Source organism: Myxocyprinus asiaticus, chromosome 9 (genome assembly GCF_019703515.2).
Source record: "Myxocyprinus asiaticus isolate MX2 ecotype Aquarium Trade chromosome 9, UBuf_Myxa_2, whole genome shotgun sequence".
Taxonomy (NCBI): domain Eukaryota; kingdom Metazoa; phylum Chordata; class Actinopteri; order Cypriniformes; family Catostomidae; genus Myxocyprinus; species Myxocyprinus asiaticus.
Genome location: NC_059352.1, coordinates 17,054,974 through 17,194,466, shown reverse-complemented (window position 1 = coordinate 17,194,466; position 139,493 = coordinate 17,054,974). Strand labels below are relative to the sequence as shown.

The 139,493-nt window shown below is 37.7% G+C and overlaps 5 protein-coding genes across 12 annotated transcripts; 3 read left to right on the top strand and 2 right to left on the bottom strand.

The window, feature by feature from the left end:
- The first annotated feature begins 5,444 nt into the window (after nucleotides 1-5,444).
- Nucleotides 5,445-24,737, top strand: LOC127446416 (transmembrane protease serine 9-like). Its single transcript, XM_051707318.1, has 15 exons — nucleotides 5,445-6,022; nucleotides 6,968-6,988; nucleotides 7,075-7,243; nucleotides 7,397-7,665; nucleotides 7,758-7,903; nucleotides 8,125-8,380; nucleotides 8,480-8,593; nucleotides 19,513-19,653; nucleotides 20,636-20,656; nucleotides 20,756-20,924; nucleotides 21,033-21,301; nucleotides 21,394-21,539; nucleotides 22,348-22,561; nucleotides 22,669-22,782; nucleotides 23,871-24,737. The coding sequence occupies exons 1-15, from the start codon at nucleotides 5,974-5,976 to the stop codon at nucleotides 23,873-23,875; spliced, it is 2,103 nt and encodes a 700-aa protein (XP_051563278.1). The 5' UTR covers nucleotides 5,445-5,973; the 3' UTR covers nucleotides 23,876-24,737.
- Nucleotides 24,738-55,562: 30,825 nt separating this feature from the next.
- Nucleotides 55,563-103,670, bottom strand: LOC127445754 (signal transducer and activator of transcription 3-like). 8 transcript variants are annotated; one of them, XM_051706026.1, is made up of 26 exons: nucleotides 103,513-103,664; nucleotides 98,849-98,874; nucleotides 95,409-95,540; nucleotides 93,857-94,004; nucleotides 93,640-93,735; nucleotides 93,456-93,548; nucleotides 93,292-93,379; nucleotides 93,026-93,102; nucleotides 92,263-92,414; nucleotides 92,018-92,176; nucleotides 91,832-91,921; nucleotides 80,548-80,607; nucleotides 80,407-80,427; nucleotides 79,519-79,612; nucleotides 79,178-79,225; nucleotides 78,619-78,702; nucleotides 78,440-78,538; nucleotides 78,191-78,326; nucleotides 77,139-77,191; nucleotides 76,919-77,013; nucleotides 76,704-76,843; nucleotides 76,372-76,560; nucleotides 74,676-74,733; nucleotides 73,289-73,347; nucleotides 69,400-69,432; nucleotides 64,924-69,198 (listed from the first exon to the last, which is right to left on the bottom strand). In XM_051706026.1, exons 3-26 carry the CDS (start codon nucleotides 95,537-95,539, stop codon nucleotides 68,804-68,806), a joined length of 2,598 nt encoding a protein of 865 aa, XP_051561986.1. In that variant the 5' UTR covers nucleotide 95,540; nucleotides 98,849-98,874; nucleotides 103,513-103,664; the 3' UTR covers nucleotides 64,924-68,803. The 8 variants fall into 8 exon arrangements, with proteins under 8 accessions (XP_051561990.1, XP_051561986.1, XP_051561985.1 ...); XM_051706025.1 differs by lacking the exon at nucleotides 98,849-98,874 and having other exon boundaries at nucleotides 103,513-103,670; XM_051706027.1 differs by lacking the exon at nucleotides 98,849-98,874 and having other exon boundaries at nucleotides 93,292-93,376; nucleotides 103,513-103,670.
- Nucleotides 58,054-65,490, top strand: LOC127445757 (G-protein coupled receptor 84-like). Its single transcript, XM_051706034.1, has 2 exons — nucleotides 58,054-58,204; nucleotides 61,158-65,490. The coding sequence occupies exons 1-2, from the start codon at nucleotides 58,107-58,109 to the stop codon at nucleotides 62,383-62,385; spliced, it is 1,326 nt and encodes a 441-aa protein (XP_051561994.1). The 5' UTR covers nucleotides 58,054-58,106; the 3' UTR covers nucleotides 62,386-65,490.
- On the top strand, nucleotides 81,530-87,317 carry LOC127445759 (uncharacterized). Its single transcript, XM_051706037.1, has 2 exons — nucleotides 81,530-84,001; nucleotides 86,496-87,317. The coding sequence occupies exons 1-2, from the start codon at nucleotides 83,573-83,575 to the stop codon at nucleotides 86,967-86,969; spliced, it is 903 nt and encodes a 300-aa protein (XP_051561997.1). The 5' UTR covers nucleotides 81,530-83,572; the 3' UTR covers nucleotides 86,970-87,317.
- Nucleotides 103,671-123,734: 20,064 nt separating the features above from the next.
- apof (apolipoprotein F) lies at nucleotides 123,735-129,530 on the bottom strand. Its single transcript, XM_051706033.1, has 2 exons — nucleotides 129,334-129,530; nucleotides 123,735-127,690 (listed from the first exon to the last, which is right to left on the bottom strand). The coding sequence occupies exon 2, from the start codon at nucleotides 127,671-127,673 to the stop codon at nucleotides 126,321-126,323; it is 1,353 nt and encodes a 450-aa protein (XP_051561993.1). The 5' UTR covers nucleotides 127,674-127,690; nucleotides 129,334-129,530; the 3' UTR covers nucleotides 123,735-126,320.
- Between the last annotated feature and the right edge of the window lie 9,963 nt (nucleotides 129,531-139,493).

The following is a 139,493-nucleotide window of genomic DNA, read 5'->3' as shown; positions in this document are numbered from 1 at the left end:
TAATCTTAGGAAAGCATTCAATGGTGGGTATGATGAGTTCTTGAACAATCTCCTGATTAATGAGATTAACAGCAGCCCCAGAATCCATGAATGCTGTAACACATCTTGCATGATCACCAATGGAAACCTCTACAGGCAACAAAAAATTATGTGAGATGGGTGATATAATGTTCATGGTACTCACGTGCTGCCTTGACTCAGGGGAACTTGATTTCTTGTGTAGACACGCAGCATTGAAATGACTTGCTGAACCACAGTAAAAGCAAAGGTTTTCGTTGCTTCGAAGTTGGCGTTCCTCCATTGAAACACGATTGTATGCAACTTGCTTGGGTTCGGGTGATACAGTGGATGCCTGGGCCTGTACTGAGACTGTAGAATTCGAAGTGAAGCGAAACTGAGGCCATGAAGCATTCTGAAGCAGGTTATCAATCTTGATGGCCATAGTTATGTATTCAGAAAGATTTGTACCTTCACCCTTGCAGGTCAGTTCCATCCTTAGTTTCAGGTTAAGCCCTTCGCGGAAAACAGTCTTCAGAGCGACATCATTCCACCCACTCTGAGCCGCTAGTGTCCTGAACAGAACTGCATAATCCGCTGCTGATCGATGACCCTGACGTAGATGAAGTAGCTGAACAGAGATATCTTGGCCACCCGCTGGATACTCGAAGACTTTGTGGATTTGTTGAACGAAGTAATCAAATGAAACCTGGATTTGAGTATCTTTATCCCAAACAGCGGCAGCCCAATAGAGAGCTTTGCAGTGACATCAAAAAAGAACATTTCCTGGCGTCTTGATCAAATGATTCAGGCTGATTTGAGAAAAATACCTTGCATTGTCGTAAAAAACTCCGGCATTTTTCAGCAGAACCATCAAACATATCAGGTAGAGCAAAGCTTACCGGTTTAGCATGGGGAGCTGGCAGTGAGTGAATGTATTGTGTAAAACATTCGTGGCAGCTCGTAGGTTGTTCAGCTGGTCTTGGTAACCCCTTAATACCTCGCACTGGTGCGTGAATGCGGCCTAGAACTGTGAAATTTCCGCTGGATCCATGTTTGGCGAAGTATTCTGTAACGAACTGGCCATGGAGACGGTGTTAGGATCCATGTGCAGGAAGTTTATTAAAGTACACAAGCAAACAATCCAAATCAGCAGGCAAATAGAGGTAGTTGTTAAGCAGGTGGTATAATCCAATAAACCAAAAAGATAGTCCAACAAGGCAAACAAAACAAAGGGGTACCCAAAGGCAGTAAATACAGGAAAACAGGCAATGGTCATAACAAGAGAACAATCGGCAATGGTCATAACAAGAGAACAATCGGCAATGGCAATGGCAATGGCAATGGCAATGGCAATGGCAATGGCAATGGCAATGGCAATGGCAATGGCAAAACACTTGGTAAGGCAGGGCAAACTGGCAATACTTCACAGAGTCAAAATGGAACAGCATGGTATTTATATAGTTCAAACAGGAAATCACCAAAGAAGAAACGGTACAGAGTTAGTATTTGGGAGAGGGCTCCCTCCGGTGGTTGGTAGGAGGGGTAACAACCTCAGATGTTACAGTAATTTTCAACAAGTTAACATAACGGCCATTCTGTTTAGTATTGAAGTATGCAATAGCAAGTTTTTAAGTACTAAGTAATCAAATGATCTTGTCTGTGAACAAATGTTGCTGTATTTACACTGGTCGAATGTGTGCATCTCACTGGACACCCCGTTATTTTGATGCACTGCAGTGTTATTTCAGCCACTTTATTTGATCTTTTTAAAATATAGTTATATTATGTACAAATATTATATGTGTAAATGTTTTGCTCTGAATTTTATTTGATATGTATGTAAGTAACTTCTGACCATTATCTCAATCCTTTTTGAATGATGCACAACCTTAGTTGTTGAGTGTATTTTCTTCCCTGTTGCTGAAATGCCATGTTGATAGAAAAACAGGACAGAAGTTACATGATATTAATTGATTTTTGTATTTTGTTCTATAGGTTGGTCATTTGGACATCTGGTGAACTTAATATTGAAGTTTTTGAATGGATTTTTATGTGTTTAGTCATAATTTACCTTTATGAGTAACATTTATGTGATATTTAAGTTGTTATTTTTTTAATAAATGTTGTGTTTGCAAAAAGGCCTCAGTTGTTTCATTCTATTATAACTTGTAATAGATTGAAATTAGTTACTCTAACTCTGTAAGCTATAACTGTGTTTAATGGGGTTAGTTCTACAGTATAGACACAGCAATTTAATAAATAACACACAAACAATTACCGTAATTCATTTTATTGGACAGCTAATATACTGTATTTTAATAGACGTCATACAAACAACTACCGTAATTTATTTTACAGTAAAACACATACTGTAAATCATTATACAGTATGTTGTAAACTACTGTAGATAGTTTTACAGTAATTTTACTGTGGTATGAAATACAGCAACTTGCTGGCTATTTGTTGCCAGTAAATTACTGCTGATTTTACATGATTTTTTTTTTACAGTGTAGTCACTCTCATTAGGATGCAGATATCCAGGCAATGATCTTGGTAAAATCAGAGATTATTTCTGTCAAACTAACTTTGCATCAAATAAATATCCTAAGGAAAAATATATTTGTTTCAAAATTTCTGGAACAAATGGCAAAAGAATGTCAATATATTGTTTGCTTTGATGTCACACATGATAAGATAGAAACACTTCTCACTTCCACCATCTTTACAAGACATTTAAATATACAATCGCACATAGCACCTGGTTAAGTTGGGCTGTGTTTTTTTTTTTTTTTTTTATAATTCAAAGTTTCACAGTGAGGTACAGTGTGCTAAGTTGGCATTACAGTTTAGTTAATCTGCCCCATAGTGGTCTTCTTTTTATTTTTCTTGTACACTGCAAAAAAAAAATCCAACTTCCATTTTGTCAGATCTAATGTACAAAAAGTTGAGATTACTTAGAAAAATGGATACGATTATCTTTTATGCCATTCAGTAGGGCCAACTTTTTTCTTTTTTAAATTTTACCCCCTTTTCTCCCAATTTGGAATGCCCAATTCCCACTACTTAGTAGGACCTCGTGGTGGCGCGGTTACTCACCTCAATCCGGGTGGCGGAGGACAAGTCTCAGTTGCCTCCACTTCTGAGACCGTCAATCCGTGCATTTTATCATGTGGCTCGCTGTGCATGACACCGCGGAGACTCACAGCATGTGGAGGCTCATGCTACTTTCCGCAATCCATGCACAACTTACCACGTGCCCTATTGAGAGCGAGATCCCCTAATCGCGACCACGAGGAGGTAAATCCATGTGACTCTACCCTTGCTAGCAACCGGGCCAATTTGGCTGCTTAGGAGACCTGGCTGGAGTCACTCAGCACACCCTGGATTCGAACTCGCGACTCCAGGTGTGGTAGTCAGCGTCAGTACTCGCTGAGCACCCAGGCCCCCCAGTATGACCAACTAAAAAATGTAACTGCGAGAATATAAAATGTAAAGTTTGGTTTTGAAGGTAGAATTTATAGGCTTTTGAGCATGCTTAGTTTGATCACTGAGGAAGCCAGCTGTTGCAGAATAATTTCCCTTGCTTATCATTGCCACTAGTATGCTATCACAGCTAGTTTGGCTTAATTTGACAATTAATATTTCCTTATTTAATATAATATGTTTATGATATGTAAATATTGTTAAGTAATATTTTTGTCAGGATGTTTGATTTTCTCTATTGACCTTGGCTGCGTTTCCCAAAAGCATCATAAGCTTAAGCTGGTCATAGAAACCATTGGTGCCAATGGCCTCTACAATCAAATTAAGCTTGCAATGCTTTTGGGAAAGGCTGCCCTTCTAGTTGACAAGATGATTGCTGCATATGATTGTCCATTTATTGGACTGTCTGTGGAAACTTTTTAAACCTCTGGGAAGTGGAAACTTCCTGAAAGTCTTGCTGTAAAAAGTTGTTTTTGTTTTAAGTCACCATGATTGGTTTCTTCAGTTTTTAATTTGACTTAACTTTTTGTAAGTTTTAGTAGGGATCCCTTTCATTGCTTTTTAAATCATCACAGCTAATTGATAGGTTGGGGGGTCTGACTCATGACTTTTAGTGTAAATGGAAGTCTGGCTTACCAACAATATTTAGTTATAAACACTATTTTTACAAATGGAAAACACTATATTTTTGCTCAGCTAAACTTAAAAATGCAAGCTTGTTCAACTTGGGTATATGTGAGAAATCACTTTTATTTCTGAGTTTGTTGAATGTAATTTAACTAGTTTGACATTGAGATGAGAAAACTATAAAGCCATGAAACTGGTTGCCTTAATCTTTTTTTTTTTCCCTTTTTTTTTTCTCAACTTCAGATTATTTACAGCGTACATTTATATGTATGGTCATAGATTGGACCACTTAAAAAAGATTTTTATTTTCATTTTTGGGTTTCTGTTGTTCATAAAGGCGAAACTTTATATTGGAATGCAAGTTTGTTGCAACACTCACTTGCCCTGTGTGACACTTTTACAATGACATTAAAACCAGACACTAATACTACTCTTTAAGGTCATAATTAGTGGATTCTAACAAATATTATCATCATAATTGTTGTATTTGTGTGTTTCGACAACGCCTGTTGCAGATACTCATTTCTCTAAATAATCACTTTACATTCTTTGACCTGTTGCTGTGTAACCTATTATTATATATGATAAAGAATCAACAATCTAACATATTGTTAATGTATTTTTTTGGATCAGATAACATTTACAGTTTATTAAGAAATGCTACCGAGCATGAAGTGTTGTTTTTGTGTGCTTTTCCATTACATCTGATTTAAGGTATCCTGCATGTTGTCCAAACATGTGACCAAACATAATGAAAGAAAGAAAGAAAGAAAGAAAAAGAAAAGGAAATACCACACTGGAATGCAGCTCTCTGGAAAACCATGTGATTTTTGCACTCTAGATTTCAATGATGAGCTACAACACATGTAACAAAGAATTGTTTAATAGAACTATTATCAAGGACATTTTTCAGGACATTTTACAGGTGTAATATTTAAGCAAAAACACACAAGAGGTCATGATGTACATTTTGGTTATTGGATAGTTATTTTTTTTAATTCCATACTCGCCATTTTACTATAACAAATAAATTCATTAAAACTTTAATCAAATGAACATATAATTATTTTAATTTATTTAATTTTTCAACATAACAATGCATTATTTTTTAACAAATGAAGTGCTTTTATACAAATTCTCTCAGCACAATCCAAAAACAAAATTTTGGTCACATGAAGTACTGCACAACAGAACATCACAAATGTGAGATAATGCTTTAATACATTATTATTATTTAATTAGGGTAAATATTACATTATATTGTCTCACCCCCCCCCCCCCCCCCCCCCAATTTCCCACATCCATTTAAATCAATCTTTTGTTTAGGTGTTTCTGTGGTTTTCTGTGTTTTTGCCATTTGTTCTTTTCATTTTGCTTGAAATCTTTCTTGTCTCTTAAAAGGTTTGCTTTAGATATACATTTGATGTACTTAGTTGCACAGAAATAGTCTTGTTATAAATAATGTTAATATAATTTCCTGGATATATATTCTTGGATAATCATTCTCAAACTGATTAGTTCAAACTGCAATCAAGTATTTAATAACATGCACACCCTGCACAAAAAAACAAAAACAAAAAAAAAACTTGCCAGACACTTGCGTTTAAACTTGCATTTAAAATATACAGTATGTTTAATAAATACTTATATAATACATGTTTGACAGGTTTGTATTGTGAAAAGAGGGCGAGGAGCACAAAATTACAATGAAAAAATTAATTAGTGTGACATGAGACTATTTAGATAAGTGACAGAAAGAGACTGTAGAAGTGAATATAAAAAGGGATTGTGAGTGGCAAAGAAGACCAAATCCACCATCAACATTCATTCTGCAAGCTACAGTAAGAGACAGTTTGTGTGAAGATGTGGAGGTTAGCGTGTTTCACTTTGGTCCTGCTTCAGTGTGTTACAGGTAAGGTCTTAGTCTCACAATTTTTAGGGTATAAACATTTATTTACACTAAGGTTTTCTAACTTTATTCGTTTCTATGGCATTTGTAGTAGTCATGTTCCTGTGCCCTGTGAGATATTTTATCTAAATAAATTTGGATGTCACATGCAGCCACATGTCTAAAGTCTCATTAATAGGGGCACATAGAACTTATAGTTCCAGCACATAGAACTCACATTTAGTAGAACTGAAGCAGGAGCTGTCTAACACTGAAACTGCCATCAGTGCTTCCAGAACCCAATAAAGTTAGTAGATTTGATATTTGTTGGACAGTTTGTTTCTCCTACCTGCCCTCTCTGAAGGCAACAATCTTACAAAAATATTATTAACACGTGTTGTTTAGAATGTTTGGGCTGTTTAATCTGGTTTCAAAGAGCTTTGCACAGTGCCATTAAGCTTTAAATATCTGACACTGTGTTTACCACGGGACTGCATGGTTCAAGAGCAGAGCAGGTTCATCAGAGCTGCGTGGGAGGGACGGTCTTGCTAGTTTCTTGAGTTGCGGCCAGAAAATGCATTGTGTAGGAGGGTCAGTTCTGGTCGGCTCAAGTGCCGCGGCAAATGGCCAGTCCATCACTGGAAGCCAGTGATGTTTTAGTGCAGTGTGTGGACTTTTCAGACTATCTCTTAGGAACAGTTGGCGAATGTTCATCGAATACAGAACTTAAAACAAATTGTACCTCGATAAAAATTATTATTCATTCATTATGCATTGATTTAAATGTAATTAGTTTGGACTATTTACTGTGACGTAGGGTCACTCAACTCTCAGTGGGAAGGACTACAAGCAAACAACTGTAACCATTCTAACACTCCAAATTTAGTTCAGGTTCAGGCTTTTTGACATGTTCATGAAGATTCGTAAAAACCTTTCCCTCTAATATATACAACGTCTCTTTCATTGCAGGTTCACTTTCTCAGTTGAATGGTAAGAGCCCCTCTCATTCTTTAGATGTTGATAAGAAGTCAGATTTTTGAAATGTTTATGTGAATAGCTCTTTCTTTCTTACTCAGTTTGTGGTCAAGCCCCTCTAAACTCCCGTATAGTGGGTGGTGTAGATGCCCCTGAGGGGGCATGGCCATGGCAGGTCAGTTTGCATAGCTCCACCTATGGAGGTCATTTTTGCGGAGGATCCCTTATCAACAGTGAATGGGTGCTGACGGCAGCTCACTGTTTTCATAGGTTCGATTCACATAAACACACATCTATCTATCCAACCACAGATTTAAAATCACTGTTCATACCAACTCTGAGACTGTTCTTATTTGTACTTGTACTGTTCTTGTACATTATTTCTTTGTATTCTTCACTTTCATCCTCTCTGCCTGTATTCAGTGTCAGCATGTCTACTGTACAAGTGTACTTGGGAAAGAGGACACTGCAGGGAGTTAATACCTATGAAATCATCAGAAATGTCACCCAGGTCATCGTTCACCCCTTCTACGGCAGCAACACCAACGACAATGACATCGCTCTGCTGCACCTATCCTCCCCAGTCACCTTTAATGACTACATTAGACCCGTGTGTCTGGCAGCCCAGAACAGCAGCTTCCCTTCTGGCACCAACAGCTGGATCACAGGCTGGGGAGATGTTGCATCTGGAGGTACACACACTCATTCTTTCACATAAATACGTCTACTCTGAACATCACAAATTGATGATTAAGTGTGTATTTGTGTATGTTTACTTGCATAGTGAGCTTATCTGCTCCTGGGACTCTGCAGGAGACTATGGTTCCAGTAGTGGATAATTCTCAGTGTAATAATCTTCTGGGTGTTGGATCTGTCACCAACAACATGATATGTGCTGGTTTACTGCAGGGAGGCAAAGACACCTGTCAGGTACAACAACCAACTAGATAATTATTATTTATCCAATTGTGCACACAAACAAATGCTCTTTGTCTGAAAGTCCATTAGGTTGTTAACATATATCTTTATTTATCTATACTGCCTTTTTGAAATCTTTGAGGGTATTTTCCTTTAACTTTCAGCCCAAGTTTTAATGTGAAATTACAGTCCTGTAAACAAAAACACATTTTTCTCTCTAACTCTTGCTTTAGGGGGACTCTGGAGGGCCAATGGTGAGCCAGCATTGTTCAGTGTGGGTTCAGTCTGGTATCACCAGCTGGGGTTATGGCTGTGCTGACCCCAACACACCTGGTGTGTACACCCGCGTTTCACAGTATCAGGACTGGATCATGAGCACTGTTGGCCAGAACTTTCCAGGATTAGTCAACTTCGACCCTACAAGCTCATGCCAACCTACTCCTAATACCTCACCTGCTTCGACTACCTTACCACCTCCACCCTTTCAATGTAATGCTCTCTCTCTCAAAACTACACACTTACACGTTTATGCCTCCTAAACAACACCCACTTCTTTACATAATGCTCTTTATATGTGTGATTGTTTAGTTTCATTCTCCTGTCGTGGAAGATGTGGTCAGAAGTCTGACAGCCGCAACCTGTGCAACTGCAATACTCGCTGCCACGTAAACTGCTGCAGAGATTATAAAAAGCGATGCGTCAGTGAGTATACACAAACAAATACATACAGAAACTAACTTTATCTGTTTTAAACAAAATTACTACAGCATTTTCTGCAAAGACCTTTGTATTTCTCTCACTTGATCCATGGACTAATTGTTTGTTTTTATGCCTCTACAGGAAGAGACTTGAGGCAACTCTGAGAATTTTGTTGGAGTTTCTACTAATGGTTAAAGTCATTTTAGCAAGCTACAAGGACCAAAATCATAGGGACTGCAATCAATTTACCGCAAGAACTGCTGCATTTACTTATCTTGTTTGATTCTCTCTCTCTCTCTCTCTCTCTCTCTCTCTCTCTCTCTCTCTCTCTCTCTCTCTCTCTCTCTGCTGTTTTTGACTTTGAACTGCAAAGTAATTGTCTAACCATTTAAATGTCAGCTTTGCTTAGAATAAAGCTGAATATATACATGAAGAACTAAAGAGCATTTTATTCAAATTCATCTATGTCAAAAATTAAATGTGTTCTTGCAAATGTTATTTTTCGTACTACACAGTACATAAACAATCATATATAAATTAAATAACATTAATTAAATACTTCTGGCTTGTAACCAATGGTAACATAAAACAATGACTTTTAACATCTTGTAACTACTTTATTGCTGAACAGATACTTTAGAAACAAGAACCAGAGCTTACACCAAGGCACACTATCTGCCATATTGTTCCAATCAGATATTTTTCTGGAACGTGACTTGTGTATCTCCAGCACCTCTCCGCCAGGTGGAGCCTTCAAACTCTGCTCAAACGTGTAACGTTGTGGAATTCCCACTTGGCTACCACAGGCTGCTCTGTTTGAATGTTTTTTTTTTTTGTTTGTTTTTGTTTTTTTTAATTCTCTTAACTAGTGGTACAAAAAAAAAGAAAGTAAAAAAGAATAGTAGCAGTAATATAATAACAGACCAAAAACCAAAAACCAAAAACCAAAAACCAAAAACCAAAAACATGAAAGCACGCGCGCGCGCGCGCGCGCGCACACACACACACACACACACACACACACACACACACACACACACACACACACACACACAAAGGCCATATTACGCAAAATAACTTAAAGTACTATACAGTTCCACAATTTTAATGTCTTTCTTGTTAGTACTGATATTAATGGAATATATATAATTTCCAGAGAAAGAAGATGCTTCTGTATGGTAAATTTACGGAGCCCCTAAAGGGCCAAGATTGTGGGGGGAACAATTAGTGGCGTGGGAAAAAAATAAGCAAATGCTTTTGCGTTCTCTTGCAAATAATTTTGATAATTTGTGAAATTTAAAAAACCCAAAATTACATTTTTATAACACAAATTAAAGCCACTAAACAGATTGTCAATAAATCAAGATACATTTTGCCACAACCTCTTGCTGATGACACTGCCAGAAATGTTACTTTTTTACATTAAGTCTTTTAGTAGACAATTTTATCCCAAGGAATAACAAGCATAACAAACAATTTGTCATACAAAAGCCAACGACACTGTCGCTAGTAGCTACCATACAATATTTTATCATAGCTGTGAGGATGGGGCATTTGTAACACTAGTTATGAAATAGCCTAAAAATTTTATGAATGAATGGAAAGATTGAATTTATAAAATGTTATGAACATTATTTTTATTAAAGTATCAAGCTGAACAATGTTATTCCTGACTAAAAGAATTAGTATCATATTAAGGCAAAAACTATTCAGTACAAAGCAATGACTAATAGCATTACTTTGAGGTGTGCTCTTATGTGAGATACAGTGGGCTTATATAATTTCAAGTGTTACCAGCCAATGTAGTCTTGGTGGCAGTTAATGTTCCTGACTTCTTGTAGCCTATTAAATGTTGGGACATGTTTTTCTTATACCGTATGGATTTGTAGTGGTCTATGAATTAGAAAGGAACATTTTAATAAATTACCACTGGTCTCCCCTATTTAACATCTCATCATATTGCTCATAATTAATTAAAAATAATCTTCAACGACTCACAACCTTGTATGCAGGCCTACTATTATCAATTACATCAACATATGGATTAAGTCAGCACATCAACACATAAACATACATTCAATTCATTTGGAGTACATCAGTTTCTTTATATACAGCAATAAATAAACTGTAAAAAAATATCTGTAATTTTAACGGTAAAGACTGTAAAAATGCTACAGATTTTTTTTTAAATTGATTAACGAGTATTAACTGTAAAATACACAGTACATTTTTTTAAATATATTTTAAAAGACAATACAGTAGTTTTTACATTATGTTTAACAAGAGAGTACATGTACTTTTTACAGTAAATTATTGTTAAAATTACGGTAAAAAACAATAATCGGGCGTTCCCACAATTCCCTGCATGACCCATCATATTTCATTATATTTTATGGGAATAGTTATGCTTCTTCATTTTTTTTTTTTTTTTATATCAGTTGTGTACATTGGGATGTTCTGTTTTTTTTTACATTTTTTTATGTACTTTAGATTTCACATGTGTTACCCTGATGATGTTTTGTGTTTATGTGAGTGACACTGAGCACTGTCTCTACATGTTTATTGATCATTGCTCCTGGAAGAGCCACTATTCATGTGATTGATGATGAGGTCATGATAAGACTGTACAGTAGAAGTAAATAATATGGTTGGAAAAACTGAATGGCCAGTAAATTAAGCTATTGATTAAGTGCCAGCTATAGGCCTACTCCACTTTACTCATGATGATAACATTCATTTTTAAGGTGAACATAATCCAATCTTACTGGAAATGCTAAAGAACAAGTTGTTTTTCACCAGGTACAATAAAAAAATGCATAATACTTTCAAATAAATTGCACATTATAGCTCTTTTTCTATACTTCGATTTTTTTCTCCACAGATTAATTAGATCATGATTTAAAAAATTTCCTGTTATGGACTGGGACAAAAAAACAAGACAGAACCTCTGCTGGCCCATTACAACCCACACCAAACAATGCCTCACTGTACTGTATATCACACAGGCCTATGCATATAATACAGATAACTGCTCACTGTACTGTCTAGTTGATATATATTGATGTTCACTGTATTTTGATATGTAATGCACATTTGACTGCATTTATTTTGTGATTTTACTGACTTGATTAACTTGATCTGTATTACTATCCAATGTTTTTAAAGGAATATTCTGGGTTCAATACAAGTTCAGCTCTATCGACAGCATTTAAGGCATAATATTGATTTCCACAAAAACTAATTCCTTTCTTTAAAAAAAGCAAAAAGAAATTACAGTGAGTCATTTACAAAGGAAATGAATGGGGGCCAATCCATAAACGTTCAAATACTCATTATTTCAAAAGTATAGTCACAAAATGTAAACAATTTGTGTGTTAACATGATTTTAGTGTGATAAAATAGCTTACTAACCTTTTCTGTGTAAAGTTATAGCCAATTTTACAACTTTGTTGTCATAATGATGTGATGTCGACAAATCCTAAAGCCCTAAAATAACTGTAAAAATTATTATTCAACGAATTTACAGCTCAAATAATATATGAGTTTTAACAGAAGAATGCAAGTGTTTTTATAAAGTTATAAGCTTCAAATTCTGCCTTTAAACGATTGATTGTTGGTGCCAGATGGGCTGGTTTGAATATTTCTGTAACTGCTGATCTCCTGGGATTTTCAAGCACAACAGTCTCTAGAGTTTACTCAGAATGATGCCAAATACAAAAGACATCCAGTGAGCAGCAGTTCTGCAGATGGAAATGCCTTGTTGATGAGAGAGGTCAACAGAGAATGGCCAGACTGGTTCGAGCTGACAGAAAGTCTACGGTAACTCAGATAACCACTCTGTACAATTGTAGTGAGAAGAATAGCAAATTAGAATGCACAACATGTCGAACCTTGAGACGGATGGGCTACAACAGCAGAAGACCACGTCAGGCACTTTATTAGGACCATAGTGTTTCTAATAAAGTGCTCAGTGAGTGTATATAGGCCTAAGCACTACATGGCTTGATTCATGTGTCCTTCACAAAGACGAATTTCTCCAGGTCTCCGTCTAACCATTAGATGACCAGGTGGAGGATCGGTGATGATCTGGGGGTACTTCAGCAAGGCTGGAATCAGGCAGATTTGTCTCTGTGAAGGATGCATGAATCAAGCCACGTACAAGGTTATCCTGGAAGAAAACTTGCTTCCTTCTGCTCTGACAATGTTCCCCAACTCTGTGGATTGACAATGCTCCACGCCACACAGCCAGGTCATTCAAGGTGTGGATGGAAGACAACCGGATCAAGACCCTGTCATGGCCAGCCCAATTTCTAGACCTGAACCCCATTGAAAACCACTGGAATGTGATCTTGAGGAAGATAGATAGCCAAAAGCCATTAAACAAAGCCAAGTTGCTTGAATTTCTGCACCAGGAGTGACAAAGTCACCCAACAGCAATGTGAAAGACTGGTAGAGAGCATTCCAAGATGCACGAAAACTGTGATTGGGAATCAGGTTTATTCCACCAAATATTGATTTCTGAACTCTTCCTAAGTTAAAACATTAGTATTGTGTTGTTTAAAAATGAATATGAACTTGTTTTCTTTGCCTTATTCAAGGTCTGAAAACGAGGCATCTTTTTAGTTATTTTGACCAGTTGTCATTTTCTGCAAACAAATGCTCTAAATGACAATATTTTATTTTTAATTTTTGAGAAATGTTGTCAGTAATTTATAGAATATAACAAAAAATTTCATTTTACTCAAACACATACCTAGAAATAGTAAATCCAGAGAAACTGATCAGTGGTCTGATTTTAAAACTAATTTTAACCACTCTACAGATTTATTAGCAAACTATAGTTTTGGCAAGTCGTTTAGGACATCTGCTTTGTGCATGACACAAGTAATTTTTCCAACAATTATTTACAGACAGATTGTTTCACTTTTAATTGACTATATCACAATTTTAGTGGGTCAGAAGTTTACATACACTAAGTTAACTGTGCCTTTAAGCAGCTTGGAAAATTCCAGAAAATGATGTCAAGCCTTTAGACAATTAGCCAATTAGCTTCTGATAGGAGGTGTACTGAACTGGAGGTGTACCTGTGGATGTATTTTAAGACCTACCTTCAAACTCAATGCCTCTTTGCTTGACATCAATGGAAAATCAAAAGAAATCAGCCAAGACCTCAGAAAAAAAATTGGGGACCTCTACAATCTGGTTCATCCTTGGAAGCAATTTCCAAACGCCTGAAGATACCATATCCATCTGTACAAACAATAGTACGCAAGTATGAACACCATGGGACCACGCAGCCATCATACCGCTCAGGAAGGATATGCATTCTATCTCCTAGAGATGAATGTAGTTTGTGCGAAAAGTGCAAATCAATCCCAGAACAACAGCAAAGGACCTTGTGAAGATGGCGGAGGAAACAGGTTGACAAGTATCTATATCCACAGTAAAACGAGCCCTATATCGACATAACCTGAAAGGCTGCTCAGCAAGGAAGAAGTCACTGCTCCAAAACCTCCATAAAAAAGCCAAACTACAGTTTGCAAGTGCACATGTGGACAAAGATCTTACATTTTGGAGAAATGTCCTCTGGTCTGAAGAAACAAAAATTGAACTGTTTGGCCATAATGACCATTGTTATGTTTGGAGGAAAAAGGGTGAGGCTTGCATGCCGAAGAACACCATCCCAACCGTGAAGCGTGGGGATGGCAGCATCATGTTGTGGGGGTGCTTTGCTGCAGAGGGACTGGTGCACTTCACAAAATAGATGGCATCATAAGGAAGGAAAAATTTGTGGATATATTGAAGCAAAATCTCAAGACATCAGCCAGGAAGTTAAAGCTCGGTTGCAAATTGGCCTTCCAAATGGACAATGACCGCAAGCATACCTCCAAAGTTTTGACAAAATGGCTTAAGGACAACAAAGTCAAGGTATTGGAGTGGCCATCACAAAGCCCTGACCCCAATCCGATAGAATATTTGTGGGCAGAATTGAAAAAGCATGTGTGAGCAAGGAGGCCTACAAACCTGACTCAGTTACACCAGTTCTGTCTGGAGGAATGGGCCAAAATTCCAGCAACTTATTGTGAGAAGCTTGTGGAAGGCTACCCAAAATGTTTGACCCAAGTTAAACAACTTAAAGGCAATGCTACCAAATACTAACAAATTGTATGTAAACTTCTGACCCACTGGGAATGTGATGAAAGAAATAAAAGCTGAAATAAATCATTCTCTCTACTATTATTCTCACATTTCACATTCTTAAAATGAAGTTGTGATCCTAAGTGACCTAAGACAGGGAATGTTTTCTTAGGCACATAAGATGTTTCACAAAAGCATTTGTCTTAAGATGGTTATTTATATCTTCAACTTTAGTGTGTCAATAGGAAATATAAATGTTAGACTCCCAAACATTACTTTTGCAAATAGAAAAGATTAGAATAGAAGAACAGGGAGCCCTGCACAACAGAACATTCTACATTTCACATTCTTAAAATGAAGTAGTGATCCTAACTGACCTAAGACAGGGAATGTTTTCTACGATTACATGTCAGGAATTGTGAAAAACTGAGTTTAAATGTTTTTAGTGTATGTAAACTTCTGACTTCAACTGTATATACACTACCGGTCAAAAGCTCATTCTTTATTATAATTTTTCACATTTTAGAATAATAGTAAAGTCATCAAAACTATGCAATAAAATAAATGGAACTATGGGAATTATGTTGTGACTAAACAAACTTCAAAATAAATCAAAACTGTGTTATATTTTGGCATCTTCAAAGTAGTCACCCTTTGCCTAGAATTTGCAGACATGTACTCTTGACATTTTCTCAACCAGCTTCGTGAGGTATCACTCTGGGATGATTTTTAAGGAGTTCCCATCTATGTTGGGCACTTATTGGCTGCTTTTCTTTATTATTTGGTCCAAGTCATCAATTTCAAAAACTTTTTTTTTAAAATTAAATTTTAGTTTTAAAATGAAATAAATTAATATGGTGGCACAAATATATTTTTGTCTACAAAAATAATTTCAAATATTTAAGCATACGCCTTCAGATCAAAAGATTTTTAAGATCATGAGAAACATTTCAGTCAAGTGTTTCAAAACTTTTGACCGGCAGTGTGTGTGTGTGTATATATATATATATATATATATATATATATATATATATATATATATATATATATATATATATATATATACAGTACTGTGCAAAAGTCTTAGGCACATGTTTCACAAAAGCATTTGTCTTAAGATGGTTATTTATATCTTCAGCTTTAGTGTGTCAATAGGAAATATAAATGTTAGACTCACAAACATTACTTTTGCAAATAGAATAGATTAGAATAGAAGAACAGGGAGCCCTGCAACAGATGTCATGGTCCCCACAAAGCCCCCCTCTGAACATTGTGTCTGTCTGAGATTACATAAAGAGACAGAAGCAATTGAGACAGCCTAAATAGATAAAAGAACTGTGGCAAATTCTCCAAGAAGCTTGGAACATCATATCTGCCAACAGCTAAGAAAAACTGTGTCCAGGTGTACCTAGGAGAATTGGTGTTGTTTTAAAGGCAAAGGTGGTCATACCAAATATTGATTTAACTTTTTTATGTATACTGGACTTTGTATGACATTAAGTGATAAATGAAAACTAATTATGGCATTATTTTTGAAGACATCCTCACTATGCAACATTTTTCACAAGTGCCTAAAACTTTTGCATAGTACTGTATATATATATATATATATATATATATACAAATTAGTTTGTACCAATACCAGTGAAAATTCACAATTAATATGCTGTTATTGTTGAACACACTCCATTATTATCTTAATATAAATATAAACATATTACATAAAACACAATGGCAAGTTGCCTTTGTCTTTCTCAATTAAGTAAACACTGCTTCATGTTTTTTAATTAATCAGTCATAATAATAAAGAAGTAGTGAGCTCGTTATCGTGTTACAGTTGATTGAGTCATAAGTGTCCCAATGCTCACCTTTGACATTACTTTGATGGTTTTTACGGTGATTTCTGTGAATTTTAAGGGAGCGAACGTTTCACAGAGACAGCCTTAGAAATGGCTGACTCACTGACCAGTGCTCTGACTACCGAACTAGGGAGCTGATTGAGATGCTCCCATTGTCATCATTCATGTATGGTCCATCATCTGGTTGTTCCTGTTATACTTGTTTCTGCAGTCTTTTGCACATGATGTCTTAACAATTATTACAAATTCCTGTGTCTCATTGTGGCTGCTATGGCTTACATTATTGCATATCCATGGCCTGTACCTAACAAGTGAAACAACAAAGTGCCTTTGAACTGTCTTTTGAATTTTGGAAGTGAGATTAAAGGGAAACTTCACCCCAGAATTAAAATTGTTCATTAACACACCCTCATGCCACCCCAGATGTGTGACTTTCTTTCTTCAGAAGAACACAAACAAAGATTTTTAGAAGAATATCTCAACTCTATTGGTCCTTTAAATGGAAGTGAATGGTGACCAGAAATCTTAAGGTCCAAAAAGCATATAAAAGCAGCATAAAAGTAACCCATAAGACTCCAGTTGTTAAATCTATATCTTCGGAAGCGATATGATAGGTGTGGGTCAATATTTAAGTCATTTTTTTTACTATAAATCTCTACTTCCACTTTCACATATGAAAGTCACATGTGGCACCTTTTTAGTTTTACTTTCACATCTGATTTATAGTTAAAAAATAACTTAAATATTGTTCTGTTTCTTACCCATACATTATTATATCACTTTTGAATATATGGATTTAACCACTGGAGTCTTATGGATTACTTGTTTACTGCTTGGATTACTGCTTTTTAGACCTTCAGATTTCTGGCCACCATTCACTTGCATTGAAAGGACCAACAGAGCACAGATATTCTTCTAAGAATTTTCGTTTGTGTTCAGCAGAAAAAAGAAAGTCACACACATCTGGGATAGCATGAGGGTGAGGAAATAGTGAGAGAATTTTCATTTTTGAGTGAACTATCCCTTTAACTAGTGTGTTGAGCTGCATGTCAGCAAAGAAACCTGTCTGAAAGTTTTGAAAGTGTACTCAGTCAGTGTTAAGAAATGCACGTAACCACTGGCATTATGATGGCCATGTAATGTCTGTTGTATGTTACCCAGGTTGCCTGATATATAAGCTGTGATTTTTGGTGTGAATAAATACTGTATTATTGGTGCTGTAGTCTATTACTGTGCTTCTATATGACCACCGTAATTATCCAGGGCCCCCCATAATAATTGTATGGGACAACCCAGACAAACACTTATTAACATGTTAATCTGATTCACAAACAACAAAGTAATTCTATGTTTGTATGTCCTTATATTAAGTCTTTTACAGTATGCTCGGTTGCCTTTTGATATCTGAATGATGAGCAAATTCTAAGAAAATACGTTGACAGGCTGACAGAAGGCTTATTCCAAGGCTGATATTCAGGATTTTGTGTTCTTTATCTTGCCGGATCTTGAGATCTGTGACATTGCCTCCAACAATGATGTTGGAGGTGAGAGAAGTGGAGCAGAATCTGGGAGCCATACAGATCACATTTGAAAAGCCATTAGATAATCACATCATCAAAGAAACATCACAGATATCCTGGACACTGAGGGCCAAATATATGAATATGAAAACACAAATATTTGCATTCACACATGCAGACAATTGATGTCCCTTTGCTTAAAGTGAAAAAAGAGCATGGGAGAAATATCTCGTTACAGCTGACTTTGGCTTATTTTTAAAATCATAAATTTGAGAATTAAAAAATTAAGACAATTTATAAATGTGTAAAATACATTTGAGTTCTATTTTCTTATTTTATATTTTATAGATGAGGTTGGTGGCAGAACACACTCAGTTGAACTGTTAGAATATTTGGCCTTTAAGTACCATTGTTGTGCATTCTTGTGCATTGTTGTGCATTGTTGTGCATTCAGCTGAAACTTCCAAAATATCAAAAATGTCTGTTTTAACACACACTGAGTCACCTGTCCTGTGTCTGGCTTTTATGATGACAATTTCTGAAAACAATTTTCTGTACATAATCATTTAGGCCATAGTCTGTGTCTTTGAGTCTGAAGGCTATTATTATCGTCATGCCTTCCACTTGCATGTTTTTGTCATGTTTAATGTGTTACACGTCATTTATTCGTGTTACACATCCAGACACAAAGAAGTTGTCACGATTACATAAGAAACTTTGTTTTGCTTGACATAAGGATCAAATGCAAGGTGATAACCTTGGACATTCAAAGACATTGATATCTTAGTAAGACTTTACAATAAGATTCCATTTGTTAACATGAACTAACAATGAACAATTGTCTTTTTCATTAACTAGCATTAACAAAGATGAATAAATGCTGTAAAAAAATATATTGTTCATTGTTAGTTCATGATACCTAATGCATTAACTAATGTAAACAAATGGATCCTTATTGTAAATTGTTACAGATATTTAAATTTATTTTGCAATTCTACAAAATCTGCAATTCTGCAATTTTTTCCTTTTAAATTTAGTGTTAGCCAAGTTTTGCTACATCCTTCACAAAAAATAATTAGTAAGATTAAGACACAAATTATATTAAACAAAATGATTAAAAAAGAAAAATATGTCTCTGTGTCTTCTCCAAAGATGATCTGAAATTTTATTTTACTTCTTATATGACTGCACAAATAAAGCTGATTAACTTATTAACTATTTATGAAAAGCAAATAACAAGCACTAATTGTGAAAAAATAATAATAATTTGCTCAGTGAAAAGTGACTGGAAATGAGTTTGACAGCAGTGTATTACAAAAAGAATGTGAAGAATGAATGATGAAGAAAATGGAGGCGGAGCATGACAAATAAAAGGGCAGATGAGTGACGAGAAGATGCATTACAGAAGGAGACCAGTATATAAGGGATTGTGAGAGTTACAGAGGACCAAATTACCATCATCATCCATTCTGCTTCAAAAGAAAGAGTGAAATGAAAATGTGGAGTTTGACATGTGTGACTTTGGCCCTGCTCATATGCATCAAAGGTAAGGTTTCATGACTTTAAGGCATGTTTTCTGGATTAGCTACAACTTAGAGAGAATAGTAAGCATGTATTAAAGTCATAAGCATATACAATACAACTATTGATAAGTAATAGGTTCTTTGCCGTAAAAAATATAAATAATAATTTCTCTGTGTGTAAAAAAATTTAGATGATCCAGGAGATAAATAAACACTTTATTTTTTCCATGTAATAAACCAAATTCAGACCTAAATGTTGAACAGAAGTAAGCTTTAATATATGATATTGTATATCTTAGTTGTTTTAGGTACTGGCTGGTTTTTATTTTAGTTTTTGTAGATCATTTCCTTGAATCCGATCACTAAGGCTTTCAAACATGACAATACTCAGGTAAACAGAACTGAGAGCTGTTTAAAGGAATAGTTCACCCAAGAATGAAAATTATCTCATCATTTACTCACCTTCATGCCATCCCAGATGTGTATGACTTTCTTTCTTCTGCAGAACACAAACGAAGATTTTTAGAAGAATTTCTCAACAGCTCTGTTGGTCCTTACGAAGTGAATGGTGGCCAGAAATCTCAAGGTCCAAAAAGCAGATAAAAGCAGCATAAAAGTAATCTATAAGACTCCAGTGGGTAAATCCATATCTTCAAAAGCTATATGGTAGGTGTGGGTGAGAAACAGATCAATATTTATGTGCTTTATGTGTAAATCTCGACTTTCACTTTTACTTTCACATCTGAAGGTCACACGTGGCACCTGTTTAGTTTCACCCACACTTATCATATCACTTTTGAAGTTATGGATTTAACCACTGGAGTCTTACGGGTTACTTTTATGCTGCCTTTATGTCTTTTTTGGAGCTTCAAAATTCTGGCCACCATTCACTTGCATTGAATGGACCAACAGAGCTGAAATACATGATCCCTGCTTAGTTGACCAAGATGTATAAAAGTCTTGATGTCTTCACCTTTAATGTGTACTATGTCTTTTTCATTGCAGGTTCACTTTCTCAGTTGAATGGTAAGCGCGCCTCTCTTTCGATAGATGTTAATATGAAGTTGCATGGTGTTTAAATAGAAACATCTGTAATGTGTATTTCGCTCTCCCCCTTTTCCACAGTTTGTGGGCGTGCCCCTTTAAACACCCGAATTGTGGGTGGTGTGAATGCCCCTGATGGGTCGTGGCCATGGCAGGTCAGTTTGCATAGCTCCACCTATGGAGGTCATTTTTGCGGAGGATCCCTCATCAGCAGTGAATGGGTGATGACGGCAGCTCACTGTATGCCTGGGTAAGAACCTCTTTAACACACATATGCACAGATTTTTCGATTGGTCTTGGTATAGGCCTATTGCTGTTTTGTTTTTGTTTTTCACATTTTTTCTCTGCCTGTATTCAGTATCAGCGTATCCACTCTACGTGTGTACTTAGGAAGGAGGACACAGCAGGGAGTTAATAAAAATGAAATCTCAAGAAGTGTCAAAACAATCATCAAACACCCCTCTTACAACAGCAACACCAACAACAATGACATCACTCTGCTTCGCCTATCCTCCCCAGTTACCTTTACTGACTATATTAGACCTGTGTGTCTGGCAGCCCAGAACAGTGTCTTTGCTCCTGGCACCAACAGCTGGATCACAGGCTGGGGAGATGTTGCATCTGGAGGTACACACACTCATTCTTTCACATAAATACGTCTACTCTGAACATCACAAATTGATGATTAAGTGTGTATTTGTGTATGTTTACTTGCATAGTGAGCTTATCTGCTCCTGGGACTCTGCAGGAGACTATGGTTCCAGTAGTGGGTAATTCTCAATGTAATAATCTTCTTGGTGCTGGATCTGTCACCAACAACATGATATGTGCTGGTTTACTGCAGGGAGGCAAAGACACCTGTCAGGTACAACAACTACGCATTTGAGTATGCACACCTATACATACCATTTCACTTCCATCAAGACCTAATTTCTTCTGTGTCCACGTTAGATTGTTCTGTAAGACAGTAGCGTACATGCACAAGGGCCGTACTGTCGAATGGCTTTTGGCATGACGTGTACACTCAAAAGCCATTCAAATTTCTGCCCAAAGTGAGATATGTAGCTAAAAATAATTCTTTTGTCATAATTATGCCCATTGACAGCCCTTTTATACACTCATCTTTGCAGTAGTATCAGTGTCATCATAAAATACAATAACAGAGGGTATTTATTATAAGGGTGACAGAGGGTGCATATAGGGCTTCATAGCGTGTTGTCAGCGCATTAGCGCCATGAATGCAGAATGTGAACATGACAAATTACACATTATATACAGCATCTATATTACTTTCAAGCATCACTGAGTGGTTAAAACAGCTTCTTTTAATTATCTCACCTGAATTCTATTCATATAATTAGGCATGTAGTCATTGATAACACATTTTAATGTCACAGGTGTCTGAATGTTTGCAAATAGTATACTGCTGCTCGACTGTTTCAATCATCTTTCTAGCTCTGAATGAAGAATGAAGATGAACTTTGCCATGAGTGTTTCGGAGCCTTACAGACAGGATCATTACTGATTTCACTGATATCTCTCTTCCAGTCTTTCCTGTCATCCTTCACTGTCCTGTCCAAAAGTCCCAAAAATAAAAAAGTTCCATAAACATTAACAGCAACAGAAAAACATTAAATCTCTCCCTTTCCTTTTCTGTTTTACTCTTTCTTTAGGGGGACTCTGGAGGGCCAATGGTGAGCCAGCAGTGTTCAGTGTGGGTTCAGTCTGGTATCACCAGCTGGGGCTATGGCTGTGCTGATCCCAACAGCCCTGGTGTGTACACCCGCGTGTCTCAATATGAAAGCTGGATCAGGAACACCATTGGTCAGAACCTGCCGGGTTTTGTCACCTTCAGCCCCCCAAAATCATGCTCTTCTGCAAGCCAAAGTAAAATTCTCTCTCTCACACACACTTTCACAACTGTACAGATTTATACTCTCTTAATAAAAGACACCTCTTTGACTTACGCTTATTTATATGTACATTTGGTGTAGCTTCATCCTCCTGTCGTGGGAGATGCAATGAGAAGTACAGCATCCTCAATCGTTGCAACTGCAATACTAGCTGCCACATAAACTGCTGCAAAGATTATGCACAGCGATGCACCAGTGAGTCCAAAAGCACACATACAGTATCTATAATTACACAAATGTGTGTTTTCTCTAGTAGTGATTTTGTATGTTGTTTTCAAACACCTTGTTCACAACTCGTTTTAGAATCTATAAAAATAATTTTGGTGAATTCAGTCCTTCAAACTACAATTCAAATATAACCATATTTTTGCTATAGCTGTTGGGTAAACAAGTGAACACAATAAAACCACACTGGTATACTTTAACGCAAGGGTGTCTATTTGTCACATTTTTATTGGAACAAGTTGTCACGTGTGTTTTAATTGTAAAAATAAATAAATAATGCAATTCATTAATTACAATATTTCTTGTTAAAATCAGTGGCTTGAAATATTTAAGTTACCTTTTACGTTTTTACTGTTCAATTAATTGTTTTGGTTTCATAATTGTTTTGCTATTTAAATTTAGCTGAAAAGCTTATAATGAGCTGTTTAATGGCAAGTTTCATTGTGACAACTTACCTCATATGGTGTGACAACATTCCACACTATTTGTCAACATTTGTTCAATAGCTGTACAATATATTTTTGTTGCCAAAACATTAAGGTATGTGACTACAGAAATTGACTTTCAAAAATGAACCTACCCTGTGAAAGATTTACAGAGTAAAATGTGTGACTACTAGCCCCAGTGTCCCTTACATGTGTATCAAAATATTGGTGCACACCCTAAAATGAATTAAACCTCCCGGGTTTCGGCACCAGTGCAACAAGGTAAAAGGGAAAGTAGGAAGCGAGAACTGGCTTAACAACAGAAATAACCATTTAATGATTAACTTGCCTGGCATGTGACAAACACATTCCAGGCAGCTGCCCGTAACACTCTCTCTCTGGAACTGGTATCCAGGACTTGATTAGCCTGATTAGGTGTGCAACATCACGACCCGACCCTGTCCTCCTCCCTGCCACAGTTTACAATCTTATGATACATACAATTTAATATATATATTGTTTGCAGAGTTGAAGAGGTTAAACTCTGAATGCATTTATTCCAGACTTATCTGTCCACCAGTACGCTCTGTTGCTCAGTCTCAGGAATTATCATTTGTTTTTATGTCTTTGCAGTGTGAGAACACCTTGCCACTTACACACTCCAGTCAAATGACGAGGAAATTCTACTTCTGGTCAACGTTGCTTTGGAAGCTCTGCAATTATAACTAGTACCAATGCAAACAGCCTGCCACAGAACTGCTAACTTCACTCAGGGTTGTGTGAATGTGAATACAAATTGTTTTCCGTTCAACAACAACACTTACCTCAGTTTTTGTATGTAGTTTTTTTTCTCTCTCTTTTTCTTTAATAAGATTTATTGTGAGCATTGGCAAAGATTTGCAAATATTAAGCACAATTCTTACTGTCTCTAAATCAGCATAAAATTACTTGAAATTTAAATGTAAAATTAATTTCTTAATATGTGATCAGTTTGTAAACTCTCATGACAAACAAGTGAGGCTATTTGTTTAAGTTATAATTCAGTTTTGTCATTAATTTAAAAAGGGCTTGACCACATGTCATTTTTGAATTATTGAACATATGAATAATAATATTTCATGCTATTCTTATATGTGATCTGTGTTATATAACTGACATTAAATGGCAGAACAGTCAACATAACTTTAATGACGTAAAAGAACTTAAAGAAACATAAATATAAACACACACACACACACACACACACACACACACACACACACACACACTCACAGTGGCCGCGTGTGTGTCTTTCTCTCGAACTGGCATCTGGGCTCTCTCTCTCCTGCTGTTTAGTTGACTCAGTGCTGGCCGTGCACCTTCACGGCCCGGCCACGCCCTCCTCTTGGTCACAGGCTTTTATCAGAATCAATAAAATAAATACTCCTGAAGTACTCTGTCTTTCTATGTCTTTTGCTGTAATAATCTACTGCAACAGGGGGTGATGTGAAAGGTGCATAATAGTCCCAAGGCTTTTCCAGTACAAATCCAGTCTGATCTCATTATTCGTGGGTATTCTTATGTATAAAATAAATAAATAAATAAATTTTAAAAAATCCCACGTACCTTATTGTACATTTGTATAGATGATGAAACATACAATATGGATGTATTGTTAGAATCTAAAACGTATTTATAGTTTATTTATAGCTTTTCTAAAATATTTCAGAATCCTTTATATGATAAATATACGTATTTGTATTGTTACATTTTTACTATTTTACAGATATTAGGAACGGCACCCCCACCACATTGTACACAGTGGGACAAAAAAGCAGATTTGTATCAAAATATCAGACTTGTAAACATGTGTAATAGCAGCCTAATAGATTTGCAGCTGTCTAGTATCGTTAATATTAATCAAACAACAATAATAAGAGAATGAGATAATCACTCACTGCTCTAGGCTGGATTATTGAAGTACCTTTAAAAAGTATTCATGCTGTTATCAGACAGTGAAGACCAGTAATTTAATGTAAGTTTGTTACATTTTAATACAATTTATTTTGAATTTACTTGAATACTTGATACTGCTGTGTAAAACTTAAAGCAAAGTTTTCTTTGTTCTATTGATTTTAATTTGCTTCTATTGCTTGTAATAGAAACGTCACCCATTATAATGAAGTCATTTATTTATTTATTTTTATTAGAAATTTACTTAGAAAGAGTAAAAAGTACCCACTATTAAACCTACTCTTAGAAGTACATTTTCCCCAAAAAGTTACTTAAATAAATGTAACAGAGTAAATGTAGCACGTTACTACCCACCTCTGGCATTAAATACATTTGATGCCATTGAACATTTAATGAATCTCATTGATTATAAATACAATAAAATCAACCAATTAATTTCATAAATTCAATATAAGGATTTGTAAACATGTGTACATCTCTAAAGTTGTTCATATATAAAATGATTTACAGTTTAAATGTTGTCAATACATGGAGTTTCATTAACAAATTTTGGGAGGAGCAAATTTATTTAATCCGACCAATCACCTTGCCAGAGTAAGCGTATATAAACAGCTGCTTACCTCTACATGGCATCGAGCCTTCAGGCATTTGGCCCCGCACATTTGCCCACAAACAGACCCGAGCGAGAGACTCGGATCGTCGGATGCTACTTTGCTGCAAAGCATTCACGCTCATCAGAACAGCCCTTCCGTCTAAATAATCTTGTTACTTTAAGTGCTATATTCACTCTCTTTCTTTCTATTTTCCATTCACCAAAGCAGATCATAGCGTGAAGCTGCTTTCGCAAACTGGCTGCTTCGGCGCTGTATACATGTCAAACAGCTCCCTATGACTGTTTACATGTTCTCTGATCTAAACTTTCCACCCGGAGCGTTCTGTTGTGTGAGCCTGCCTCCGCAAATGAGCGCAGCTCCGGCTTCATGCCACTTGAGCTCTATTGCAGCTTTTATCGAACATGAGGGAAACAAAAGAACAACTATTTTACTCAATCATATTTCCAACACTCCCCAGCATTTCAATCCGGTTCTCCCGCACAGGTGATTCCCATCAGCCTGATCACCTTCGCCGTACAGCTCGTTTAGTGCGTGTTCCATTTAGTGATTCCGTTTGAAGTCATCTTCCAACATGACTATCACGATTGTTCTCCCTTCAGTGTGCCCTTCGGAGTGTGATTTATTCCATTTGGAACACAGGGGCAATTATGCAACAAGCGAACTTCCTTTCAAACAACCGCTACTCTAATAACAAACATTTTTCCAAATCAGTGCAGACATTTTAGCGCAAGCTCGCCGCCGCAGCAGCATCCGCTCTGCCACAGCTCATGACAGCTACATCTAGCTCTGCAAGAGGCGGGTCGCATGCCGCGTCACAATGATTCATGAATCATTCTGCAAACGTGTCTCGCCTCCTCGAAGCATTCGAGCTCGCCTAGCCGCACAGCACCAGTAACTATGAAGCAAGCACTTCTACAATCTTCTACTCATCTCTAGACCATAACATGACCTTCTCTCCTCCCGCCCAGGACAAACTATCCATTTGCCACTGGAACGGATTCCCGTGTGAGGCTGCCTCCGCTGGAGAACCCCACTCCAGACCTTTTCCCTCTTCACTTTATCCCCCTCCTTTCTACCATTCTAATCTCCCCTACTCTGGAAATGTTCCCTGCGTGAGGCTGCCTCTGCAAGCGAACCTGGTCCCGAATCCTTTTCTCATTCTCGCCTCACCGTGCAGCCCCGATAACCACGAAGCAAGCGCTTCTACAAACTTCTACTCATCTCTAGACTATAAGATGACTTTCTCTCCTCCCGCCTAGGAAAACGTTCACGCAGGTTAAATCATCTATCATTTTAATTTTACAGACAAGACTTCTCTTCTTCTTCATTGGATTACAAACTCTCAACAAGCTCGACCATCGAATCAAATTGAGGCTTGACTTTAAAAGTGTTCAACAATCTGTCATAATCTTGCGCTCCACCCAAGTTTAAAGTAACGGGTTGAAATTGATGCTGGATGATTCGGCTTTGCATTTTGCTTCATCCTCACAACATTTCAGTTTCCTGTAGAATTTATTACAGGTTACTCTATAAATAAATAGTCTCTATTCACCACACTACCGCAAATGGCGCCATATAATACCTACCAAATCCATTCTCAGGCACAAACTCCTATGATTTTGTACGTCCTTGTCAAAACGAGACGAGTCACCCTGCGCCAATTATACTGAGCTAAAGGAACTACACACATCATGTTGGGAAACAAACTACACGCTCTAAACCACATGCTTTCCCGGCTGATTCAGCGCTGGGCGCGCACCCTCACGGCCCGGCCACGCCCTCCTCCTCGTCACACTCCTCCACCGCCCGATTCAGGCCGGGGACTGCCATTTGGTCCTTCAGCTGGGCAGCGATCCTCCATGACACCGGGCGATGGCACTGGACCTCACCTCCTGGTGGATGGCAGCGAGCTCCCTCACCCCCTGGCGTAACCACATCAAGGGCTTTCCTGTTTGAATCGCAGTGAGGGATCTCCCGTCTGAATGCAGCATTAGCTAACTCACGGTTATTTGTATCGGGGGCTGTCCCATTCAAAGCTCCGAGTGGACTCCCCCGTTCTAATGCAATGAGGACCCCCGTTCGACGGCAGGTTGGGCTTGCCTGCTCCAGCAGCCGCCGAGCCCCTTTCCTGTGGGGTTCGCCCGTTCGCTGCACTGGCCCATCTCGTCGAACCAACCGCGTCTGGAGGGGGGCATAAGGTCGGGTCTGGGTGGCTTGGATTCACGCCTCCACCTGGGGCTGAACCACAGGGGCGGCCCCTGCTTTCGGGCATAACGATCCCTCCAGCGCATAACAGCTCCCGCAAGAGCTCATTTCCATGCGGCCGTAACTGCCACTGTCTCTTCAGTGCTTCAGCCTATTTTCATTCTTCATATCCTGCACCTCCCAGTTTCCTATCCCCCAAGCGGACCCTAGCATGAGGCTGCCTCCATTAGTGGATCCGCACATTCTATCATCTTTGATGCCTCTGCCCATCTCACACAGGGCTTAGCAAGCACCCCACCCCCACCCCCACCCCTCCCTATTTTTCGTCGTTTCAGGCTTGTCTCTTCTGGGGGAATAAGAGGCATTGTAATACCACTTTGTACTACAAGGCTGTAGCTAACAGTTCGCTGTCTCATTTCCTGGCTTCATTTTGGTGGGTATTCGAGCTTGGGTCAAGTCTCGAGCCTCGAGCACTTTGCCCAGGACAGTGAGCCAAACATGTTGGATTACATGCAGGATTACATTAACTTGTGAACTACTGAAATGGAGTTTCATTAACAAAGTTCGGGAGGAGCAAATTCATTTAATCCGACCAATCACACTGCCAGAGTAAGCGTATATAAAGTACTGCCTACCTCTACGTGGCATCGAGCCTTCAGGCATCCCTTCATCTACCCATCTCCACCTATCTATTTCATCAATAACTAATCTAATTCCAGGGGGCTATTTGAGCTCGGGTCAAGTCTTTGCCCAGGACAGTGAGATAAATACCTTTACACTATCCTCAAATGCAGGATTACATTAACTTGTGAACTACTGAAGTCAATATTGTACGTTTAAGCAGTGCACAGACATCAGCAAGGGCAGTATTTAAGCATTTTATTTTATTAGATAGATATCTAGTATTCTGTTATCTTTCACACAAAAAGTACCATGGTATTTCATTTACATTTACATTTATTCATTTAGCAGACACTTTTATCAAAAGTGATTGACAAAATGAGGAAGTATAGCTACAACAAAATATTACAATATTTTTGAGACATGGTCCATGGTAATGCCATGTTTTTAACATGTGTTATAGTAAAACCATGGTACTTTTGAAGTACCTTGGAGTACCATGAAAATATCATGAAATATGAATATTCATTCAGTGTTGGGTAACGTTACTTTTAAAAGTAACTCATTAGAATATTGCATTACTCCTTAAAAAAGTAACTTAATTAAAAAGTAATTTTTCTTTATGGAAAGTAAAGCATTATGTTACTTTTGCGTTATTTTTACGTTATTTTTTTCTCACCGCCACATTCTCTTCTGCTATGCTATGCATTCCATACAAATAAGCCATGCATTGCATACAAGAGACATTACAGGTCATGCTATCTAATGTACAACACTCATGTCAAAACAAACAGATATCTGGAAAGCAGGTGTTCACGTCATATTTATAATAAAGAATCAATAACATGAATTTGCATGATTTGTTTTTCCATCAACATGGCAGCCAATATGAATAATGAAGAATAACCAAAAGCTAACCAAGTCTTACCTAAAGCAGCAAAGTCCAGCATATGAACCTGCATCACATATGCCATCATGTGCTGTGCCCATCAACAATGTCAGAGTCAATTTGTTTTTCAAAAGTCAGGGTAAAATTCAGAGGGGAATGCCAGCCTAACATATTCAAGGAATGTGTCTGATAATAAAATAATATTTAAGTCATCTCAGTGCACGCTTGTTTTGCGTTGATCCACGGTGCGTACAGACACCACCTGGTTGATCGCATACAACTTCAAAGGTGCATGTTGATACAACTTGAATGGAATTGTTTTTAACAGGGCCATAACCACAATATACATTGAGAGGGACAAGTCCCCTCCAATAATCAGATATGGCCAAATTGTCAAATTCTTGTTGCTGTTCTGATGCAGTCCATTAAACACAGATGTCTTATTGATATTAAATTGTTGCAGGGATTACATAATGGTTAAACAAAGTTTAGTTTTTGACATGCTTTTTGTCTTAATACTGCTCGTCAATGTCATTTGAGATTACCAATCAAATTAAAGAAGGCGGGACTCACGTTTCATTGAAATGAAGCCGGAATCAAATGGAGCAGCACGAGCCGTGTCGCAAAGCACACTTAAAAATGGATATTCTGCCATTTCCTCACCCTTACATTATTACAAACCTGTATGCTGTTGTTGTTTTTTTTATTGGTACATGAGTAATAGATCTTTACACAGCTTTATTCTACACCAACAATTTATAGTGAGCAGGGCTGTCCAGTTTCAAAAAAGAAAATACAACTATTATAAAGATGTATTAAAGGCGCAGACTTCTAAGGCCATAAGGCAGTGTTGTGTTGTATGGACAACCACTGATGTAGGCTGTAAAATTTAAATTATTAAACAAATATCAAACTTGTTTCTCTATTACAATGCATATTTTACATTTCTTGCCATGTCATATATTTCAGGAGACATTGCATATTTCAGGCTGATCAGATCATTTGCTTGCACAGATCTAGTTTGTGGCAAAGAATATGTAAAGGGTGGACAGTCTATGTTATGTATGATAATAACTGTTAGTTGAATTCTTGTAAACTTTAAAAGAACCATGCATTTTTACAAACCAAAAAGTATTTAAGGCCTTTATCACATTTAGAGCATTATATAACAATATATTGTATTATTCAGGGATTACCCCCAGGTTGGGGGTGTTCTAGACATGGTTGCGGCTTTGGTTTTTAATGCTACCAAAATGTAATATTTCATGTTTTTGTTTCATGAATCAAACTACTTGTTTATTATAAAACAAAAATGTAGAATCTTTTTAGAAACTAAGAAATTTTCTTGCGTACACAATCGATGTAGAATGTTGCTCGGAGCCACTGATCCAGAGTCAGCTTTTCTCATCCCATTCTCCCAGTTACGGGGAGCTGTAACACGGAGCAGTTCGGCTGCATACAGTAATCAGTGAACTGAGTGAGTATTTCATCCTGTGTATCATGTCGTGGCCAGTGGAAGACTAGTCCTATAATCCCTCTGCTTAAACGCGTTTACTGATTTTTTTAATGCAGTGTGTATTAACACATGAATCAATCACATTTCACTCAACCGAATATTGACTTAATGTTATGCTAAAACATGCAATTTTCCCGGCTTGTATAGCTAATGCGCATGCACGTTAGCAAGTTGATTGACAGGCGATGTCTGTATCTAAAAGGTGACTGGCTCTTTTACCTGCAAGGTGGGACTTCCTTTCTACATCCATTGACTGTTGGGTGCTAGAGCTGCTTGGTTGGGCATTTCAATTTCTCCCATTTATTTAAATAGAAGTTACTTGTCTCTGCTAAATAGTCAATGGCTTCACACTTTATAGAACTACAATGCCCATCATGCACTACATCTCCTCCCTGAATTTGCACACTTTTACTCCTGATTTCTCACAATACAGGGAAAGCAGAGGTGTACAAATGCAACGCATTACTTTATTTAAAAAAGTAAATCCGATATTATGGTCTTAAATAAAAAAAATATTGCCTTACTTTACTCGTTACTCTAAAAAAGTAATCTGATTACGTAAAGTGTGTTACCCTCAACACTGACCGTGATATTACCCTTGTAACACCACAGTACTTCATAGAAAAAATCTTTTTTTTGTCTCATCACTCTTCTCTTCACTTTCTCTTATCTCTGCTCCGGCACTTCATCCTGTCACTCGAACAAATGTAACGGAGCTTCCACTCTGACCTCATCATCCCCTCTCTATACAATTTCACTTTATTTTATTTCATATTAATGGAATGTTATTTAATTATATTCTGTGTTTACTATTTAGGACCTTACTGCAGTAATGTGGCAGAACCATGGTACAATAATGGCACCAAGATTGTACTGCCATGGTTCTGAATGGAAATGAATGGACAACCTGTCTGCTAATTTTCAACATATTTTACCCTAAACAATCCTTTTAGAGTGCACTATTTGAGGAGATTACTACTATAAGACTGCTGTTTTAAAGGAGAAGTAATGGACAATTTTGCAACGTGTCAGTTCATGGGTTTCCCCATTCATTTGTATGGTATCCGCAAACTGTGATTCACTGTTGTAATACACTAGTTGACCGTTATGCTCTCTCCTATGGTAGAGATGTGGAGGTTGGTATCTCATTATAAAGGAAATTAAGTAAAATTTACTTATTTTATTTAGCTGTGAAATTTACTTATATTAGCAAATAAATTTGACAAGGTTTTCTACTTTAGGACTGATAAAGTACATGATGACGCATTGTAAAGATGACAAACAATCATAAATAATATTTACTTATAAGTTAGAGCATTAATTTTTAAATGTTTGAATTGTGGAAAGTACTAAATTTTTCTGCTATATTTACTTCACCATTATACAGTGTATATATATATATATATATATATATATATATATATATATATATATATATATATATATATATATATATATATAAAATGAAAGCTTAAAGGTGTCCTCAGTTACTTAACCTCAAAATCAGTAGTTTTCAGTTTTAGATTCCATTGTACTGTAGAAACTTAATATATATGTATATATATATATATATATATATATATATATATATATATATATATATATATATATATATCAACCTTATTATAACCTTTAAAAGCAGTTTTATTCTACATGGAGAGGGTCCACTCATGGAGGCTGCCATGTTGAAATCACATGACCAGCTGAATACTACTTGGTTAGTCTCAGTAAACGCCTTGTTGTTTGACACTTAATTCATTATAGTAATCATCCCTGACTGTTAATTTTCTGAACAGTACATTTCTACAGTACAATGGCATCTAAAACTGAAAACTATTGATTTTGAATAATGCTGCATCCAAGCTGCTAGGTGTTTATATCCTGAGAGTAACTGTAAAGGTTAAGTAACTGAAGGCACCTTTAAGCTTTCATTATAGTGTGTTAATGCAGATATGTTTCCCATTCCTTTATGCACAGGGACAGGTACTGTATGTTAAAAATTATTGTTTGCTGTAATCGATAGCACACAAGATGAGACATGAGGTTTAAAATAACCTGGAATATTCCTGTAAGAGGGTAGTTCATGTGTTAGTTTATGAAAAAGTGTAAGGAAGGAGGAAATGACTCTGATCTGATTGTATTACGTTCAGTAGATGTGACAACATCACATCATTGTACTCATCTTATAATAAATGATACATTTACAATGCAGGTCAATATAATCAGTCGGACATAAATTTACATGTCAAAGTTTTTTTTTTTTTTTTTTTTTTTACTTCAGCTTAAAATCTCTGACATAATTTGATTTCACATTAATGCTTCATATTAATGTACAGAGTCAACTATAAGTCAGACATTTGTAGGTTTATTTCACCTAAAAGTGTAAAACTGGCTCTGTGGTGTAATTAAAACATTCCTCTGTTTGTTTAAGCGGCCTGTCCAGCCCAACACAGCAACATCGGCTTGACCATTAGTGTGTAATTGGAGTGGTACTATATATTTGTACAACTAATGGAAGATGGGAGAAGTTTTCTTGAATCTGTTTAAAAAAAATTTTTTTTTTTTTTTATTATTATTTTTTTTTTTTTTGCAGTACCACTTGGTGATGCTATAGCGCAGAAATTATACACTTCACCTTTAACTTCATTACACATAAACAGGCTGCGTCTGACCTCCCATTCTTTCATAATATGCACTGAATTAAATGAAGAACTTCTTGTCTGTTGATGATGCATTTTCTGTAGTTATGCAGGTGTGTAGTATCAATACATATTCCTAGACATACCACATATCCGTTCTTTGACCAACAAGTCAGCAATTTACTCAGATGTTGTCAAACAAGTACAATTTGCCTTTGAGTAAAATTTTTCTTGGCACCTACAGCACTTACACTTGAAAAAAGCACAGCTCACAGTTCTCTCTTCTTTTTTTTTTTTTTTTCAACTTTTCAAACGTGACATGGATTTAACCATTCGAATTGTATGAATTACTTTTATGCTGGCTTTATGTCCTTTTCAGAGTTTGAAAGATTTAGACCCCATTGACTTACTACATTGTATGGACAAAAACACATCATACATCTTAAAAAAATTATTTGTTTGTGCTCCGCAGAAGAAAGAAAGTAATACAAGTTTGAGATGGCATGAGGGTTAGTAAATAATGAGAGAGTTAATGACTCATTCTCTCTAGGCCCTTCATTCACTGAAAATAAAAGCAGTAAAATATAGCTGCAAGCAGCAATTAACGGTGTTCAAGCGACATAGGAACTTTGAGTGCATGTGTTATAAGATATTAAGCATTATTCAGCCTGTAAGCACTTAAAATGTAGAGAAAGCAATGAAATGTTCAGCAGCATCAGGAAAATCTACCACAGAGGTATAGTGCTTTTAATATTTTTTGAATGTTATAGCATCACCTATATCCTGATGTTCATGAAACTTGCATGCTTTTTCAAAAGCATATTCCGCATATCAGAATCAGAATCAGAATCATAATGAGATTTAATGCCAAGTGTGCTCACGTACAGAAGGAATTTTATTTTTTGTAAAAAGAGAAACAAGCAAGTGCACACAGAACATTACAGTGAGACAGAATATAAAACAAGGTAAGAGTATGAATAGACATACAAAAAAAAAAAAAGAAAGAAAAAGAAAATATAGGACATATAACATAGAATGGCATATGTACATGTGCAAGTGGTAATATATGTGCAAGGTAGGGGTATGTACAGTTGTTGAATTAAATATGAGTGAATTTACATATTGCACTATGGGAATCCTGAAGGCAGTTTAATTGTTCATGTGGTAAATGGCCTGAGGGTAAAAACTGTTCTTGTGCCTGGTTGTCCTGGCACTGACTGCTCTGTAGCACCGGCCAGAGGGCAACAGTTAAAAAAAGGGAGTGGGCAGGGTGTGTGGGGTCCAGAGTGACTCTACTTGCACGTTTCCTCACTCTGGAGACATACAGGTCTTGGAGGGTGGTCAGGGGGGCACCAATAATCTTCTCAGCAGTCCTAACTGTCTGTTGTAGTTTCCTTCTGTCTGATTTGGGGGGGATTTCTCCTCTATCATTTCCACTGTTTTGAGCGTGCTCAAGGTTGTTGTGACCACACCAGACAGCCAGCTGTTCAACCTCCTGTCTGTATGCAGACTCGTCACCATCGCGGATGAGGCCGATGACCGTGGTGTCATCTGCCAACTTCGGGGGCTTGACAGAGGGGTCCTTTGCAGTGCAGTCATTCAGGGAGAACAGGGAGAAGAGCAGTGGAGAGAGAATGCATCCCTGAGGAGCACCAGTGCTAATAGTGAGGGTCCTGGATGTGATTTTCCCCAGTCTCACTAGCTGCTGTCTATCTGTCAGAAAGCTGTTGATCCACCGACAGATTGTGGTTGGCATGGAGAGCTGGGTCAGTTTGGTTGAGAGAGATCAGGCATAATTGTATTGAAGGCTGAACTGAAGTCCACAAATAGGATCCTTGCATAAGTCCCAGGTCTGTCGAGGTGTTGCAGGATATAATGCAGTCCCATGTTGACAGCATCAACCACAGACCTGTTTGCTCAGTAAGCAAACTGAAGGGGGTCTAGCAGGAGTCTAGTAATGTCCTTCAGGTAGGCCAAAACCAGTCTCTCAAATGACTTCATGACCACAGATGTGAGAGTGACAGATCTATAGTCATTAAGTCCTGTGATTTTGGGTTTTTTGTGGACTGGAATGATGGTGGAGCGTTTAAAGCAGCAGGGAACTTTGCACTGCTCCAGTGATCTATTGAAGATCTGTGTGAAGATGGGGGCCAGTTGGTCAGCGCAGACTTTCATACAGGCAGGTGAAACATCATCTGGGCCTGAAGCTTTCCTAGTCTTTTGTTACCGGAAGACCTGACACACATCCTCCTCACAGACCATAAGTGCAGGTTGAGTAGCAAGAGGGGGGAGGAGGGGGGTTCCAGGAGGTGTTGGTGTGTGTGTGAAGTGAAGTGAAGATCAGAGCGGGGAGGGGTGTGAGACTGGGCTTTTCACACCTGCAGTAAAACAAATTCAGTTCATCAGCCATTTGTTGATTCTTTACAGAGAGAGGGGGAGGTGTCTTGCTTTTCAGGCCTTTCCACACAGATGCAGGATCGTTGGCTGAAAACTGTTTTTTCAGCTTTTCAGAGTAGCTTCTTTTAGCCACTCTGATTTGTCAGTGTTTCTGGCCTGGTTGTACAAGATTTTATCCCCAATTCTGTAAGCATCCTCTTTGGCATGACAAAGCTGTCTGAGTTTTCCTGTAAACCATGGTTTATCGTTATTGAATGATAAAAATTACCTAGTAGGGATGTACATATCCTCACAGAAACTGATATATGATGTCACAGTATCTGTGAGCTCATCCAGGTCTGTGGCTGCAATGTCAAAAACACTCCAATCATTGCAGTCAAAGCAGGCTTGTAGTTCCAGCTCTGCTTCATTAGTCCATCTCTTTACAGTCCTTACTACAGGCTTAGCTGATTTTAGTTTCTGCTTGTAGGTCGGGAGAAGATGAATCAGACAGTGATCAGAGAGTCCTAAAGCTGCATGTGGGACAGAGCAATATGCATCCTTTACAGTGGTGTAGCAGTGGTCCAGTATGTTTCTTCTCTGGTGGGGCATGTGATGTGTGGTTTGTATTTTGGCAGTTCACAGGTGAGGTTATCTTTATTAAAATCTCCCATAATAATGATAAGAGAGTCCGGGTGTTGTTGCTCCATGTCTGTGATGTGATCAGTCAGCTGTTGCAATTCTGCGTTCACGCATGCTTGTAGCGGGATGTCCAGGATGGCTTCATTCAGCCAGGTTTCTGTGAAACACAGAGCAGCGGAGTTAGAAAAGTCCATATTTGATTGAGTGAGCAGAAGCAGATCATCCAGTTTGTTGGCGAGGGAGCGGACATTCGCCAGATGAATACTTTGCAGCGGAGTCCTAAAGCCGCGTTGACAAAGCTTCACAAGCGAGCCGGATATCTTCCCGCACTTGTGTCTCTTGGAGCACTTGTAGAACACCGCTGCACCTCCAACTAAGTTGTCTAATAAAACGTCCGAATAATCAAACACCGGCAAAAAATTATCAGGTATACTCTGCCGAATATTCAGCAGTTCATCCCTGGTGGAACTGATCGGGAGAGAGTGACCAAAAACATGACAAACAAACAAAAGTAACAAAAACGCTAGAGAGCTCAACACCAAAGCAGTCATCCGCAGCGCCATCTTGCTATGCTTACTAAATGTAATGAAAACAGGTTTCTTTGAAGAGGCCACACCCATATGATTAAATAAGGTGAAATATGTAACAAAAGATTTTTTGACATCAGTGATTCTTGAGGGAATGTAGAGGTCTGGCATATGATATGGAAAAGTTGTGTTTATGAAACACTATTGACCTGTTTCAGTGATGCACTTTTCCCCCGCAGCCGCCATATTTGTGGCGGTGAATGGGAAAACACCCGTAAAACGATCTCAAGAAAAACATCAAAAAAATGCCTTTGATCCATGCAAAGTCCCAGGAAAGGTGTATACAGGTCCGAGGTTAGCATAAATATTGCCATATTTGACTTTCACCGATATTTAAATATATTTTACCCACGATTTATTTCCATATGCAAGCGAGTCTGTTGTGTGACTGAAGATCTGCTTTTAACTCATGAAGAAGAACACACAGAAAGCAACCAAGGCATATTAGTGTTTTACATAGTCTGGTGGTGTGAATAAAGTCTGTGCTTCATGATCTTATGGTGTGTTGTTTATTGACTGATGTTAGTATATACACATTAATTATGTACTATATATTTACCTCTAAACAGTCTGGGTGTTATGAATAACATTGTTCTTATGTGCATTTCCAGTTGAATTGTATCAGTCTCGATTATGTTATAAATATAGTAGACGTGTATAGATTACTGACATGTCTGAATAAATGAGCAAAGACCATGCTCTTTGCTTGACTTTGGCGAAATGAAGCCAAATCTTTAAAATCTTTATATAACTTTATATATAATGTTATTGACAGAAAAATGCAATTTTGCCTCTGGTAAATAAACAGCAGTATCATCTTGTAGGGCTTTACCGGTTGTTTAGATCAGTGTTACTATCAGAAATAATTAATAATTATTTCTGTAGTTATTAATTAATATTTAAATTAATTAATTGGATCTAACTCATTAAAACCCCATATGGGAACTCCAGTAAATGAAGTGTGCTACGTTTAGGAGCAAGTTTGGTTATTAGCAATAATTAATAATTATCAAAGATAATTATTAATTATTAAAATCAATAGAACATTGATTAGAATCAATGTTAGCTTTTTTAAATCCTTTAAATCAACAGTTATCAAAGATAATCGTTAATTGTTAACATCGATGAAACATTAATTAAAATTAATACTAGCTTATTGATCATTCAAATTCAATCATCAAAGATAATTATCAATTATCAAAAATCAATAGAATATTAATAAGGATTAACATTGACGGGGCACCACCCTAAAATCAGGGACTAATAACCAAATAGTATAACAGTCTCAATATTAGATTGTTTTCTTAGGAAAATCGACATCCGAAGCATGCAAAAAAACAATGAATGAAGGTTTGAATCCGAGCACTGACATCCCGTCAGCATTACACAGGTGTATGCAAAACAAACCAAAACACTTCTCTTTGTAATATAAACAAAGTTTATTTATGCAGTAATATCAATTAATAATTAATACAATGCAGTCAATAAACTTCCGACTTACAACTACAAACTAAACAGTGATATGATTACATATGGAAATCAAAATAATCCTATAACACAAAAGGTGTGTGTGTGAGACAGTGTGTGTGTGTGTGTGTGTGTGTGTGTGATTAGTAAGAGAGAGAGAGAGAGCGAGAGAGAGAGAGAGAGAGAGAGAGAGAGAGAGAGAGAGAGATGATTAAGTGACAGCCCTAAAGCTGATTTTGCGATAGCGGGAGAGAAAGCAGCCGTGTTCATCACTCAGAGACGCAGTTTTACGAGCGGGGCTCGTAAAAGTCCTGCGTTATTTGACTCTTTAATGGATGAACTCAGTTTCTGTCTCACCCGCGATGGCGAAATTGCACAATCCAATCTGGTTGGACCACAATACAGCAAAACAAATTTGTGATAATTAATACCCTGAGTATTAATAATGAGCGGACATGGCGGTCCGTAAACTGTACAAGCAAAAACCTTGAAACACAAGAATAACACGCTATAATATTCTATCTCTGCCAAGACGTAAACCTCTTACTTGAATCGCATGAGGACACAGGTAGAATGTGTTTTCCTCCGTCCTTTAACTTTGACCCGGTTCCTTGAGGCTCGTGTGATGACGGGAGGCCGTTTCCTCGCTCTGTCGGCGGGCGGTACGGCTGTTGATTGTTGGCGGGCGGTACGGCTGTTGATTCTCGGCGGGCTGGCGGAGAACTCAGAAATGTCGACTTGATTGAAGATGGAAGAGAAATCTTTAATCTCTTCACTTCTGTAGGCAAACGGATGAAGATGCGAATTGCTCGGCGGTCTCCTCCGGATCCGTTAGAGTGTTTGGTTGAACACAGAGTAATCTCAACTCGTCCAGTGAGATGGAGATTGTATGGCTACAGTTTCAAGTCGGACATTACTTCCTTGTGCCACGAGGTTGCACCGGAGAGCAGCAAAAAAAGCTACGTCTATATTCGGTGAACAAAGTTGCTGGAAGCAACTCACGAAACATTTCAGAGGTATTTCAACTCCTGATGATGTCATGTTTGAGGGACGTTCTGTTGTGTGCCTCATCCAATAGGAGTTGAGAGTTCGATCCTTTAGTGAGCAAGGCTTCATGGATTTGTAGTCTGTTTTGGACTCCCTTTGTTTGATTTTGGCGCGATTTTTATCAGTAAAATTTATGACATGGAATGTGTGGGGGCTGAGTTAGGTTTTACGACTTATGTTAGGCCTGCCTTTGTCTTCTATCTGAATACATGAGGCCCAACAATCTTTACAAGATTTATAAATAGCAAAAAAAATTGTCGCCAGCTTTTGCCGCATCCCACAATGCAGCACATTGAAGTTATATGGAATTTTGGTCACAAACATGGTGGCGCGGTCATACAGTAACATCACATAAAACAATAGAATATACAACCATTTACATGCATGTGAAATATGATAGTGTCTTCTGGTGGCCAGAAGATTTTTTATTTGCCCAGACCTCTCCTATGATTTTTTTACAGAGAGTTTGGTGACAATCCTGCATTTTCAAATAAATAAATATTGTCAGCGCACAATTGTTTGGTGCTGATCTTTGTAAAAATAAAGTCATCACTTTCAATGTTATGTGGTGGCATGCACATGTTCTAACAGAAGATGGAGAGATGCTTATTGATAGCACAAGGTATTTACAACAGTTGTATGGTAAATAATTATTAGGTTGTTTCATGTTGCATGGAGGTTGAGAAAACGTTATCATATTTGACATCAGCATAAAGCTCTGCTTGCATGAGTTAAAGACATGTCAGAGAATTTCAATGCAAGATTAAAAATGATCACCCCAAAAGGCAGTATAGATTTAGGAAATGGTTAATGCAACAACCTGAGATTACAGAGAAAAGCATAGTGTATATTGGCTAACATCAGTAGGGGAGTTGAACAAGCCAGAAGTGGAGGGTGCTGGGAGTACTAAGGATAAGTTTGAAAGTGTAAATATAAATATGAATGCAGGAAAAGAATGTGTTGTGAAAAATATTGATAATACCTTGATGGAACCTTGGACACAGTCTATGTAGTTCAGGGCATGAGCAGTATGTGTGGCATATAGGATTTTTGAGTTTGAATTTGTGAGTGGCATGCCATTGGTAAAGGGTTACAATTTTATCAGGGCATTTGAGTGGAATGGGTAAATAAAATAATAAAAAGAAAGAACCTGCAGGTAGCATGCAGTGTAGCCATCAACACTAAGCTCGGGAGTCAAGCAAGTGAGTGACACCTATGGTTCTTGAGGAAAGGTTGTTCAGAATGATGAGATCTTTCATATGATATGAATAAGGTGCATCTGTGTGAAACATTACAGAATATACAACCATTCAGACGCATGTAAAACGTGATAGCACAAATATTCGTAACTGTTATAGCGCCATCTATTGTACGATCTCCACCAAATTTTGCATGCTACTTCAAAATGTTATCTCGCATATGTATACTAAATAGATGTGAAAATAGGACTTTTCTTTTAGGAGTTACTGGCTTTTGCGTAATCTAGGCCACACCCATATGTTTAAATTACCCTGTTATAACCATGCCAAGTATTGATAATTATTGATCTAGGCTGTCCAAAGATTCTTCCTGTACAAGTTTTACTGCTGTCGCATAAAAAACCTAGGACTAGTTCGCAAAAGTAGTTTTATTTTGAATAATCTAAAATATTTAACAAACGATTTGTTTGACACCAATGGTCATTGAGGCAAAGTTGTTCAGAAAGTGGAGATCTTATCATATGATATGTCTATCATGTGACTGTGTGACACCTCCTAATATTTAGCGATTTACATGCATGTAAAATGCGACAGTGCCACCCAGTGATAATTTTGCACAGACCTCTAGCACCAACAGTCAAATATGCCCACAGCGTTTCATTCTGATCTGTCAAGATATGCAACTGTCCTTGTAGACCTTGATGGCATCTTGGACACTGCATGCAAAATTACAGGTCGATCGGAGCTTAGCGCCACCAAATGGCCAAGGTGAGCAATTTTTTTTCATGTGTCCTCAGAATGAACCCATACATAAGTTTCCCAAGTTTTGTGAAAACATCTCATACGTTCAAGAGTTATAGGCATTTGTGTAAAAAATGGCCAATCACACTTTGTACATTTTTCCTTAATAAATTTTTTTTTTTTCCTAAATAATACAATATATTGTTAAATAATGCTCTGAATGTGATGAAGACCTAAAAATGCATGGATCTTTTAAAGTTTACAAGAATTCAACTAACAATTATTATCATACATAACATAGACTAGATTTGTGGAAGCAAATAATCTGATCAGCCTGAAATATATGACATGGCAATAAATGTAAAATATGCATTGTAATCGAGAAAAAAGTTTGATATTTGATTAATAATTTAAATTTTACAGCCTACATCAGTGGTTGTCCATACAACACAACACTGCCTTATGGCCTTAGAAGTCTGCGCCTTTAATACATCTTTAAAGTAGTTGTATTTTCTAATTTGAAACTGGACAGCCCTGCTCACTATAAATTGTTGGTGTAGAATAAAGCTGTGTAAAGATCTGTTTCTCATGTTCCAAAAAAAAAAAAAAAAAAAATATATATATATATATATATATATATATTAGGTTTGTAATAATGTAAGAGTGAGAAAATGGCAGAATTTACATTTTTAGGTGAGCTACTACTATAAATAATGGCTGTTGTTAATGAGCCCTGGTCTCTTTTGAAAGAAGACACTTAGCAGATTGTTGTACAAAATTTAGAATTAAGTAATAAAGAACATAGTTCAAGCTCAAATTTATTGTTAAAATGAGGGAGGGATCAAAGATGATACCAACATTTTTTACAGTATTGGATGGTTTAATGAAAGTGCCATCAATATCACAACCACAGTCATAAGCAATTTTTTCATAAGTGTTGGTGTTCCAATAATAATGATCTCAGTTTTATCCATGTTCAATTTTAGGAAGTTGTAGTTAAGCCGTTTTTTTATTTCATTTACACATGTTGGTAGTGGACCGGTCTGGAGAGTGGAAGCAGATCTAAAAGCTGTACATATTTGAATGTCATCGGCATAACAGTGGTAACTGAAACCGTGACAGCGAATGAGTTGACCCAAAGGCAGTATACATATATATATATTGAATAGTAGAGATGCAAGAACTGATCCCTGAGGGACACCTCATTTCAGGGAAACAGTAGGCGACTGATAATCCTGCATTGAAATGTAAAACTATTTATCAGTGAGGTATGAAGAAAGCCAGGAGAGAGCAGCACCAGTGACACCAACATCTGAGAGGCGGGAGAGAAGTAATTCATGGATGGGATAATTCAACAGTATCAAAGTCAGAGCTAAGATCAAGTAATAGAAGAATGGTGATATATTGAGGAAAGAGGCTGGAAAAATCACTCTGGACCCTACTCACCCTGCCCACTACCTTTTTGAACTGTTGCCTTCTGGCCAACACTTCAGAGCTCTGAGCACAAGAACCGACAGGCACAGGAACAGTTTTTTCCCTCAGGCTATCCATCTCATGAACAGTTAAAACTGCCCCATTGAGCAATAATTAATGTGCAATACACAGCTTAGTCTTTTTATATTATCCAACACATCCAAACTCTTCTGCCATTACATTCCCTTGCACTGTATATAACCATTTTGTATTTAGATTTGCACTACATGTGTGTATGTGAGTATGTATGTATGTGTGTATGTATGTATATATGTATGTGTATATATATATATATATATATATATATATATATATATATATGTGTGTGTGTGTGTGTGTGTGTGTGTGTGTGTGTGTGTATGTATGTGTATGTATATGTATGTATGAATATAAATATATATATATATATATATAGATAGATATATAGATATACAGTTGTGCTCAAAAGTTTTATAAGTATTTCTTATAATTCATATTCAACTGTAGGTTATAACAGAATGGCACAATCATAAAACAAAACATGGCAACAAAGAAAAAAAATGAAATGACCCCTGTTCAAAAGTCTGCATACCCTTAGTTCTTAATACTGTGTATTGCCCCCTTTAGCATCAATGACAGCGTGCAGTCTTTTGTAATAGCTGTCTATGAAGCCCCAAATTCTTGCAGGTGGTATAGCTGTCCATTCGTTTTGGCAAAATGCCTCCAGGTCATGCAAAGTCTTTGGTCGTCTTGCATGAACCGCACGTTTGAGATCTCCCCAGAGTGGTTCGATGATATTAAGGTCAGGAGACTGTGATGGCCACTCCAGAACCTTCACCTTTTTCTGCTGTAACCACTGCAGGGTCAACTTGGCCTTGTGCTTAGGGTCATCGTCGTGCTGGAATGTCCAAGAGTGTCCCATGCGCAACTTTCATGCTGAAGAATGCAAATTGTCTGCCAATATTTTCTGATAACATGCTGCATTCATCTTGCCATGAATTTTCACAAGATTCCCCGTGCCTTTAGAGATCACGCACCCCCAAAACATCAGTGAGCCACCACCATACTTCACAGTGGGGATGGTATTCTTTTCACTATAGGCCTTGTTGACCTCTCTCCAAACATAGCGCTTATGGTTGTGACCATAAAGCTCTATTTTGGTCTCGTATATATATATATGTGTGTGTGTGTGTGTGTGTGTGTGTGTGTGTGTGTGTGTGTGTGTGATATATATATATATATATATATATATATATATATACATATATATATATTGTGTATTCTATATATACTTTTTTCTTTTCAATATTTATCTATTTTTTATTAAATTTGAATTATTTTTTAATTATGATTTCAAGCTCGATAGCACTTCCTAGTAGACTTCGTAGAGTGCTAGATGGTGCTAGAAAGTGAAATCGAGCTTGAAATCCTGATTGCCAAGGAGACTGTTGATGTCAAGATTTACAGTAATAAAGGACTTAAATATTGATCTGTTTCTCACCCACACCTATCATATCACTTCTGAAGACATGGATTAAACCACTGGAGTCTTATGGATTACTTTTATGCTGCCTTTCTTTGTTTTGTTTTTTACCTTCAAAGTTCTGGTCACCATTCACTTTCATTGTATGGACCTGCAGAGCTGAAATATTCTTCTAAAAATCTTCATTTGTGTTCAGCAGAAGAAAGAAAGTCATACACATCTGGGATGGCATGAGGGTGAGTAAATGATGAGAGAGTTTTCATTTTTGGGTGAACTAACTCTTTAATTGTTTACTTCCCAAACATTAGTTTAGTAATGATTTAAAGAAATTTATATGGATACAATGGGGATCAAGTTCAAATGTCCTTTATTCACCCTGTATTATAAAATTTGCAACATTTACAGTCCAAATTAAACATGAAAATACCACTAGACAAAGGTTACACAAGACTGCCCTGAGAAATGTAATGATGTTAGACTTTTGAAAATCATACCAGTAAATGTTCAGCTTTGGCAGCCATAAAAAAAACACTAAAATTAAATAAAAACTAACTAAACTGAAACTGAGAAAATGAAAACTAAACTAAAACTAACATGAAATCTGTGAAAACTAACGAAAATGAAAACTAAATTGGAATGAAAAGTGTATTATAAAATAGAAATAAAAACAAAATTAAAAATCCAAAACTATAATAACACTGTTCCAGACTGATCTTTACATGGTAAGATTTCAGCGCTTGATAAATGCTGGAGCCAATAGGTGCATCCCAAATCTAACACTTCTGCACTATTCTATGCCATTTTTGTAGTGAAAGTAGTGTACAGTAGGTAGTATGTTTACACTCAATAGGGAAACAAAAAGAAGAGTACTATGAGTTTCTGGATTATGTATTTCTTCAAACTAAACAACAGTATGGACACTTCTTGCGCTCAATGGCTGTGGATTGCCCTACATAGCGGATACCTGGCTGTGATCCTGACAAAACAATTGTAATTAATGGTGAATAAATGTGGCAACTAATGGAAACTTATGTGAAGACAGCACCTTACAAATGTGAGTTGAATGCTTTACCATTGTGGTATCATGAGGGTTCGATAAAGGAACATTCGTCATCCAACAACTGGGTTCTTTTAATCTCAAGAGCAGCTTATCACTTAACACCATATTTCACTCACTCAAATGACAAAATAAATACTTTCAAATATGAACAGAATAGCCCCTCTTGTGGTCATTACTGTCCATTGCACTTCTAGCATAATTTCTTACATATCAAGTTACTACATGTAACAGTTCTTTGAATAACATCTAAGAACATTGTACCATTATGTTTTTTTACAACTGTAGTCAACGGGAAAAAAATCCACTTTATCTAATAAAGTCTCTCAAACGAACAGGGAAGTGTCTCTCTCGTGTAGAGCGCTGCACCACTGGTGCAACAGGTGCATCAGACCCCACAGTGAAGTTTGGAACCTCCTCAGTGTCCATTTCTTTGGTGTCCTGACTGAGAGTGACTACTACCGGTACCACCTCAGGTTCAGTAATACATGGGATTTCTGGTAGAAGTGGCCCTCGTTCAGTGGGCACTGTCTAGTGTGAGTCATCCTTAACCATGTCAGTGTGTCAGGCTAGAATCTGATCATCATGCCGTTTCAGGATTTGACCACTTCCAGCAATTACTGTATATGAGACTGGACCAGAGGAACGCTCAATAACAGCAGGGATCCACTTTGGAACAAAACTGTAGTTATGTACCAACACATCATCTCCAGGTGCAAAAGTTCTCAATTTGGCACTTTTGTCATGGTTCTCTTGCTGTTTTTGTTGTTTGAGTTGCACTTTTGCTTTTACATTTGGCATGAGAAGATCAATGTGGATCTGAGCTTCCTAGCCATGAGGATTTCAGCAGGTGAAACACCTGTAGTAGAATGTGGTGTAATGCGATAGTTAAACAGGAATCGTGACAGACTGGTTTCCAAGGTGTCCCACTTTAATATCTTTATGCCTTCTTTGAACATTTGGACTGCGCACTCTGCTTAACCATTGGAAGAAGGGTGGAACGGTGCAGATCTTACATGACAAACCCCATTGTTTTTCATGAACACCTCAAACTAGGCACTTGTGAAACATAGGCCATTGTCGGAAACTAAATTTTGAGGCAGACCAAAAACATTGAAACTCTGGCGCAGTTTCCAATGGTAGCCTGAGATGTTTATGAGCTCATAGAATAAATGTCCATCCATCGAGAATAAGCATCTACAATCACCAAAAACATCTTTCCTAGGAAAAGGCCTGCATAAACCACATGAATTCTGGACCATGGTGACTGCTCATTCCCATAGATGCAAGGGTGCCACAGGAGGCAGTTTACTGTGTTTCTGACATTACTCACAGGGTTATGCCTCCCTTTCAACTTCTATGCCCATACCAGGCCACCAAAAATATGAGCGAGCCTGTCTTTTCATCTTAGACATTCCTGAGTGAGATTGGTGTAACAATTTTAGAAGTATCCCCCTTCCTTGATTTGGCACGATCACTCTGGCTCCCCAGAGCACACACCCATCGCGCACACTCAGTTCCAGTTTCCTTCTGTGGTAAGGACTGAGCTGAGGGTCAACATCTGTAGGCCATCCCTTCAACACATACTCAAATACTTGAGATAGTAATACATCCTTAGCTGTCCAAATTATGTGGTATCGTGAAGGTTCAATAAAGGAACATTCGTCATCCAACAACTGGGTTCTTTTAATCTCAAGAGCAGGTTATCACTTTACATGGCACTTCACTCACTCGTTTGACAAAATAAAAGTAGCAATGTTTACATATGAACAGAATAGCCCCTCTTATGGTCATTATTGTGCATTGCACTTCTTGCAGTACTTCTTACATATCAAGTTACCACAATCATCACCCACACTGTATGAATATGTACATTATTTGAGATATAACTTAAGTGTTGAACTTAGTTTGGCTTATGTGCTAAAGCTAGAGGCAACGCACTGTGTGCGTTTGAAACATCACTTACATCAGCTGTTAAACGGTGAATTCTTCCATGTAGTAAAAAATTCTGTTCCATTTGGGATAATACTACACTTTGAAAATTAATAAACTAGATTGCAGATTGCATAGTGTACAGTGTAAGTGCACAGTGCATAGTGCGTCATTTGGGGCACAGCTAATGTTTTTTCCCCTTTACTGTGGTGTGCTGAGAAGCTGTCATGCCTTTTTAAAACTGTGTATGTTTACTGTTACTATACTATTACAAATGTTGCCTACACTGCTTAAATATAATCCAGTTTATTGCAACAAATTTACTTGCCTGGAGAAAAAAATTATAAAGAGAGTGAGCAATTTTGGGGTCGGGTAGGGTTTGTGCTTAAAATTTTACAGTACCGGTTGGGTCGGGCCACACAGTCTAGGGTGCGAACCGGGTTCAGGCTTCAACTTAAAGTTGCCATGAAGTGACTTGACGAGCGCAGTTTTCTTATGTCTGTTGATGTATTTCCTGCTAAAACATAAAGTAGGGGCGGGAGTCGCGGGACTTGTCGATGATCTAACTGACCATGTTACAACATAATAGGGATGTGCCCAATGCTGAATACCTTATTCGGAAAGGCACAAATAATGCCTTTCCGAATGCTTATAATTACACAGAATAATATAATATAATAATTTTTAAAAAAGTATTATCCAATGAGTGCAGGATAGAGTGATATTTTAAGTAAACATATCTAAAATGACAATACCATGGTGAGTCTGTGAAACCAGTATGACTAAAGTATTTATGAATGAAAATGTGCACTGTGTGATTTCAAGTTTAAATCGGATGGCCAATAGGCAGAAATAGCCTACATGGTTTGAGTGCACTTCAGAGTAAACAGGTGAATGCACTAAGCTCAAGAGTGGTTTACTTGTGAGGTCACGTGACACCATGCGAGGAGCAGACCTGTGAGTGACGAGCTCTGCGCACTTTGCTAGTTTTAAATTTATTTTCATGTTATAATCCGGTGAGATTCGATACACCTAGTTACATATTTGTTCTGTGAGGTATACATGGCAAAGAAGTCAAAATCCTCGGGTTCTGGAGACATGAAAAGACACTTACATGCTCAAGCTGAAACTTCTGATGGGCCTGCAGACCGGGGACTCGATTTGGATGGCGCGGCGGGAGAGATACAACACCAACTGTCCAACATGTCTGTGATGCTGACGAAGGTTGTTGCTGACTCGGGGGATCTCGTTGTAATACGTTGTTCGATTACGTGATGGAAACAAAACTATCTGAGTTGGTTACAAGAGTGGCAGATGTTGAGAAACGGATTGATTATCTGGAGTCATTGGAAAGAGAATTATCCGCTAATCTGCTCACTGCAAAAATAGACGTGGAAAGCATTTTGGAAAAACTGGAAGATCGCAAAAAAAGGAGCCGAATAAATAATCTATGGATTGTTGGAATTCCTGACCATAAAGAAGGCAGAGATATGGTGAAATAGACGAGCTCTTCCTGAATCTGCTCGACATATAAGGACATAAGCTGGAAATCAAGCGAGTTCACAGTGTCCCAGCTCGCAGATCGGCTGAGGGAAACAGGCCCCAATCAATTCTGGCCAAATTTTTTAGATCATCTGTTAAAGGTTTCGTAGTTTTGAGGAGCAAAGGAAAGCCTTCTTGGAAGAATCACAATATTTTCTTGTTCCCGGATTTTGCGAATTCGACAAGAGAAACACGATCGATTCAAGGAGTGTAAGGAACTCTTGCATCAACGGAAGATCGCTTTTGCACTGATGTTTCCGGCCAAACTGAGAAAAGATACGAAGAATGGCCGCAAAGTATTTATTTGTTCCAAACAAGCACTGTCCTTCATGAGTACATTGGAGTGAGTAAGCCATTTGGTGTTTCTCATGTGAGAGGATTGACTCGCTGAACATACACTCGACTGTCTGAGGAAGCTGGGCGCCATTTTTGTTTCTGTTTGTGTTGGTTCCGCCTAACGGCTGGAGTTTGTTTTGTGGAATAACACTTCTCCTTCAAGAAACTGTTGAACTGATGGTGGATCGCTTTTGCACTGGGGTTCCCAGCCAGATTGAGAGTGGATGCTGGGGATGGCCGCAAAATATATACATTCCCACACAAAGGATGTCTTTTATAAAGTTGACGGACTGAGTAAGTCATGATGTATTTTTTCATGCGGCCTCCAAGTGAATTTGACTCTTGACCAATCGAGGAACTGGGATGCCTGTTTTGTTTCTTTTTGTGCTGGTTCCGCCTGGCGGCTGGAGTTTGTTTTGTCAAATAACACTGCTTTGGGACAGATGTGGATGAATCTGTTCGTTCCTTGTGCTTATGCCTCCTGTTGGCTGGTGTTTGTTTTGTGGAGTATTCTTATGGGACATTGGAATGATTATGTCATCAGCTGCACTCATAAACAGCTGGCTCACTGAACACTTGTTTGTCTATCCGAAGAAACTGAATGGCTTTATATTGGTTGGAATTTTTTTGTGGAGGAACCCACCTTCGAGACAGTTCTGTGAATGAATCTACACATTCTTTGTGTTTATTCTGCCTATTGGCTGGGGTTTGTTTTACAAAATATTTTCTGTTATGTAATTTTGCCTCACAAAATTTGTGCAGAAGCACCAGACTTGAGCAATCCGATGGCAAAGTTGTTGCGGGGGCTCTCATAGGCGTACATGGACCTTTTGAGTTTAGAGGGATTGACGCCGGCTGGCGCTGTTTTTCTTTAATCTGTTTGTTTGGTTCGGGAGGGAGTTTGGGGTTTGATTGTTGCACAAATGTTGGGATGTGGTCTGGATAATCTTGTTTTTGACACACAATTTATTTTTTCTATTATATCAAAATGTCAAATTATGAGTGGGTTATCCTTCTCCACATGGAATGTGAATGGGTTGAGGCACCACATAAAAAGAAGGAAGGTTATTTATTTTCTTAAGTGTAAGAAATGTGATATAGTGTTTCTTCAAGAAACACATATTTCCTTGCAGGAAGCTGAAAAACTGGGAAGATATGGGGTGGGCATTTTTTCTTTAGCACTGGCTCAAGTAAGAACAGGGGAGTCATTACATTGATAAGTAAACATCTACAGTTCAAATCTCTCAAACAGATTAAAGATAAATTAGAGAGAATCATTATTGTTTTAGCAGAAATTCAGGAGCAAAGTTTGGTTTTGGCTAATATTTACGCACCTAACGTTGATGATCAGGGCTTTTTTATTGATCTGGAAGGGATGTTGCAAGCCACTGGCACCCCTCATGATATAATATTGGGAGGAGACTTTAATCTTTTGATGGAATCAGTCCTTGATCGTAGTGAAGCAAAAGTGTGTATGCCCCCTAGAGCAACATTGACACTTCACAGGATGTGTAAAAATCTTGGTCTTGCAGATATTTGGTGATTTTTGAACCCATCTGGTAGGGACTATACATTTTTTTAATCAGTTCATAAGATTTATTCTAGAACAGATGTTTTTTTTTTTTTTGTTTTTTTTACATATACACATATATATATATTAAGTCCCTCATTTCATCTGTTGTTGATGCTCAATTAGAAACATCTTAGTCTCGGATCACACCCTGGTGAGTTTAGAGATGTTACCACTTACAGAGAAAAATAAATCATATAGTTGGCACTTTAATGTATCCCTTTTGCAAAATCCTGATTTCTAACAAATGTTAAAGACTGAAATCAATGTTTATATGGAGACCAACTGGTCCTCAGTATCCTCTGTGGGCGTGGCTTGGGAGGCACTTAAGGCCTTTCTTAGGAGTCGGATCATACAGTATGCCTCATTTACCAAAAAATCCAAAGCCCGAGAACTTGTGGAGTTGGAAGGGAACATTATAAGTGCAGAGGCAGAGCTGAAGTGCAGAATGTCATCTGATGGCCTCAGAGAATTGATCTGACTGAAATACAGATATAATGCTATTTTGTCACAGAAAGTGGAATTTTGGTTATTCAGGTCAAGACAGTCATACTTTGAGTCGGGGGACAAAGCAGTCTTTTTCTACCATTTCCTCTGTGAAATCTGCTGGTGGTGAAATTTTTACCTCAGCCATTGATATTAATAATGCCTTTAAAGAGTTCTATCTTGATCTTTATAGTTCCAAGTCTTCGTCTACTGATGAAGATATTAGAAAATTTGTGGAACCATTAGAACTCCCTAAACTGACGACTGAGCAAACAAATTCTCTTTGACGAGCTTGATGAGGTAATTAAGGCCTTACCTACAGGCAAGTCTCCGGGGCCAGATAGTTTTGCTGCTGAATGTTTTAGACCTTATACTACAGAACTGGCTCCACTTTTGTTAGAAATTTATACTGAATCATTAAAAAAATGGAAAGCTTCCTCCAACCATGACACAAGCCCGGATCAGTCTGATTCTTAAAAAGGACAAACATCCAAGTGAGTGTAAAAGTTTCCCTGATCCAGCTATATGTAAAACATTTTACAGATTAAGTAAAGTTATGACATCTCTTATGCATATAGATCAGGTGGGGTTTATTCGGGCCATAGTTCTTCTGATAACATTAGGCGTTTCATCAATATCTTGTGGTCAGTAGTGAATGATCAGTCTCCGGTCGCTGCCATCTCACTTGACGCCAAAAAGGCATTTGATATGGTAGAATGGGGTGTACATTCATTGGTTGGATTAAGTTACATTATAGACATCCTGTAGCAGCGGTACAAACAAATGGATTCATTTTAGATTATTTTACTCTGGATAGGGCACTCGGCAGGGTTGCCCTCTTTCCCCATTATTGTTCTGTCTTGCCCTGGAACCATTAGCAGCCGCAATAAGAAAGGAGGATCATTTTCCAGGGGTCATGGCGGGAGGTGTGGCGCATAAGCTTCTGCTTTACACAGATTATATTTTATTATTTGTCTCTGACCCTACTAGATCTATGCCTTGCCTCCACAGAATTATTAATTACTTTTCCAAGTTCTCAGGATAAAAAGTAAATCGGTCTAAATCCAAAGCTTTGGCTCTGACAACGTACTGTCCAGTAACGGCCTTCCAGCCGAGCGCCTTCCAGTGGCCCAAACAGGGCATTAAGTATTTGGGTATTTTATTCCCAGCAAATTTGTCTGATTTAGTTAGTGTTAATTTTGACCCTTTAATTAAAAGGTTTTCGAGTGATGTGGACAGGTGGGCTTCATTGCATTTATCGATGACTGGGAAGATTAATGTTATTAAAATGAACTGTATTCCAAAATTCAACTACCTGCTACAGTCACTCCCTATAGATGTCCCCCTCTCTTATTTCAAGCAATTTGATAGCATAGTGAAGTCCTTCATTTGGAATGGTAAACGTCCCAGACTACATTTCAACAAATTACATAGGCCAATTGACAAAGGTGGGCTAGGTCTACCCAAGAATTTGTTTTATTATTATGCGTTCGGTCTCAGGCATTTGGCTCATTGGTCGCTTCCACCTGAAAGAGCCCCTCCCTAGTTTTCTATTGAACAGGAAGTCCTTGCCCCTATTTCACCATTGTAAAGCCTTTCTATCAAACTAACCGGAGAAGTTAAGTCACACCCCGTTATTTCACATTTGCACGTGATTTGGACAAGATTGGCTAGAGTATTTAATTCTGACATTTTTTTAAATGTTGCCTCAAGCAGATGGCTGAACCCCAAATTATGTATCAATAAGTCCCCTTTCTGTTGGTCAGAATGGATTGTGAGGGGGGTTGCTACATTCGGTGACCTGTATGAGAGTGGAGTGTTGAGATCTTTTGAGAATTTGGGTCATCATTTTGGGATTCCCAGATATCAGTTTTACAGGTATTTACAGCTGCGCCACATGCTCTGTATGGTTTTTGGGAGTAGCACACACCCCCCTAAGGCGGCTTATGCTTCGGGAGAGGTGATTACTGCTTTTGGAAAAGGTCATGAGGCATCAGTGTATTACTCTCTGCTAATTCAGAGTCTGGGGGATAGAGCTTTAACTTATATCAAGAGATTATGGGAGAAAGATTTGAATTTGGTATTGGAGGAAGGAGTGTGGACTAGGATTCTAAAAAAATGTCCAGTCTGCATCTAGAGATGCAAGGGTTCGCCTTATGCAATTTAAGATTTTACTGGACCCTCTCTAGATTATATAGGCTTGGTCTTAAAGACACACCCACCTGCTGGTGTTGCCAATCAGAAGTTGGAGACATAACTCATGTCTTTCGGGGGTGTGTTAATATTCAAGATTTTTGGTTGAAGGTTCAGAGTTATTTGTGTGATGTTTTGGGCACTCAAGTTTTACTTTGCCCCAGACTTTGTATTTTGGACGATGGGGCGGTCATAAATTTGGGGGACAAATTTATAAAAAATTTGGTTCTGACAAGTGTTATGATTGGCAGACAAGTCATTTGAAGGGGTTGGAATTCGGACGGAGCGCCATCATTTCCGGAGTGGTGTGCGGAGATGGGGAGGGTGGCAGCTTTTGAAGAAGGGGTATCTAGAGGATTGGGTAATTTGGACTTGTTTGTGGGAAAGTGGGGCAAATATCTGGCATTTCTGGAGGGCTTTCGGGGAGGGACAGTGGAGAGAGAGGTGTAGATGTTATGTGTGTGATTATTATATTTTATTTATTTAATTATTTTATTTTTGGCAATGTTTTTTTAAATCATTCAAATTGAAACTCTCCCTCTTCGTCATTCATACAGAATCTCCCAAAAACTTAGGGCTGTGAAATCTTGTGCAATCCTCGGTTGGTTGAAGTAATTATGGCAGCTGTTTCATCCAGTAAGTTCATGATGAAAACTTGGAGTCCCACACCCCACTCACTTCATTCAATCATTCCAACCACACTCTTAAACCCATTCATACATCTTATTGGCCAGGCCTCTTCTCTCCTTTCACTTATTGCAGACTGAAAGCACATATTGATGAACTGCGAATGGACCGAACAAAATAATAAAAAGTGGCATAATAATATAACATGGGGAAAGAAAGTGGGTAAACTGACGAAAACATCATATGCATGTGTGTGTCATAAATGGAAAATAAGCAAGACAAGGGGTATATCCGGATAAATTTCTCAAATTCATTTTAGACAGCATTGTCTCAGGGCAAATTTAAGGAGGTGAATAAAACCTAATACAATCACATGACTGAACACGGAACATGTTCCTGAAGTCATCTCCTCATTCCTGACACACTGAACCTGATTGAACCTGATTTTTATTTTTGTGCCATCTCTCGTCCTCTATTTCTTTTTTCTGTGAGCAAATGATATGCATGAATTGTAAGAATTAGTGCCAAAACAAGGTATTGAAACTTGAGAAAACCTAATGTTTGATGTATTAAAAATACTTCAGATGTCTGTTTAAATAAATAAATTCTCAATTTAGAATTAGATTAAATATGTAGAGTGTAATACCTGGACATTGCTTGTGGCTGTGACCAGTGGGAGCTCCAAAACTTTTCAAGTGGGATGGTCATGATGGGTCCAAATATATTTTCAAGGCAGCACACATTTTTCACAGTGTTGTAAGTACATTTAAAATATCAAATTGTTTGACCATAGTCATGCTACATGTTATTAATACTGAAACATATCAAATAAATTCACTGCAACAATTAAACAATATCACACAAGCAAAAGGGCTGTTGTACTAAATATCAGGATGGCTGTGGTTGGGCTGTTGGTATTTGCAGGTAATGCTGTGCTGGTATTTTAATTACCAGTCATCCAGAACTTCTACTAGCCAAAATGAAAATATCAGAAATAAACTGGATAATTGAAGTCAATACATAGATTTAAATATATTGTCCAATAAATGTTTTTCATATTATTTAAACAATGACATCCCTGTTTCCTCTCAACAGACAAGGAACAATATGCTCAAATATTACTACCTGACTTGATGAAGCAAGAACACTACATTTTTTTTTTTTTAATAGTCAGCTGTAATTTAATGCATGTTATTAGAAAACAAAACATATCTCCAAAAGAAGTACCACAGAAAAAACAATATTGCCAGTTGCTTTGTCAGTTTGTGTGTTACATGAGAAAATATGTTTTAAAAGATGTTTAAAACTACCTAGATGCGTAACGCATACTCTCAAAGACAACTAATCTCTAAACTACTTTAAAAAACATTTAAAATCTCTAAAATACTTATTTAAATGACACATCACTAGTAGTTTGAGTTTCTTAAAATTATCTTTCAAAAATGTAGCCTGTTGTGGTGGTACCATGATACAATTAATTATAGCAAATATTAACATCATGGTACTTTGATATACCATACTGCCAGGATTGGGGAGTAACGGAATACATGTAACGGGAATACGTATTTAAAATACAAAATATAAGTAATTGTATTCCACTACAGTTACAATTTAAATCATTGGTAATTAGAATACAGTTACATTCAAAAAGTATTTTGATTACTGAAGAGATTACTTTGCATTTTATTGTCATTTGTGTCATTTAATATTTAGTCCTTTCAGATGGAAAACATTTATACATACAAATGATGTGATCCAAAGTGCATTTGAACAGCAGTGAAACACTTTCTTATGATGTGTTACAGTCATACAAGCAGACAAAGTAGTAAGTTTGAAGTAAGTTTAGAGCACAAGAAATAGAAATAAAGCTTGTGTAAATTGTCAGCTTTATGCTAAGCTAAAATGCTATTTCTAGCCATTTTACATGCACATGTTAACAGGCACGGTCATATTTTTCTATCAAGAACATTCACGTTGGATCATAATTTCTTTTTTCTAGTAAGACCTTTGATATTAGGGCAAAAGTCGTATTCTTGATAATAATTTTTGTATTGTTTTCCTGTAAAAATATCTACAAAAAAAAAAAAATCCTTAAAACAAGATCAATCAAATTGAAACAACACTGCATAAGATATTTAGGTTTTTCAGAGAATGTATTTTTAACATGTGAATTTTGTCTTACTGTACTGAGTTTTTATATTCAAAACAAGTGAAAAAATCTACCAGTGCTGAAGAAGTAATCCAAAGTGTTTAGAATACGTTACTGACCTTGAGTAATCTAATGGAATACATTACAAATTACATTTTACAGCATGTATTCTGTAATCTGTAGTGGAATACATTTCAAAAGTAACCCTCCCAACCCTGCATACTGCTTGTGTACTTGAAAGAACACCATGGTACATGTCCAACTTTGGTACTTTCGTGTACTGTTATGTTTTGATACTCTTTAGGTAAGAAAATGTCTTTACTTGCAGTACAGAGTCGTTCACAAGCAGACACAGCTTTTTAAACTTACTGGAGACCTTTTTCATCACTGTCAAATGTTAGAAAGCATTTGTTGCTTTTATTTGAAATGTATTTTAGGTAAAAAGTCCACTTCATTTTGCAATTTGTTTGTTTTCTGGGTTCTAAAGTATCCCGTTACCGTTTTAACTGTTTACTGTTTTAATTCAGTGCATGTAAGCCGTCCGAATGATTCTGAACGAATTTCAAAACAATTCAAAACATTTTGCTGAGCCGTTTGTGATACATTCAAAAGAACAGACTCAAAAGAGTAATTAATTCAAGGACCGCACATCACTAGTTTGTTTCTAAACAGCCAACAGAGAAAACCATACACACAGCTTGATTGTTGACATACTGTCAGGGTAAACGTTATGTTGTAGCATGATAGAATAACTTGCCAAGCTTGATTCTCACCCACATTTACAGTTAATTTCAAACTTAGAATTATGGTAGCACTGCCACTGAAGCAGTGTAGGAATATAACCCCAAAATTATTGTGGCTAAAAAAAAAAAGAATACAACATTTAATTTTAGAGTGATATTTGTGCAAATAGAGTGCTGTGAGTTATTATATAAAAGCAAGAAAAAGCCATGAAAACCATTTAGTTGAAAAGCATGCTTATCAGGGGATCAGATCAGGCATCTCATGTGAACACAGATGTGCCATCATGATCTGGAGATACAGTTTCTAATACTAGTATATCCAAACACCAGCTAATAAATGTGCAGGATTTGAGTGGTTCAGTGATCACCATTTATCAGCCAAGTGCATTTATCCATTGCATATGACATAAGACAAACATTATATACAGAATAATTCACGAGATTTAAAAATACATTCCATCTAAAAATACAGAGAAACATTTCCAGAGAGAAACATCAGCACTAGAAAGGGTAGTAAGACCTTGCCTTTCTTTCTTCACTGACTTTCCCTGTTTTATTTCTTCATATCTATTGGTGAAATAACCTGACTGTGTACATTTCTTCCAGGATTGAGAAACAGTTGGCATACAGTGATCTCACATCAGAGCACAGATATCTCAAACACACCCACATACCTTGTTGTGTTAATATATCAGTGCCAGCCTATGGGGTTGAAGGATGCAGTGAAGGTGTGGCTGGTGGACCTATTTGATTAGACAAGAGTCAAGAGACATACATAGGCTGAGAGAAAAAAACTGCATTGAATGAAAAGGGAACAGAAAAGAGATCTAAAAAGCAGGAAGGAAGAAACAGAACCAGAGAAAAGAGTTTCAGTGGACACAGACACCAGAGCAGTTGCAAGGTAAGCCGCAGAGAGCCAATATATATATATATATATATATATTATTTCTATTATTATAATTTGATTAATGAATTTTTTCTCTGACTTTATGCCACTAATAATTGCTAGTGGAATTATTACCACAAAAAATGTATGCTTTTCAGCTTGAAATCTTTTTGTTAACATGCTTGAAGTTTAAACATAATTTATATGGTTTGTGAGAAGTACAACCTTCCGTGTGGTGCACAATGATGCACTTAACACCCCTAAAACCACAAGAGAGACAAATGTGTTAAGTCTGAACTACAATTATTTTTCGTCCTTTCAAATCAGTCAAGCCAAATTAATCTGAAATGATTTTGTACACATAACATTAATCTAATGATAATTATAGGATACACTTAGGATTTACTTTCAGATTACACATTAAGATGTGACAACAGCTGCATTGCATTACACGCTGCTTTGCACATGTTGAGTAACACATTGAGTAACACAAGTTGACATCCTGCATTTTGACATGATATAATCAATCTTCTTTTTAATTAATATAAAATCTTCATTTATAATTAATATGAATGCTGTATTATGACCATATTTAAAAAGGCATGTACATAAAGAATTCTGTATCAACTATACAAATACATTCATAGAAATACATTCCCATTGATTTGTTAAAATACATTTCATTGCCAAAATAAGATTTTACTTTTTTTTTTTTTTAAATGTTATTATTATTTGCTTGAGTGACAGCAAATAGTTCCCTCAAGAATTTAAACAAAGATGGATCATTTGAATGTGGCACCCTTTTTTAAATGTCCATATTGCTCGGTTAAATTTAGCTTAAATAACATAGCCTACAGTACAACTCATTAATCTATTAAAATTTTAGAAATGAGATTTTCAAAGGTGCTTCAGAAAACAGGATGTGGTAATAATGCCACATCTTATATTGCTGAATCCAGTTACATGTTAAAAGGAAAACCCATAAAGCAGCTCGTAAAATGACAGGTGGTCTATAAAACACTTGCATAAAATGTGTCTGTGCATAAGGGTCACTGGCTTCATTAAGTGCATTCTAAAGAAATGTGCCACGTATGTTTCTAGATCAGTGGGTAACTGAATTTGGTTCAGGACCCAGATTGTATAGACATTGTAATAAAGAGCCTGTGGGCCAGCCTTCAGACACAGGATTTAAACTATGTTGAAAGAACTTATGTATTATTTCATTCATTTTTTTCAGTCATTATTTATTCATTGGGATTTGTTGATTTTAGATTTCCTGTTTTTAATAAATGGGCGTAACCATTTCAGAAAGTGCACACCTAATGTAGTAGCGTTCACTTAATCTATTTTAGGAAATCTGAACTGTTTAATTGTGTAAATGTTTTAATATCTGTCCTATTTATTGTATGTATTTATTAATTTTCATTTTAACTCTCATCCATCATTATTTATGTCTTTAATATAATTTAAGTACGAGAAGACAAGAGCTATTTTTTTTTTTAAATAGTATGTTCCAATTAGAAGAGGCGGGAAAATGTGCGCAATAAGCCAACCGCCACTAGGGGAACAACAAGAGGGATGATTGTGTTTGAAGCACGTGAGAAATTAGGGTGTTTGTTATTTAGCAGTGCTTGAGTGCAAGGAGTCTGGCCTCTATTGTTTAGGGAGGTGAGTGGGTGCTGTTTTCAGTACCTCAACAGTTGTTAGTTTTAGACTGTTTGTAAATGACTGTTAGGAATTTTCAGGATTGGACCTTAAGTATCAAGTCAGGGCTGCAGTCGCTGTCTCAATCCGGATCCTCGCGAGGGGAGAAATGAATGACACACACAGAGCATGTGTCAAAGATTTCTCGTACTTGATTGTTCAGCACAGCATTATATATCTTTATAAGAACAGGATAAGCAGTACTAACTACATTATCCAATGAGATTAAACATTACCTTATTTGGAGAAAGCACACATAAAGATTCTACATTATGTAAATGAACAAAATATTCTAGAACGGAGGAGTGATATTTAATCTTTAACTCGAGACATTCAGAGAAGAAAAACAGGAAACACTTTCCACATGATTTCCATTACTGACACACACACACACACACACCACACACACACACACTATGAAAATAGGAACTGAGTACTAGCTGTTAAATGTCAGCTTAAACATATGTCAACTGAGAGATGATGTTTCTTTTCTCACAATGACCATGGTTTTATTCTACTCAAGCATTAGTTTTATTTGCACATTTGGCACCTCTACGAAATTAAACATTATTTTTGGAACGCCATTCTTGCTTCCTGGTGTAATTCTACTTGTGAATGCCTTTGTTCTTTCCACAGACATCAAGTGGCTACAATTACCAAAAATTCTTTGGTACAGAATTTAAAATATACATAAAATAAAATCTTGAAATGTATTGATTGGTTTATTATTGGATTCTAAATGTCTCTATAGTTTCGTGCTCTCGGCAATCAAGAATTCAAATCACAAAACCTATATTTATTATAGTCTGGGTCATGCTTTTTTTTTTTTTTAACCTTGCATAGTTTTTGTTCATGTTTTTCGAGAATGAGGGTATGTTATGCAACCTGTCCATGCTGGCGAAAGTCTAATTATGCTAGCTTCTGCCAAGTGACATTTACAGCATACAAAATACAGTATAGTTTGATTGGATGCACAACCTTTGACATAAGTAACAAAAGTTAAGGGAAGATGGCAAGCCTATTTATTTTGCTATTCTATCTACGCACGATTATACAATTAGTTGCACTTTAATTATTTGCATGTAGCATCATTCTTTCCCTGCTTTCCTTGACACTATCCTATGACCCTTTTTGTTTTGCAACCCACCAGTCAAGAATCACAGATCTAGACCACAAGGTTTTTACATGTTTTTTTTTTTTTTTAATTAGTACAAGTGAACAAAAGTCTTAAAATCGCATTGTTACTTTTTAAATTTATTCTCAGGATGTGGAACACCACGGATCTCCTGCGAAACAATTCCTTCTCTTGTGCTTCCCCGTCGGTGGAGGGCTACCGCTATTTTGGTGTCCTCTTGGGATCAGCTGTCACCATAGTAGGAACAATAGGGAATATTCTGACAGTGCTCGCCTTTGCAACAAATACCAACCTGAGGACGCGTTTCAACGTTCTCATTGTAAACCTGGCCCTCGCTGACCTCCTCTACTGCACTATGCTTCAGCCAGTCAGCGTTGACTCATACCTGCACCTGCGCTGGAGGGGCAGATCCACCTGGTGCCAGATGTTTGGATTTCTCCTGTTCCTATCCAACAGTGTTTCCATAATTACGTTATGTCTCATCGCTATGAGTCGTTACCTGGTTGTTGCTCATCGCATGTCACGCTTTGCTCGTTTGCTGCTCTCTCAACGTGGCATTGCTTTGCTCCTCATTTCATCCTGGACACTGGGTCTGGCCAGTTTTGGTCCCCTTTGGCCCGTCTATGTATTTGCACCACAGGTGTGCACCTGTAGTTTCCATCGAACAAAGGGGCGACCTTACACCACTGTGTTGCTTTTCCTTTACTTCTTTCTCGGCCTGGGTTTCGTGGGATTGTTCTACTTTCTGATCTACCGTAAGGTCCGTATTGCTTCTAAAGCATTTCTGAAGTATAGGCCCAGCCTTCGTTCATCCAAACGCAAGAAGGCAGAACCCGAGGGGACTGACGACAGTGGAATCAGTGCTGGAGCTTCAACTCAAAGCTGTGAGATCAGCAACAACAGTGGCGTTGGACCAGAGCACCACAAGAACAAAGCCCTTGAGAACTCTGGGGATCCTGAGGGTCACACAACCAAACAAGAGCCTAAGACAACTTCAAGTACCATTCAGGACACCGCAAAGCCTTCACAGCTCAAAATCCAGACCACAACTCCAGAATCCACTATAGGAGAGGACAGCGAATTTAAACGCGTGACTCGAATGTGTTTTACGGTCTTCTTGTGTTTTGTTGGCTGCTTTGCACCATTTATTTTATTGAATGTAGCGGATAAGGCAAACCGTGCTCCACAGGTGATTCATATGATTTGTGCAAACCTTACTTGGTTAAATAGTTGCATTAACCCTTTGTTGTATGCAGCCATGAATCGACAGTTTAACCAGGCCTACAAAGACCTGCTATGTAAAGGTGTACAGCCACTCACATGGATATGGAGATCGCAACGATTCAGGATAAAATGAAGATTTGTACTCCACAAGTCATTTCAAACTGAACTAGAACTGTGAATCACTCCAAGCAATTGCCTTTTAAACAGTATTAGGTTCAGTCCTTGTAGTAACTGTAATCTAATTACTTTTAAGTCCAAAAGTAATGACACATTACATGTTTTATTAAAATGTAATCAGATAAGTTACTTTCAGTTAAGATAAGTTACTTTTCATTTCAGGACATCACTAGGTTACACATTTCTCTCTCTTTTTTAATTTTTTCTCCCCAATTTGGAATGCCCAGTTCCCAATGCGCTCTAAATCCTTGTGGTGGCATAGTGACTCACCTCAATCCGGGTGGCGGAGGACGAATCTCAGTTGCCTCCATGTCTGAGACCGTCAATCCGCACATCTTATGTGGCTTGTTGAGGGTGTTACCGCAGAGACATAGCGCGTTTGGAGGCTTCACGCTATTCTCCGCAGCATCCACGCACAACTCACCACACGCCCCACCGAGAGCAAGAACTTCATTATAGCGACCATGAGGAGGTTATCCCATGTGACTCTACCCTCCCTAGCAAGCGAGCCAGTTTGGTTGCTTAGGAGACCTGGCTGGAGAGGGTTACACATTTCTAAAAGAATATTATTTTTATAGAATACATTTAAAACAAGAATAATGTTCTAATGTATGTCCGTTACGAGTCCTGTAACGAGTCATTTTAAGGAAGAAACTTGTGCAGAGTGTATGTCTTGAGTGAAACAATGAACAGTGATGAAATATAGACATTTTTTATTGAATTTGTTGAGTGGAAAAGTGTTTTAGAAAGTAACCTTAAAGTAATTAGTAATTTAATTCCTTTTCCAATGAAGTAGTCCGTAATCAAATTACAATTTTAGATAAGTAATTAGTTATCTTTAATGAAAAACCAAGACTGCTGCTTGATACATACAGTATAATGCACAATTAAGGCACCAAAACTAACAATAACTGAAATGACATATAGGTTACAGCAAATATCATTTTATAAGCATTGGGCTCAAAAAGTCTTCGACCACTAGTAAAAATGCTTCTTTTTACATTTTTCTTAATAAAAAGAATTGCATTGGAAGTTAAATTATCCAAATAACACACAATAAATCTGAACTGAAAAATCAATCAATGACAGCATGCACTCCAGCTGGCATGGAGTATACAAGTTTGTGCAAAAGCTGACTATCCTTGTTATTCCAACATGACATGAGAAATTTTCCAATGACTATCTTGTGTCCTGCAATGGAAGCAAGGAAATTTGACCTTTTGTACAAAGAATTAACACAGTCAATGTCATAAATGTGCTAATTTCATTAGCGAATTAGTGAAATAGCAGAACCTTAAAAATGTGTCACTCATTTTACATCATGTTTTTTTCTTCTTTGTTTTCAATTTCTCAAAATCATAAGACTTTATTTCCAGGTTTATATTAGATTTAAATCCCAGATGTTCAATGTGCTCTGAGATTTTTATGTTTTGTATTGTCTATGTTATATCCTATTTTCTATTTAAGGCTACTTTGCACATTAGAATAGGTTTTCTGGAGTACTTTTAAGTTCAGCTTTTAAAAATGAAGGCTTCTGTAATTAAACATATCATGCCCTGTAAGCAATTCTTTTTTAAGCTGTGGGATTTTCCAGCTCTGTCAAAGATCGGAAAGAAAATGTGTCCTGTCACTTTTCACTGTGCACACACACAAACTTCCTCTCTTTATCAGTTCCTCTTTTCTGTGATTATACATTGGCAGAGGAAATATTGTGTGCTGTAACATGATTCATAAGATAAAGGACATTTGTAACCTCATTTACAAATGAACATGGAAGTTTAAATTGGGCAATAGTAAGGGTTGGGAGGGTTACTTTTGAAATGTATTCCACTACAGATTACAGAATACATGCTGTAAAATGTAATTTGTAATGTATTCCATTAGATTACTCAAGGTCAGTAACGTATTCTAAATACTTTGGATTACTTCTTCAGCACTGGTAGATTTTTTTCACTTGTTTTGACTATAAAAACTCTGCCAGTACAGTAAGACAAAATACACATGTTAAAAATACATTTTCTGAAAAACCTAAATATCTTATGCAATGTTGTTTCTAAAGCAAGATAAATCAAATTGATCTTGTTTTAAGTATTTTTAGATATTTTTACAGGAAATCAATAAAAAAATTGTCATCAAGAATAAGATTTTTGCCCTAATATCAAAGGTCTTACTAGAAAAAAGAAATTATGATCCAATGTGAATTTTCTTGATAAAAAAATATGATCGTGCCTGGTAATATGTGCATGTAAAATGGCTAGAAATAGCATTTTAGCTTAGTGTAAAGCTGACAATTTACACAAGGTTTATTTCTATTTCTTCTGCTCCAAACTTACTTCAAACTTACTTCTCTGTCTGCTCGTATGAATGTAACACATCATAAGAAAGTGTTTCACCACTGTTAAAATGCACTTTGGATCACATCATTTATATGTATAAATGTTTTTCATCTGAAAGGACTAAATATTAAATGACACAAATGACAATAAAATGCAAAGTAATCTCTTCAGTAATCAAAATACTTTTTGAATGTAACTATATTCTAAATACCAATGATTTAAATTATAACTTTAGTGGAATACAGTTACTTATATTTTGTATTTTAAATACGTAATCCCATTACATGTATTTCATTACTCCCCAACCCTGGCAATAGTGAAAGCAAACAGAAGTGCCACAGCTTCATTTATTACCTCACGTTTGAAACCACAAGACAGTTCCATGTTAAGTACTCTCTTCTGCATACTTTACTGTTTTTGTTTGAAGCATCTATCAACTGTTTATGCTCTGCCATCTACAAATTAAATAAGAAACCATTTCTGCATTTTGCCAGTTTTGAGGAATATTTTCACAATTCTTTAGAATCTTTATTAAAATAATTATTTTTTTTCTTTACTTAATATATGCATATTGATATCAGTGTTTTGCCAGTCTAATTAATGTATAAATATATGTTTACAGTATATTTCTAAAGAAAATCTTAAATGAAAAGCAATAATTTATTTTTTATTTGTAAACTGCTTCGTTTAAATACTGAAATAAAACAAAGCCAGCAGTGTTTTTATATTTTTGACAGAGCTATTTCCTCTTATTATCTTTAGTCTCAAATAATAGACATTTCGGCTTTAGTCTGGACACACGCACACACACACACACTGCCGTAATGCTAGTAAACCATGCATTTCTTACAGTGTAATCTCAACATTTTTAACACTGCAACAAAGGAACAGCCACACTGTGAGTGACATCAAAGCTGAGGTAAGATAAAAACAAGCAATTTTGTTGTCAGAAAAATACCATTATTAAAGGGCATCAAAATTCTCATGAATCATCTCTAAAAAGTTGTTTGCTGTTATTATATTTGTGGGATCATACTCAACCAGATTACACCAAATGTAGAAAGCAGCAAATTTCATAATCATCAATATATAAACTAAATGTGTATACATTACACAGTGGAATGTGTGTCAATTCTAACAAGCAATTCATTTGAATATTTGGCAACTGTAAGTGAACAGATATCGACTGGTTCACCATTCTGTTGGCACGATGTCTCAACATTCTATAGAGGCCATATAAATACAGGGATGTAAACTCATGAGCAGTGAAAAAGGTGACAAAGTCATAACAGGTGTTCCAGATGCACACTCACTGAACACTTTATAAGGAACACTATACTAATATTGAGTAGGGCCTCCCTTTGCTCTCAAAACCTCCCTTTTGCCTCAATTCTTTGTGGCATGGATTCTACAAGATGTTGGAAACATTCCTTTGAGATTCTGGTTCTGTTGACATGACTGCATCATGCAATTTCTGCAGATTTGTCAGCTGCACATTAATGCTGCGAATCTCCCACATCCCAAAGGCATTCTATTTGATTCAGATCCAGTGACTGGGAAGGCCACTGAAGATCAGTGAACTAATTGTCATGTTCATGAAACCAGTTTGAGATGACTTTTGCTTTGTGACATAGTGCATCAACATACTGGAAGTAGCCATTAGAAGATGGGTAAATTGAGGCCAAGAAGGGATGCACATGGTCAACAACAATACTCAAATAGGCTGTGGCATTCAAGCAATGATTAATTGGTATTAACGGGCCCAAAGTGTGCCAAGAAAACATTCCCCACACCATTACACCATCGCCACCAGCCTGGGCTGTGTTTCCCAAAAGCATCGTAAGCTTAAGTTGATCATTGAGGCCATTGGCGTCAATGGTTTCTGCGATCTACTTAGTCTCGATGCTTTTTGAAATGCAGCCCTGGACTGTTGACACAAGCCAGGTTGGGTCCATGGATTCATGCAGTTGGCGCCACATTCTGACCCTACAATCTGCGTTCCTCATCAGAAATCGAGACTCATCAGACCAGGCTACGTTTTTTCAATCTTCAACTGTCCAGTTTTGGTGGGCCTGTGCCCACTGCAGCCTCAGCTTTCTGTTCTTAGCTGACAGAAGTGGAACCCAACGTGGTCTTTTGCTGTTGTAGCCCATCCGCCTCAACGTTTGACGTGTTGTTCATTCTGAGATGCTATTCTTCTCACTACAATTGTACAGAGTGGTTATCTGAGTTACTGTAGCCTTTTCTGTCAGCTTGAACCAGTCTGGCCATTCTCCATTGACCTCTCTCATCAACAAGTGTTTCTGTCCTTAGATCTGCTACTCACTGGATGTTTTTTTTTTTTTTTTTTTTTTTTTTTGGCACCATTCAGAGTAAATTCTAGAGACTGTTGTGTGTGAGAATCCTAGGATATCAGCAGTTACAGAAATACTCAGACCAGCCCATCTGGCACCTACAATCATGCCACGGTCAAAATCACTGAGATCACATTTTGTCCACAATCTGATGGTTGATGTGAACATTAACTGAAGCTCCGGACCCGTATCTGCAGGAATTTATGCATTGCAGCCACATGATTGGCTGATTAGACAATAGCATGAATAAGTTGGTGTACAGATGTTCCAAATAAAGTGCTCAGTGAGTGCAGAATTTCTCTTGATCTGTTTGTTGTATTTAAAGCTTTTTTAAGTGTTATGCTTAACCCTTTCAAGTGATTTTAATAAAGAAATTTAGAAAATTTTACCAAACAATTTGGGCAAATTAGTTTCAGAAAAGGTGACTTTCGCTGAAAGGTTAGTAGTTTGCATCCCTGTAAAAAGATCTGAAAACAAAATATTCAAAAACACATTCAGGCACTTCTCTACATTGTGCCATCTTAATAGTGGTGTAAAATATGACTGATCATAAATGACAAAAAAAAAAATGATAAGGTTAATGTCTTTAAGAGGACAAAAGACACACCATTTCACAGAAATAAATTTACCCACAGATAATTTTTTAGCTATGTTTGTTTTTCATTAATGAGTAATCACGAGATGCAAAAAGATAAAGCATCACCTTAATATTAAAAGACAACTGAAATGAACATAGTTCCCCTCAATGTAACATTAAGACATTACATCTCAACCAAGACAACTGTATCTCTTTTAAAGTTTACTAATTCCCAAGTTCCAAACCAGGGGATACAAACAGATAAAAATTGCTTTTGTTGACATTTTCATGTGTTTTACACTTCTTAAAAGTTTAAACTTCCAGGTTACTTGGAGAATTTGTTCTATATTCATAAATATATGCACAACATGACCACAGAACTTACAGGGCTGCACATGAGCTGCTTTTAAACATTAGCTGGGAAGTAATGGCTGATTGACATTAAGGTGCGTCTATTAACACATTAATAGGGACTAAATAAAGTTTCAAATTATATCTCTTTAATAAAATCTCTCCAGTTTTCTTTTTTAGAATAGAAGAGGACAAACTACTCTGTTGACTTGCAAAAAAGCTAATCAATTCTTAGATCAAATAGTAGGGGTTTGTATTTTTCACAAACACAGTCAATATAACTTAAAAAGTCCACGTACTATTCTCCAAACACAAAGGTGCAGTAATATATATTTTGAATTATTTTCAATAAAACATTTTCCCCCATTCCATTTATCTTCGTTTTCTAGGGACAAACATTTACTAGCAGCTTATGACCTCATTCTAGAGTGCAGGCTTTGTTTTTTGACTTGGATGCATCTGGTCAAAGGCTTTCTTATGTTAAAATAGAGAATAGATCCCAGTAACAGATACATAGATGAACAGAAAGACAGACATATAAATGGATGGTTTAATAATGAAATTAATATTGCAAATGAAGTTCTGAGCTGTAATAAGCATTTTGCATCACTAATACTGAACCAGATCTATGGAAAATGGCTTGCAATGATGCAACATTTAAGTCTGCAAGAAGAAATGCTTTAAAAATGAAAAATGTGTACGTGAGACAATGAGTTGTTCAATTAGGTCATAGATTTGAGTTAAAAAGGGTAAAATTCAGGGTGTCAGTGGAATGCTAAAAGAGATACCATAATCAAGAAGACCATGATCAGGGATGGAGGCCTCTGGCTCCTCCTGCAGGAGAGAAGGGTTCATTCCATTCAGGATGTTCGGATCACTTAGAAACTCTTGCAATGTGGTATTAACATCAGTGTCAGAAGGAGAGAATGCTTCTGGAAAGAGGTCATTCACACTAGTCTCAGGAAAAGTGCCTTGGAAGCATGGTGCTGAAATGTTGGAAACTGTTTCTGGGAATGCTTGTAAAACATCACCGGAATCATCCTCTAAAATGATGTTAAACAAGTCAGCATCAATGGTTGAGCTGGACAGCATGGGTGAATTCTCCAGCCCTTGGAGCATGACATCATTTTCTGCCTCAGAAGCAGGAGGTTCTTTATTTAAATGAAGGATAAATAAAGAAAGAGATATTATAAACCCAATTAGTGCATCATTACAACAACAGCAAATTCGTGCAGTTCTGACACATTCCTTCTTTGGTGGACTCTAATAACTGAACATGCATTACATGCATTTTAATATAATTTAAAGGTTAAGTTTACCCAAAATGTAAATTTCTCTCATTATTTACTCACCCTCATATTGTTCCAAATCCAAATGACTTTCTTCTGTGGGGGGAAAAAAAAACGGAACGTTAGAGACTGACTGACTCAGTCACCATTTACCTTCATTGAATGGAAAAAGATGGAATGAAAGTGAATGGTGACTGAGGCAGAGTAAATAATGAGATAATTTTCATTTTTGGGTGAACTATTGCTTTAAGAAAGCAAGTTCAAGTCTACTAGCTTCCATGCACACAAAAAAATGCTACATTTGTATTAAACGGCTTCCACATGACTCGCTTCGGGGCATCAACGCATAAGTGCAGGGTTCGCAGAGGTTTTTAAGAGTGAAATTCAAGCACTTTTCCAGCACTTTCAAGCTACCTAAATCATCTTTTTTTTCAGCACCTCAAAGCTTTAAACATACAATTATTTTTGACAAAAATGCAATGACAAAAACATCTTATGTTCAAACCCCATCTATAAAAATTTAAGTTTCAAGAATTCATTTACAGCTCCAGTACAAGATGGAAATCATTAATAGCATTACAACCAAAGCCATGCATTAACCGAGATAAACGGCAACACCAGGAATCTATGGGGTTTACAGTTGGGGAAAACAAATCCTTGTTACTGTAGTTACCCATTGATTTTTATGTGGAAAATCAAAAGAAATTTCAAATAGATTTGGCTATTTTTGAAAAGGAAGTGTGTGTGTGTGTGGGTGTTTTTTTTGTTTTGTTTTTTTCACTTCAAATAAAAGCTAAAATTCTACAATTTATATTTTTCATCAGCCATTTGAACAAAGGATAAAAGAGGACTCTTTCTAAAGACTGAAGTCTGTACACTAATTTCAGCTGTTTTAACAGCTAAAATATGTAAGGGATAAATGTATACAGTCAATCTGGAGCACACATTCAATAAGGTCTTTGAACACTGCTTGTCAGCAAAATATATATCTGCAAGTTTATAATACTCAAGGCATGTTTTCCACTAAAGGAGTTCATAGAAGAATAATATTTAATCTTAAATATAAATGTGTTAATCATTTTCAAATTGGTGAATATATCAACATATCAAATTACATACGAATAAACAACAATATACACCCACAAATACCCAAAAAAATTAATAAATTAAAACAAAATGTCATGTGGGGATGTCCGTGATCAGTTTTAACGATTTCATAAGCAAACCAAAAATATTAGCCTACAATACTGTAGTACAACATGAATAATTATTATTGAATATTTGAATTTTATTGTAGTACAACAGTAACATTTCTTTTGTACTTTCTTTACGTTCACATAAATTTGTCCCGTTAAACTCGAGCCTTTATTTTGACTGTAAAGTGACAACATTTGTTTTTCTTGCATAGTGTTTTTAACATGCCCCTCATTCACAATCTGGGGAAATGCCACCTCCTACTCTTCTGTGCCCCAGTGTCATGTTATTACAAAAATTTTAGGAATTATGTGAAAATTTCTTAGCAATTTCATAGCACTTTGCGTTATCAAAGCATGTGATAAGAAAATTGCACCGCGCACCAATACCAAACCAAACTCAAAGCACTCCTGAGATGGATGGAGTTGGCCATTCACTTTTTACCAGTTCACCGTATCATGCTTTGGCCACGTGAACGCAGACTGTACGTACATTTATCTAATGAAACTGCAGCCTTTAGGGGTTTAATAGATCACACTGGGCCTTATTGCAATTTCAATTTTATTTTGATTAACTCTACAGCTTTAAAATGAACACATTTAACACGCGTTAACTTTCTGCCCTACTTTTGAGAGATATATATATATATATATATAGATTGTAAAGTTATTCCAAAGAAAATTCAAGTTTTAATAAAATCTTCGTCTCTGTTCAAACCCTGTACTTGACAAGCATTGCAGAAAGCATCGCGAAAGGATAATTATACGAGTTTGTCCAGCAAGAAAGCAGGAGGTGTGAACAGTAAACATTGAAAACATGTATTTATTGATTTAAAGGGGTTATGAAACGGAGAATCAAATTTTCCTTGATATTTATACATACAAGAGGTAACTGTCCTATTAAAACATATTGTGAATTTCAGAACTGAGAACTTCATCCCCAGCCTAAAAATCATTTATAGTTACCACCCTGCTGAAACATCTCATTTTGAAATCTGTGTGTCCATGACATCACGAGACTTTGCTCATTTGTATTTACACGTCCCACAACATGCATCATCGGACCCTTGGCCCCACCCTCTGGTGCTCAGGTCAAGAGACAGAGAGAGAGCAGGACAGACAGGCCTAGTGTGGCTAACTTTTCCTGAGCAAGGGGACACATCTGGACTATTTTGAATTGTTTTTGTATATAAACATGCACTACACAGACTTCTTTGACTGTTGTCATGTATTTCCTGCCGCTTTTAAAAGACACGGTGTCAAGTTACAACTCAGAACAGGAGACGTCATTCTCTTTCATTCAGCTGCTGTGCCTCTTGCTGTTTTGAGAACAAACTCATCCTGGACCCGTTCTTTCACACATCTGCACTAGTTTTAATTGTTGGTGTCTGTAAACATACACTAGATGGATGTCTTTGACCGTTTTAATGTGTTTCTGGCGATGTGTGCCTCAGTGCTCCTATGTGTGTGCGTAATTTCACTGTGCTTTGGACTATGTATGTGCATTTTTTTTTGGCTCCTATCAGCGTAGACTGTTTTTGAACCAGTCATAATACATTCAAGCTTTGCAAAGAAACTGTTATTGAAGGATGGTGAAGTTAAAAACACTATTGGACCTGATCACAAAACAGTGAGTAAACAGATTAATTCATGAATATTTCAAATGTCATGCCTGTTTGATAGTTTATTGGTGCTACTGTGCTTTAGTGAACAGTTAATTATATTTGGATGCAATGTGTTGGATGTGTGTTATGTGAAAACTGTGAAATATCATTTAATTATGTTTTGGAGCTTTGTTCATTCTCTTCCAATTGAGTTTCAAATATGGCTGTATTTGAGGGCACGATGTTGCATGATGTTGGCCAATCATAACAGCGGGCGTTTACACTGAAGTTTAAAGGAGACCCTGAGGCCAAAACCGAGCGTTTCAGTCAGAGGGCAAAGACAGGGTGGAAAATGATCATATATTACTAAATTATGATTGTTTTGGTACAAAAAAACATTACAAACATTATCAGTGGACCTCAGGGAAGATAATAAAATTATTTTAAAAATTGCATTTCATGACCCCTTTAAATTAGTTAAAGAAATTAGGTCTCTGGAGTCTAAATGCAAGGAAACAAAAAGGTAAATATTTATGGATAGAAAAATTAGACATTCAATATGTTTCTTGTTGATTTGTACTTTAAAAGACATCAATAGTGATGCAAAAACGTGCGTGAAAGTTACTTTGCTGAAAAGTTGACCCTGTCGTTGTTAAGACAGTCTTTGTGTATATGCAAATTGGTAATCATTGTCTGACACTTTGCAAGGACAGCAATTTGAATTTTTCGGCTCCGGGAGCAACACTAACAATTCACTCCATAGACTCTGTCCACTCCATATAATCGGCATGTGGAATCACTTTAGTGTAATGGTTAAATTTGTGTTATTGAAACAGAAAAGTATAAATGCCCACTCCCCAGTCAAAGTCCTTCACACAAACTGAAGGTCCCTTTGTGCACTGTAAATCAAAAGCACTTGTGGAGGGAAAGAGTAAGAAAGGGAGGGTCTAATCAAGAACCCGGCTATTAACAGACACTTGAATTGGCCTCTGAATGGAAGATATGCATCTGAAAAAGCTTTAATTACTATTTATCAGAAAGTCATGCGTTATGAAATCCAGGTGTACACTATCACCACAATGATCATCCAGCAAGTGAGAGGCAGGATAGAGATGAGCTGATTAGGTTTTGAGGGGCCGTGGAGGCTGGACTTACCTCTGTGCTGAGAGCACAGGTCAGAATCTGGCCCCTCTCTGATGCTTGTACATCCGTTCCTGCAGCAACCAAGCACAGAGAACTCAGTTTACTATGGAAACCAGTAAACCTACTCATACTAGGGTTTTACAGCATGATCTTTCACTCCTGAAACTTCATATCAAATGCATGGCATAATTTTCCAGATAATATAGTAGTAACTACTTAGCATTAGGTCACAATGTGACCCTCACATTATCATATAATGATGCTATATACAACATCCAGTAATAAAGTCCTGTATAATCTCTACACAGGCAGTAAAACAAGTCTTCACTAGCCAAAGAATGCTAAAGTGATTTACAACTTGATTTTCTTGCGGATCCAGCACCACCTCTAAGCTCTGAATGAAGCCAGCATGTGCCTGCATGTGTGTTGGACATCCATCTGACCTGACCCAAGTTAGTTTAAACCACTTGTTCTCTGCCATGTAACAAGTCATTAGTCAATCAGACATGCTGGCTATTATATAAATTAGATGGCTTTTTAAGGAAAACCCAACAAGAACATACTGTATGATTTTTTAAACTTACAACAGTTAATAACCATGTAACAAATTATCACCAAAAGTAACTCTAAATAGGGATGTGCAAAATTACATATTTTCCAAATCAACCAGACGGTAGGTTGCTTAAATGACTAGTCGGTCTTAAGAAAGCTCTGTATAATTAGGCTGGTTTTTGGTTCACTTGACACCGATCAAACATGTTTCTTAGGGAGCATTTACATAAGTGTACTTGCTATCAAAAACAACCAGATGGAGCACAATGAAATGGACTTATTAAATCAATACTCTCATGTCAGAAAACAGCGCAATACATGACACAACAACTTAAGGCATCTGTCTGAATATGTATGGCTGTAGCGGTTGTGCTTCAAAGTGGATACATTTAAAAACAACTTTTCTGAGAGGCTTTTATCATGTCCAATAGCTAATCATCAGCATGGTAATTAAAGCACCACAGCTAAAATACCTAAACAGAAAAATAAAATAAATAAAATATTGTGACCCATCTCTACTCTACAACATACGCAGTTATTAAAGTACCAAAACATTCCAACACGAAACGAGGAACAACATGAGATTCTTTGCACTAATGAAGCACAGCTCTTCAGTGCTGAACAAATAACTAGTAACTTTCCACCACTGTAAATACCATAAAACAAAAAGTGCACTAAACCCCAGCATCAGGGCATGTGTGCAGTCACAAAAGTTAGCTATCAGTCAGTATCATCTATTGCAGATTAAAACAAAGAACTATACACTACACAATTTTTGAAATAATTATGCATGCAGACAACACAGAAATATAAACCAAAAAAATTAAAATAAACAAAATATACGTACTCTTTGTGTGAAACAAAAACCAACTTGGTTTTGAGGTATTTCAAGTAAGGATTCTCCTCTGAAACAAACAAACAAACAAACACACTTACTGTATGTATGAGACAAAAAACAGTTGGGTTTTGGGAAAGAAAGGATGCTCTTCTGAAACAAATAAAAGAAGGGGGTAATTTATCATGTAAAAGAGTATTTTTCTCTCTTCAAACACATACAGTACACACACTTGAACAGTCTGGTTCCAGAAGTAAAAATACTATTAATTTCCTCCATAGGTGAAATGATTTTAAATGATAACTTATAAATCCTTAAATGATGGTATATGTTTTGTTAAATGTTGTTTCTATACATAAAACAACATTAGCGATCAAGATTAAATCAGTCGTTTTATATTTTTCCATAGTTTTGAATACAATTACATCATTCGCAATGCTTCTTGGCAATATAGTTCATTTCCTCATGAAAGACGTTGAAATACACAATCTAGAGGCCTGGGTAGCTCAGCAAGTAAAGACGCTGACTATCACACCTGGAGTCGCAAGTTCGAATCCAGGGTGTGCTGAGTGACTCCAGTCAGGCTTCCTAAGCAACCAATTGGCCCAGATACTAGGGTGGGTAGAGTCACATTGGGTTAATCTCTTTGTGGTCGCTATAATGTGGTTCTCGCTCTCAGCGGGGCGCATGGTGAGTTGTGCGTGGATGCCGTGGAGAATAGTGTGAGCATCCACACACACTAGGTCTCTGTGGTAACGAGCTCAACAAGCCATGTGATAAGATGTGCGGATTGACTGTCTCAGACACTTGACTGTCGTCCTCCGCCACCCAGATTGAGGTGAGTCACTATGCCACCACGAGGACCTAGAGCGCATTGGGAATTGGGCATACCAAACTGAGGAGAAAAGGGGAGAAAATCCATTAATTAAAAAATTAATGGGACAAATACTTCCGGATCAAAGACAGCTGAAATCGCATGCACTGATCAAACTGATGTAGTTAGATATTTTATGTTGTTTATTAGCTACTAATATTTAAGCTGTTTAGATAATTTAAGTGAGGCAAACTACTTTATCATAAGGGTAGTTTAACTGTAACTTAACAACTTTAAAGCTGAAGTGTGTAATCTCTGTGCTTCTAGTGCCTCCAAACTGAACTGCGAAAATAAACATTGTTTTCAAATAGCTTTCCTGAATACTCCCTACTTCCATTTATCGAATAAACAGATAGTTCCACCCCAAACTCATGCCACTGGTTGAGTCAGTGTTGCTGTGTCGAGCTGGATGGGCTACTTCAACAAACAGAGCAGTGTTTACAGCACCACATATATAGTGTTTACAGTTGTTGAGAGAATGTATGTATAACTTACTTATAGTTGTCTCAACATACTTTATTAAACTGGGACAGGAGAAAGTATTTTAACATAAAAAAAAAAAATGACACACTTCAGTTTTAAATTATTTAAATTATTTTAAAATTTACTTGGCTAGCTACAATTTCGAAGAAGTTTAGCACCGCTCCCTGATAAACACACCCAGTGCATCTCATATCACAAACACATTCACCTCACGGCAAATTTGTATTTTTTTTTTTTTTTTTTTTTTTTTTTTACATAGTTTTGCATTATTGTTCCTTTTTCATTTTCTCTCAAGGTCTCTTTCTCTCTCTCACAAGTGCACACACATCTGCAAAACATACACCTGCTCACCTCCAGTCTTTTCACTGTAGTACTTGCTGAACGCCTGGTCTTTAGGGGTGTTTGGGTAAAGATAACACAGTGGGTTAACTGAAACATTTGCAGCTTCCATGATCTGAAAATTGCGGACAATCTCAGGCAAAGCAATCTGCTTCAGGTCTGCACTGGTAAATGGCTGCACTGCTCGAACATTTGGTTTGCCTAAAACAGAACATAGAAAAGTGTGTTGAAATGTTGTTGACAATGTGTGCATTCATTCTTACTTTTATTTGATAAAACATGGTCATAGACTGAAGTGAGAGTAGTTGCATCACTTTGGACAGTATATATATATAAAGGTTTACCATCGTTAGAATACTGCACCCAGCTAAAAGTAATTCCACCATCTCTGATACTCTCGCTGAAACGCAACAGGAAAGTGCCATTCTGTTTCTTCTTCAATAAAACCTTCTCCTTTCCTTTGCTCACAAAACCCATTATAGATCTGCAGACACAAACATACTTGTGTTGAACAAACATCTACAGCTTGATTTCTATCTATCTATCTAGACATCCTTACCCATCACTCCACAGATCCAACAGGTATGTTTTAACCAGGTTGAGAATACCATCCAGCCACACCCACAGGGTGAAGGTTGTACCAGGGATATTCTCCTAAAACCACACACACGCGCACGCACGCACGCACGCACGCACGCACATGTAAATAAACACTTACACATTCATTTTAGACATTTCAGTAAGAGCTTTATAAGATCCTTGTGTTTGGCTGTTCTTACCTTACTGAATCTGGCCCAGGATATCTTACAGTTGTCATAATGCTGTTGTTTACCTGATTTATACATAAATACACATGTTCACATCATTACCAAATAGGAGATTACGTTTTAGCTTTTACCATGATAAATATTATATACAGTGGAGTTCAAAGATCAACACAAAAAATCTGGGATTCAATATATAATTTAAACCTGGAAATAAACACATTTTTAGGATTTTGGAAAATTGTAAACCAGTAAACATTATCATGTAAAATGAAAAAGCTTTTAAAATGACTTTCATTTCTAGGTTACTAATCAAATAAGCAAATTTCTGATCAATTTGGACAATCATTGCTTCCATTGAAGTAAACAAGCTTTTTATGCTGATAATATACTTTGTAATGAAAAAAAATTATTAAAGAAAAAAAATGCAAATGTATTTAGCACCATATAGTGTTTATATACACTCACTGAGCACTTAATCAGGAAGAACTCTACACCTATTATCGAATCAGCCAATCGTGTGGCAGCAGTGCAATGCATAAAATCATGTAGATACGGGTCAAGAGCTTCACTTAATGTTCACATCAACCATCAGAATGGGGGTGATTGTTGGTGCCAGATGGGCTGGTTTGAGTATTTCTTTAACTGCTGATCTCCAGGGATTTTCACGCACAACAGTCTCTAGAGTTTACTCAGAATGGTGCCAAAAAAACCCAAAAAAAACATGAGCGGCAGTTCTGCAGATGGAAACGCCTTGTTGATGAGAGAGTTCAATGGAGAATGGCCAGACTGCTTTAAGCTGACAGAAAGGCTATGGTAACTCAGATAACCAGTCTGTACAATTGTAGTGAGCAGAATAGCATCTCAGAATGCACAAGTCAAACCTCAAGGCAGATGGGCTGCAACAGCAGAAGACCATGTCGAGCACTTTATTAGGATCATAGTGTTCCTAATAAAGTTCTCAGTGAGTGTATATCCAAACTTTATATGGTCCAGTGTCCAAAGGGAAGATAATGCTATTTGAGGGTGTTTTCAATTAATTAACGAAAGGTGTGATGTGTGCTTACCAAAGAGTTTGATGGCGAGGGTCTCCAACTGATCATTGTCCAGACCCCGTTTTCCACAGGAGAGAAACTGACAACTCAGCATCTCCCCAAACTGCGGCCAGGTGGCTACAGGAGAGCTCTCAAAAAATGTCAAGTTCTAAATGCACACACAAAAATGAACTGTTAAAATGTGAATTACAACATGCTCTATGTTGCACTATTACTGTGACTCATTCACAAATAATGCAAGCATAACAGCTGCTCTCTGACCTTAGAATCTGAACAGAGCATGTTGAACCACAGAACAGATGCCCAGGCACTCTGCTGCTGACTTGAATTTGAAATCACCACAAACGGAAGAGAAGAGGTCTGAGAAAGGAAGTATGATTATAAAATCTGAGTGTCAAGTCTCTAGAATGTTCAACTGTTTTAAATGAGGAATGTCTCACCTCCAAAGAGACAGACAGGCCTTGATAGTCAAACTGTGCCTCAAAGTTTACATTGTGTAGTTCTTCAGTCACACTCAATGAGAGCTGCACAAACATGTCACAGGATTTACACTCATACACATAAACAGAACAGTGCAGAACACATTTTGCGACAAAATGCAAGAAGCAAGAGGTTGCACCAAATGCCTCTGAACAAGTTGAAAGGTTTAGCGGTTTTGCCTCAGGAATCAATACTAATCATTTTATTAGGAGTGACTCCATTCAGACCAAACACGTTCTTGAGTTAAAAAAATTCTAAATGCAGCTCAACGAATAGAACAGAAGACAGGTATCTCGAAACATATTTTTAAAAGTTGAAGTTGTTTTAACTTGACAAAGCATTTAAAAATGTGGCGCTCGAGCACAAGATGCTAAAAAATTGAGAGATGCGGTGCAATGGTCAAAGACGTCCGTCTAGCATGTTTACACAGAAACTCTAAATAAATACAGTGCTGGTGGATGCACAAACATGTTTGCACCTTAATCTGCATTGATTCCAGAGACAGGTTAGAAAACTCACCTCATTGATTCCTTTTCCTCCACCACCAACCTTCTGGTCTTTCAAAGTCTATGAACAAATGCACACACAAACAATGCTTTCTTCCCCCTCTTTTTCATAATCTTGACCTCTCACACATACAATATAGAAGTAAACAAATATATATAATGCTGTTGTGCTACCACTTAATATCAACTGAACAATAAAATGCATCTGGTTTCTCTTTTGATAGTCCTCAGATTATTTAAATGCACTTCAACATTATGCTGAAATAAGCAACATTCATATAGTGTTTTTTTAGTACATAATGAAGACGTAATTTTACAATAACAACACATTCAAAGACACACTTGAACACTCACCAAATGTCTGAAATCAGCCACCATACCCCCATTCTTACTCTCAGCCATGTTAAGGGCTTTGCTCGATGTGCCCAGCACGTTAAACTTCCGAACCCTATCACAAACACACAGTACTAAAATTACATCATATTATCATATCATAGTCCTTAACTTCAGCCTGGACTGAAGCTCTGCTTTCTTCTTTACAGATGAATAATTAATCCAATACAAAACATTGGACCATATGAGATGTGGTCAAACAGCCTGACAAGCTACTGTGAAAAAAAAAAAGAGCACACAATAAAGTGCTGATTGTGCTTGCAAGGGTTTTTAGAGCAAATTTTGCTGCATTTTTTTAATTTTTTTTTTTATTGGAGGTGGCGGTAATGTTGCACAACTGCATGGTGACATTGTTCTCTTGGTTGAGTTTGGATCCTGCTCACTGCAGCTTGTGGCACTATTTATGGTTTAAAGGAATACTTGTGTAATGACAATTTTTGTTGAATGGAAAAATTCTGCGTAAAGATTCTTAAATTCTAATTTTGTGTTCAACAGAAAAAACAGCAGCAGCATATGACTTTGGAACAACATGAGTGTGAATACATAAACGCATTTTCATTTTGGGATGAACTATTCCTTAAAACACTGTCGTTTTACTGATGAAAATGTGTATTTTTATACACATTTCAAATTTAACGTGTTAAGGCATGTGATTAATGAAATATGATTAACACATTTTTATGCAGTTTAAGCATTTATTCTGTTTGACATTATAACTGTTTGATTCTGGTCTGTGTGATATCTCAAAACTGAAAAACCACACGTGATGTTTAACAAAAGTAAAGTATTTTAATGTGTGCTAAATAAGAATAATAAGTGTGTTCTGTAGTTGTGTATGGAGACACTGACCCTTTCATTTGAGGAGCAGCCCTGAAACAAAGGATGAAGGAGAGCGTGAGAGTGTAAACTTATCCTCATATGTGATTCTCAATAATCCTATTACAGTTACATCTTAGAAAACAAAGAAAGCATGTGAGACATAAATCTTACTTGTCAATGGAGACAGACACCTTCATAACATGGTTAAGCTCAGGAACTTTATACAAGAATCTGCAGTGAGGAAAGTGATGGTAAAAGTAAACAGAGAGACCTGTACTGCATAAACTAGAAAAATCAAGCTCACAAGCAAGTGATTTCAGGTTTGGGTAATTTTCATTATCAGGATTGCAAATATATTTTCTGTTTTCCCAACACTGATGGAAAGATGTTGGACAAAAACAGAGACTTTTGATGAATATTCCAAGCACATCTCACATGGAATAATATATAGAAATAAAAGTTAATTGGTGAATGACTTCTGAATACATTAATAACTTAAGAAATAGATTTTGTATTCTAGCCACACATTTTTAAGAGAAAAACCATGTTTTATCTTGAGACTAGCAATGCATAGTCTCTTTACTGAAAAAAATATTTTTTCTTCTGAGTCATCCCACCCACCTCAGGCACATGTATGATAATGGAAGTGCATAATGTAAATACAACCATACAAAGGATGTGCTGGCATTTGCAGGAACAAATATTTCTACTTAAAGTACTTAATTCCTCATAACTGGTAGGGTCATGTACAGAACAACACACTAAATGAGCTATACAAGTCTGCTTTAAGTATTTTAAATATACAAATACCCAATCAGTTAATGTTTGAATGGATAAACTGAAGGGATTTCATAAAATATCAATATATAGATTACTGATCAGCAAGTTGAGGCATCAATATGTTGGGTCTCATGTATTTAGATAGAAGACAAAGGCAGGCCAAACACAGTCATAAAACCTAACTCAGGCCCCCACATAAGTCATAAATCTTACTGATAAAAACCACGCCAAAATCAAACAAAGCGAGTCCAAAACAGACTACAAATCCCATGAAGCCTTGCTCACTAAAGGATCGAACTCTCAACTCCTATTAGATGAGGCAAACGACAGAACGCACCTCAACCATGACATCATCAGGAGTAGAAATACCTCTGAAATGCTTCCGGGATTTGCTTCCAGCAACTTTGCTCGCCGTGTGTAGACGCAGCTCATCGCTGCTCTCAGGTGCAGCCTCGTGGCACAAGGAAGTAACGTCCGACTTGAAACTGTGGCCATACAATCTCCATCTCGCTGGACGAGTTGAGATTACTCTGTGTTCCACCGAACACTCTAACGGATCCCAAGGAGACCGCCAGGCAATCCGCATCTTCATCCGTTTGCCTGCAGAAGTGAAGAGAAAAGATTTCTCTTCCCTCTTCAATCAAGTCAACATCACTGATTTCTCCACCAGCCCGCCGAGAATCAGCAGCCGTACCGCCCGCTGACAGAGCGAGGAAACGGCCTCCCGTCATCACCCAAGCCTCGAGGAACCGAATCCGAGTTAAAGGATGGATGAACACACATTCTGCATCCTCATGCGATTCAAGTAAGAGGTTTACGTCTGGGCAGAGATAGAATATTATAGTGTGTTTTTCTTGTGCATCAAGGTTATTGCTTGTACAGTTTACGAACCGCCATGTCTGCTCATTATTAATACTCAGGGTATTAATTATCACAAATTTGATTTGTTGTATTGTAGTCCAACCACATTGGGCTGTTGTGCATTTCCATCGCAGGTGAGACCGGCAAACTGAGTTTATCCATTAAAGAATCAAAAACCGTTGGACGGTTTACGAGCCGTCCACCGCGTCTCTGAGTGATAAACTAACAGCTGCTTTCTCTCCCACGATCGCGAAATCGGCTTTGGGTCCGTCACTTAATTCTCTCTCTCTCTCTCGTACTAACCACACACACACACACACACACGCGACCCCTCACAAACATTCTGGCACACATTTTTGGCTAGTAGATAGCTTCGTGATAAAGCTCAGTTTTGTCCCTAAGCTACCATTGACTGGTTTCTCTCCGCCCACATTTGCGGCCAGAAGTGGCCGGAAGTCTCGCGTGACATACTCTCCACGAGAGTCACGTCTGCCATTTTGTGCGCGTTCCTCCTTACACACACACACACACACACACACACACACACACCTTATGTGTTATAGGATTATTTTAGTTTCCATATCTAATCATATCACTGTTTAGTTTGTAGTTGTAAGTCGGAAGTTTATTGACTGCATTGTATTAATTATTAATTGATATTACTGCATAAATAAACTTTGTTATATTACAAAGAGAAGTGTTTTTGTTTGTTTTGCCTACACCTGTGTCATGCTGACGGGATGTCAGTGCTCAGATTCAAGCCTTCATTCATTGTTTTTTTTTTTCGAAGATCGATATTCTTCGGATGTCGATTTTCCTAAGAAAACAATCTAATATTGAGACTGTTATACTATCTGGTTATTAGTCCCTGATTCCAGGGTGGTGCCCCATCAATGTTAATCCTTATTAATATTCTATTGATTTTTGATAATTGATAATTATCTTTGACGATTGTTGATTTTGAAGGATCAATAAGCTAGTGTTAATTTTAATTAATGTATCATAGATGTTAATGATTGGTGATTATCTTTGATAATTGTTGATTTAAAGGATTAAAAAAGCAAACATTGATTCTCATCAATGTTCTATTGATTTTAATAATTAATAGTTATCTTTGATAATTATTAATTATTGCTAATAACCAAACCCACTCCTAAACGTAGCGCACTACATTTACTGGAGCCCCATATGAGGTTTTAATGAGTTAAATTAATTAATTTAAATATGAATTAATAACTAAAGAAACAATTATTAATTATTTCTGATAGTAACACTGATCTAAACAACCTGTAAAGCCCTACAAATATATTTGTGGCAGCGGGGGCATGGTCAAGCATCTCTCCGGAGAGAGAAAAAGCGGTAAGGGCGCTTACACCTGAGCTAAATTATGTATAACACCTGTCTCTAATTTCAGTGAGCACGGGGAGAGCGGCATAAATAGAGACACACCGCAAATAGGAGGGAGAGAGAGCCTGGGCACGACAGACCCGAGCAAGAAGCTAGGAGTTTCTTTACAAATGTTGAGAGTTTATTTTTGTGAAGCGGTGTGCGATTGATGACACCGTTGGAGGAAGCTATCCGACTTGCGGAGGACCACATGGCGGCGATCCCGAGGACAGAAGATCCCTCCTACCTTCTCTCTCCTCCCTCTGTTTCTTCCCCCTCCCCTCTCTCTCTCTCGTCTGCTTTCTCTCCAGGTCCCGTTCCTGCCCCACGCAGACGAGGAGGAACCCAGCCCCTGAGACCAGTTCCCCGGGTGTGGGAGGCGACACCTTCCCCTACTCCAGTACCCCGCCGCTCTCCCCCTCAGGGGGGGGCGCCCGCCGACGCAAGTGCGGGCGTGGCGCCTGGGCCGGCCTGCTGGAGGTGCGGAGACCCGAGCCACTTCCGAGATCAGTGCCCTCTGATGGAGCTGGGGACGAGGGTGCGGGTCTCTGACCTCCCACAGGCTGCCCCCGACCGGGCCGGAGCGTACCGGATACCGGTAAGTGTCAAGGGGGGTACTCACCAAGCGTTGGTGGATACCGGGTGTAATCAAACCACTATCCACCAACGCCTGGTTCAACCCGAGGCATTGGTCACATCCAAAACGGTGAAGGTGAAGTGTGTACACGGGGATATTCACAAGTATCCAGTGGTGACCCTGACAATTAAATTTCGGGGTAAAAAGCATAGAGTGGAGGCTGCGGTTAGCTCCCGCCTCACCCATCCGCTGATTTTGGGGACTGATTGGCCTGATTTTAAAGCTTTATTAAAGGGAATTTGTGCGGATGGGTCCTGTGTGAGAATAGGGAGATGTGTGATGTGCGATGCTCTGGCAGGGGAGGCGGAGCCGGGGCCGTCCTCGACAGCTCCACGTCATGATGACGAGAGAGGGGGAGAGGCCGCGGCCCCTCCCCTTCTCAGGGAATTCCCTGAGGGGGATTTCCCTTTGGAGCAGTCGCGAGACGAAACCCTCAAACACGCCTTTGACCAAGTGAGAGTTATCGATGGTCAACGACTCCAGCCTGACATCGCACTCTCATATCCCTATTTTGCAATTATAAATGAGCGGATGAGCAGCACACGGACATCGCTTTGTATTGGTCCTAGTGGACTATGCAACGCGATATCCGGAAGCAGTGCCTCTTCGCAACATCTCAGCACGCAGTGTTGCGGAGGCACTCTTCAAAATAATCTCCCGGGTGGGGATTCCGAAAGAAATCCTCACCGATCAAGGCACAACGTTTATGTCACGGACACTACGCGAACTGTACGAGTTATTAAATATTAAATCGATTCGCACCAGTGTATACCATCCTCAAACGGATGGCCTGGTGGAACGATTTAATAAAACCCTCAAAAACATGATACGTAAGTTCGTGCACGACGATGCTAGAAATTGGGATAAATGGCTCGACCCCCTGTTATTTGCAGTACGAGAGGTCCCGCAAGCCTCCACTGGCTTCTCCCCATTCGAGCTGCTATATGGGCGACGCCCACGCGGCGTGCTTGATGTATTGCGAGAAGCCTGGGAGGAAGGACCTTCGAACAGTAAAAATGAAATTCAGTACGTTCTTGATCTTAGAGCATAACTCCACACCTTGGGGCAACTAACACAGGAGAATTTGCTCCAAGCTCAAGAACGACAGCGCCGACTGTATGACAGGGGAACTCAGCTAAGGGAATTTACACCGGGAGATAAAGTGCTTGTATTGCTCCCCACATCGAGCTCTAAATTACTTGCCAAGTGGCAAGGACCCTTTGAGGTCACACGACGAGTGGGAGATCTCGATTATGAGGTTAAACGATCCGATAGAGGGGACGCACGTCAAATATACCACCTCAATCTCCTAAAATTGTGGAGAGAGGCGGTCCCCGTGACGTTGGCTACGGTGGTTCCCGAGAAGGCGGAGCTCGGACCGGAGGTGAGCTCGAAACATAAACAGTTCACCCCGGTCACTTGCGGAGACCACCTCTCACCGAGCCAACTCGCGGAGGTTGCCAGGTTGCAACAGGAGTTTGCAGACGTGTTTTCCCCTCTACCGGGACGTACAAACCTCATCCATCACCACATCGAGACCGAGCCGGGGGTGGTGGTACGTAGCCGCCCCTATCGACTACCCGAACACAAAAAGAAAATTGTTCGGGAGGAATTGGATGCGATGCTTGATATGGGGGTAATAGAAGAATCCCACAGTGATTGGTCCAGCCCAGTTGTTCTAGTGCCTAAGAGCGACGGATCTGTGCGATTCTGTGTGGATTATAGAAAAGTCAACGCGGTGTCTAAATTTGATGCATATCCAATGCCTCGCGTTGATGAGTTGCTTGATCGGTTGGGCACTGCTCGTTTTTATTCGACATTGGATTTGACGAAGGGTTATTGGCAGATCCCCTTGACACCAATTTCCCGTGAGAAAACCGCCTTCTCCACACCGTTTGGATTACACCAATTTGTGACACTTCTGTTCGGTTTGTTTGGGGCCCCGGCTACGTTTCAGCGTCTCATGGACCGAATCCTCAGGCCGCATTCAGCTTACGCCGCTGCCTATTTAGATGACATCATCATTTATAGCAATGATTGGCAGCGGCATATGCAACATCTGAGGGCGGTTCTGAGATCGCTGCGCCGAGCGGGACTCACAGCGAACCCGAAGAAGTGTGCGATTGGGCGGGTGGAGGTACGGTATCTGGGGTTCCACTTGGGCCACGGGCAGGTGCGGCCCCAAATTGACAAGACGGCGGCGATTGCGACCTGCCCAAGACCCAAGACCAAAAAGGGGGTGAGGCAGTTCCTGGGGCTGGCTGGCTACTATAGGAGGTTTGTGCCTAACTATTCGGACGTCACCAGCCCGCTGACTGATCTCACTAAAAAGGGAGCTCCAGACCCGGTCCAGTGGACGGAGCAGTGTCAACAGGCGTTCACGCAAGTTAAAGCCGCACTTTGCGGGGGGCCGCTGTTACATTCACCTGACTTCTCTCTCCCTTTTGTTTTACAGACAGATGCTTCAGACAGGGGGCTGGGGGCTGTGCTCTCGCAGGTGGTGGGAGGGGAGGAGCGCCCGGTGCTGTACATTAGCCGTAAGCTCTCGTTAAGGGAAACTAAGTACAGCACCGTGGAAAAGGAGTGTCTCGCCATCAAGTGGGCGGTCCTCACTCTCCGATACTACCTGTTGGGGCGGGCCTTCACCCTCTGCTCGGATCACGCCCCACTCCAGTGGCTCCACCGCATGAAAGATACTAACGCCCGAATCACCCGTTGGTATCTGGCTCTTCAGCCGTTTAAGTTCAAGGTGGTCCACAGACCGGGGGCGCAGATGGCTGTCGCCGACTTCCTTTCCAGGAATGGGGGGAGTGGTAGGCAGGCCGGATGTCGCCCCGGCCTGAGTCGGGCGGTGGGGATATGTGGCAGCGGGGGCGTGGTCAAGCATCTCTCCGGAGAGAGAAAAAGCGGTAAGGGCGCTTACACCTGAGCTAAATTATGTATAACACCTGTCTCTAATTTCAGTGAGCACGGGGAGAGCGGCATAAATAGAGACACACCGCAAATAGGAGGGAGAGAGAGCCTGGGCACGACAGACCCGAGCAAGAAGCTAGGAGTTTCTTTACAAATGTTGAGAGTTTATTTTTGTGAAGCGGTGTGCGATTGATGATTAACTTTGTGCTGCAGAGAGAGAGAAAATAAACTATAACCTGAACCAGGAAAACTGCTTCTCGTCTCCTCTTTACAATATTAAAATTAGCTGATATTTAAATTACAACCCCAATTCTGAAAAAGTTGGGACAGTATCAAAAATAGTATACTAATAAAAACAAAAAGGAGTGATTTGTAAATTATATTCACCCTTTGCTATATTGAAAGCACCACAACTACACATAATATGATGTTTTACCTTGTGAATTTTACTGTGTTTTTGAAAATGTACAGTCATTTCAAATCAGATGATTGCAACACGCTCCTAAAGTAGAGACAGCAGCAATTTAAGACTAATAACAATTTGACGAGTTGAAATAAGGCGATGTGAAACAGGAGATGTTAAACAGATGAGGCAATTGTTTCATAGTACTGTATACTGTATAAGGAGCCTCCAAAAACAGCCTAGTCCTTCAAGAGTAAAGATCGTTCAAGACTTGTCAATTTGCCAACAGATGCTTCAGCAAATAATCCAGCACTTTGAGAACAATGTTCCCCAAAGACAAATTGGAAGGATTTTGGGCATTTCACCCTCTACAGTGCACAATATAGTTAAAAAATTCAAGGAATCTGGTCAAATCTCAGTGCGTAAAGGGCAAGGCGAAAACCACTTCTGAATGCCAGTGATCTCTGATCCCTCAGACATCACTGTCTTAAAAAACATCATTCATCTGTAATATATCATGAACATTGGCTTGGGATAACGTTATTAAACCTTTGTTAGTCAACACCACTTGCCGCTGCATCCACAGATGCAAGTTAAGACTTTACTATGCAAAGCAGAAGCCCTACATCAACACTGTCCAGAAGCGTTGCCGACTTCTCTACGCTCGGTCTCATCTTAGATGGAAAGTAGAAGAGTGGAACTGTGTTTTCTGGTCCAAAGAGTCCACATTTCAAAAAGTTTATGAAAAACACAGCCATTGTGTTATCCGGGCCAAAGAGGAAAAACCAGCCAAGCTGTTATTAGCGTCAGGTCCAAAAGCCAGTGTCTGTATGGGCCAGGGATGTGTCAGTGCCCATGGCATGGGTAACTCGCAAATCTGTGAGAACACCATGAATGCAGTCAGATATGTACAAATATTGGAGCAACATATATTGCCATCCAGAACCATCTTTTCCAGGGACATCCCTGCATTTTCCAGCAGGACAACTTCAAACTACACACTGCCCAGATTACAAGTGCATGGCTGTGTAAGCAGAGAGTGTGGGTGCTAGATTGGCCTGCCTGCAGTCCTGACCTGTCTCCAATTGAAAATGTGTGGCGCGTTATTAAGCACACCATCCGGCAACGAAGACCCCATACAATTGTGCAGCTAGAGACCTACATAATGGATGAATGGGGGAAAATTCCACTTTCTAAACTTAAACTTGTGTCTTCAGTTCCCAAATGCTTAATAAGTGTTATTAGAAGAAATGGTGATGTTTCACAGTGGTAAACACTCGACTGTCCCAACTTTTTTGAAGCATGTTGCAATGTTGCATCTGATTTGAAATTACTGTACATTTAAAAAAAAATAATAATAATAATAAATACAATGAAATTCACTGGGTAAAACATCATAAAATGTGTAGTAGTAGAGCTTTCAATAAAGCAAAGGGTGATTATAATTTACAAAATCACTCATTTTTGTTTTTATTAGCATTTTTCATACGTCCCAACTTTTTCAGAATTGGGGTTGTAGAATACTTATTTGCATGCTTTCCAATTCACCCAGTTGGCCTCTGGGTGTGTTGGGAGACCATAGCGTTGGGAGACCACAAGATGCTGATATAACATATACTGAAGCCAGTCATGGTCATGAAAGGTATCTCACTCACACACACACACGATGAGCTGAACGGCGCAACAGATGGCAGTCCAAAGTTACGAAGGATTTTGTACTTCTTCAAGACTGAACAACGTGACGTTGATGAGTTTGCAGGTTAGTGTTTGAAACTGGTGTAACTGTGTAAACAGAATGATTAGAAATGGCTATTTAGCAATTTCCCTGTATTTAGCCTTGAATAGTTCTTTCTTTCAAGCTGTCAAACCACAAAACAACATACTTGTAATTGAAAATACATTTTGTAGGCTATATGAAAGATACATATACACAATATATCACCCAGCGGTGGCTAGAGTAAATAATATTTGTTCTTTGATAATGATTTGGATAAAATTTCATGGAAAGCCTTATAAACTGGTAGGGTCATGCAGAGCAGTTTTGCTTCAGGACCCAGATTTTACTTTGGACACAAGTAGTGACCCAAATGTACCAAAATTGTTTGTCATACAAAAAGTAAACAAAATGTCCTTAAATCAAATCAAACACTGCATTTTATTTTACTATCCTAACTATGCATGATATTGTTAGTTTCATTTTATTTGCATTTAGCGTTATTCATCCTGCTGTTCGCGATCCTATCAGAAGATACCTGCGACTCATTTTTGGGTCGTGACCCACAATTTGAGAACAACATACTACAATAAATGTACAAATACTTAATGAGTTAATGTTTAGCAAAATCCACCCTGAAAGGTACATCTATATTCTAATTTAAACCTGGAAATAAACAAAGTTTTATTATTTTGAAAATTTTAAACAAAAAAGCATTAAAACGTAAAATGTGTAAGAAAGTGTTTCTTCTGTAAGGTCTTTCTCCTCTAGTGTTTTTACTGCTAGGGCTGACTTACCAGAATAAGATCAGTAATACTTCAGATTCCCCCAAACTTTTTTCAACTTTCTCTTCTCTTCTGCACCACCTGACTGCTGATGACTTTGGCACATTTTTTACTGACAAAGTAGCAAGCATCTGCAGCCAGTTCTCAACACCAGTCACCCACAACCACTCTCTTTTCACATCCCATCCTTTGTTTTCCTTTTTCCCTTCTCTCTTTGAGATGGAGGTCTCCAAAGTGCTTCTTTCTAACTGTCCTACCACATGTCCCCTTGACCCTATGCTCTCCTATCTTCTACAAGCTGCCTCTCCATCAGTTGTGCCTGCACTCACACATTTCATCAACACATCTCTTACAACTGGAAACGTTCTCAACACATTCAAGCAGGCTCAAGTAACACCACTTCTCAAAAGAGTAGTCGATATCTACAGACTGGTCTCTCTCCTACCTTTCTTGGCTTAAACTGGCTTAAAAAGGGTTGTATTAAACTAGCTATCTGCTTTTCTTTCACAGAACAACCTACTCAGACATTAGCCTGGCTTCAAAAAAGGACACCGAACGGAGATTGCCCTTTTGTCAGTAGCTGAAACCCTGCTACTGGTGAGAGCAAACTTTCAAATCATCTGTTCTCATCCTCCTTGACCTATCTGCTGCTTTTGACACAGTGAACAACCAGACCCTCCTGTCCACCCTTGCTGACCTGGGCATCACAGAAATTGCACTTGGTTTGAGTCATATCTCAGAGGCAGATCCTTCAAGGTCACCTGGAGCTGAGAGGGATTTAAGTCACACCAGCTAATCACAGGTGTTCTACAGGAATCAGTGCTTGGACCCCTCCTCTTCTCGATCTATACTAGTCACATTGCTTTTCCTACCTCTGCTACGTAAATGATACGCAGCTTTACCCAACATTCCAGCCTGACGACTCCACCATCTCAGCTCGTATCTCTGCCTGCCTCTTGGAGATCTCAGCCTGGATGAAGGTACGCCATCTTCAGCTCAACCTTGCCAAGACAGAACTCCTTGTGATCCCAGCCAACACGTCTGTTGACCACAACCTCAACATTCAACTTGAGTCCATTACACTAAAGTCAACCAGGACTGCATGGAACCTGGGAGTGATGTTTGATGACCAGCTTAACTTCAACGCTCTGTTGGCCAGCCTCCCAGCTAGCACTATTACGCTGCTGCAGATGAACGCAGTAGCCCCCTTCTGATTTCACTCCACTGGTAGCTGCCCGTATCAAATTCAAGGCATTGACTCTGGCCTTCAGGACAACCAATGTCACAGTACCCTCTAACTTCAATTCACTCCTTCAGGTCTATGTCTCCACTCACTCTCTGTGGTCAATGAATGAGAGGCACCTGGTGGTCCCATTGCAAAGTGGCACAAAGTCCACTACACGATTATTTGCTCTTTCTGTTCCTCTGTGGTGGAATGAGCTACAAACCATAAATATCTCAGTTCTGTAGGTTCATACAAGTGAATGGGTACCAAAATGTTGAAGGTCCAAAAAGCATATAAAGGCAGAGTAAAATGTAATCCATAAGACTCCAGTGGTTGAATCTTGAGAAGCGATATGATAGGTGTGGGTTAAAAACAGATCAATATTTAAGTCCTTTTTTATGATCAATCCCCACTTTCACTTTCAAATTCTTCTCCTTTTGTTCAATGAACATTCTTCGTGTATATTGCCACTTACTGGGCAGGGAGAAAAATTTATAGTAAAAAAAAAATTGACTTAAATATTGATCACTTGCATTGTGAGGACCTACAGATCTGAAATATTCTTCTAAAAATCTTCATTTGTGTTCAGCAGAAGAAAGAAAGTCATACACATCTGGAATGGCATGATAGTAAATCATGAAAGAATTTAAATTTTTGAGTGAACTATCCCTTTAAATTGTGACATTGATAGTGTTTCATAAACATTGATATAATTTGACAGGTATGCATCTGATGAATGTCAGAGCCTGACCTGACTTTGACTGAGAACTGGGCACCTGTGCGCAGCACCAGTGGGCCTCGACATTGTGGCATGGTTGGCTGAGTTTCCACTACGAATGCACTGAAAAACATTAATAATAGAACATACATAGACACATACGTAGAATGAATATGTAGAAAGTAGTAGTAAATATGCTGTGTGTGCATTTCTGGGTACCTCTTCAGCAGCTGGGTCAGTAGAGTGTCCAACCTATTCTTTAAAGGGGGCATTTGCAGTGGAATGGGGTTATATGTGTAGCTCGTCTTCCCTACCAGCTCATCAAGCTTCTGTAAGAACTTCCGCAGCTGGAAAACACAGTCCACCATCACAGTAAACCTGTCGAAAGTCATAAAAAGACAGACAGAGTTTAGTAACAGTTTCAAATTGACTACCACTGAAAGAATTTCTTGTCCTGGGGTTACCATTTCTCTAATTGTACCAGACTTGTATCATCTGGAGCACCAATGCAGGACTTCTGCTGTCTCCACTTCCAGTCCACAAGTTCCTCGTCAACGAGTACAGAGCACAAAGAATCAGCAGAGTCCAACACAGTCGACATTTCAGACAGGAAGGTCTGAGACAAGGATACAAGAGCAGGAACAGGGCAAAGACAAAGACATAACTGAGTGGTGAAGACACTGGAAACATCAGATTAGAATATTTATGACTAGCTCTGGTGGAATTATAATTGTGCCTGATTCACTTTTTGTGCATTATTTATTATTGCCCGCAGTTCCAAATGTCTTTGTAATCTTTTACCAAAATGTATCAACTTGCCCTACCTCTTAGACTGCATGACTATTTGGATGGCATCACAAATCCTTGCTTTTCAACCCCTCCCCTCCTTCCACTTGACACCACAGAGGTGTGTAACACCAATTTATCATGATCTAATCAATTTCCGATGGATAAAAGTCCCATTCTGCATTTTCCTCTTGCTGGACAATTCGTTTAACTTGGAAATATGTCAGATTACAGAAGTAAAATGGGTTGCAAAAAGCATTTCACGTTGACTTTAAGCATCTTTAAGAACAAATCATTAATAATGGTTTATGGGCTGCTCCTTGTGGTGGTTGAGTCAGCAACCTTCCAGTTGCCAACCTGAAGCCTTTAGCACACCACCCACCACATTAATAAATAATCTTTGCACTTACAGAACAGAACATACTCAGGACATGTACCTACCTTTCTAGACCTATCGAGTGCGTTGAGCATCTTCTGAATCCTTTCTGTTTGCTGCTTCTTCTCTTCTTCTGAGCAAGCTACACACATACGTACACAAGCAAACAAAGTTCTGACATCAGTTACCAGTGGATAAAACACAGACATCCTTTTTATCCTCTACCACTTCACCTGTTTTTCTACCAGAAATGTGATATCAGCCAGGAAGAGACAGTAGAGACAGAGAACCAGAAAGATAAAGGATAAAAAAGGAGAGTGTAATACCACACCTCCACTGTCCATTTGGTGTGTCTGATATTTGAAGTCAAACTCATCCTGGTGCTCCTCCAAACACCTTATGCTGTGTTCCATCACCTGCTACAAGAACTGAATCATTATCTTGAACAAACACACATGCACACACACACATACATGCATACACACAAAAACACACCTCCACTTTGGTCTTGAGAGCTTTTAAATTATTTTCTAATTTTCTCTGGCTTTCCAACTCCATTGCAGCTGGCTGAACCTGCAAAATCTTCACCTGAGCCAATGAGATAGACCAAATCAGAAGATGCGCATGATGATGATAATGACGATGATGGGTGATAATTAAGAAGTTTTTAGTTACTGACTTGTTGTGCAAGCTCTGCTTCATTTAGGATTTCTTTCTCCTTAACTAGGTACGAGTGGATAATAGTAGCTAGAGTACAGGGCTCCTCTTGATACTTCTAGAAACCAGGAAACATGACCCATTATGAGACAGGTGTCATTTATTTAACATGTCAATTTCATAATTTTATTGTGGTCAAAAGAAAAAAAAATGTGTGCAAGGGAGAGAAATTATCTGACCTGAAAGTTTTGTTTGTGGCGTCGGATATTATGTTGCAGAAGGAAAAACCCTCTCTCTTGCGCAAAACGACTGAACTGGTTATCGAGATTTTCCAGAAGCACCTGATACAAGAGCACTGCTTGGGAAGAGTCCCTAGAGGCACGCTCCCTATAAAAAAAACACAAATACAAAATCACATCATACACAATGTGCTAATTGTTTCCTACAGATTGCGTTTTTTGCAGGAGGGTAGCAGAAAATACTAAATATCTGCACAAATTTAAATATCATTTATTACAAAACTGCTAATGTGTATCTTTAACTACATTTTGTCATACGCACAACTAGGGGTGTAACGGTATGAAATGTTCAGGGTACGATAACCTTCACAAAAAATACCACGGTATTACAGTATTGCGGTATTAAGGTATTGAACCCTCTATGCTGTGCATTAATTATCCAGTTCACTGACTGAATGTTTTTACGAGTGTGATGAAACAAAGTTTGTTATAAAACTAATGTTATGATGGATAGAATATTTAATTAACTGGTTGCATAAAGTACTTTGTATAGGCAAAATATTCTAAACTGGCCACTTTAAAACGCTTCTACCATCTCTGACTGATGTTTTCATCTGTTTGAGTGTAAGCATACTGTATCTGTGTGTGTGCATTTGAACGGCCGTGAGTTCACACGTGTGTCTCTTAAAATGCCGGTTGTGTGAAACAGGAGAATGTTGCAAGTTAGAGATTAATTTGATCAAGTTAATATGATGCTGTGTAAATATAGCCGATTCTCTCATAATTTAAATTAGATTTACAATGAAAACTTCCTTTACTTTACTTTATATCAAAGTAATACCATGAATGCAATACCGTGAATTAAAAAATGTCAACGATTTGATAACCGTCACTTTTTAAAATGTGTATACCATGAAACCGTGACCGTGACAGTTACATCCCTACGTACAACCACTCAGTAATGGTACTGATTTAAATTTCATGAATCTTCTGTAAACATAACAGATTAAATTCTTTACATTTTAGACAGATTAAAATAGCTTAAAATAAATTCTTGCAGTTCAGTGGATCAAATTTGAATTAATTAACCACACTGACGTATTCAGTCAGACTGATTCAAAACAATAACTTGTGAGTCTGTGAATGTGCGATTCATTACAGTCATTAAGTCCTAAATCGGAAAACACTTGTCGCGCTGTACGCTTGTTTACGAGTGCAGACAGCAGACAATGCAAAAGATAGACTTGTTTTCTTGCCATTATTTTGTGGTACATTTTTATCTTATCACATTCAATTACCGAGTGCAAGCTCACAACTAATGTTTTTGTAAAAAAATAAATAAAATAATAATAGTTGTATTGCTGTTTCCCCATTCAGTTAGCGGTGCAGAAAACACTGGTGCTATTGATACTCCTTGGTGTGGTCATGTGTGGGTGATATATATGTTCAGCCATGGTTATTTATAACATTCAGAAATGAAGAGCTGTACAAGCAATCTGTGTTCAGGTGTAAACGCAAGTTTTACTGGGTATCACACAGGTACAACACTCACCAGTCCTGGCCCTCGATCCAATGTGCCAGATAATATCTAACATCCATAGATAATTCATCTCCATTGTACAAATCAAAAACCTTCTGCAGATACGCCGTATCCAGCCGCTGCAAACTTTCCCACTGTGTCATTCTACAAATTAAAACATATTACATGAAAGGTTATTCACCTGATGAACAAATGATGAGCACTTGAAACATCTTGTTTCACGGGTTAAAAAAGGGCTACAACATTGCAGTAACAGCAACACAAGGTGAGGTAAACGGACAAGGTCAACGCTCTGTCCACCATCACTTATTTAGAAGGCTTGGGATATCTGAGCTCTAGTGTTTGACAGTGATTTTAACCCTAAAATGCATAGCTAACCATGTAGCTAACAAAATGCATAACATACATACAGCTGAAGAAGTTTACATACACCTTAGCCAAACACATTTAAACTCGGTTTTTCACAATTCCTGACATTTAATCGTAGAAAACATTCCCTGTCTTAGGTCAGTTAGGATCACTACTGTCAAAATAATAGTAGAGACAATGATTTATTTCAGCTTTTATTTCTTTCATCACATTCCCAGTGGGTCAGAAGTTTACATACACTTTGTTAGTATTTGGTAGCGTTGCCTTTAAATTGTTTAACTTGGGTCAAATGTTTTGGGTAGCCTTCCACAAGCTTCTCACAATAAGTTGCTGGAATTTTGGCCCATTCAACCAGACAGAACTGGTGTAACTGAGTCAGGTTTGCAGGCCTCCTTGCTCGCACATGCTTTTTCAGTTCTGCCCACAAATTTGAGGTCAGGGCTTTGTGATGGCCACTCCAATACCTTGACTTTGTTGTCCTTAAGCCATTTTGCCACAACTTTGGAGGTATGCTTGGGGTCAATGTCCATTTGAAAGACCCATTTGCAACCAAGCTTTAACTTTCTGGCTGATGTCTTGAGGTGTTGCTTCAATATATCCACATATGATGCCAACTGTTTTGTGAAGTGCACCAGTCCCTCCTGCAGCAAAGCACCCCCACAACATGATGCTGCCACCCCCACGCTTCACGGTTGGGATGGTGTTCTTCGGCTTACAAGCCTCACCCTTTTTCCTCCAAACATAGCAATGGTCATTATGGCCAAATAGTTCAATTTTTATTTCATCAGACCAGAGGAAATTTCTCCAAAAAGTAATATCTTTATTCCCATGTGCACTTGCAAACTGTAGTCTGGCCTTTTTATGGTGGTTTTAGAGCATTGGCTTCTTCCTTGCTGAGCAGCCTTTCAGGTTATGTCGATATAGGACTCGTTTTACTGTGGATATAGATACTTGTCTACCTGTTTCCTCCAGCATCTTCACAAGGTCCTTTGCTGTTGTTCTGGGATTGATTTGCACTTTTCGCACCAAACTTCGTTCATCTCTAGGAGACAGAATGCGTCTCCTTCCTGAGCGGTATGATGGCTGCGTGGTCCCATGGTGTTTATGCTTGTGTACTATTGTTTGTACAGATGAATGTGGCACCTTCAGGTGTTTGGAAATTGTTCCCAAGGATGAACCAGATTTGTGGAGGTCCACAATGTTTTTCTGAGGTCTTGGCTGATTTCTTTTGATTTTCCCATGATGTCAAGTAAAGAGGCACTGAGTTTGAAGGTAGGCCTTAAAATATATCCACAGGTACACCTCCAATTCAATACACCCCTATCAGAAGCTAATTGGCTAATTGTCTAAAGGCTTGACATCATTTTCTGGAATTTTCCAAACTGCTTAAAAGGCACAGTTAACAGTGTATTTAAACTTCTGACCCACTGGAATTGTGATATAGTCAATTAAAAGTGAAACAATCTGTCTGTAAACAATTGTTGGAAAAATTACTTGTGTCATGCACAAAGTAGATGTCCTAAACGACTCGCCAAAACTATAGTTTGCTGATATTAAATCTGTGGAGAATATATATACATACACATACACATACTCACTCACTGAGCACTTTATTAGGAACACTATACTATAACTGGGTAGGGCCTTGCTTTGCTCAAAACAGCCTTAGTTCTTCATGGCATGGATTCCACAAGATGTTGGAAACATTCCTTTGAGACAATTTTCCATGTTGGCATGACTGCATCAATGCAATTTCTGAAGATTTGTCAGCTGCACATTAACGCTGTGAATCTCCCATTCTGTCACATCCCAAAGGTGTTCTATTGGATTCAGATCTGGTTACTGGGAAGGCCACTGAAGAACAGTGAACTCATTATCATGTTCATGAAACCAGTTTGAGACAACTTTTGCTTTGTGACACAGCGCATTAACATGCTGGAAGTAGCCATTAGAAGATGGGTAAATTGTGGTCATGAAGGCACACACATGGTCAGTAACAATACTCAAATAAGCTTTGGCATTGAAGCGATGACTGATTGGTATTAACAGGCCCAAAGTGTGCCAAGAAAACATTCCCCACACCATTACACCACCACCAGCAGCCTGAACTGTTGACACAAGGCAGGTTGGGTCTATATTCCTGCTGTTGGTGCCCAATTCTGGCCCTACCATCAGCGTGCCTCAGCAGAAATTGAGATTTATCAGATCAGACTATGTTTTTCCAGTCTTCAACTGTCCAGTTTTGGGGAGCCTGTGCACACTGCAGCCTCAGCTTTCTGTTCTTGGCTGACAGAAGTGGAACCCGACGTGGTCTTCTACTGTTGTAGTCAATTTGCCTCAAGGTTTGAATTGTTGTGCATTCTGAGATGTTATTATGCTCACTACAATTGTACAAACTGGTTTTCTGAGTTACCATAGCCTTTCTGTCAGTTCGAAGCAGTCTGGAATGAGAGGTCATTCTCCGTTGACCTCTCTCATCAACAAGGCGTATCCATCCGCAGAACTGCCGCTCACTGGATGTTTTTGGCACCATTCTCAGTAAACTCTAGAGACTGTTGTGCGTGAAATTCCCAGGAGTTCAGCAGTTACAGAAAAACCAGCCCGTTTGGCAACAACAAACATGCCACGGTCTAAATCACTGAGATCACATTTTTTCCTCATTCTGAAGCTCCTGACCCATATCTGCATGATTTTATGCACTGCACTGCTGTCACACCATTGGCTGATTAGATAATCCCATAAATAGGTAGGTGTACAGGTGTTCCTAATAAAATGCTCTGCAAGTGTATGTGTGTATTTATATATATATATATATATATATATATATATATATATATATATATATATATATATATATATATTTGAATTTTTAATGAATTTACATTTTAATTGTACCTGAATCGATTATGTTATAGGCTAAATTTAACTGACACAGATAATGGCAATTAACATGTCAGAGATGTTTGAGGTAAAAATGTTCAAGATTTAGGCCAGGCATTTTCTGAGTGAAAAAAAGAAGAAATAACCAACAAGTGTTTTACCCCTTCACTGCTAGAATTGTGTGAAATGAAACAGTCACTTACTTGGAAGAAAAAAATAGTCCTTCTGGCTGTGTAAATGAAAGATAACACTTTATTAAGCTTTATAAACAGAAACAGTTTAGCAAAGTTTCATTGTGTCCCAGTGATTATGATAGATGATCTCACAGTGCACAGAAGGTACAGTATATGGGCTTTGTTCACAAATGTGGCAGAGAGAGCAGTTATACAGTAATGATACAGGTGAATTGCTGTAAGGTCAGGCTTAGCAGAGAAGCAATTGCTTTAGTAACCGCCGTGAAGTTGGCACCCCATATAAAGAAATCATTACCAAATGTATACCATTAGTTTGTGCTGATTTGTGCCACAAAAATGAACGTTTGTGCTGGTTTGGTGTTTGAGATATAAGGCCTTATTTTTTGGACGTCACTTTCCACCCCTTGTGGTCCAAATCGCTCCAAACCGGTGCCTTTCGTTTGTGCTCAATTTTTGCAGTTAAAAGAAACACTGTAACTATTTCCCTTCCTTAGATATTGCAAGAAACTTTTCGGGAGCAGTGACGTCATTCCAAATCGCTCCGAACCGGTGTCGTTCGTTTGTGCTCCATTTGTGCCATTAAAAGAAACATCATAACGTTTTCCTTTCTTTGTATTTAACAAGATAGATTTTGGGAGCCGTGAAATCGTGCATGCTAAATCCCATGTCAATCTCTCATACCTGTCTCCGTCGTTTGTGCTCGCTTCTGGTTTGTGCCATGTTTGGTATCATTGAAGCATACATTTTTTTTTGGCAAAGATGAATTTCACCCCATCAAACTACAACTCAAATTGCGTTTGTGCTGCAAATTATGATTTGTTTATAGGCTATATGTGAGACTGCTGAACAAAGCTGTACATGTTTATATAGGTTACTTATTCCGAATTGTTTTTGCAAGTAAACAGCCACAGTTTTGCTATATCTAAGGAAGTGAAATAGTTACAGCGTTTCTTTTAACGGCAAATCAGCACAAACGAACGGCACTGGTTTGGAGCGATTTGAACCTCATGGGGTGGAAAGTGACGTCACAGCCAAAAAAAAAAAACAAATGTCTAATGTCTCAAACACTGAATCGGCACAAACATTCATTTATGAATGGTATAGATTTGGTAAAGATTTAAATATATGGTGTGCCAACTTCACAGAGGTGCTTTAGTACAGGATCTGGCGGTATTCTTCATGGGCTCTGTATCTCAAGCGAAATGTGAGGCAAATGGCTGTTTCTGCTCATGTTTCAGTTCGGGCCGCTGGTCGGGAGGCTGGCTCTGTTCACAGCATCACGATTACCAGCTCCCATCCTGGACCCATGCACACTCAGGTAGGACCACATTCAGCATTTCACAGCAACATTGAACGAGCCACCATCAACTCCCATTATGCTTCGCATCCGTTTCTAATGCGGGATTCGCAGATCCAATAATATCACGTGAACTGCTCGTACCATCGTCCAGTGACAGGCCATCTTACATCCTCTTCGAGTTTCTCGTGGGAGAGGGGGTGTGTCTTATAACTGAATTGAAAGTTCATTGGTTGTTCTCACGAGTCAACAGTCCAATGGCATTTTTTTATAACTCGATTCTTAATTGGAGAAAGAAAAGAAGAAAAGCAAAACGAAAAAGAAAAGCCGTTGGCAAATGAATTAAGAAATGCAATTGCCAAATGCTTTTTAAAACACAATTTAAAAGGTGCATTTAAAAATGACTTATTAATGTGCTGTTTTATTGCTAAATATAAGTACATTTTATGAATTAAATAAACACATTTAAATGTGTCTATTTATTTGTCTATTTATAAATTGGTTTATTTATTCACATTTTTATTTTCAAATTAATAGATTGATAATAGAATGAAGAAATAAAATACATTTTATTTCTTCATTCTATTGTAAATGGCAATCCTGGGCTTCCATAGACATTAACGTTTGTCCGGGACAAGTGGATTTTACTTGCCCGACCAGACAAGTTGCCTGACTGAAATCTTAATAATGATAAAAATACTGGGTTTATTTGTGATTTAGCATATGCCTGTATCACTTATTGTTGGTGCCAGATGGGCTGGTTTGAGTATGTCTGTAACTGCTGATCTTCTGGGATTTTCACGCACAACAGTCTCTAGAATTTACTCCAAATGGTGCCAAAAACAAAACACATCCAGTGAGCGGCAGTTCTGTGGACGGAAATGCCTTGTTGATGAGAGAGGACAACAGAGAATGGCCAGACTGGTTCGAACTGACAATGTCCACGGTAACTCAGATAACCGCTCTGTACAATTGTTGTGAGAAGAATAGCATCTCAGAATGCTATTCAGAGATGTGGGTTGGCGCTGTTTTGGTGGCACAAGGGGGACCTACACAATATTAGGCAGGTTTTAATGTTGTGGCTGATCGGTGATATGTGTATATATATATACACACACTACCGGTCAAAAGTTTTGAAACACTTACTCATTCTTTATTATATATTTTTTTTCTCACATTTTAGAATAATAGTAAAGTCATTAAAACTATGGAATAACATAAATGGAACTATGGGAATTATGTTGTGACTAAACAAAATCGAAATTAAATCAAAACTGTGTTATATTTTAGCATCTTCAAAGTAGTCACCCTTTGCCTAGAATTTGCAGACATGAACTCTTGACATTTTCTCAACCAACTTCTTGAGGTATCACCCTGGTATACTTTTTAAACAGTATTGAAGGGTCGTCACAAATGAAAGTAAGAAAATGTATCTTTTCACGAAGGGCCCATCCAGCGAGGGGTAAATTCATACATAATGCAATGTACCCTTAAGAGTGCCCACTGTCCTTTGGAGTATATAGGGCATAGGGATGATCACTTTCGATTGGAACTCGCCCATATCAGCTAATCCAGCAAGAAACAGCAGTGAAGAAGTGCTTTGCTGAACTTTGCATTTACCTACAAGGTATGATAATAAATAGTTCATGTTCGGTGTCATGCAAAAGGTGAATAAAACAAAAACCCTTTTGAGAACATCTGGCCGCCGAGAGCTGCACACTCACTTGCACACCTGCAATAAAACCAGGCCCAGTTCCAGATCAAAATCACTGAGGGTACTTCTGAAAATAGTGGGGGTGCTCTGTATAAAGTGGAGATGTATCATAATTACACATTTTTTAATAGATTAAATCATGTTTAAATGCTACTTAACATAAAGAAACTTTTTTTTTTTTTTATTTTTTTTTTTTTTTGCATATTAGGACATACTGATTTGCAAAATCATACCTGTTTATAAGTTTTGATGCCGCATTTTGTGCATTCACAAAATGCAAGGATTTTTGTGTGTTTGCTGGTCTTCAAGAAAATCTGCTTGCCAATTTACAGTATCAGTCTTACATATTCAATTGAGCAGGGGTGTGCAATTATTTTGGTACAGGGGCCACATCAGCCATTAAGTAGAACACTGAACAGAGAAGATAAAAAAAGTTCTGCATAGTTTTATTTTTTAAGCCCAGACATGCACTCAATGAATGAAGCACAATTTTCTGAAGTGTATACTGATGAGACCATTCTGCGATTGCTTGAAGTTTTGCTGCTATACTTTCTATCATGTGTTAGTAAAACTGAATAAAGGCAGAATAAAATTATTAATTGATTATTTTACCATTCTTCAATGCAATGGTAATTTAGTATTCAATTTAACACTCTATATCAAGTGTCTGGTTTAAAAGTAAAATAAAATATTTGGGAAAGAGATTCTAAAAGCTTATTTTAAGGTTGGCCGCAAAGTGGATCCATTTATTTGTTTTATTCTCAGAACATTATCAACCTGTTTTCATGCTCATGGGTCATGATGTGAGTCTTGTCAATGTTTGGCACCCCATTCAGCACACCACTGAATAAAACAGGCTGCATGACACTGATAAATGATTACTGCCAGAGTAACATTCACATACAAGTGTGAGGGACTTCAGCATTTTACAAATAAGACAAATAATAAATATATTCCTCTCTCACTTAGTTTTACTCGCGTGCCCCCTCCGTGCACTATTGAGCACTAAGTTGTTGTTTGTTTGTTTGTTTGTTTGTTTGTTTGTTTTTTTGCGGACAGAAAGCGCGTGCACTCGCATGTATGGTTGCCAGATTGCATAAATCAAGTATGACATAAAGCGAAATATTTCAAATTTGTGCAAGTATAAATCTCTGATTGGGGCTTGCATATATTATCTGGCAATCCTGATGCACATTAAAAGCTTGTGGATGCGCGATAGGTCCAAGATAAATGAAAGCGCCAATAAAAAACGTTCATGATAAATAGTAGTTTGCCTGGTCTGCAATTAAGGGTGCTCTAAGTTTCCTTTTAAGCACCCCCGTGCACAAAATAAAACCACTCCTCGGCAAACAGTGGAAAAACTGACTCAAGAACTGCGTTTTCTACTCTTCCAATCATGATGATAAAGTATGACAACTCGGTTATGACTGCTGGTGAGGGCAGTATACTGGAGCATCTACTGAATATTACTGTATACTGGCGTATTGTGGCACAAACAAAAAGTTCAACAACATATATATATATATATATATATATATATATATATATATATATATATATATATATATATAGTGAAGAAGTGTGCATAATTCTCATGTTACAGTGAACTTTACTAAAAAAAAAAATATTTAATTAAACTATTCATACTCATGACTAGCTTACCTGCGACAATCGTCTGCACTTTAGAAGTGATCCTTATCATATTAGTTTTGCGAGGCTCTTTTAGCAGGCATACAGGCAAGACACGAGCATGCGCTTCAGCGTTCAGTGAACTGACACTCAGCTGACTAGTGAATAAACACACTTCTCGCACTTCACAGGACACCGACGGCTTAATAAACCTCCCTCTGCTGTCCCTTCAAACTGACGCAGTTTTACCCACCCACTTAACCATAAATCCCACCCATTTAGTTACGTACACTGAAAGCGTTCGTTTATTGGTACATGTGGAACCACTCGTCCACACGATTGGTTAAAGCACCCGTCAATCATTACCTTCACAGCAGAGGGGTGTTGATAGAAGAGCATTAGAAACGAAACCCAAGTCTTCACCTCTCATTTCCCAAGAAACGACGAAGCGAAAGTGGTGTTGTGGAGGGATGTAGGCAACCGTGGAAATGTAATATGTTATGCAGTTTCTTTGTGAAAATATTTCGAATTCTAGATAAATGTAGGAGAGATGTAATTGGTACAGTATATTCTTCTCTACACTTTGAGGATTTCACGCTATGCATACAAAACATGAGTATACATTTAAATAAACAATAACAGAGAATATGAACATAGAAAAATGTATAAACATGACATTTATTTATGATTTTACAAGTACATGTTATACACACCAGAAGTAATTTCATGTTGACATTATTCACAGCAGTGCCATATTTCATACTTCAGTTTTGTAAATGAAAACTAGGCTATGAGGATAGGCATACTGTACACCAGGGCTCTTCAACTACTTTCTTGCGGGGGCCAGATTATCCATATGAAAACTTGGCGGGGGCCAACATTTTTTCCATATTCATCTTAGCTATCACTTTCAGCGCAAGCAGCATGTTACTTTAAAAGCACCCTTAATAATACTGTGCATTTATTTATATTAAAATAGTCACAGGGTTTACTGTATATTATAATTTTTTAAGGTCTGGCCATAAATTCCTTCATTAGATCTGGTTGAAGAACAAACATGACTTACACTCTTAACTAACAAATACGTTTTGATTAACTTTACTCGGAAGAAAAAAAACTAAACAAAGCAAAACGATCATGTCAAAATTTTAGGGCTATTATACAAATTATGAAAATTGAGGAGGAACATTTAGACCTGCTAAAGCCCTGTCACAATATCAACCCACATATGAAAACAATGGCCAAATATAAATGTCTTGTTTATTTAAGAATGAATACATTTGGGAGTCGCATGACCCCATGCGAGGTTCGGATGTGTGAACGGCGAGCTCTGCGCACTTTGCTAGTTTTATGAATATTTGTTAATATTTGTGTCATAAACCGGTGAGATTCGATATACCCTGATTCTTAACTGTTCTATGAAGACAATATGCCAAAAAATTAAAAATCCTCAGGCTCTGGAGACATTAAAAGACACTTACGTGCTCAAGCTGAAGCCCCTGAACAACAGGCCGAAAGCCCGGGAATCAGTTCGGCCAGTGCGGTGGAAGAGATTCGACATCAGCTGTCTGTTATGAATATGATTGTAATGCTGACGAAGGTCGTTGCAGACTTGGAGGATCTTGTTGTAATATGTTGATCGATCAATGGCAAATTCACTGAGATGGTTACAAGAATGTCGTTTGTTGAGAAACGGATTGATTATCTGGATTCATCGGAGAGAGAATTAGCTGCTAACCTGCTAGTGACTAAGGTAGATTTGGAGCATCTGGGAAAAACTGGAGGATTTGGAGAATCGTAATCAGCGAAACAATGTCCGAACTGTTGGAATTCCTGAGAACAAAGAAGGCTGAGATATGGTTAAATTCCTAGATGAGCTCTTTCCGAGTCTGCTCGACATAACAGGCCATAAGCTGGAAATTGAGCGAGCTCATAGGGTGCCGGTTTGGAGATCCGTGGAGGGAGACAGGCCCCAATGAATTTTGGCCAAATTTCTGAGATCATTCGATAAAGATCTCGTGTTACGCGAGGCGAGGAATAAAGGAAATCTTTCTTGGAAGAACCACAGCATTTTCTTGTTCCCAGACTTTGCGAATTCGACAAGAGAAACATGAACGATTCAGGGAATGCAAGAATCTCTTACATCAACGGAAGGTAGCTTTTACTCTGATGTTTCTGGCCAAATTGAGAATAGATACTAAGAATGGCTGTAGAGAATTTACATGCCCACAGCAAGCATTGTCCTTCATTAAGACACTGAAGTGAGTAAGCCATTTGGTGATTTTCATGTTGCTGTCTAGTGGGTCTGACTCAATGAACATACACTCGACTGTCCGAGGAATCTGGGTGCTTTTTTCGTTTCTTTTTGTGCTGATTCCGCATAGCAGCTGGAGTTTGTTTTGTGTTATATAATTTCTTCAGGACAGTTGTGGATGAATCTGCACATTTTTGGTGCTTATGCCTCCTGTGGCCTGGAGTTTGTTTTGTGGAATATCTCTTGCAGGACATTGGAGTGATTGGGTCATTTGGTGCACTCAGGTATCGGCCAAATGGGCCGGCTTACTGAACATTCGTTTGACTGCCCGAAGAACTAAACAGCCCCCTTTTTTTTTTTTTTTTTTTTTTTTTTTTGTGCTGGTTCCGCTAGCGGCTGGAGCTTGTTCTGTGGAGGAACGCACCTTCGGGACAGTTATGTGGATCAATCCACATGTTTTTTGTGTTTATTCCGCTTATTGGCTGGAGTTTGTTTTATAGATTATATTTTGCTGTGTAATTCTGTCTCACAAAATTTGTATAGAAGCACCGGACTTGAGCAATCTGATGTCAAAGTTGTCGCGGGGACTCTCGCAGGCGTACATGGACTGTTTGAGTTTAGAAGGATGGACGCCGATTGGTGCTGTCATTGTTAATGCGCACGTTTTTCCTTTTTCTGTTTTTTCTGTTCTGGGGAAAGTTCGGGGATTGACTGTTGCACTAATGTTGGAATGTGGTCTTTATAATCTTGTTTTTGTCACACAATCTATTTTTCTAATATGACAAATGTCAAATGTTAATATGAGTGGATTATCTCTCTCCTCGTGGAATGTGAATGGGTTGGGGTACCCCATAAAAAGAAGGAAGGTTATTTATTTTCTTAAACGTAAGAAATATGATATAGTGTTTCTTCAAGAAGTGCATCTTTCCCCGCAGGAAGCTGAAAATTTTTGGCTGATATTTATGCACCTAACGTCGAAGATCAGGGCTTTTTTATAGATCTTGAAGAGATGTTGCAAGCTGCTGGCACCCCTCATGATATAATATTGGGGGGATACTTTAATCTTTTGATGGACTCAGTCCTTGATCATAGTGAAGCAAAAGTGTGTAAGCCCCCTAGAGCAACATTAACGCTTCATTGGTTGTGTAAAAATCTTGGTCTTACAGATATTTGGAGATTTTGAACCCATCTGGTAGGGACTATAAATTGTTTTCACCAGTCCATAAGATTTATTCTAGAATAGATTTTTTTTTCCTTCTGATATCTAAGTCCCTCATTTCATCTGTTGTTGATTGTTCAATTGGAAACATCTTAGTCTCAGATCACACTCTGGTGTGTTTAGAGGTTTTGCCACATATGGAGAAAAGGAAATCATATAGTTGGCACTTTAATGTATCCCTTTTGCAAAATCCTGAATTCCAACAAATGTTAAAGACTGAAATCAGTGTTTATATGGAGACCAACTGGTCCTCAGTTTCCTCTGTTGGTGTGGCTTGGGAGGCACTTAAGGTGGTTCTTAGGGATCGGATCATACAGTATGCCTCACTGAAATACAGATATAATACTATTTTGTCGTGGAAGGTGGAGTTTTGGCTGTTCAGGGCAAGACAGTCATACTTTGAGTCAGGGGATAAAGCAGGGAAGTTTTTGGCTAGATATATAAAGCAGAGAGAGTCTTTTTCTATCATTCCCTCAGTGAAATCTGCTGGTGGTGAAATATTTACCTCAGCCACTGATATTAATAATGCTTTCAAAGAATTCTATCTTGATCTTTATAGTTCCACGTCTTCGTCTACTGATGAAGATATTAGAAATTTTGTGGAACCATTAGAACGTCCTAAACTGACAACTGAGCAAAAAAAATCTCTTGATTTTGAGATAACCTTGGAGGAGCTTGAAGAGGTAATTAAGGTAGGCCACCGATCAAAATCAGCCAGTATTCTGTTAAATCCGTTATTGTGATCGTGCCTAGATTTAGGGCTGATCTTTTTGTAATTCAAAAAGAATTAAGAATTAATTAAGACATGATGTAATTCACATGAATATGCCGTTTTGTTTTTAAAAATGTGTAAGAATTACACTTGTATGAATATTAAGTTGCCCATTTTCTAGAGTCATTACAGTAGTTATTCTGAATCATTGCACAGTGAGCAGGAAGAGGATAAAGGGGATGCTAACGGGTATAAAAACGAATTAAACAACAAATAATCATGCAAATTCAAATCTGAGTACAAGTGATGTAATATGAGTCGTGACAATCAGACAATGTGTGGAGCAATAGAGACTGTTTGAGCCATCATGAGCACTTTTAGCTTCACTCTCTTTAGCTGTGTCTCGTTTCGTAACATGGTTGCTATGACAGCACGCCACTCTTTAACAAGCACGAGCACTTTGAGTGAGAAGGGAACAAAGTTCCTTTAGAAGGGAATGTATGAGGTACATTTTAAGAGAGTTATAATGATGTAAAGAGAAAAGAAAATAGATTTTACAGGTGTAATTTTAGTCTAATAATTTATTTTAATTATATATTAATATAATTATACATATTATATACTCTGCACCCATCTACTGATGTACTTCAACTTGGGAATTAACATTACTTACGTTTGAACATCATATTTACGGGCAAAATAGTTTTTTTAGACATTTCCGTTGAAGCAAAGAATTGTGGGTTGTGAGTGCCCATGAAGGATACACCTCATGCATCCTCTGAATTTTGTTCTGATGTTTTGGGGGTGTGTGAGCTCTAAAGGCACGGGAATCTTGTGAAAATTGATGGCAAGATGAATGCAGCATGTTATCAGAAAATGCTGGCAGACAATTTGCATTCTTCTGCACGAAAGCTGCGCATGGGATGCATTTTGGACTTTCCAGCACGACAGTGACCCTAAGCACAAGGCCAAGTTGACCCTCCAGTGGTTACAGCAGAAAAAGGTGAAGGTTCTGGAGTGGCCATCACAGTCTCCTGACCTTAATATCATCGAGCCACTCTGGGGAGATCTCAAATGTGCGGTTCATGCAGGACGACCAAAGACTTTGCATGACATGGAGGCATTTTGCCAAAACGAATGGGCAGCTATACCACCTGCAAGAATTTGGGGCCTCATAGATAACTATTACAAAAGACTGCACGCTATCGTTGATGCTAAAGGGGGCAATACACAGTATTAAGAACTAAGGGTATGCAGACTTTTGAACAGGGGTCATTTAATTTTTTTCTTTGTTGCCATGTTTTGTTTTATGATTGTGCCATTCTGTTATAACCTACAGCTGAATATAAATCCCATAAGAAATAAAAGAATTGTGTTTTGCCTGCTCACTCATGTTGTCTTTAAAAATAGTACATATATTACCAATTCTCCAAGGGTATGCAAACTTTTGAGCACAACTGTATCTCTGCTGTGTGTGATGCTCTGATGGTTTTTGGTTGCCAGTATGTCACAATGGCCTTTTGATACTGACAACAGAACTATTAATAACTGTTTTCAATTAAAATAAATGTTAGCAATTCACAATTAATGTAATTTTAATGTAATTTCGGTAACACTTGATAAAAAGGTTCAATTTCTTTAACATTAGTTAATGCATTAGGTAGCATGAACAAACAATGAACAATATATTTTTACAGCATATTAATCATAATGTTAGTTAACAAAAATACAACTGTTCATTGTTAATTAATGTGCATTAACTAATACATCTTGATTTAAAAATAAGAAAGAACTAATAAGTTCATTAGTTCATGTTAACTACAGTAGTGTTGTTAATGTTAACAAATGAACCTTTATGTAAAGTGTTACCGTAATTTTACTGTGTGGGGCATAAACATATAACTGCAGCATATAACTTGCAAACGTGTGGCAAAGGGCACTTTAAGAAAAAATCGGTATTGGCCGATCTTAGTGCTAAAAAATCGCAGATCAGGGTCGGCCTCAAATTTCCTATGTGTTGATTCTATTTGATTCGTTTAAATTTTGAGACTTTTGTTTCGCCGTTTTTATCATGGCCAACTCACACACAAACAACTACTAATTTATAAGTCCTAAATTTATTCATAAATGTGTGCATATCTACCCATTAATTTGAAAAGACTTAACAAATGTGTCTTTCAACCCTCAAAAAAATGCATTTCAACTTGTATCTGTGAAATGTATCATTAAATTTACATTACATCATTATTACATTACAATTTGTGTGTGCAACCAAAGGGAGATGTTCCAAATCAAACACAAATTGTTCTTGTGAAGCATTGAATGTGCATTTGTAAAACAAGAGATGCACACACATTGATTGACATCTATTTGTGTCGATTCCCTTTGATTCATTTGAATTTTGAGACTTCCTTTCCGCTGGTTTTGCCTTGCACAATCCACATGTAACTTTGTGTGAGCAAAGCAGCTACCACTAGATAGCAGTCTCGTTTTACAGATGTACCATCAGGCGGGGTGTGGTTTGTTCACAAGGTCAATGAGCAAGTGCTCCACACTTCAAGCAAACAGAGGCTGACATCAGCAGAAAGGATCAGAGTTTTGTCTCAATTTCTCTCATATATAACCAATAATAATATCGTATTTTAAAAGGTGAAAAAAGCCCATTTTAGAGTGCAAGTGCTGGTGACAATAAGTTCATGTTGCATGTAAGTAGCTTCTAGTTAATAGGATTCCAACACCTTACTGACTGTGTCGCCATTTCTTGCACCATTCAGCGTTAAAGTCTGCTGTTTTAATCTTAATTACGTTTATAGTCTGACAGTGGGTTGCGCCAACAAGGAATCTAATGAAAGCAATGAAATTGTTTATAAATGAAGTGCATCCGCATCGTAAAATTTTGATTTAGCAAGCTCAGTAGTGTCTCAAAGAAAATGACTTACTGTCATTGCATGTTTTTGCTCTTTTGTGAGTCAAACAGTTCAAGAAGTCAATAAAAAATGGTTTGACATGAGTGTAAAAAAATGTTCAGTTCTCGCTGGGAGGAGGATGTCCACCACCATTAACCTTCTCTAGTTCAGTTGAGTGCATCGCCAGCATCATCGCCAGCATCATCAGTGAAACTTCTTGGGTATAGGGCATGATGGTAACAGTGATATACACTACCGGTCAAAAGTTTTGAAACACTTACTCATTCTTTATTATATATATATATATATATATATATATATATATATATATATATATATATATATATATATATATATATATATATATATATATATTTATTTTTTTTTTTTTTTCACATTTTAGAATAATAGTAAAGTCATCAAAACTGTGGAATAACATAAATGGAAGTATGGGAATTATGATGTGACTAAACAAAATCCAAAAAAAATCTAAACTGTGTTATATTTTAGCATCTTCAATGTAGTCACCCTTTGCCTAGAATTTGCAGACATGAACTCTTGACATTTTCTCAACCAACTTCTTGAGGTATCACCCTGGGATGCTTTTTAAACAGAATTGAAGGAGTTCCCCTCTGTATGTTGGGTACTTATTGGCTGCTTTCTTTATTATTTGGTCCAATTCATCAATTTAAAAATCTTTTTATTTTATTACATTTTAGTTTTATAATTAAATATATTTATATGGTGGCACAATTATATTTTTGTCTACAAAACTGATTTCAAACATTTAAGCATACTTTTGACCGATAGTGTACTTGCAACAAGAAGAATCTTCAGAGAAATTAATAGAATGCCTGAAGAAGATCTTTGACAAAAACACTGTAAGTTATTACAGATTTGCAAGCTATACTACAACGAAAGTGTGCAGGCTTTTTCTGTTTTTTCCCCCTTTGTATTGTGTACACACCTGCCCACGATGTGTTCATTTATGGGTTTAACAGCAGTAGAATTGACCATACGTTATCAACTGAACGCGATTTACCGATACCTATACTTAATTATGAAACCTAAATTATAGAGCTCATATAAAAAATTAAAAAACTGTCTGAACAGTCACGTTAGAGGGCATTCATTTCTTCGAGAAACATCAATCACTTCTGCTGGAAAAATAATAAACTACTACTACTAGTTACACTTTGAAAAAATACATTCAAGCAGTAAAGAAACATTTCTAAAAACAGTAAGTAGGCCTATAGGCTATGGTTTAAAATGTAAACAAAGTTTTTCTTTTTTTTTCTTTTTTATAAATGTTTTTCATTACTAATTTAATTTCACTTCTATCAGAATGTACTCATGGCAGTTTACCTGAAAGAATACAACACGTTCGGATGTCTTACTTACGATTTATACATGGCCGGGAGCAGGTTTAAATTTCGTTGGTACCAACTAACATTTTGAAAATACAAAAACACTCAAGGTGGGTTGAGTAGCCAAAAACTGTACTCAAGTAAAAGTACAATAACTTTAAAAAAATAATTACTCAAATAGAAGTAAAATACTAACATAAATAATTACTTGAGTAAGAGTAAGAAAGTATCCAATTAAAAGAGTACTCAAGTAGTGAATAACTTGTTACTTTCACAAATGACATAATGGACGTTAACTCCACTATATTCCATTACATAATACATATTTAACATGTATTACAGGATTATTATTATTATTATTATTAATGGAAATTCTGTCATCACCATCATGTTGTTTTAAACCCGTATGACTTTCTTTCTTCCGTGCAACACAATAAGGAGATATCAGACAGAATGTTTGCCTGAGTCACTATTTACTTTCAGTGAATGAGTTTTATATATATATATATATATATATATATATATATATATATATATATATATATATATATTGAAAGTGAATGGTGACTGAGACTGTCAGTCTGTAACATTCTGTCTAACATCTTTTGTGTTCCACAGAATACAGAAGGTCACACGGGTTTGAAATAACATGAGGGTTTGGGAAATGATGACAGAACATTAAATTATGGCTGAGCTATCAATTTAAAGGGATAGTTCTCTCAAAAATGTAAATTCTCTCATGATTTACTCACCCTCATGCCATCCCAGATTTGTATGACTTCCTTTCTTCTGCATAACACAAATTAAGATTTTTAGAAGTACATTTCAGCTCTGTAGGTCAGTACAATGCAAGTGAATGGGTGCCAACATTTTTATGCTCCAAAAAGCACATAAAGGCAGCATTAAAGTAATCCATAAGACTCCAGTAGTGAAATCCATATCTTCAGAAGTGATATGATAGATATGGGTGAGAAACAGGTCAATATTTGTCATTTTTTGCTAGACATTCTTCTCCCTGACCAGCAGGTGGTGATATGCAGAGAACAATGTGAATCACCAAAAACACAAGAAGAAGAATGTGAAAGTGATTTATTTCTCATCCACACCTATCACATCGCTTCTGAAGATATTGATTTAACCACTAGAGTCTTATGGATTACTTTTATGCGACTTATGTGATATACTGTATGTATATATATATATATTGTATATACAAATGTTGGCACCCATTCACTTGCATTTTATGAACCAAAAGAGCTGAGAAATTATTCTAAAAATATTCATTTGTGTTCAGCAGATGAAAGCAAGTCATACACATCTGTGATGGCATGAGAGTGAGTAAATGATGAGAGAATTTTCATTTTTGGGTGAACTATCCCTTTAAGGGCTCTTGTCAGATCTGGATGAATTTGTCGATAAGAAGAGAGGTTTGGAAACGTTTCTAGTAATTATTACGGTGAAAACGTGAAAATGTCACACAGGGACATTATAAATAATGCTGAATATAAACCAAAGCAAGATCACATTTTTTTAATGCATATGTGACACTCCTCTTCTATTCGCTCCGTACGGGACTCGAACCATCGTCTCCGGCATGGAAGGTGGGTGCACTAACAAGGAGGATAAAGGCTACAGCCTGTAGTGTAAGTCGCTAGTGCACATTTTGAGGTCTGGAGAGTGAGGGTTATACACATTGCACAGCTATCTATCAGCTGTCTCCCATTACACATACTTTCGCTATTTCATAGCTTTTAAAGTCCTGTGTGAATTCTTTTTTCAGTGTAGATACAGTTTTTAGTATAGAAAAAATGTGATCATTGGTTCTGTAGAGCAGTAACATCGCTCTCTAAATGCAGAGTACGCAGCCTGCAGCCTGCCTATGGCACCAACCCCGGTTGCGGAACACTCGCTGTGTCTGAAACTGCCCCCTATCCACTATATAGTGCATTATTTCGGGTGTCCATATTGTATGTGTGTCTGAATTCTGAGTGAGCCACTTGTTCCCTACTTTTGTTCACACATTATTACCCACAATGCACTCTAATTTCAAGTGTACATTTGATGTACACTCGACAATGGTTAATTGCCCATAATCCACCGACGTACGAGCTGGGAGTTTACTGCTTCCTTCATTCCTGCAATGTTTTATTTCATGCTGAATGTATTAAATTACTTTCTGACAAATCATTACTTGATTAAAATAACATAATAACATATGTTTAGAGGGGCAAAACATTACATTTTAAAATGTACTTTTTATATTTATACAGAATTTTGCCATTAAGATGAAGAATTCTTTATTTACTAAATAATTTACTGAGGGGATATTATTTTAACTTCGGACAATGTAACACTAAGAATATTTTGTGAATCTGGCCCCTGTTTGTTGTAGATTGACACTGTTGTAGGACCTTTGTGCAACTGGTAAGGTATAACAAGGCTTCATGGCAACAACCTTGTATCATTGTGTAACATTTTAAACAGGTTATTGTGTAGTTTTTATATTAAATGAATCCATCCAGATTGCTCTTGCCCTGGCTAGAGGTATCTATTAGTCCCAGACAACTGACACGAAACCATGCAGTAGGAATGAGGAAGGGTAACCTCAAGCAAAATGCCAAATTTTTTAGCAAAATTGTACTCAAATTTTGTTGTGTTTTGTAGTAACATAAATTACAGTTTGAAACCTAGGTTATCACCCCCTTTTTACCCCCTAAAGACGTACCACATTAGTTGTACAGTGAAATTATGTAAAAGACTTGAGTTTCACATGTTGTATATGTGCATATAAAATTAAATGCCTCTTCAGCAAACTGACTTGCATTTGAGTCTTTTTTCTTTTTTTTTCTTTTTTTTTTTAAACTTTCTTAAAACCTTACTTTAAATGCTGTGGTAAAACAATATTTACATATTCAAAGGGATAGTTAACCCAAATATTGAATCAATCGTTTACTCACATCCCATGAAAGAGGTTAGGAGGTATGTTAAGAGACTAGAGGAGACAAGGGTTTGGAACAACATGAGGGTGAGTAAATTATGACAACTTTCATTCTATTTTCATCTTCACAAAATGAAGTCCTGGCAAAAGAAGACATTGTTAATTATTTATATAAATGTTTATTGCACTTTCATTTGAAGACATAAAAAGTCTGACTTATAGGATCGTATTCATTTTAAAATGTATCCTGTACTTGAGCTGGGACAAGTGAGTTTGGGAGCAGGTGAGTCAAGTGTTGTTGATGGGCAATGCACTGGAAAAATCTGAAAAGGTATAAGCATATAAACAATGAGTTCATTGATGATCATTGTCTGAATCTGAAATAGTATATCATGAAATTCATATCTATTGCCTTATTGGGGCAATATGTATATTTATTATATGCATTTACATAATGTGGAAACCAATTCTTACATCAGCAGATCTTATATAAACCTTAATGTAAAGTATTATGGTATGTGCTCTTCGGTTTATCATCTGTAAACATGATTCATGTTTTATAAAGGCACTTGTAGATGCGCTGCTGTTCTTCTGCATTTAAACCTTGCCCCCCCATCACTCCCTTACTTACATTCCTACTTCATGTGATCAGCTTGATGTTTCAGAGAAAGATAATGATACACAGCACAACTTATTTGTAAATTATTTGTAAACTTATATGCAACATGCACTGACACTGTTGACCTTGTTATGTTTGAGAAATACTTAAACAGAAATACAACAATCATGCATGTATTTAACATCAACATTCCATTACAAAAATTTTCATTCACAAATGATGTTACCGTCATGGACGACTGCCCTCGAAAAGTGAAGCTGAAGATGAGTCTGTACTTTACTTTTCTTTGAGGGTTTGCAAAAAGTCATAGTACAAAATGGACAGTGGTACAGGGAACAGTAGGAGGTGCATTGGTTAAGTGCCGGTAATTTGTGACCTCTCTGTATTGTTATGGGAATTTCGGCACCTGAAGAGAGAATACAATTTACGTTAGCTGGAGAGACAAAGAGGGGATGGGTGTTTATAGTATATACAAGTTGAGAGAGAGATTTACATACATAGGCCTATTATAAATGTGTCTTTGGTGTGTTCACACATATCCAATATCTACTCTAATGTTGCTCCAGAATCAATGTGGAGTGTGTTTTAATGCAAGGTGTAAACCGGGTCAGAAGAATATCTTACCAGAAGAGGCCATCTCATGCAGGCTAGAGACAGACAACAAAAGAAAATTAAAAAGAAAATTAAATGAAAGGGAGTGGGAGAGAGCAAGTAGAAAGAGAGCTAGGGGGCAGAGGGGGGTAGATAGGTCCATATAATGTATATCGGGTTCATAAAACTACTTATTGATGGTCAGGTTAATGTTGCTAACCTTAAATAACCACCACTACAAGCTAAGGTTAGCATGACAACATCAACCTGATGTTGATGTTTATGTTCTGTCATGCTAAGCCTACACGTGGTTAGCTAAGGTTTAGCCAGGCAGAACATCAACCTGACCGTCAATAAGTACTTTTATTAACTCTCGATATAAATTATATATCTGCCAGTGCTCCAGGTCTGCAGCCTACCCTTACTCACAAGATGAGCCATCGTACTCTCAAATGTAACTGTGATTACTTTAAACAAGCTTTAAAGTTTAGTGCAACAGAATGATCAAATTCCTTGTTGGCGCAACCCACTGTCAGTCTATACATTTCGTTAAGATTAAAACAGCAGACTTTAACGCTGACTGGTGCCAGAAACAACACAGTCAGTCAGGTGTTGGAATCCTATTAACTAGAAGCTACTGGCATGTAACACAAACACATTGTCACCAGGAATTGCACTCTAAAATGGGATTTTTTTTTTTTTGCCTTTTTAAAATATGATATTATCCTTGGTTATATATGAGCGAAATTGAGACAAACCTCTGATCCTTTCTGCTGATGTCAGCTAGTGATGGGGAGTCGACTCCAAAAGAGCCGATTCCTCGACTGACTCGTCCTAGAATCGGAGTCGATTCTGATACAGGAATCGATTCTTTTGTTCGACTCCGTAACTTTACAAAAAGGACATTGTGAATGGCTCAAATTAATGAATTGGCGTTCTTAAGAACCAATCACATCCTCTACAAACACCTGTTGGTTTGTGGGACACCACCTCATTCATCATGTGCGTTTGAGTATGGAGATAGAATTGTTGCATTTTAACATACAAATGGAAAGAGACTTACAATTTGAATGTTGGTTCACAAATAAATTGAATGAGATCCACAAATAAATGTAAGGAGTTTCACAAAAATGAAATGAATTCACAATGAAAAAGAATGAGATTTATAAATATATATGTTAGGAGTTTCACAAAATAAAGTGAGTTCACAAATAAATAAAATGAGATTTGCAAATATATTTTTTTAACTCACAAACACAACTCTGTCCAGCATTCATTTGTGGATCGCTCCTGTGAATTTGTGGATCGCAACACGCATTTGCTGATTTTGAAACAAATCTAGCATCAAGACAAATCTACAAATAGGTGGACTCCACCCATCGTCTACTCGAGCCAATCAGATAACTGTCACATTTCTCCAATCATAGCATGTTCTATCTTCATTCAATCATGCTTTGTTTTACTATCAGGGCGGGGCCAGAGTCACAGTGCCCTCATGAGCATGGAATCAAGCACCTATAGATAAGCTCCAAGGCCGCAAACTTTTAAAGAAATGGACGCCATCAGAGGAATACTGTGACTTAAGGTTTGTATCATTTTCTCTCAGTTATAAACGTGTGTAGTGTCTTGTTAAATGTCGACAGCTAAAAATTGCCCATTTGTAGAGTGTCCTGATCATTAGCTTTATAGCTAACCTGGCTGAATGTATGAGTCTGCTGTTTTAATTTTAACCAAGTTTCTTGACTGAAATGTGTCGTCAAAACCTTTACTCATAATGTTACATGGCAGATTCAAACAGACACACTACTAGACACTGCAAAATATCAGTAGTACAGATAGTGCCTTTATAAAACATGAATCATATTAGATGATCTTAGGAGCACAAACCATATATTAATACCCTATATTACACAGTGTACAAGACCTGCTATGCCAATAATTTGGTTTCACATTATGTGAATGTATTTAATAAAAGCAATTGTAAGGTAATGTTTATTAGAATTTATCATTTTAGCACTTTTGTGTGAATGTTTTAGGAGGTTCTATTACGGGGTCCCTTCATAAAATATAGCATCATGTTCTGACAGTGATAACTGACTCATTAGTTATTGCCATCTTTTTCAGATGTTTTCCCTGTGTACAGCCCTTCAACTTTGAGCACTTGACTCACCTGCTCTAAAACTCAGTGGTTCCAGCTCCAATACAGGACACCTTTGAAAACGTGTAATAACTATTTAGTCTCCGTGTGCCATAACAAGAGCTGGAGAAACCCCATGGGATGCAGAGAGCTGCATCCTGTGGAAAATCTGAGGCAACCAATTAGAGAGCAGCCTCAGGTCACCTGCTTGCCAAAAGTTTAAGGACGAGTGTCTCGTTTGGAAGGCTGCGTCCTCCGGAGGTCGCATTTGTCGGCCGCATACGTCATCGAGGCTGTCTCGTTTCATAAAAGCGAGTAGGACACTTCGAATGCAGCCTTCGAATGCAACCTTCTTTCACGGGAATTCAGAGGATGCATGAGGTGTATCCTTCATGGGCACTCTAAACCCACAATTCTTTGCTTCAATGAAAATGTCTAAAAAAAATAACGCCAATTTGCGCATAAATATGATGTTCAAATGCAAGTAATGTTAACTCCCAAGTTGAAGTATCTCAGCAGATGGGTGCAGAGTATATAATATGCATAATTATACTAATATATAATTTAAATAAAGTATTAGACTAAAAGTACACCTGTAAAATCTATTTTCTTTTCTCTTTACATCATTATAACTCTCCTAAAATGTACCTCATACATTCCCTTCCAAAGGGAATTTGTTACCTTATCTGTTACCTTGGTTAAAATTAAAAAAGCAGACTCATACACTCAGCCAGTTCATCTATAAAGCTAATGATCAGGACACTCTAAAAATGGGCAATTTTTAGCTGTCGACGTTTAACAAGACACTACACATTTATAACTGAGAGAAAATGATACGAACCTTAAGTCACAGTATTCCTCTGATGGCGTCCATTTCTTTAAAAGTTTGCGACCTTGGAGCTTATCTGTAGGTGTATGATTCCGTGCTCATGAGAGCACTGTGACTCTGGTCCCACCCTGATAGTAAAACGAAGCATGATTAGTTGAAGATAGAATGTGCTACGATTGGTCTGAGTAATGTGACCGTTATCTGATTGGCTTGAGAAGACGATGGGTGGAGTCCACCTATTTGTAGATTTGTGTGCATATCTTGATTCTAGAAACAATGGTCCAAATTAATATATTTTTTTATTTTATTATGTCTCCATAATATGCCTATTAATAGTTATTGAAGTGAATCGAAAATATGTGTTTTTCCATCAGCATGGAAGTCATCTAGACTAAAGTAAGCTTCTCCCATCCCACTAACTTTAGTGTTTGGATTTGGGTAGGAGAAACTGACCAGCAGTTACAGAAAAACTTCAACTTCATCATGGAGAGGCAACTGAATGCAATAAGCAGTGGACTGAGTAAGCTACAGTATATACGAGTGAAAATTAAACTATGATTCTTATAATTCCATTGATTTTCCACTCATGCCTGAGAAGCAAATTTGGGGGTGAAAATATGTCGCTTGGGAAGGCACTGCCCACTAATGGTCATGGCCCTGAATTTTGAAACTATCCTGATGGAAAATAAATGGAGTCGAAGAGTCGATTCCATTGACTCCAACAGCTGGGGTTGGAAATCGAAGTCGACTCTGAAAACATCGAAACTGAACACCCCTAATGTCAGCCTCTGTTTGCTTAAAGTGTGGAGCACTTGCTCATTGACCTTGTGAATAAACCACGCCCCGCCTGATGGTACATCACAAAGTTGCTCACACAAAGTTACTTGTGGATCGTGCAAGGCAAAACCAGTGGCAAGGAAGTCTCAAAATCAAATGAATCAAAGGGAATCGACTCAAATAGATGTCAATGAATGTGTGTATCTCTTGTTCCACAAATGCACATTCAATGCTTCACAAGAACAATTTGTGTTTGATTTGGAATATCTCCCTTTGGTTGCACACACAAAGTGATATATTTGTACAAAAAGGAACACTTGTATTCACAAATCTGTTTCTATTTGTACAAATTCCAACATATTTATTTAATGATAAATTTCACAGCTACAAGTTGAAATGCATGTTTTTGAGGGTTGAAATACACATTTGTTTAAAGAGCACCTATTATGGTTTTTCAAATATTACCTTTCATGTAGTGTGTTATATAGCTGTTTGTGAATGTAAAAAAGTCTGCAAAGTTTCAAAAATCAAAGTGAACAAAATATGGAGTTATTGACACCCAAAAGAAAGAACTGATTCTGAACACCTGAAACGAGTCGTTAGTAATTCCAGACTAACTTCCTGTACTAACCTACGTAATTTGGTAACAAAAACCCCGCCTCTGGTCTGTTTACGTGTACAGCCAGTACATGCTGTTAGCCTGTTAGCTGTTAGCCTCTGCTAACTGGCTAACTCTCGTTATTGTCAAACTACATATAAATGTACCACTGAGAAACGTCCTGTTCTCGTCGTGCTTGTGATGGTGGTTCGGGTTGATCTTCCAATGTATCACTATCGGACTCGGGCTCAAATTGGTAAGGCAAAACAGAAATTTTTTAAGACGGAGCTGAAACTCGGATATGGTAGTGGACCTTTCCTTTCCGACATGCGCTGTAAGCGGTAGACCAATCACAACAGACTGGGACATCTGACCAATCAGAGCAGAGTAGGATCTCTGAAAGGAGGAGTTTAGAATTAATCCTTTAGCACAGATCATTGAAGGAGTCGTTTTTGACACTGGGAAAAAAGGTATTGCTGCAATTTAAATTATGAGCAAATTAAAGTGTTTTTTGACCTTGGATGCATGTAAATCTTTTGTATGAGACCTTTAAAACAAAATTAGGCACATTTAAAAATCATATGTAGAGCCCTACTAAATCTATTAGTAGTCTATTCATTGTTCTTTCATAACTTTAAAGGCTTTAATCTTTACAATTTTTTGTAAATTGGGTATACAAAATTATTTTTCAACAATGCGTTTTGTAACACTGTCTAAAAGGGTAAAAAAAGGTGTTTGTTGTTGTTTATTTTTGGTTTGTAATGTTATATTTGTCATTTTGTTTAAAAGTTTAAAATTGATGTGGAAGTGGTAGAAATAATAGGAAGGTGTATTTTAGGAGATACCTTTAAATTGTTTAGAAATGAAGTGTTTATAATCTGACCCCTAGAGTTCAAGGGGCGGGGTCACGAGAAAAAAAGAGGAGATTTTTCTAGAGAGTTCGGGAGTGCAAGAAGCAAGAGAAAAGAGTACACACATGTAGTGTCTAAAGACTGAGAAAAAGAAAAGGATTTTGATTTGAAAGTAGAAACATTGAACAGCTTAAAGACTGTTGATGGGAGGAACTGAGTGTCGACAAGACGCTGAGCTCAAAAAAATTATAGTTTATATTCAACAGTTGCGTGAACCTAAAGTGTGTGCGTGCGCAACGCTCCAAGAGAGTGTCGCAGTTTATCTTGTTTTTTTTGTTTCATCTGTGAAAGTATTCGGAAGAGAGACAATACCCGTGTTTTATTTTATATTAAAGTGTTAAGAAATGGTTGAAGTGTTCGGAGCTCAAGGGATGACTGAGTGAATGCGGAGCGATTTATTAGGAGAGACCGACGTGTTTTCGTGGCCTGTGCTGATCGGGCCTATCTACAAGATGGAGGATTTGCCTGGACATGTCATCCGATTCATCTTTGGAAGAGATGGTTTGTGATGGATGCATGGACGACTGGATCTGCTGATCATTTCATTGGTGCATCTTCAAATCTGGTACTGTGTTGTTTTTGGAATCGCTTTCTTGTGGGATCTTGTGAGTACTCCTAACTGTTCGCTAACACATTAATTTGAGCTCTTACCTTGCGCGCCTACAAGAGACGTAAATCCCAGCTGGGTAATTTTCTTTTTTTTATTTGTTTGGGAATGTATGTTTTTTGAGTATAATGTGAATCTGAATGTTTCATATTTAGTGTGAAATTTGTATTCCATGTGATCACTCTTTATTTATTTTTAAAGTTCTTTTGTTTCATATGTGTTGATTTCAATTAACAGTGTTATTAGTTGCTTCAGTTTCAAAGGGAAATAAGAGAAAAAAAAGTCAAAAGAATAAATAGTGTTTTAGTATTTTAATCTCCTGTGATCTTTCTGCAGAGAAAGGGGGATGTTAAAGGGGACATCTGAGTAAATTTCGTTGAGATTGGGGTTTACACGATGTAATGTGGGCACAGTGGTTCATCTACAAAGTTATTTCCAAATGTAACATTAGATATTAAACAGTAAAAATCTGAAGGTCCTGGGTTGTATTTAATTATTAGACATTACTTGGTTAATAAATACTCTTTATGACTAAAGTAAATTTAGATGTGCCTCTCACCCGTAGTTTTTTTAGTTTGAATTTCCCCTAGACATACTTGTATTTTGAGCCAGTGCATTGGTGAGAGGGCTACACATAATAGGTGCACTTTAAGTTTTTTTCAAATTAATGGGTAGATATGCACACATTTATGAATAAATTTAGGACTTATCCATTGGTAGTTGTTTGTCTGTGAATCGGCCATGGTAAAAACAGCTAAACAAAAGTCTAAAAATTTAAATGAATAAAACAGAATCAACACAAATAGACATCAATGAATGTATGCATGTCATTTGATCTACAGATGAACATTCAATACTTCACAAGACCATTTTGTGTTTGATTTGGAACATCTTCCTTTGGTTGCATACACAAACTGTGATATATTTATACAAAAGGGGAAATGTGTGTTCACAGAAATGTCTCTATTTGTACAAATCCCAGCACATTAATTTAATTTTGAATTTCACAGACACAAGTTGAAAGGCATTTGTCTGTGGATTGTAAGATACATTTGCAACATTTATCAAATTGATGAATAAGTATGCACGCATTTGTTAACCATTTTGAGTCTAATTTCATCCCATAGCTGACAACATTTCTGTGACTGCAGTGATCATTTTTTACATCTGTAGATTTGATAGCACTTCAGACAACTAAGCAATTTATATAAATACATTTGATTGAAAAAGATGCGATCAAATGCTCATCTAAATGGTGCGATCCATGTTTTGCAAAGCGGTGAAACTAAACTATTGCCAGAAAAGCTTAAACACGTGCTCCGGTCTGGACAACTGATGACAGTTGAATGCTGTTGCACACACCATTCAGCGTTGTTAAACTCACTGCTGATTGCTTTGAATGCTGAGTTGTGTGCAGAGAGCGCTCTGGTATTTCAAAGTTGGTTGGAGGGCCTGATAAAGTTGATTGGCAGGCCGGATTTGGCCCGCGGGCCACCGGTTGACTAGCCCTGATGTACACTGTATAAAGCTTGTAGATCACATCAGATTTTCCACAACTCATGTTTTCTGGAGTTTTTTGTCAAATGAAATTTCTTGGAAAGATGTTTTTTTCGATGTTTCATCAGTGGAACAGTACAAAACACTTTAACCCTTAAATGCATGGGTGTTTGGCCAAACATTATTCCATGCACGGGTCTTTAGATAAGCAGGACTATATCTATCACAAATGGATCTACAAAATGCCCAAACAGTGTTTCAATTTTCAAAGCATTTTCAAGAGAATTAGAAAGTAGTGGAATAGAATGTATTCTGATATATTTTTCTGTTTCATTTTTCATATATCAAAGAGATGATGCAACAAATATAGAACAGGATTCATTACTTCCACAATGAAACTGGCTGTCAAACACATATTGAGCTACACATAACACATAATTCACACATAAGCTACACATATGTTTTTTCTTAGGCACTTTTTGAGAAATAGATGCACAAATTACATAATTTCAGTAGTACACCCAAATGACAAAAGACAAACCATACTGTTCATGTGTTACACTTGTTATAGTCTACTTCCACATTGCTTTTTTGTCAAATAGCAAAGTCAAATGTAAATCAAGTCAATCACTGACACATCAGTGCCACCCTAAGTAAGAAATAGCATGTATAATATGTATGTGAAATGAATGAGGTACAGGGGGTGGAATGAGGTCCCAGGTCACTAAAGACCTGAGGTATGCATTAAAGGATTAAACAACAGTACAACTGGTTGAAGAGACTGTACTATACCTCATAGCGTCAGTGTCCTTCCTGTCAAAAATTAAATATGGTGCTACTTGAATAAGGTCCATTCAAATATCTCTAAAACTAATTAAAATAGAAAATGTACACAGACTAAAATCATTTCATTATTACATGCACCATTTTTGTATGTGTTCGATTAAACTGTAGCAATGAAATATGTTATGGTTGAGTGTTACTGTTTTTAGTGATAACCATGGCCATGGTAACAAGCATAATAAACATACAACGTGCCATAATTTAAATTAATCTCGATTAAAGTTGATCATGCATGCCATGTGTAGCCCAGAAGATCATCTCTCTTTTTCATCTACTCAAAATTAAAAAGAGTAGGAGATGAGAACACTAGCTTTCAATATTATTGCTTTACTCATACACTGCGAATGATTGAATGATTGTGACTGATTTTGTTAATTGTCACTGTGAACATTAGCCTTTATGATCCGAACATATACAACTCACTTCTTAAAGTTGCACTCTGTAATTTTTCCCTAAATTTAAAGGAGACCTATTATTGCCCTTTTTACAAAATGTAATATAAATCTCAGGTGTCCCCAGAATGTGTCTGTGAATTTTCAGCTCAAAATACCCCACTGATCATTTATTATACCATGTTGTAAATGCCTCTTTTTGGGTGGAATCAAAAACACACTGTTTTCATGTGTGTCTCTTTAAATGCAAATGAGCTGCTGCTCCCAGCTACCTTTCCAGAAGAGGGCTGTGCCTTTACAGCTACAGCAACAACAAATCAGACAGCAGTCTGTGCAGATGTGCTGGCCTTTGCAAGTAAACATTCCACATTTAGTACAACTCTCTTATGTTCACAGAAAATGTACATAGTTTTCAAAAAGACAATCACCTTACTGTATTGTGCATAATAAAGGTGCGGTTATGAATTATACAGACAGTAAGCGTAAAAATAATGACATAGCTCTGTTCTCCGTGAATACAAACAGAGACAATGGTAACTTTATCTGCATTAGCCGTGGAATCAGCTAACAAGCACATTCAGAAAGGCGATTTGCAAACATTCACAAAATATAAAGTGCAATACTTACATCTTCAGGATATAAAGTTGGAACACGAACAGTTGGTACTGATCCATGCTTGAGAATCAAATTTTTGGAAAATCCTGCTTTATATTGACCCTCTTTCACAAAGCAGTCCGGTGTAAAATGATTTGCACAAACATACATGAATTTTGGTATGTTTTGGGGCACATTTGCTTCAAAAACAAAACTTGTCCAATGCGTCTTCAGTGGCTCTGATGCCGGGACTCTTATGTTCACTTTTACAGCCAACAACAGAACACTTATGACGCTTACGAAGCTGAGACATTATTCTTCTCACCGTAGCTGCTCCAGTGTGGAAATAATTGGCGGACTGTGTGTAGATCACTCGGGGCGGATCTATGATAATAGGGTGGAGTCCGTCACCAGTCGTGGGTGGGGCCTGCTCTAACGTGACATCACGTTAGAGCAGAAACGAAAACCAATCACTTTGAGACACCGTTTTAGATTAATAGAAATATAAGAAAGAGGAGTTCGTGGACTTTTAACATTGTAGGGTGGTTGTGTACACACACTGCCGACCCACATTTATGTTCAAACACCATGTAAAAGTGAATTTTGCATAATAGGTCCCCTTTAAAACTTTTACACATAAAGAAATCAGTAGTACTCTTGAAAAAAAATTATATTATGTGCATTTACATAATATGAAGTCTGCAAACACAGCAGTAGTAGGCTACATGTTAAAATTATATGGTCAGTCAAACACTATTCACTTTACCTCGATTACCCCCCTTTATTGGACACTTACGTTTGCATAATAAATTAATTATGGCTGATTGCGAATAGTGCATTTCTACAATGGCACTGATAACAAAAAATGTTTACAGCACTTACCTTTAATCGGGTCATATCATGTAAAATAAAATTTTAATGATATGATAAATCAAACATTTATTATAGAAGTGGAAAAAATCCTTGCAATGAAGCATTGTTCAATGAAGCAGTGTTATTGTCCTTCTAATTCTTATGTTATGTTCTTTTTATTCATTTTCCCTTGGCCTCTTATTGGATTGAGAGAGTTCCATCCTCCCAGCTGTTCTGGTTCATTTGCAGGTCTTCCTCCTGTTTTATGCTGTTTAGCAGGTATTTAATCCCTGTCTTTACACCAGTTTTTAGGCCTGCTCCTAAAGCATAACCAGCCACCCCTGCGGTTCCTCCAGTTACAGCCATTAGGGCATCAGTGCCCAGATCCACAGTGCTGAGGATTGCTCTTTCTTTTGCTGTCTCATAGCAGTTGACTGAAGCATAATAAACAGCTGTGCCTAGATTATAGAGCGTAGAGACTGCAGGAATCCACTCCACCACAGTATACACTCGCTCTTCCTTTTCATTTACACACTGAGATACTGCATTTCTGCGCCAACGTACAGGCCCATTCCTGCAACTCTGAATCCAGCTCTCTGAGGAAGATGAAGGCACTAATCTGCTACCAGGCCTTATGATAACACAATAAGATCCAGAGCTGGAGCTGCCATCTTGGGTCACACCTGCACAATGGAGACCCAAACTTCGACAAGCCTGCAGTGCCTCCTCAAGACGCAAAGTCCCACTCTGGTATGCGGTCTGCCCTAGTAACACGGTGCCCTTCACTCTTATCCAACCCTTGCATTGTCCCCTAGGCCCACCTTTGCCATTATAACCATCAGCTCTCTCTCCCACCTCAGCTAGTTGGTTGATATTAAACATTACAGCCAGAAGGTGGTGCTGTGTCTCAGAGCTTAGCATGGAAGGAGGGTATGGGGTTTGGGTTGCATTTCTAAAGGTGTGATTGCCAATATGAGTTTCTTCTTTCTCTTTGCCTCTCTTGATCTGCACCAGTATGTCCTGCAAAAGTTCACGTGTATCATTCTGGCCCAGCACTGTGTAGAGCTTCATTACCAATGCCTGTGCTTCAAATAAACATCCTGCTGACACCAAAACAGGCACCATTGCCAACCCCAGTAGCTCCTGAGAAAATTCATTTCCTCTCCAACCCCCAGCAGCAAGCTCCGGGCAGCTTGCATTGCTTTTGAGATGCAGCTGACCTTGTAGCAAGGCAGAGAGGTCTAAGACCAGCTGATGGGCTTGGTGGAGACTAGGTTCTTCATCTGAAACCACTGGTGATTCTACCTGCTCATTTATTGGCTTTGCTGCCCATTTGTGCTCAGCCTCCTGGCTGATGAACACTATTCCAGATTGATTTTGAGATTCCGACAAAAATGATTGGGATGAGAATGTTTTCTCAGTGACTGGCCGCAGACTACTCTGAAGTCCAAAAAGGTGGTATTTTCCAAGTGGAGCTCTGGCAAATACCACATCTGACAGCAAGAGTTGAACCAGAAGTAGCCATTTAAGCTTTGAGTTCCATTTAGCCATACTGAAAAGCAGTGTTTCTGAACAAAAAAGAAGCGGAATGTGTAAAGTTAGTGAAGTCCGTGTATGTAGTATCCAGATAATAAATATATGCAGCTGTGACCACAGCATAGGGCAGGGTTTCCCAAACGGGGGTTCTTGAAAGAGTGTAAAGGTTGCACACCAAAATATTTCTGTCATTCACAGAATTTCTAAAATATTGAAGGATATTTCCAAATGTTCTCCGTCATTTGACAACTTACAGTTTCCTTGCACAGCTGCCATAACTCTTAAATGCATAATTTCCTAAAAATTCAAATATAAAATTTGTATTTTTATTATTATTATATATTATTTTATTTTATTTGTTAAAATTTATTTAAAATGGGTACAAGTCCTCCCACCCCAGGTTGCTACATCCCTGGCTTTGTTACTTCTATCAAAAGTTTATAAAAATGTAATTAGAACATTAACTGTACACACAAATGGAATGACATACGTTTATAAAATTATCAGGGAAATAAAAACAGAAATTACGGTTAAATATAGTTGTCAATTTTATGACTGTGATGGATAATGATTGTGCAGTTTCTAATTGGGATAGAAATGCCAGTGGTAAATTAAATAAAATAAAATGTATAAATAATATAAGAAAAGAACAATAAATGTAATATTGGCTCAATAAAATATAACAATAAGAAGAAAAATTTTATTACAAAGACAAAATTATTATATTTCGAAAGGTTTACATTACTTAAAATATCAGGGGTTGCTTCAAGTAAATCATTTAGATCAAGGGGGTTCAGCTTACAAAAAAGTTTGGGAACCCCTGCCATAGGGGATTAGTACATGAGATTCCTAAATAGCCTATAAGTGTAATTGTGTGACTGTGTGTATGTCCAACAAAGTCTCATGACAACTTGTAGTAATTTGTACAAGATGGCAAAATCATAAGATATCATACAACTTGGCTCATACAAAAATGTACTACTTTTAGACCAACCAGTTAATAAACAGAATTTTAAATTGATGCAATATAGGCATAAAATTAGCGGTTAGCGCTTAAACTTTTGAAAAAATCCTAAGAACACCTTTTCAAAACCCCTGAAGATTCTCTTTCTTCCATGGTACACAACAGTGATTTTCTATTAAAATTATGGTTAGGTTTAGGGTTTGGGTAAGGTAAGGGGTTAGACTTTATGATTAGGTTCAGGTTTGGGTTGGAGGTTAAACTGAGGAAACATTTTAATTACATAGTTAGATGGTTATTTTACTTTTCTGTATGCGAGTAAAAGTGGTACTTTTTATACAGGCCAACTCATATTATTTCTTACGATTTCACTAACTCATACTATTGTTATGACTTCTCATTAGACCGGGTTAGTATGTGTTCGTTTTCAAAGTGCAACTGGACAAAAAGGAAGAGAGTGTGCACAGGACATGAGTACAAAAAGAAAAAATAACAAGCACATGAGCATTACAGTAATATAACACTTTAGACACATTTGCATAATTTTCCAGCCTTGGGAAGGTAATTAATTGCCAGTATACTCTTATATATTCTCATGCATTACTTCTCTGAAAATACATAATTTCACAAACATGCATTTTCATTTTGATTTTGTTTACATTTATCTAAAAGTTACAGAGGAAACAATGTCTTAAACTGAAATAAGGCTCTTACCTTCTAATCCAGATTGTACCTCTGTGTTAGGATCCAACTTTCACAAAAACATATACATCCCCCTCTTTTTTTTTTTTTTTTTTTTTTTTTTTTTTTTTTTTTTTTGTAGCCCTCTCTCTCTTTCTGTCACTCTCACTGGCCCCATTGCCCAGTGATGAATGTGGCATCACGTGGAGAGGGTTGATGTGCTCTATGGACGTTTTGTTTATTTACCCTCATGTCCCCTCTCTTCTTATTATTATCTCTCTTTTTTCTCTCAGAAACCACAGAGAGGGGAGAATGCTTTGTGTTTGACCCAGATAAATTGCAGTGTGTGTGTGTGTGTGTGTGTGTGTGTGTGTGTGAGAGAGAGAGAGAGAGAGAGAGAGAGAGAGAGAGAGAGAGAGAGAAAGAGAGAGAGGATAAGATTGTGCAACCGTGCATGTGTATTTAGCAAAGTGCTGATACAAAAGCTAAAGGACTTTATCATTTGCTTACAGGTCATTACCCTAACACAAAGATCCACTCGGTTGAGTAGTGTTAAATATTACACTACTGCTCAGACCCCACATTTAAATATGCACTATTTTCAACATTTAAATTTCAATTATTTAATACAACATTTCTCATTAATTTATAATATCAGCATAACAATTTGAGTAAAAAGTTTAACTGAAAGAGTAAACCTAGTATTTGATTTGTCCCCATTTTGCTTTAATGACAGCATGCACTCGAGCTGGCATGGACTCCACAAATCCCAATGTGATCTGAGAATGATCCAAAGAACATCTTGTGTCTTTCAATGAAGTAAGAAAAAGGTCAGTGTCACAAATTTGCTTACATTTGATTAGTTACGTAGATAGTGCTGAATTTTACATTTTCTACTTTCTACTTACATTTTACATCATAAGTATTCTTTGTTTTACATTCAACAAATAAAAATAAAGAAACAGACAAAAAATATCACATCATTAACAAAGTAAAATTAATATTTCTTATTTTGCTGGTAATATGTTCAGTGTGCAAAATTTGCCATCAGAGGGCATTGCAGGTTCAATGGGCCAATGGTGGATTTTGAGTCTGTTTTAATAGCATAAAAATAAAACATATTTTGTATAAAAGTATAAAATTGTTTCTTTAAAAATAAGGAATAATCTTAAAGATTGTAATTATTATTATTTTTTTTTATTATTTTTTTTTTTTTGTGACTCAATGTTTGCAGCACTAGTCACAGTCAGTCTCAATGCAATAATCATTGTCAATGCCAAAAATCTGACTTAGAATATGCAAATGTCACAGTATGTGACCAGATAAAACACTGACAATAGATGACGTTGACCGGTGGATGTCAGTACAAGTGGTAATCATTTGTGAACTCCTGCCATGCATTCAATTATAAAAGTTTCAACAAGGCTTCTATAATGGAATGAATTTCAGCTCTCTTAAGAAACTGGAATCTCCCACAAGAAAAGTAGCTTCCATGCCCATTCATCACTCACTCATAACCTTAAAACACACTGTATGATGAATTAACTTTTGACGAATAAACTGGAGGTAACTCCAAAAATATGCACACACACGTTTACTTGTCAATATGAGGACATAATGTACAATAGACTCTTCTTGTTTTTATATAAAGCTAATAATTATTATTATAGTCTAGCCATTAGCCAAACCCTAACCCTAAATATTTAATATCACAGTTGGAACTGGATGAAGCTCAGCATAGATGCCATTTAAGAGAAGCTACATCTAGCATAGATGTAGGAAAACAAGGAGCAGGAATGTGATCCAAGACCAGAACCCTAAAATAGATGAGTGTGTTGTCAATACTACTATATCCTATTAAAATTATTCCCATATTATTTTCATACCAGATGCTTAAAGAAGGTGTGTTCTCAGCCAAAACTGATTGGATCACTTAAAAAGGTGTGGATTAAACCACTGGAGTCTTATGGATTAATTTTATGCTACCTTTATGTGCTTTCTGGAGCTTTAAAGTTTTGGTTACCATTCACATACATTGTATGGACCTACAGAACTGAGATATTCTTCTAAAAATCTTTATTTGTGTTCTGCAGAAGAAAGAAAACCTACACATCAGGGATGGCATGAGGGTGAGTAAATGATGCGAGAATTTTATTCTATCCCTTTAAAGTGTCATCTGGACACTAGAAAACTGGACTCCAACTTAAGTATGAATTACGAAATGTACTGCACACGCATGGACTAACACAGCATGCTGTGTTTTCTGATTAAATGGTGCTTATTAAATATTGTGAAAGGCTCTGGTGTCAAAGTCATCAGTGCTCACTGAGATGAGAAAGGGAGGAAAGGGTGGGAGTGAGATACAAGCAGAAATATGTAGATGTGTGATTCACATTTTCACATGCAGACTTATTGGCCCAAAACAAAGGGTTTCTTACACATTTCAGTCACATGTGACACACATGCCATGACCACACACACAGAGCCATATCAAGTATTAATAAATACATAGGGGAACTGAACATATCACCAATTAATCGGAGCTTCGGGTGGTTTTTGTGTGTGTCCATGTGAATAAAAGTAATTATGCTGCTGAATATCTAATCTATATACATTTGTGATTATGGATACCCAGGAGTAGTAAAAGTTGATAGATGGTTGTGGAGGCAATCTGATTTAGTCATAATTGGATTATAATGATTGGATCACAAAAATTACAAGGAGTAGCCTTGGGATGGTGCATCCACAGGGCAAGGATCATAATTACTAAATCAACCTTATGATGAGCAAATATCTCTCATAAACACAAAAGAAAAAACAATTTTGTTTTTGTAAGTGTAAAACCAGACACATACATTTGTTCCAAATTTTGTATTAATATGTGTGTCTGTGTAAAACAATTCTGGACAACAGGAACAAACTCATTTACTGCAACAACTTAAGACGTGTTCACATGTCTGCATGAGCCTGTCTGCAGAGGTGGGTAGAGTAACCAATTAATTAAGTACAATTACTTAAAAAAAATAATTACTCAAGTAGAAGTAAAAGTGCTAACATACATAATTACTTGAGTAAGAGAAAGTATCCAAATAAAGAGTACTCAGGTAGTGAGTAACTCGTTACTTTCACAAATGACATAATGGACGTTAACTCCCTACATTCTAGGGATGGGCACGAGTACTCGGGTACTCGGACATGGCAACAATGATCGATCATGAAAACGATGATCGATGGTGATCATGCATGATGTGACTTTTCAATTAATTGGAAATTCAGTGACAATTACCTGAAAACTAAACACAAATGTGTCAAAGAGGGATCTTATTTTTAATTTTGAGACTGATTACGTTGTGGTTTTTAGGGGTACATTGATTGTCAGAGACATCTCATAGCAACCAAACTGACAGATGACGCTGCAATGCTATCATTATGATAATCAAAAGACAGTGTATTTAACCGTGTTTTGAACACCCGTCTCTGCTAAATGTTTGCTAAACACGTTTTATTAGCCTTTAATGTAAGAACTTTAACTCGTTAATGGACATTATTTAATCAAATTGAATGTTTGTCACTGACTGTAAACCTCTCTGCCCTGGGTGCCAAAATGTTTGCGTGACATAACACACACCTGCAACCCAATGAAATGGGAGTTGAAGATTTCCGCACGCGTTTCTAAGTTACAAGTCCGACATAAAGTGTCATTCCGTTGCACTTTCCCCAGTTGAAAGGTGGTAATTCAGACTCTCCAAGTTGAATGGAATGCTTCATGAATCATTACAGCAACAACAATACGAAGCATCACGGATTTCCCCACAGGATCGAACACTTGGATACACACACGCACGCGCGCACACACACACAAGGCGTGTGGCAGTGGACTCAACGTTCTGAAGCAGCTCATATACAGCAGGCGAGTGTTTCAAACAGCTAGATAGAGTGCAGCTAAATGGAACAGAATGCAGCGACTGAACTTCAACTTAATACGCATATTAAAAATGCGATGGTTATGGCGTCTCCTGTTAAACCAACCACGATTTGAAAATAGACAGCTCAGACAGTCACTAAAAAAAACTGGTGCACGCTTACTAAGATTACTACGGTAACCTGAAGGAAGAACAGACAGACACGCGTTGTGCACATTCTTTCATTGAGTTGGGCGGTGAATCTTCACATATGATGCATTATACTTTGATTATGCAATGTTTTGTACATTTTGTAACAGATTATTTTATAACAGCCTATAATAATGAATAGACAATACACTGGAACAACAAGATGCAATGCAGCAGCCAAAGACGTTTGTCAGACATATTATTATATATACAGCTATGTACATGTCATTGCCCCTCAAGTACTTGACGAGTAATTAGTCTGAGTACTCGAGTAGACAAAATCACCAAAATGTCCATCCCTACTACATTCCATTACATAATACACATTTAACATGTATTACAGAATTATTATTCTTATTATTAATGGAAATAATCATGTTGTTCCAAACCCATAAGAATTTCTTTCTTCCATGCAACACAATAAGGAGATTTTAGACATAATGTTAACCTTGGTCACCATTTACTTTCTGTGAATGTTATATATATATATATATATATATATATATTGAAAGTGAATGGTGACTGAGACTGTCAGTCCCTAACATTCTGTCTAACAGAAGGGTCACACGGGTTTGGAACAACATGAGGATAGGGAAATGATGACGGAATATTAAATTATGGCTGAGCTATCACTTTAAAGGGATAGTTCACTCAAAAATGAAAATTCTCTCATCATTTACTCACCCTCATTCCATCCCAGATGTGTATGACTTCCTTTTTAAGCAGAACACAATTATGATTTTTAGAAGAATAGTTCAGCTCTGTATGACAGTACAATGCAGTGAATGGTTACCAACATTTTGATGCTCCAAAAAGCACATAAAAGGAATAATTTTTTGTATTATTTATAATTTTTTTTTATCCTCTTTTCTCCCCAATTTGGAATGCCCAATTCCCACTACTTAGTAGGTCCTCGTGGTGGCGTGGTTACTCATCTCAGTCCGGGTGGCGGAGGACGAGTCTCAGTTGCCTCCGCTTCTGAGACAGTCAATCCGCACATCTTATCACATGGCTCGTTGTGCATGACACCGCGGAGACTCCCAGCATGTGGAGGCTCATGCTACTCTCCGCGATCCACGTACAACTTACCACGTGCCCCATTGAGAGTGAGGAACCACTAATCGTGACCACGAGGAGGTTACCCCGGGTGACTCTACCCTCTCTAGCAACCGGGACAATTTGGTTGCTTAGGAGACCTGGCTGGAGTCACTCTGTACACCCTGGATTCGAACTCGCGACTCCAGGGGTGGTAGTCAACGTCAATACTTGCTGAGCTACCCAGGCCCCGCACATAAAGGAATCATAAAAGTAATCCATCTAACTCCAGTAGTTAAATCCATATCTTCAGAAGTGATATAATAGGTGTGGGTGAGAAACAGAACAATATTTACAAGAAGAATAATGTGAAAGTGATCTGTTTCTCATCCACACCTATCACATCACTTCTGAAGATATTGGCTGCGTCCGAATATCCATACTTCCAGTACTAACAGCATGCCAGTGGAATAGTATGGCCAAATCCACAGTATTCATTAAGCAGTAAGCGAGAAGTACCCAGATGACCTACTATTTATGGTGAGATTCTGAAGTGCGGATCGACTGGACACTTTACTATCCCATAATCTCTCAGGAGCTGAGGCGACGTGAAGTTCAAAACGCTGGAATTAAATGAACGCCGGTGAATCGCGAATCGGATGGCTCTTCTCAACTGTAAATGCTAAATATACCAGGATAATTGTTCCCTATGCTTAAATGGTGCTTGTTTAACAAAAACCTGAGTGGACAGTTTTCACGGTTGTTGTTCTTATGTAATTTATTCAGGTCACGAGACAATGCCCACATACCTGGATGAAGTATGTCCAAAATACTCACATGCATACCTAAAAGAACGTACTATTTTGCTGGCAGATAAGTGCGTCCTTCATCAAATACAGTACAGACTGTGACAGTATGCGGTTTCTGACGCAGAGATTGATTTAACCACTGCAGTCTTATGGATTACTTTTGTGCTGACTTGTGTGATTTTTTTTGTGCTTTAAAATGTTGGCACCCATTCACTTGCACTATATGGACCAAATGAGCTGTGAAATTCTTCTAAAAATCTTCATTTGAGTTCAACAGAAGAAAGGCATACACATCTGGCATAAGGGTGAGTAAATGATTAGAGAATTTGCATTTTTGGCTGAACTATCCCTTTAAGGGCTCTTGTCAGATCTGGATGAATTTGTCAATAAGAAGAGTGGTTTGGAAACATTTCTAGTAATTATTACGGTGAAAACGTGAACAATGTCCCACAGGGACATTAAATATAATGCTGAAATATAAACCAAAGCAAGATCATGCTTTATTAATGCCTACTTTTGCTATTTCATAGCTTTTAGTTGTTAGTTCAGTGTAGTTACAGTTTTCAGTGTCGAAAGAATTTAGATCATTAGTTCTGTATAGCAGAACTGCCACTTCCAAAATGCAGAGTACGCAGCCTGTGTAGGGCACCACGTGCAGAAATACTGTCTGTTCGTGCTCCAGTTGTCAATTACACGTTTGTGGATGTTTACATGGATTTATACAGTTAATCAGCCCGAAGTAGTTGCAATAGTTTCCAGTACCCCCGCGAGGGCGCGAGGTAAATGCATAAATACTGTTCATGACATGCGGGATGCGGGACAAAGCGCACTGATATATTGCTGCACTGATTTAAAAATGTACACTTAAAAACTGATGTCATAAGAGCCCATATTTACAGAATCACCCTGAAAATGACCATCACCATGTCACAGAAAAGCCCGCGTTTTCATTAGAGCCACAATTTACCTCAGTGTGCTGCCTTAAGTTGGAGCTGCAATTTTAATCTTGAAATATCCGTCTTGGTGAAAAATGGTGTTGCATGTTGAAACTATTCTTTTTTTACTGTGCAAAGCAAAGAAAGTGTTTCACTTAGTTAGAAGAGCATGATGCTGCAGCAGTAATGGACTTGTCTTAAGTGACAATCTGTGACAGCGTGCACAGCTGTGAACTTCTGCTGTCATAAATGTCCCATTCAGTAATCTCTCTATAAATTATGCATTAATTAAAATTAAACCCAGTAATGTAAGGACAGGAACACTGCCCATTGTAACGAAGTAAAAGTAAAAAAAAATTAATTCGGAAATCGTGAGAGTCAAAAATACCCACTTTTAAACCTACTCTAAAAGTACACTTTTCCAAAAAGTTACTCAAGTAAATGTAACAGAGTAAATGTAGCATGCTACTACCCACCTCTGTCTGTCTGTGCTGCTGTCTGTGGAGTTGCAACCATTTACAAGGATGGCTTTCCTCTCAGGTGAAAAAGTGAATACAGGTAAAAAGTGAATACAGGTAGTTATTACCAGAATAGTTCAATCCAAAATAATAATTCTCTTTCATTTACTCACCCTTACTTTTATGACTTTATTTCTGCGGAACACAAACAAGAGCTTCAGCTGGCACACTGCCACCCTGACATTATCCTGTATGATATCTTGATAAACTTGGGAATTCATTTTTCCCTCGATGATGGCAAGCGGTCCAGGCCCCGAAGCAGCAAAGCAGCCCAAATCATGGAGCTCCCTCCACTGTACTTCACTATTGGGATTATGTTTTCATGTTGGTATGCGGTGTACTTTTTATGTGATATGTAGTGCTGCGTGTTCTTCTCAAACAATTCAACCTTAGTTTCATCAGTCCACAAAACATTTTCCCAGTAGCATTGTGGAGTGTCAAGGTGGTCTTTGGCAAACTTCATGCACAATGCTTTTTGTTCAGTGTTTTTGTTGGAAAGCAGTGGCTTCCTTTGTGCTGTCCTGCCATGGACACCATGCCTGTTTAATATTTTCCGTATCGTAGACTCGGAGATGTAAACCAGTTCCAGTTATTTCTTCAGGTTTTTAGCTGTCACTCTAGGGTTCTTTTTTTCTTCTTTTTTTTTACCTCACTGAGCATTCTGCGGTGTGCCCTTTAAAGGGATAGTTCACCCAAAAATGAAAATTCCCTCATCTTTTACTCAACCTCATGCCATCCCAGATGTATATGACTCCCTTTCTTCATAAGAACACATTTGAAGAAAAATAGAAAAATATCTATAAGGATGACGAAGGAGCTTTGGAAGATCGAGGACACGGGATTCAATGGCGAGAATTTAGCTTCACTTGGAAAGTCAGATAAGCAGGTGAGTCTTTGGTTTCCTTGCAGAGACTAGACAAGGATGAAGTGGCGGGGGTGAGTATTTATTGCGGTGAGGTGATGAGAGATGAATTGGGAACAGGTGTGGGTAAATAATAGTCCGGGGAGAGAGAGCGGAGTGTGGAGTGAGAGTGGGAGTCTGGTGCGGATGTGACAATGACATTGTTACCTGGAGCATTTTCATTGTTTTTAAACATTTTGCTAGAACTTATATAGGTGAATTAATGAATTTATGTTATAATAAATATTCTGCTGTTATCAAAAACAAATCCATTTTAGCATTATGAGTGTGGGAGGTGGGAACTATCCATTAAATTGTCTATTTTTGGAGCTGTGGTGTGCCGACTTTTCTCCCTTGATACTATTTTTCCTTTGGTCGAGAACCTACACTGAGCTTTTTTGCCATTGAATGTGTGTGCTTTTGGTTCACTTTTTAGCATTTTAAGTGTTGCCATATAAACAAATAACTTCAGAGGTTCGAGGACGGGAACAACTTTGAGTAGAATCTTTGAGTTGCGATCTCATAATTACAGTAATTTCAACACAATGTAAATGCAGCATAAATCCATGAGTGTATGTGTCTAATTACAGGGTGGTTACTAAGACTAAATTATTAGTATTCGGCTGGTCATGTGATCCCAAGATGGCAGCCCCCATGAGGGGACCCTCAACATATAGAATAAAACAGCATTTATAAGGTTACTGATGTGACTGGAGTCTTCATCTCATGTGAGGACTCGTAGTTTTTGTAAGACATTTTTCAAAATTATTATTAATTTCTTTGGGATTAAAACTTTTTAATGGGGAAAACACTACTGATTGCACCTTTAAACGTTATTTGACAATACATTTTTACATTGTATTGAATTTTTTTCTTTGTCAGGGAGATCCAGGGATACAGCCTATTTGCTAAAGCATCTGATACCTGCCTGGAAGAGTGATGAGAATATGTATATACATTTAGGTTGCTGTATTTTTGGTCTTTCTTTAGTCCCATCTCAATAATAAGTGATAGACTCCTGTAGCAAGATATTTAGTGCACAATTTGAGGGTATATTTGTCACTGTAAGATTCAGGGACAGTTACACATCCTCTTTGCAAGTCACCTTTAATGGGGACAAAAATTCTGATTAATGTTTCCTCTGCAAATGCTGTCACTTTCAATAACTGCTGACCATGAGGCATTGACAATGAAAGTCTCTATTCAAAATATGGGGCATTTGAATGGATAAAAGAAACATTCACATTCTCTCAAAGATGCGCTAGTGCGTTTGTTTGTGTGAGCGTGTAGGTGGAAGAGGGATGTTGCAACTTGTAAGAAAGCAGTGAATAATATAAGAATATAAGAAATGTATGATGATAATGATGAAGAGGATTTCTGCTGGCAGAACAAAGTCTGCACATCAGTTGCAATTATTTGCATTCTCTTTCACTCTAATCTGAACACAGATGCTTTTATTCACATGCAAAGCTAATTACAGGGTTGGGGAGTAACGGAATACATGTAACAGGATTACGTATTTAAAATACAAAATATAAGTAACTGTATTCCACTACAGTTACAATTTAAATCATTGGTAATTAGAATACAGTTACATTCAAAAAGTATTTTGATTACTGAAGAGATTTCTTTGCATTTTATTGTCATTTGTGTCATTTAATATTTAGTCCTTTCAGATGGAAAACATTTATACATACAAATGATGCGATCCAAAGTGCATTTGAACAGTGGTGAAACACCTTCTTATGATGTGTTACATTCATACGAGCAGACAGAGAAGTAAGTTTGAAGTAAGTTTGGAGCAGAAGAAATAGAGATAAACCTTGTGTAAATTGTCAGCTTTACGCTAAGCTAAAATGCTATTTCTAGCCATTTTACATGCA

Bases quoted from the DNA above. Each gene is read 5' to 3' on its own strand.
- LOC127446416 (XM_051707318.1), top strand. From the start codon at position 5,974: ATGTGGAGGTTAGCGTGTTTCACTTTGGTCCTGCTTCAGTGTGTTACA. The intron at 8,594-19,512 runs GTGAGTATACAC...GATGCATTACAG, and splicing joins TTATAAAAAGCGATGCGTCA to AAGGAGACCAGTATATAAGG. The intron at 20,925-21,032 runs GTAAGAACCTCT...GCCTGTATTCAG, and splicing joins GCAGCTCACTGTATGCCTGG to TATCAGCGTATCCACTCTAC.
- LOC127445757 (XM_051706034.1), top strand. From the start codon at position 58,107: ATGAAAAGGGAACAGAAAAGAGATCTAAAAAGCAGGAAGGAAGAAACA. The intron at 58,205-61,157 runs GTAAGCCGCAGA...ATTTATTCTCAG, and splicing joins GACACCAGAGCAGTTGCAAG to GATGTGGAACACCACGGATC.
- LOC127445759 (XM_051706037.1), top strand. From the start codon at position 83,573: ATGACACCGTTGGAGGAAGCTATCCGACTTGCGGAGGACCACATGGCG. The intron at 84,002-86,495 runs GTAAGTGTCAAG...TTTGTTTTACAG, and splicing joins CCGGAGCGTACCGGATACCG to ACAGATGCTTCAGACAGGGG.
- LOC127445754 (XM_051706025.1), bottom strand. From the start codon at position 95,539: ATGACACAGTGGGAAAGTTTGCAGCGGCTGGATACGGCGTATCTGCAG. The intron at 91,922-92,017 runs GTACCCAGAAAT...AATGTTTTTCAG, and splicing joins CTGACCCAGCTGCTGAAGAG to TGCATTCGTAGTGGAAACTC. The intron at 80,608-91,831 runs GTCAGGCTCTGA...TCCTCACTGCAG, and splicing joins CAGTTCTCAGTCAAAGTCAG to ATTCTTGTATAAAGTTCCTG.
- apof (XM_051706033.1), bottom strand. From the start codon at position 127,673: ATGGCTAAATGGAACTCAAAGCTTAAATGGCTACTTCTGGTTCAACTC.